Source organism: Strigops habroptila, chromosome 2 (genome assembly GCF_004027225.2).
Source record: "Strigops habroptila isolate Jane chromosome 2, bStrHab1.2.pri, whole genome shotgun sequence".
Lineage (NCBI taxonomy): Eukaryota > Metazoa > Chordata > Aves > Psittaciformes > Psittacidae > Strigops > Strigops habroptila.
The window spans coordinates 60,160,416-60,299,313 of NC_044278.2; the positions used below are offsets into that span (position 1 = coordinate 60,160,416).

Here is a 138,898-nt window from a genome sequence, read left to right on the forward strand (position 1 = left end):
TGAATAGCAGCTTAATGAGAGACTTCTTCCCTCCTCCGGGATTGAGATTTCTTTAGTTTGTAGTTCTTAGTTTTGACCATCACATTTCTGTGGCCATTCAGTATTACAGAATGAGCAACTGCTGACAGAAATACTCCTGGCATGCTGACTGGAGTATCTAGGGGGGATGTACTGAGCAGCTGCTATTCAGAACACGAGCTTTTGGGAAGGTTTTGAAGGAGGAACACTAAACCTGCTTGACAAATCAGTGTGTCACAACAGGCCACAGAGATGCTTTGAAATAAGATATGACAAGTTAAAACCTAAAGATGGACGAAACAAGCACAGAAATGAAAACCTTCTTTCTGCTTTGCAAATATAAATCCCCAGTGCATAACGCAAATTAAAAAAGCAGATTCAAATCCACTCTGTGCTCCTCCCTCCCCATCTTCAACTGCTCATGGTTCAAATAGAAAAACCGATACTTCTGTCAAACTCTGGCAGCTTTCTGGCATGAGACTGCCAACTAACCTTGTACGTTACAGGGACTAAGGGGATTGAATCATATCTGCATGCAGTGTGAGACTTTCAGACAGATATAGAGAACTTGCATTCATTTGAATGTACTTTTCCAAGTCAGAGAAGCACCAAGCACTCTTGAAGCTATCATCAGTAGCTTGTTATTTTGCAGAAATTCCCTGTTTATTCAGTCCTTCTGTAATATAAGATAGATAAAAAACCCCATTTTTTCCAAGACAGATGCACCTTTTCGCCATTTACCCACCAGTCTTGCAGATGCTTAAGCAATACACTCCTCTGTCAAAGAGCTGACCTGAAGATGCTGGGAACCTTCGCAATCTGGTTTCAAGCTTGTCAGCACTGGCCCAAAACAAAACAACTAACCCGACACAGGTTGACCCTGCTTCAAGTTGGGCTTGGACAATGCTGTCTCTGGAGAACCCAGCCAGCCTAAGTTTTTCTAGGATTTTAACACACATGGGGATGGTCAAGTCCTACTCAATGCAAGTACCACATTGACAAAGGCAGTGTCTTCAGGGGGTTATTGGCAATTACAAGCAATGGTAATGTTGTTCGTGACAGCTATTGGATTTTTAGGCACTATTAGTATCAGCCTCGTTACCTACTGAAAATCTGCTGTGTTCAGCCATCAGCTTTTCTGTGGGCAACCCTGGCCTCTTTGACCCTATGCTGTCCTGCAGCTATGGTTGTTGAAGTGACCTGGACCTTTGGGGCTCATTTGTGCCAAAACTCAGCTATGCCTTATTGATTATTTGTCTTGGAAGGAGGTTCCATGTGGATGATTAGCATGGACCGTTTTCTACATACTGTCTGAAGGCAAAACTAACTGAAATCCCACTGTCCCAAAGCCACAACTGTTGTGTTGTGGGGTTTTTTTTTCTTTTCTTTTTTCTTCTTTTTTTAATACTTTGTGTTGCCTTTCCTCCACTGACTGCATGGATGGTTGGGGAAATGCAAACCAGAGCCCTCCAGGGTGTATGCCCCGCTGGCTGAGCTAAGGAAGTGATGGCTGTTGCAGTAATGTTTTTCATTTTTCTCAGCATCATGCTGCACTCCAAGCTCTGCATCCTAAACACCCTTTGAAAGAGTGCCCTGAGCACCCCCGAATGTGCCCACAGCCTTTTTTCAGCCAAAGAAACAAACTTGACCTGGTAGGGCTGTAGAAACCTTGCCAAGTGAACATAGACCTGAACTTCAAAACAAGAGCTCTTCATCATAGCTCCCACTCTGTTGGATTTTTATCCTGTCAGCTCCCCAGCTACGCACTACACAACCTGCCTTTGTAATGCAGGAGATGCCCACAGCACTGCTAACGCTTATGATGCTTTTACTGCTCTCAGTTACCAGCCCAGGCTCCCAGACCAACACCAGCCCTGGTCTGAGGTCTTCCCCTCAAAACGTTTTAGTACTTCTGTTCGCATTGCTCCAGGACGTCCATGCACCCATCACTAACCAGACCACTCTTGTAACTGTCTGCTTTAATCACAGTAGGGATTGCTTCAGCTTCACAGAGGCAGATCAAGACCTTCCAAATCTTTAATGTAGCCACTGTAAATCTGTAAAAACCCAGATTCAGCCAATGAAGAGGTAAAACAAAGTAAGACTTCTTCCCCAAAGTAAAATTCGCTAGTTCTTAAGCACAAGGGGTTATCTGCATTAACATCCTGCACTTGTTTAATTCAGCCTTTTCATCTGACCACCTCTGTCAGTCATCCAAGGGGATCCTCTAATTACCACTAAAGAATCTTTCTCCTTCACTTGGCCATGCACATCCCAGGGTTTATATACCTAGGAATGAATGACAGAAACATAATTAAAAGATTTTTTTATTAAAAATCAACATATTTATACATTTGTACATTCCACATACTGCTGTATATGTTCGCCAACATAACCATTAAGTCAGAAAGCATTAACAGTACAAAATTCCATCTGAACAAATTTACTGCAGGGGAACTTCAGTTTCATAATCAATCAGACATTACAGAATGTCATTAACTTCTTTTCCCTTTAAAAGTAGCAGCACATTTAATTATCAGTGTTCACAAGGCATAAGCCCCAAAGTGTTTTACAGCAAGAGAAAAATTAATTAGTAAATACAGGCAAGAGGAGGAGAGCTCACAATGAAAATGTGTTAGCTGCTGCCTATTAAAAACAGCAGGATGTTAATAAAACACTTAGAGCTGAATAGAGACTGCAGCAAATGGGGAAGAGCAATAGAATAAAAGGTTACTTCTTGATACAATACTATAAAATAAAGCATTTTTTAATGTCATTCAGGATAGGAGTCCTGCAAAGCACAGGCATTGTTATAAAAATTCAGCAGTCAGGATAATGCTTGTGTGTTCAAACATGTAATGAAGGTCTGGAAGAACACATGTATACTCAATCCTTACCACCACCTTTCCACAGCTGACATCCGTAGGGTTTTGTGTAGTTGATGTAAATACAGTGACATTTTATTGAAGACAGATGTGCTCAGGAGTCCATCCAGAAGATTTAAACCCATGTCACTTAAGTGCTCAAAGAAAGACTGACATTTATCAGGTAACAAAGGTTGGGAAGTTTTTGGAGATTGGAAGCAGGGAGAGCCAAGAGTGAAGTTCTCATTGTAACCCAGACTCCAGTGCAGACCTGAGCCACCACAGTATGGGCTGCCTGAAGAAGTCAGTTCAGAGGCTGCTGTGGTGCTCTCTGTGTAACAAACCCCAATTGCTTATTTTCTGCAGACTTTGAGTATTCTGGGCAATTTTTTCTCACTAGTATTTTTTTCTTTTTTTGACTTGGAGAGTGGGAAAACTGCAAATGATGACATATACAGAGCACAGGTAATTTTTATGTAAGGAAGCGTGGAGATATGAGAAAGGGTTTAACAAGTGCTTTTTGTATGGATCAGCAACTCTAACGGAAGATGCTAAAAAAGTCAGAGCTGCAGTATTTCTGTAATTAGAGGTTACATGTTAAGCAAACATGCCTTAATATCTGCAAAAGCATCTGTGTGAGACTCATCTCATTTATCATGTCCCGAATCACAGGCACACTGCCACATTACAACAAAACAAACAAAAAAAACCCCTGCACTACTGTTTTGGTTTTCACACTTTTGAAGTTGGAGGAGCCTCATTTGGAAAAAAAACCAAAACAAACTGTGAGAGATGAATTACAAACACAAATAATTTAGCAAGAGCTAAATTAAGAAGAAATATTCTGACAATCTCCTCTCTCTAAGGGCAGGTTTAAGACACCGCATTTCCTAAATGGAGAGAAAAAGATTGCATCAAGCTGGAACTCCCAGAATGCACTTAATTTCCAAACTAGAAGGACGGTGAAAGGAATATTCCTCTTTCCTGCGTCTCCTCCTCTATGTATAGAGGAGTCAGCAATCAATAACCAGATTACCACTCATTCTCTCCTTGCTGCTGCAGCCATACCAGAAGAACTTACACAGTATCAATGCTGTCCCAGAACTTTAGGTATGTAAACCAAAACCAAGCAAACTGACAGTGCCTAAATGAAAGGAGGAATGAACTCAGGTTCTCCAATGTGAAGTTCTTCTACCCAAGGTGTGTTGTAGTTCCTACCTAAGGAAATTTGAAGGCAGAGCTTTCATAAATTTCCTGGTGATAAAGTACAGCATATCATGTGCCACTCTGATGAAGACTGATATCTCCTCTGGTCGAGTATCATCTCAAGTGCTCAAGTACTGTATGCACACTGGAAGAGCATCCTCCACCTGCCCCCATCCTGCTGAGCTCTTGCTCTACCTCAGGCTCACATGTGGGCTTTATCTTTTTGTTACCATAGGACTTCCATATTAGCTTATCTAAATGAGTTCTAGTATGAAATGTAACAAAGAAATGGGTAACGATGTATGCATCAAATGTCAAAATTTTTCCAGTCCACATTTCTGGAGTGCTAAAAGAATTAAATCCCCCAACTTTAATATTAATCACCTTTTTGGTCACCTATTATTGCGAATATGCTACCTTGCATTACTGTGATTTCTGTATTTGTTTTGTATGTACAATTATTGTTACTGCAGGATTTTAGCCAAAGTACAAATCTGAAAAACGTTGAATATTAATAAAGAATTTACTAATCTTTTACAGACATACCTTTTCATGCAATAACAATTAAGAACTTCCTTGTGGCCTGGAATGGTATGATCTCTATTCCATTGCAACACTAGTTGACAAGACTAAGTTCATCACTACCTAGTGGCTAGAATTAGTCTTAATCATGGAGAGTGGTCTTTGGCTTAGTACCTCCTTATTAGATAGGAGCAGAGCAGACTGAGGATGTGTGCAGCAAAAGAAAGTATTTCTTACGAATTGCATGCTGTACACAAAAGGCTTATCAGATCTTTGTAAAATCACTTCCTCTCTATCAGGATTTTGAGGACAGGGGACTACAAATTTGTCTGTCATCATTGCCCACTGTATACACAATGTTTGAAAACTATGAATACAAGATACAAAGAATTTGCTCATACCAGTGCCACAGAAGAATTTGTCTATTTTGAAGGGGCCTTTCACTAAACATTTCTTACATGTCTTAATAGAAAGCACTATGCTATTCCTTACTTGGATTTTATTTAATTTTTAAAACCCAACACAACTATACTGTTCTAATTCCAAACTCCGCAAAGAGAAAGATCCGAAGGTCTTTTGCCTTAAGAAAGAAATGGGTATTTTTTTTCCCCAGAATGTAATCTGTTTGCCCCTTCCTGGAGGCAGCACTATGCTTAAAAGGCTGTTTCATAAGGTAACCCTTCTGAAACAGGAGACCTCTTTCAAGACTGCATCTAGAAGATATCCCATTTTGCTGAAAGTCTCCACTCTGAGTTGCAATGCTGAAACAGTGAGCAGCTGTACTAACTCAACTGCATGCTAGTCAGTAAGCTTGGTATTTCTTAGAGCTTCACAGAATTAAAATAAATGCTTTGACTTTGAAATACTTTTATTTAAAGTCGCCATTTTTTAACTTCTCTTGTGGGAAGCTGCTTCTTTTAAACTGATTGCTTTAAAATGGTTAAATAGCAATGTGAATACTTATCAGGGAAGTTAGGGTAGTTTTGCTGGTTTTTTTGTTTTGTAGAATATAACAAATCCATTACCCCTGTAGTGCACCTTTATAGTTTTCTTCCCAATTATACCTTCTTTCCACGATTTTGACTGCACAAAGTCATACACAAGTTATAAAAACCTGTTCTTGTAGAATTCCCATCTGCCTAAGTTATGTTATAGCAAACATTTAGCACATAACCTGTACACTTTTGTATCAGGCACATCTTTAGCCTCCAAAAAAACTCTAGAATGATATAAGATCAATTTATTCAACTGTATGTACAGTATATTTGCATATTAATAAATAAATCAATATTAAAGTTAAGGTCTCTTCCCCCATATAAAAGTGACTACAATCTGACCAGATAATCTGACCTCCTTTTTCTTCCAAGCAGAGCCGTGTGACTGAGGCTATTAGTTTCCACTTAGTTTTTTTTACAGTAACTGTAGGAGTAGAAACCTAATGGACCAGTGCTTACACTTAAATCCTATATAGCAGAGGAGAGAGGGGAAGTACTGAAAAGTGCATCAAAAGCCAACGATTTGTAGAGCAAAAATCAAGTTCATAATGTGATCCTGGGGAAGAGAATCCAGCCCAAAAGAGGACATGCTGCAGCAAATGTTATAACCAACACACATTTTTATCTTGATAGTAAGCTGCATGATGCCAGTCTTGTCACATAATGTTCCAAGAATTCCAACTCCAATAGATGCCATCTCCACCTCTACAAACTTATCAACACCACGTTCAGTGCAAAGTGACATTTCTTAAAAAAACCTGTTTGCCTTGTTTCCGTAACATTCATCCTTACTGTGAAGAGAAGGCTCATTTTCATTAACTGTTTATTATTATATACAGTAGAGCCTATATTTGCACCTCTCCATTTCTGGTAGTGAATTTTCTTCTATCTACATTCATTAGAAATTAAAAAGATAAGTGGTGATATTTCATATTTACTGGAAGTCTTCCCATTAACCCAAAGACTAGCTGTTCATCTTGATTTATACCTAAAGTAGCTGCACTTTGTTCTTTTTTCCAACCCACTTTCAATGGGGTGTAAGTCCTGGGAACCAGTGGGACCAGAACATATTTCAAGTCTGATTGCTGGAGCTGGAAGAGTGATGAGTCATGTTTGAATTCAGATGTCTATTTGCAGCACAGTGTGTGTGCACCATACCCCCATTTGGGTATCTTACAAATACAGGCTCGCAGAAAGGATTTTGGCACACCTGACAGACCTTTTTGTCCGAAAGAAGAATTGGAGTTCCTCTTTGTTTAACCTAAAAAGAGGGAAAAAACCATCCAAATATGAGACTAACAAGAAAAGAAGCGAAATTACAAAGGCACGTAACTTCAACTGTACCAAATGGTCAAACCCGGTCAATGATAAAGGTAGTAGGAAAAGACAGGTTGAACTATTTAACTTGAATTCAGTTTCACATTCACTCATTTTCATGCTTCCTCTTAAGTACTGCTTTTTTTTTTTATTTTTCCCTTCTTATTTTTCTTCTTTGTTTGTTTAATAAAGAAAAGCACTCACACATTTAATGCAACTGAAAGCTTGAGGCAGCTTCCTAACAAGGTCACAGGACAGCTCCACACAAACTAAGCACTGATGCATTTTTATTCCAGACAGATTCTGCTGGATATACCATTGTTAGAACTAAATGGATTCAAGAATCTGCTGGGAGCTTTAAGCAACACAGTTCTAGCTAGGAATAGAAGAAAGTTTCACAAGTGAATTTATCACTAACAAAGCTACCAACAAGCTTCAATTAATACTAAGTGCTGAGTAAACTTTGTTGTAAGTTCTTGCAGGTCTCAATCCTAGTGAAAAAATGCTAACTCACATTTGTTAACAATTCTGCAAGAACTTTGTTAACCTGTAAATCCCAGATTCACTTTCATTCAGACAAAAAGTTCACCAAAGTTCCTCCTATTTCAAGGCTCCACCTTCCCTTTTGTTTTACAGAGAAAGCATAAAATCAAGTCTGAATCTAGTAGTCATGGCAAAAAAAAGCTAATAAATGCAGCAAGTATATATGTCAGGGACACAAAGACAGCTTTGGCCTAATTCACAGAATCATAGCATCGACTAGGCTGGAAAAGACCTTTAAGATCATCAAGTCCAACCTTTACGCCAGGACTGCCAAGTCCACCACTAAACCATGTCACCGAGGGCCTCATCTACACGTTTTTTGAACACTTTCAGGGACAACGATTCCACCACTGCCTTAGGCAGCCTGTTCCAATGCCTGATCACCCTCTCAGTGAAGACATTTTTCCTAATATTCAATCTAAACCTTCCCTGGCTCAGCTTGAGGCCGTTACCTCTTGTCCTATCACTTGTTACTTGGGAGAAGAGACCGATCCCCAACCTCAGAGTCTTCAAAATTCTTTTCTCATTATCACATATCAAAGGACTTAACTATAAAGCTTCTAAGCAACCTACCTTCTCGTGTTTGTAGATTAAGTTTTCAGCTTGTGCTAATCCAAGTGCAGCCTGAGTCATTCTTTTTGTATGAATGCTTTGCCTCACTGCTCCAGCCAGGAACGGAGAGAGGAGCTGCACTGACCAGCTGTCAGGCACCACCTGCAAAACTAGACCCGCATCAAACTCAGCAGCGTGGTTATTCAAGAGGTCCACAGCAGCCATGACTAGTGCACAATCTGAAGTGCCTGGATTTAGATACACTGACAGCAACATATGGAACAGCCTCTGTCTGTACTGCATGTCTCTGTTCTCAGAGTTCCATATACAGTATTCTTCAGCAGCATGGTAGTCCTTTAACTCGTGGACAAGGATATGCAAAGCCTTCTCGTGTTCTTCTAGTTTTCCATATAAAATTGCACTTTCCATATGAAGGTCTGTGCCCTGGATTTTGTCTGTTAAACAAGAAACAAGGCAATATTTACTCAGTGGAGTAGACGACTACTCCCTCTCACAGTCAATGCAAACAAGCCCACAGTCAAAACTCCTGCTATTTTTGCAGAGGTGCTGGCAGCTATAAAGAGGATAGATTTTTATAAATACAAGAATGCGTAGATGTATGGAAACATCCCACACAAAAGAGCACCACAAAATATGGGAAAAAGAAATTACTAAGTAACAGTTGTGAAACCAGTGCCACTCGCATCTTTTACATTCTAGCATGTCAGTCTTGCACATTTCTGCACACACTGCTACTATGTATGATAAACTAAGATGAAGCCCCAAACTTTTTAACCTCTGCTTCTCACATTATAGAAAATAACAAATAGTTTGAAGTCGACAGAGGACAAAGGTCAAATAGTACCTCGCTTTAAGAAAAGGACACAACAAACCCTTAATCCAGTCTGACAGTTCAAAGGTGAAGTGTCAGCAACAGGCGGCAACACGTGAGTTCATCTGGCATTTCAAGATAAACTAGAAAATCCTCTACTTATAGTAAAGGTGATAAAGATTTGGCATAGGCCTCTGTAAAAAATATGGAAATACAATGTTTTTCTCCCCAAAATATTTTGGTTATCAAGGAGGAACACAGTAGTGTGCACTGATCTCACCTTCACGTAAGATAAGAATTGTCATGTAAGAAATCCTGTGTTTTGAAGTACATGGATTTCAGAAGTATAATCCATGTTATAACTCTTGCCTTTAAAAAATTTGGTTAAAAATTAAAAGATGAAAAAGAGCAAGAGTTTCAATGATGCTGTTATACTGATACATTATCCGTCACAATGTTTTGTTGCCTGGAAAAGCAAGGGGACATGAAACATTGGTAAATTATTTCAGTTGTTACTCAGCTATTTTTATTTCCACATCCACTGGATTTTTCCACGGAATTTCAGAAAAACATTTCAGATCTTTCAGTACAATAACAGGTCACTTCTCCTTCATCCACTGTTGCAGTGGACGAAACATTAAAAATTAGGCATTGTAAGCATTAGCTAAGGAAAAAAATTAGCTCAATTGTTTCTTGCCTTATACCAACAGTAAAGCACACATTGCAATTTTGACTTAAAAAGATGCTTGTGCTTTTGACTGGCATGAACCCCAGCTTCCGCAGTGAGAGTGGGTGATAGACAACAAACAAGTCCTTGGTGATCAGATTCCTCAAAGCTTTGTTTCAGTTCACTGAGACAGGCCGCTTAGACAAATTTGTAAGTCCTCCATTTGCAAAAGACTGTCACAAGTTACATGCTCATCATGGAGAAGAAACTGACTATAAATTAAGAAGAAAATTGCATGAAGATATTGTTTCTAGCTAGTTACAGTATTCTGTCGTTGGTGCAGTGACAAATTTACCATTGTACCTCATGAACTATGGGAGACCAAAGACAACACTAACAGATATCTAACAGCTTTCTAAATTAGCTTGTGTCTGTTAGAAATACAGCTGGTAAACCTATCAACCCAGCACACCCAGAAACCTCAGATCTTTTAGCTTTCTATCCTTACAAGGACTTAATTTTGTTTCCTGCTGGAACTGACACAGAGCATTTATAATAGACGACATGTATCTTACCCAAAATAAAGTGAATTCTATAAAGATCAGATTTCTGAAGAAGACTGCGTAGTTTAAGCAGCAGTTCAGTTGTTTCTGTACAATTATCTGTGGTCACAGATTTTAGCTGAAGTATTGCCTCCAAGTACAAGATAGCTAGATGAGTATGGTACTTTTCCTTCTATAGATGAAAAGAAATAAGTTATCTTACTTTAAAAACACAATCCCTTCTCCCCACCAGTAACAGTGATGAATATTTAAACATAGAAAAAGATATTTTATTTAATTTTATTTATTTATTGAATTACTCAAAGTCTTTTGCTCATGCAGATAGACAACTTATTCAGACCAGCTTCACAAAATACACTATACCTATAGTATAGGATTCTCTATTTCACTAATACAGCTATTTCCTAAATGTAGATATGAAATATCTTATTCCTGACCCCCTCTTCACCTTTGAAAAACAAGCTCTATAAATAGCTTTTCTTGTGCAAAAATTATTTCCTTTCAAAAGTTCACCTAATGAAAGTCAATGCTCTTTCTCCTCTGAATACAAGTGCGATCTCCACTGTGTCTTCTCCTTTTGTTTCCCATGTAAAATGAGTAACTTTGATCTAATTAATTCTTCCTCATATTCAGGTATGTTCTTTGACCTTTTCTATTTCTGCAATAATATTTGAGAAAGCCACCAGAGGTAGACAAGCACTCTGAAGGTACAGTGCTTTTTGTGTTATTCACTTCCCAAGATTCATCAAAACAAGTTATGATTTGACTGTTTGAAACATTCTCACTAAAGCATTCATAATAAAGCTAGGACTTTCTAAAAGACCAAATGAATTTATAACCCAGCCTTTACTAGCAGGTAAATTTAATTATAAATTATTTTTATTACAAATAGTCTACAAGGCCCTATGCTTGACTCAAAAAGTTAATTTAAAAACATTCATTACATAGGAAACTAGTACATTAATCCATCATGATGTCACACACCTTGAGATATCTGCAATCGCAACAGAGGGAGACCATTGATCTAGAATGTGTATTTGAAGAAAGTAAATTAGTGAACTGGTCATCAGTTCTGCTGAGTTCTTTCAATGTTCATTTCCTTGCTTTATTTGCAGGTTTAAGTAACTTCCCCTCTGCTTAAAATGTCTCATATTCAAGTACCAAAATGTTTGGCTGCTTCTATATGGTGCTTAAAAACCCAAAGGCAGAATACACTGTCACTTATGACTTCTGAACACATCTTTTGACATTCAACATCTAGAGTGGTCCAAAATTCTACAATGAGAGGTGCATGATTTAATTTTATCATTAATTGCTCAAAATTCTCCAGAAGGATAGAATAAAACATACCTACTAGTAAAAGACTGAATCAGCAAGTTTAGTATATTGCTGCCACAGTGCAATAGGATTAGCAGTTACTCAATCATTTTTCTATGATCTTACCAGATGGAAGTTTGAACCTCATTGGTGAAACACAAAAGCATGCAATAATCAGATATTAAAAAAACCACAAAAAACCAAAAAACAAACCCAAAACACCACCAAACCCAAACCTCTGAGGGGAGGTAAGCAACTGTCTTGCCATCACGAGAGATTAAAAGTTAAAAATAATGCAGTTATCTGTTTCTCATCTTCTACTTTAATCTTAAAACCACTCCTACCCTACCCTGCGCACATCCGAAAACCTTCAGATTATGCTTACTGCTTCTAGACTATGGCTTTTTTCAGAGTTGTTCATCATAGTCTAGATTCCGAATCTTATGCCTACTTTAAAGTATTCTTGTGGGACTCACCTCTATCTTCCTTTCCAGTACAAGATGTTCTAGATATTTAATACGTGCTTTAGGATATTTGTTAAGGCAACTGATGATATCATCTGGATTAATGTTGTTTTTCTCCTGTTCTTCCAAAGGCCTTTTAGTGAAAATCTGTACACCAACCTAGAAAGAATTGCATTTAGCGGCAACCATTTTATTACCTTTTTATTTAAATACTTATTTAATAGCACTAACAGATTAGTTAGCACAACATTCAGGAAGATAACACAAAGCCCTGCTCAACAGCACCACGATTACACTAATCAGGAGTGACTGAGATCATGATAAACTCCATCTCCAATACCTGAATTCATAGTCTATACATTATCCAGCCTATAAACCTTGTGTTGGGCACAAAAAGTACTGAACAGATCTGCATAACAGCAGAATGAGAGACTTTGGCCTTTGCAGCAAGAAAGTGCAAGTTAGAGACCAGAATGCTCACAGCCTTATCAAATGTGATTATATATACAGAGCACAAGACTTCTATTATGACTAAAACAGAAGTTCGGAAACTTGTCATTGCATGTAATAACTGAGCTTTAAACTAAAACAAATCAGGTTGTGACAAGTTCCAGCAGCACAGGTTGTCTGATACAGCAACAGGCATCCCATTTAACAGCATACCACACTAATGGACGCTACAAAGTTACTTTTTTAATTCTGGTGGATTAAGTTAATTCTTGTAGCAATAAGGTTTCATGTTGAATGAAAGCTATTTATTCCACATCCCAGTGTACACAGATATGACCTACCCCTGGAATCCTTTCAAAAAAAAAACCCCAAACCAGCAGCAACAGTTAACCTATTAAATAGTTTTCTCTCTCCCCCCCAAATTTGCAAATTTTAAGATTTGAAAATTATTTTGCCTAATATGAAGACAAAATGAAGACGTGCTGTATCTTTCATTGTAGAGAATCAGCTAAACTTTGATTTCAAGAGAAAAAAAAGGCAATTATCACTAGCAGTTGTTAACAGAGGGACTTAAAAGAATTAAAAAACCTGGAAGTTTTCTTCTGTTGATCACTATTTAAAAGGCATTAAATATTCTACCAAAACGGTCCAAATAGCTATCAAGATGGAACAATGTTACTGAACACTCAAACAGCACTGCAGAGAAATAGTGATGTTCTGTGAGAAGTACACCAATTACAAACCTCTTCATTTTTCTGTAAAACCCACTCAAAGTATTTCCACACTAGATCTTGGTCTGAGCAGAATGTAAGGAAGTCTACTATATATTCATAGAGATCTGAACGTGTAGCGTCTTCAATGTCTCCATCAACTATTTTCACCCATAACTGCAACAAAAACACACACAGATTAAAGTGCTTAAAACATGTACGAGCTCTTCCAACTCAAAATTTATGTAAGGTACTACAAGACTTAGTATTAGGTACCGGTACTTGTGGAATTAGAAAGAGCTCCTAGGAACACCAACTGCAAGGGACCTCATTGGTCACTAAATTTATGCCATCACAGGCTTCTCTTGCAACTGGCATATTGAACTAATTCAGACCCCATATCACATAGGTTCTCATTCTAAATGACTGACCAAATACTTTGGGAGGAGGTACGCCAATCACAAAGAAAGCTTTTGATAAAAGTTCTTTTCTCCAATGAATGGTATACTTTCCATGTGCTCTGTGAGTGCAAGATTAAAAGCAAATGACACAATTTAGAAGAAAACCTGATATTTTTCTTTCCTTTTGACTCAAGAACTTTAACTACCCTCTAAGACTGATTTTATATACATTGTAATTGGAATGAAAAGGTGCCACATCTAGCAGAGCAGTTCAGCTATAAACCTTGTTCCTTGAAACAAATAAAAATATCTTGCACATGCTGAAGATCCTTAATGGTTTTCTGCTCAGGAAGTTACTATTTACATAACTGACTTGAATGCATTCGACAGTGTTACTGTGATTAACATACTCAAAAAGCCACACAGTAAGGCAAACTGCTTAAGGTATTGGATAATGTCCGAGAAATTCATGCTATTTATTGATCAAGAATATATACATTTTTCTAAATGAAGTTTTGCATACAGGAATAACAAAATTGTTTAGTCTGAAGCTTACAGACCACTGCTAGTCTTAGTGACACCGGAAGGGGGTGTCCTGAAAGGGATTACTAACCCTGCTGAAACCCACAGATCTTGCAGAATGTGTTCACTGTCCACCATCAAATAAGGAAATAAACTCTCGGTTGCTGCCAGTATTTGCCATGAGATTACAATACTGCTTTGCTGGGTGCATACAGACTAATCAGCACAGGATATGTTCCTCAAGTCCCTCAAACACCTTTTTAAGTGATCTTTTGATTATTTTAGCGCTTCTGTCAGTCTTTTAAGAGTACGGACATATGTTATGGTATGCACAGTTTTTCTTTAAAAAAAGCATACAAGCATCTAAACAGCTGTCATCTTCAGTAAGATCTTCAGGTTTTTCACATCTAGCATATTAAATTATTCAAGGAAGTCTTAGTATAAGTTTCTCATATATACACATCACTACATTTCAAACAGGTAAATTAGCACCTCAGATTTTTATCATCTCAGAGGTAAACTGGCATTTTGGAATGTTTTACAGATGACACTAAAAGATTTATTCTAACCTGAAGTGCTGCAGCATCCTGACCATTGTAGTGATATAGGAGACCAAGTGCAAAATACCTGCATATAAAGAGAAAATATATATTAAAAGTGCTAGATCTTTCCTACCAATTTCATCATGGCTTGAGTAGCACAGAATACAACACTTGCTTACAGTGACATATACATGGCCATGTCTACACTCCAACAAGTGTCTGTAAACTCTTTTTCAGAATCAAAGGAAAGAAGTTCTGTTCTACAAATGTGATTGTCTCCTCCTGTCTCTAAGGCACTTTCTAGTTAATAGTTCCAACTTAAAACAAAATATGTGTCAAATTAGAGATGGTTCCCATGCCAGTCTTTGAATTTTATATACAGATTTAACACACAACTGAAAATAATAAATATCCCTCCAATAATTAAAATTAATAAGGTGTCATTAAATCAAATTTTTATGATGCTTTTACTTAAAACAGTTTTACTATCAGAAACATTGTTTCTTTACTGCAGGAGGAAATTGAGTCAGGCAGGGAAGAGCTTTGTACAGTGCCATTACAAAAGTGGTTTTTTTGTACTGTAATAAAAATACAGCCAAAGATCTGTAACAGTTGTTCTTATGGAACAATGTTCTACCCTTTACATTTCCAAAAGTTTGCCATGCAAGCCATAGGTACCAAGAGAATTTAACAAAACATCCGAAATAAATGAAACTACTCTAAATCTATCCATAATTAAAGACTCTGCCTCACCACTGTAGTTGCTACTACTGCACCACAGTTTAAAGGAATTAAATCCAAGACAGAGACTCTACCTACGACTGGAGTTTGTATTTTACACATTTACTATCTAGTCTTTCCTGCTTAAAGACAGTCAATTCTCCACCTGCTGGCATTTCCAATTTGAAGTCATGCGCAGTCATCTTAAGCAATTCCTTTTGGTGAAGCAGTGGTAGCACAGAAAGTATGCAAATCAAAAGATCTCCTTCTCTGAACAAGGAACTACAATTTTAAAGCCACTAGCTGGTTAACAGCTTCTACCTAAGGCAATGCATGCTTTAAGCATCATTTCATTCTGTCTGAGCACCACTACCACATCAATTCAACTTTTACATCATCACAAGAGCAAACAAATATATGTTTTTCTTTTCCCCCAAAAAAAATTTGTAACAGTCCTTTGTGTTGGACACAGAAATTTTCAGGACAAACTTTGAATATACCAGCATAAGACAGAATGCATTTCCTTTACCTCACACTGTCAATTAATAGCTTTTCACCAACATTTTAAATGTTGATAAGTCAGACCAAGTTGATCTTTTGGACCTGAAAGCACAGAAATTACAAGGATTTGAACATATTGCTCTAGAAGCCAAATGTGTTTTAGACAATTTTCCCTCTGGTGTCAAAGGTGCAATACTCAAAAAAAATCCACTTACTTTTTGTGTTTTTCCAGCCAGGCAGCACTATCTGTTAAGAGACAAAAGTTCTCCGAAACTAGCAGATCCAGCAGGCTTTCATGATTTGCCTCTGCATATAGCTTGAGTAAAGCTGTGTCAATATCTTCCTTGTAGCCATTTGCCACCTCAGTGCTGCGGACTTCATTCAAGTAACTCATGAGGAACCGTTTGCATTTTGTCATCTTCTCCTGGTCCCCTTGGGTCAGCTGGTTTAGGTCCGCGTACTCATGCAGAGGGGGATGAGACCGTATAAATGAAGAGGAAGTAGGCAACAGGAAGGGGTAGAGAGAGATCAGCTCCCGGACATCAAGCTGGCCGCTTCTGCAATTACAGTGTCAAACTAGATGAAGCAAAAAGAAAGAAAAAGTATACATAGGCACAAAAAAATAACATACTGGGAATATGTGCTCACATATGCTTAGAGTCAGGACACTAACAGGTTGTCAGCTTCTAAAGTTAGTGCCTTCTATGCTGGAGAAAATATATTCAGAACAAATTTGGAATTTTTTTTTTTTTTCCTATTTAAACACAAACTTGTTCATTATTGTTTCTCCTCCCCTAGATGTTGAAAGCTTTGAGAATTCAGAGACTGAACAGCATTTTGCTTTTGGTATCCTACAGCTGTTCTGTGGCATATACAAAAAATCAGCTGAATAGCCTTAGTGCAGTTCCTAGGACTGTCCTAGACTTCATCCATACACTACAGGAGCTAGTCTTCTGATGGATGCAAAAAAAATGGAGAATAAACCCTTTCAAGCAAGCCACGAAGACTGTGCAAGTGTAATTCTGTAGAAAACAGCAGCTTCCTGTAGAAAACCAAAGCTTTCAGAACACCTTTTTGCATGATGAAAACCTCTTCCCCAACCCTGAAGCATATCAAATTCTTCCTTTGCCTCACTTCTTAAGAGGTTCTGAAAATGAACCACGGATACTTATTCTGCATCCATCTAACCAGTAAGTAGTAGCCCATTGTACAGGCATAGGTCTTGGGTGTCCATCTATGTCATATACTATGGAGTGGCTTTTCTACTTCAGATGTGAAGGAGATCTATTCTTTACCCAGGAGAAAACTGTAACAGATATGCTACATGAAACATTTTCCTTTCAACCTAGATAAAAGAAATTTCTCAAACATTTGAAGAATGCATGCTGTGAAAGAAGAGTAAAATAAGAAGATTTTTCCACACGTGGAAAAATTTCCCAATTTTCACAGCTAGAATGACCCCTCTTGCCAGGCCTTGTTTTAGATGAACAGCACGAAATCAGGATTTGCATTTTATTTCACTGTCACAGTCATTATTCTGAATTCATCTTCAAAGATGAGCATTCCTGAAATGCAGGTGATATTGTTGCTGAAAAAAAATCAAAAGGAATTGACAGTTCTCTAAAAGAAACCCTGTTTGGTTATTATCTTGTTGCAAATATAACTTTTAAAAAATAGTTCTTACCTATCCAGTGATTAACAACCTCAGAAAGATTTTTCCTTCACAACCTTAATTGGGAAGAATTCAAAAAAACCCCCAAGTTATAACCATGGAAGCAGCTGAAGCAGCAGATTTCTGCAGGCAATAAAGTGTGAATGATCTTCACATGCAGGCTCATCCCTTCCCTGCTGTTGTAAACTAACTAAAGCAGTGGGACATGCCCCGCGTTGTTCACTTCTTGTCAGAGACACAGTTCCAAAACCACCCAGGAAATATGAACTAGTAGGAAGCACTGCAATGACAACACTTACTTACAACTTTTTTTTTTTTTTAAGAAGTAAATACTGTCCTTTGGCTACAAAAATCTGTACCAACAGAATTAAATTTTGGGAGACAGCAATAGCAGATTTTAAAGCAGCAAGTATCCTGTTCCAGCACCTACTGTTCCAGCACCTACTGATTGCAAAGCTTGGGGACAGCAACACAAGCAATAGAGGACCACAATAGAGAAAAGTTCTGAACGTGGGAAGCATTCCCGGGAGAAGAGGTTTGAGTAGTAAGCTTTTCTGATTCCTACACAGGACTCCTACTGCGAAAGGCCACCCCCTAACCAAGAGTAAACTGTTCATGTCTACTTTGAAGATTTGGGCACTTGAAATTTCTTTTTATTCGCTCTTTTCAGACTCGATATTCGATTTTGAAATTCCTACATTGACATTATGATGGAAGGACTATTAGGAGGAAGAATAACCAAGAAGTAGCAGGTTCTGTTAGTGGCGTGACCCGATGGTTCAAAGAGCATTTGGGCTTTCAATATGAACTCGTTACAGTAATCTAACTATAGCTTTGGCTAGTTGAACTACCTGTGAAAATTTAAGACTTGAGGACCACCAGATAAAATATATTAATGAGAGATATTACATTTGAAAATTAACCCTAAAGAAAGATTATTTTTTCCCCTCCCTCAAAGGTTCTTCACTGAACATCAACAGGCTACTCAAAATCAATGCAGAAGCAAGGAATCTTGATAAATCCACAGAAACTCAAGTATAAACATTAATTCCCTTACTGGCTATGATGTCTAGTCTTTGGAGATGGCCTAAGCTTGAGATAGAGAATTTGACCATGGAGACAGATGAAGAAATGCTATAAACATGCCAGCAGATGAGCAGAAGTGTTTGCATAGTCTGCCATTATCGTTCTCATTTTTCCTCTGAGCATCAGTAAGTCTAGAACAAACAAGATTGTTTGAGCGTGTATCAGGGCATAACCAGATATTACTCGAACTGGGTGCGTTCCCCAGGACTGAATATCAGGGAACTTGGATTCCATAAGGAGTTTTCAAGAGTCACCAGAATAGCTTATGTACGGCTGGCCAGAAGAAAAGCACAGAAATGTTTGCTTTCTCCCCCCAAAAAGACTTCAGCGATTTCTGAACAGTTGCTCCGTTTTGGAGTTGCAGCTATTAGAGGAAAAGAACACCCTCGAATACTGACTCCGCTTCAAAATTCATGCCTGGACAGCATGTTTTCTTGTGAAGCATGTCTGTTTCTATAGAGGAGCTCTCACAATCCTGTTCATTGAAGGTCATTTGTCAGATGGACTGCTAGTTGGACGGAGGCTGCATAACTGATCTTGGCTCCTTCTACAATGTACTGGAGCTCCATGCAGGATACGTTTCCCCTTTTCACTGCTTTTAAAAGACCCTTAGCCACTACCAGCAAGACAGGGCCCCCAGATGAGACCCCACAGGGAATTATTGCCGATCAGGGTGGAATAAAGTGATAGGAAAAAAAGTTTGTTGGTCATAGTCAAGACAGCTGCAGAGCTAAACGAGTCTGGCCACCTAACTACACCTAGACAATGAAGACACTTTATAGCCAGTATAACCTCAACAAACTATTTTATCAAAGCTGGCCACACTGAAAAATGAACAAAAGTGCATTGGACAGCCATATGGAAAGGCTTTGCGGGAATGTTATAAAGAATTCCTAACTACATTCAGCTTGTAGTTCAAATACACAACACAGCAGCGATTCAGTCTAGTGTTTGGAAGATTACAGGGAGGAGGAAGATTGCAAGTTGCTCGCTAATGCCAAAGATTACAAAGTGATACAGAAAATGGTTGTGGCCAAAACAGATTGCCAATAAATGCTGTTCATGCCCTTCCTGTCATTCCCTAATCTTTACTCAGTGTACACTGCCCATTCAGGCCCAGTGTGTCCCATTATCAGGGTGAGCAGGAGGCAAAATGGCAAAGTGCCTCATCGATAGTAACATTTCTCAAACCTTTAATTTCCCTGATACATTTCCATAAACTCAAGGACAACTTTTTTCCTACACTGTACACACTTAGAACATACAGCAAATAGTCTAGCCTTAATCCTATTCCATAGACCCTACATTGATTTAAAATTAATTTCAGCAGATAACAAGAAGAGTTATTTTATGTGGTCAGCATGGATTACACTAACTCTGGACAACACTCCATCACAGAATGGGGCATGGCTAGTAAAAACAAAATTATCAGGTAAAATAAAGATAATGAGCAGTATTTTTTGAATGAAAGTGGAGAACCAAGGTCAATTTGTAAACAAGTGACTGCTGAAGCAACTAAATCAGTAAGGTTAGTACAGACTTCAAGAACAAATGCTCTTCTGGAAAAGGTCTAGCAGCACAAGTGTTAAATTCAGCACTGGCATCCTCAAAAAAAATAAAAGAGTGTAACTGTGTCAATAATATTTAAATTGTAACTAATATTTAAATCATAAATTTTGTTAGACTTCTTTTCTTAAGGCAGAAAGAAAAATTAGAACCAGGCAATGTTCATGCTGCAAATCACAGCAGAGGTTCAATAATAAAGCCTTGAACTTCATGGGCATAAAGTAAAAGACTTTGCTATTGGATGTTAGCATACCAAAAAAAAAGGAATAAAAAAATCAGTTGCATTAACTCTTGTTATAAAACCAACTCAATGTTACTCTGTTCTTACCCCCAACAAAGCCATTTTATCACAGTGAGCTCATATCTGCGTCAAAAAACATTCAAGCAACTAAATTTTTAAACCCAAGAACATTAACTCCTTATTTAAAGAAGATAAACAAATAAATTTTTTGTCACATAATTACCTGAAGAGTTCTTTTGCTTCAAGGAACTGAAGCTGTGCAAACTGTATAAAACCTGCCTGCTGCAGGATTCGTTTGTACATTACCTATGAAAGAGAAGGGAGAGGGAAAAGGTTTATAATGAGTTATGCAGTGCTAGTCACTAGTGCAAAAATTACCTGCCAAAACCACTGAACACATGATCTTCAACCAGACCTGTCAAGTTACATGCAAAATAAAACCTTGATCCTCTACATTTTAAGTTGTATGTACCTGAATATACTGAATCTGCTGCCCAGACTCAGTTTTATACACAAGTGTGAACCCAACACTGATAACAAGCACTTACTAAAAGCAAAGTCAACAAATTGCAAGTTCAAGTTTTCTTATTTAAATAATCACTTATCTGGCATCAGTCTGACTTGCCTCAAGTTTTGACTTGTGGTATTTACAAACATTAAAGCCAATGGCCATCTTTGAAGTTCCCCATGATTCAGCAGGCACAAAAGAGATTTAACTGAAGGATGATCCTACTTGCCCACACAGAGCCAACTTTCTCCCCATCTCATTTCACTTCAGCAGCAACCTTGCTGGTGATTCTTATAGTCTCATCCCCAGCTGATGACCATATTTCTGACTTTCTGTCAGGTTCCCCTCCCCCCCTTTTTTTTTTTTTCATAAAAATATTTCCAAAGCAGTTCAACTTATTCAATGTGCAGTACATTATGCAATGTACATAAAAATATGGTTAAGAAGAGGAGCACGAGTAAAACACACAAAAAACTGTCTTACAAAGTTTCATTGTTAAGGTCACGCCTAGACAGAAAAAGGTTTACAAGAAGTTCACAAAACTACTTTAAATGCTAGGTATTTATTTAATCTGAATGGTTAGTTAAATGAAACCCTAAAGCCCAGAATATTTCAAATGGCGAAAGAGAATTACTAAAAACAAGGAACCCAAAATATGCTCTGCTAAGCATCCACTGTTTGTGACAACACTGGTACTTTGCAAATACACGTAGCTACATTCACATGACCTCAGTTTTCCCCTTCAACTTTCTCATGAATATACAGCTTTCTGATGTTTAACAGTGTACATTAATTCTGTTATTAAAAACAGACTCCCATTTCAAATACCCAGAGAACTGCAATACATTAGCAACATATTCCAGGCAGGCATTACTAAAGGGTGTCAGGCCTCAAGTAGGGTAGACTGATATTCTAATTTTTCACCTTGATTAAAGATTGTGGATTTACCAGAAGAAAAAGCTTGCCGTAAGCCCACTTAAGTCTGTGCATGCTTTACTAACAGTTTATCTTCAGGAAATACTTAATCTTGACCGTTAGCAAGCCATTAAAACCTACTGATTTGTAAGGCTGTGAGACTTTGCTTGCCCCCCAGTGTGGGAGAGTGAAGGGGAAACAGAGAAATGCTACCTGGCACACCTTTTCAGACAAGCATAGCATAAAAATAAATGAACAGTGACATCTTTATAGTAGTGTTACTATGCTTTACATCCAAGTGTACTAAAGCTGAAAGGGAATTTAATTCCAGTAATAAAGTAAAACTACCTCAGGTGATTAATTCACAAAGTATCCAAAATATTTTGGCTATACGACTGAGTTATTACATCAGTAAATAGTAATCTGTGAATGGATGAACACCTGTCTGGTCACATTCCTAAGGATGCTAGTAAACGATTTCAATCTGCCACTATCTGCATCTTATGGCACCAGAAGAACTTCAAAACCTGGTCTCAGATTTTCCCTTTCAAGCCCGGAAGGGTTGAAGTACAAGTATTTCTCACCTTGCTAACTAATACCAAAGTAGAATTTTTATTTTATTTTATTTTTTAACTCTGCAATTAGGACCACTAATGTTTATATACTTAGTGAATTAGGATATTGGAATGAAGTTTGAATTGATCTAACACACTATAAATACTGCTTTAATGGTAGAGCTTAGTTTGTACAGGAAGATAAAAAGAAGATAAAAAGAGTTTGTTGATAGTCTAAGTATAGGCCCAAGGAATCTGTTTAAAATTTGAACTGATTAAGTGGCATTCACTTTCATTTAAATGTTGCTGTATCTTCACGTGTCCCTTAAAGCCACACATACAGAAAAAAAAAGCTGTAGAACGTTGACAGACAGACAGTTCCCCAATTTTTAAGAGATGCAGTGATGGGATAGGGAATAAATAGGTTCATTTTTAGCCATCAAGATAAACACATTAAGTTGTCCCGTGGTAAAGACTGGAAGTAACAGACCAGACTGTCTGTGAAAAAGTCAATATCCTCTTTCTCACAGGTTTTTAAAAATCGGCTAGACCTATATGCCAATCACATATAGTTAACTTTTGTTTATGGTAGAAAAAACATCCTGAGTTTTTCCAGACTTGTTTGCCAGAATAGCTCAATAGGCTTACTTTTTAAAACTACTAAGTTACACCCAGTCAAAATTCAACACATTGCTTATTCTCCTATTGTTTTTGAAGAACCACCATAGGACTTGAAGTGCTTTAGGAAAAATCTATATTGTTGACTGAATTCACATTAAAAAACTAGCTACGAAAACATGAAATAATATTTATATTAATTTGTATCTGAAAAAGCACTAGAGAACAGGAAGATGACTACTGAAGCTGTGATAGCTATAGTGAAGCCCTTCTAGCCTTTCAACTGCTAGAAAAAAATTCCTAAAATGGTCAGAATTACCAACTAGACTGCAAAAAAATTTTTCTAGAAAGTCACTTTGTCTTTTGGTCACATTTGGGTGCTGTTAATGTTTTTTGAAACTAAAAAGAAATGAGGATGGGGAAAAAAAAAAAGAGATACCTATGCAAGGTGTGTGTCAATCTAACCAAGGTCTTCACTACCATCAACTATGATTTCTGCAAACTTCAGCTGTCCTGAAAAATTAATAAGCAGTATTCAGTCAGTTCATGGTAGCATGGTAGAAAGGCCTTTGTATTCTTCTATCAAAAATGATATCCAGCAAAGCCATCTTCTTGCAACGCTTTTGCTCAGCGTTTTTTACCTAGCAGTAATTCCTGATGCTCAAAAAAAAAACGTAATTTTCATTTAATATTGCAGAGACAAATTTGCAGTCTGCAGGTACCACTGGTTAAATAACAGATTAGAGCTACTATGCATGACCTGCTTCTTTCCAGTAACTAAATATTGCCTGTACAAATAATTCTGAGAGTACAATACTGTTTCAATCGCACTATCATTCTGCATTACCACCAAATGCATCTATGCATTTATGCTGATGTAAAGGGAAGGAGCAAGCACCTGTGTATGCGTGCAATGACAATGCAGTATTGAACTGCAAGAAAAGAAAACCCATGTTGTCCCAGGGTGAAGAACTGTCCTACAATGCCACGACTGAGTTCAAGTCACAAGATGGCAACAGCCTTTGCAAACTTCAGAAATTAAAGCAGCATGTGGAAAAGGGGGCACTATACTACATGTACCAGACAATTACTATCACTTTTCTGTATGGATAAATTATAGTGGCTGGATCAAGTGCCTTACTACCAATCCTATGCATTCCTTCCCACTGCTCATATAAAATAGCAAAATAAGGCCTTGAAAGTGTCAGCTACTGAGGAATCAGTAAAGCTTACAAGACAAGTATCTGAAGATGTCAATTTGAAGATAGCTATTTTCTATCTAGCTATAATCTATTACCTGAAGATCTTTCTCAGGAGTTAGAAAGGAGCAACTATGTGATCAGGGGAAGTGTGCCAAAGAAACATTGCAAAAGACATATGTATGGCATGTAACTGGGTTGAACTCCATCAGATTTATATCATGCGAGACTATAGTAAAAAAAAAAAAAAAAAAAAGTCTGATGTGCTTGTAACTAACCTGTAATGACAGCATTAAGTATCAGAGGCATGCTAGAAAGCCAGCTCAACATGTCACGCTTTCAACTACAGACAAGCTCTGAAAAATTGGACTAATAGCTCAACAACTAAGCCAAGTTGAGTCATTTTAATATGAGTCAGTGGGAGACTCCATCAATTTAAGCTGGCTAATCTCAGTTTACGAATACAGGCCAGAACCAGAACAGGCTATTTTGCTTGCAAATACTATGTTTTCTGTTTTTCAGCTGTAGCACTGACTCAAAGCAACCGAACACTTTTAAAAGGATAATAAGTTAGCAAGAACATTTAATATTCTTGGAAACAGTAATTTAAGGTAGACAGACATTGTGCACATAAGATACGTGTGAACAGAAAGTAAATTAGCAGACAGAAAAATCCTAAATGCAAGCAAACTTAGGAGGAATGAGATTCTAACGTCACACATTTTAGATGATGAATTGCAGTTCAACCTGTGGTAAAACACAAGAAGATATCTCCCACACTAAATCTACATAAACTGGAAAGAAATTATAGGAGAATTAGAGGTCATCATACATAGAAGACATTGATTAGATCATGCATTCTGTCCTCACAGCAAGATTTAAGTTTAGCTCTTTAAACAGATTGTAAATGAAAAGTTGGAAGCAAAGATGCAAAGCAAAACGTGCTGGAAACTGAATTCTGTATTTGCTTAAATACTTTTCAGCTTCCAGTACTTCCAGGTAATTGTATCTAAGCAAAAGGATGGGAACACCTTTCTCACCAAATTTCTCACCAAGCCTCCCCAGCTGTTCATTCACCAAACGAGCTAAGGATAAAAATGAAAGCTGATAAAAATTTAATTGAATGACTGCTTTTCAAGGGCTTTGACTGAAATTTAAATGACATGGAATTAGAAACCTCTTGACATTAAAAATAAAAAAAATCCTTACAGACTGAATCATTTTGAACCACTGCAGTTCTGTAATCACCGCAGTTATGTTCCTAACTTTACACCTTCCTAAACAAACTGGAAGCGATGCTACAGATAACTATTTTAATGGTAACAAAATGCTTCAACAACTGAACCTAGTATGAGGGAAGCATCGCATGGGATTTTCCATTACTAGTTTTTCAGTTTTGTTTTAAATTTTTTTCAAGTTACATGTGTGAAAAAAAACCAACACCAGCAGAACAGCATTCAACCCTGTCAACATTACAGCCTTTACAAGCTGTAAAGACAACTCAGCGGCATCTCTATTTCCTCAGGCTGAAGCCATAAAAAGTATTAGATTTCTCTTCTATGTAAATTCCTCCTCCACCTTCTCTGGTTCCTTGACCATTACATACATGGTCCCACTATGAGATTTATGTTTTCATGAAAATTGAAGGAAGGACAGACCTGAAATTTCTCTTTTGGAATATTTCTTCGAGCTCCTTTTGCTAGAACAAGGGCTTCTTCCACTCTGTGGCTAGCTAGAAGATCCTGAATCTGTTTTTCCAAAGGTAGTGGCACCAAGATATACACTCCCTTATTAGTAGCAACAATCACCTTTCCTGGACAGAGAAAATGGACATATTCAGTTTACATTCTCAATAGAACCTTCCCCTCCCCCCCTCCCCCATTTCAGAAATAAGCTTTAAGATTTACTAAGATACAAAAACCTGAACAGTGTTAAAAGTTCCCAAAACGCATCTCTGTGTTACCATATTTACTAGATAGTATAGTTTACCTGTAAATCGCACCTCAGAAATATAGAGATAATGGTAAATTTATTTATTTACAGATGATGTTCCACTCTGAGTAAATGAAAGTGGCTATAATCTCTCATGATGAACTAAACTGTAAAAACCACTGCTGAACCTATTGCCCAGATTCCAGAGCACAGAGACTTAACTGCCAGACATTTCCACAGGCTTACATTATAAAATTGTAAGCTGTACGTCAAAGGTAGCAAGTAACATAGAGTTCATAGTGCTAGAGCTTGTAGCTCTCCTAGAAAAAAACAGCAACGCAATGTATTAAGAGTTCTTAATTGAAGAACAGATCAAAATAAATGTTTGTGGTTTTTCTTTAACAATTCTTTATGAAATATCCCATTTTAAGCCTCTTACACAGGTATTTTAGAAAGGAATACAAAAGAACAATTTTTAAGTTAGAATTTTGTCAGGATAGCCAATGGACAAATACCTGTAGCTCACAACTGTTGACTCAAAAATTAACATTGCTCCTTGGAAAGAGATAATCAAGTTACAAGCAAAAGCTCTAACCCCACAGACTCCTACCCAACAATTAAGTTGACAATCAGAGCACGTTTAATGAGAATATGTTTTGTTAGAAGCATGAAATTTGGGATGACTAAAGTTTTCCTATCATAATGTGCAGGAATCTAATCAGGAAAGCATTTGCAATAGAAGTTTTAACAGTTCATGTGCTTACTAGATATTGTGTTTAAAACACAAACTGAAGTGACTGTGCCCACAGCAGTGGTTGTTCCAGAATTATTGACTCAAAGACCAGTCATTTTTAATACCTTCAAAGTCCTGTAGAATGTGACCTTCTTTAAAAGGCAGGGTTTGCTTTTGCTGCTGGTCCAGCATGCTATGCACTGTAATGAACTCATCATCAAGAGCAACCACATAAGGAAAGCACAAAGCTGCTCCAATCACGTTCTCCGACCAGTGCACAGGGGCACGCTGTGAAATGCCATCTACAGTTGCAAACATGCCTAGAAAAAGGGAAAAACAAAGCCTGAGGATCGTGCTAGTTGAAGTCTGTTGCTTTCCCAATATTGAAACATCGGTACTGAGGTACAGGAATAAAGTCTCAGAATAACAAATGCAGTGTCAGGTGGCATGATGACAGCATGTCACACCTTCTTGGACTGTACAGACCTGTTGGTTAGTTTAGTTCAATTTCCACCCCCTTCTCCTTCACCACAGAAAAAGACAACACCAAGACCTGAAGAGAGGATTACTGAAAGAAACTAGCAAGAATTACTCAAGTTTAGTAAGTTTCAGGATTTTTTAATAAGAATTATGCCATGTAGCTAGAATTCATTTCAAAACACTAATATTTAGTGAGACCCAGCATTCAAACAATACTGCCTTAGTGAGAGCTACAGACCTGCGCTGCCTGACCTATCTGGCAATACAGGCATATTTGTTCTCTGTAGAGTCGAATACCTAAAGAGCATTTTAGTGGACAGCCAACCATTCACTTGTCACTTCTGAGTCACTTCCTGTGAGGCATCTGTGTTTTCAATCATTTGAAAAGCATACAGAGACTTTGTATAAAGGTTATTTTCCCAAAAGACAAGCACAAAGTAAAGGCTTTATGAATATGCCAACGATACCTCCTATGCGGCCTTCAAAATAACCATATTAAATCTTCAGTTAATTTGTGTTTTTTCTTTGCCACTATCTTTCCTCCCGTCTATTCTGTCCTCCTTCCTTTCTCCTAGTTTAACAGGAGTTTGACTTGCTTTTGGACAATGTGCCACCGGTTCTATTCCCCAGTACTTCCCGAGACATCAACTGAAGAAAAACGCCAGTCAAAGTTTTTGGGCCTAGTTCAGCAACCCTTTGCCAGCTGAGCCATACTGAAGCATGATGTAAACTTCTGTTTTAAACATGAACACATACCCCTTAAAATCAGTATTCTTATGCCATTAAAAAGACATGCCATGAAAATTTTTCTTTGGCAGGAATGAGCCACTTGACAGCTGGTAGAGTAAGTCTGAGCTCTAAAGGACAGAGGAGATTAAAAGATTATGTTATTGAATTTGCAAAATCTCTTCCAAACAGAGGATAATGAGGCATGGGTAGCTGGCTAGGAGGACCATCTTGGAATTAAAAACAAAAAAAAAAAAAAGAAAACAGAAGGTTGTAGATTTTTACAGAACTACGGTATAGAGACTAAGCTTCTGGATCCTTTATAGCAGCGTTGAAATCACCAGCCCTTTGCCTTGACTAAGGGTGCAACACAAAAATAGAATTTCACATCTGACTATTAGCAAGTAATGCTATTTGCTTTCTTACTATAATGATTAGCTTTTCACTCAGAGCACCTTACAGAAAATACTTTTTTTTGGCCATTAATATATAATTCCCAATTTACTCTATAGATCTTGATATTCTTATGGATCAGAAATGGAATTTATGCCAGGCAGACTGCACTATCTGTTTTTAATGCTCTCCAGTTGTCACTCTGTGCTATAATCCCATTTCAAAAAGTTGAAGATTTTAGTTAAACACATACTAACCACACAGTAGTAAACTCAAGGCTAATTATATTTGAAATATTAATTCTTAGAATTTTCTATTTCTCTTACATTTTCAAAAAAATTATAAAACCCTGATTTTAACACCCCCACTCCTCTCCTTTTTTTTTTTTTTTTTTTTTTTTTAAATGACGGTGGTTTTTTTTTTAGGTAATATGAAAAAAATCTTTTATAGAAGTGAGAGGGTATGCAGAGCTATGCACAGTACTTTTCCAAGTCAATGTTCCTCTACATTCCTCTGCCCTCAGTAGCTAGTGCTTCTGTGGCAGAATGATGCATATTTTTTCTCTTCATCCAGCTCTCACTTAAGGATAACAATACACTTGACAAATACTATCAGAAACAATGGCCTTTTTACAGTACAGGAATGCATTTGATGAAACTGATCAAGCCAGTAACCATTTCTGTATGAAAAATGCATATGCTATCCAAAGGTTACAAGAGTTATCCAAAACACAGCTACACTATTTTCAGCATCAAGATATCTAGAAATTTATAATCATAGAATAATTTAAGTCAGAAGGGGTTTTTGAAGGACATTCAGTCCAGTCCCATCCCTTCCCTTAAGGCAGGGCCAACTTAGGTCAGGTTACTCTGGATTTCGTGCAATAGACTGTAGATTTTATGTATTTGTTCGTTTTAAACCAGAAAGATTCTTGTTGAAAATATCTGTAAAAAATGAAACAACACATCTTTATTATTACTTGTTTAAAAAGGAATATGAAAGCTTTCAATTATCATAAGAGTTGACAGGATAAGGAACACTACGAGTGGCTGAAAACAAGAAGGGAACATGCTGCTTATTGTTGACAACCCTACTGTTGCTTTATGCAGTGTCATCAGCTACGAGAAAGGCGCTGCATAACCTTCTATGGATCACTCTGCTTAGTATCTGTGTGCTTGTTCTAAGCTATAAGGCTCAGTTCTCCAACTCCATTTGTAGTCTACTCGATCACTATACAACTGCTCAAACCACGCACCACTGAGTTTATTCTGGAAAAGCAAAAGGAATAAACTAAAATTAGGTATTTAAAAATTCATTTTTTACTTACTAAAGTCAAGGAATAGTTGAAGCAGGAAGGGACCTGTGCAGATTGTCTAGTTCAACTTCCCTAAAAGCAGGGTTAACTAGGACTGGTTGCTGAAGAACTTGCCCAGTCAGCTTTTGAGTATCTCTAAGAACAGAGACTGCACATCCTCTCCGAGACCTGTTTCCTGGTTTGACCATCACCACAATGAGAAATTTGTTTTCTTGTGTTTATGTAGAATTTCCTGTATTTCAATTTGTACAGACTGCCTCGCATCCTTTCACTGGATGCGATACCACAATACCACTGAGCAGAGTCTAGCTCTGTAATCTTTACACACACACACACCCCCCCATGGATCCTTTCGTTTGCTCATTTAAGACAGGAGTGAATACATTTGTTTTCTTCAAATCCTAAGGAATGTTCCCTCATCATCATGAGAGTGGCCTCATGGTGACACTGATCACAAACCATGAGCATTCATGGGTGCATGCCATCAGGTCCCATGGCTTTGTCTGCCCAGTTTATTTAAATGTTCCATAACCCAAACCTTCTCTACTGAGGGCAGGGTTTTGTTGCTTCAGGTTTTCCCACTGGTCCCAGGGGCTGAGGATTCCCGAAGGAAGGCCATACCAGTAACCACTGAGGTAAAGGTGGCACTAAGCACCTCAGCCTTTTCCATGTCCTTTGGCACCAGGTCTCCCACCCCATTCAGCAGTGGGCATCATCAGTCTTCCCTTGCTGCTGATATGCTTGTGGAAGCTTTATGTTGCACTTCAAGGTGCTGAAAAACAATGCCAGATGGACTTTGGTCTCCCTAATGCCATTCTCACATGCCTGGACAGTGTCTGTATTGCTCCCAGACCACCTGGCCCTACTTTCACTTGCTGCTTCTGTTATACTTGAATTTGGCCAAGAGCTGCTTGCTCATTAATGCAGACTTCCTGCCACTTTTGCTTGGTTTCCTGCTTATTGGGGCAGACCATTCTTGAACTTGGAGGAGGAAGTCCTTCTCTCCAGGACCATATCCCATGGAATTCTTTAAAGCAGGTCCCCGAACAAACCAAAGCCTGCTTTCCTGAAGTCCAGGCTTGTGGTCTTTTTCCCTTCTCTCAGGATCCTGAATTTCACCATCTCATGGACACTGTAGCAAGGCTGCTCCCCCGACCTTCACATTCCTAGCTAGGTTCAACAGAGCACATCCCCTCATCAGCTCCTCAGTCACCATCAGTGTACTTCAGAAATCTCCTGGACTGCTTGTGGCCTGCTGTGCTGTCCCTTTATCAGGTACTGGAACAGCTCAAGTGCCCCCTAAGAACTAGGGCCTACAAATGTGAGTTTCTTCCTAAAGATCTACATCTTCTTCCTGATAAGGTGGTCTGTAGCAGACACTCACCACATCACCCATGTTAGTCTGCCCTCTAGCCCTAATGCATAAATTCTCAGCTGCCTCCTCCTTTGACCCAAGGCACATCACCACACCTTTGTACTGCTGTCATGTAAACAGTAACCCCTCACCTCAGCTGTTAACATACAGATGTGATGATTTCCCAGAAAATATGGGAGACCTTTCACCATCATGATGTTTTGTACAGACTTTGTGTGCATATGCCTGAAGTAGGGCCTCTTCAGCCCTTTTTCTTGATTACAAAGTCTCTCATCCACGTCACCCTGCTCTCTGCCAACTCAGCCTACCACCACTGTTTCCTAGTTTACATCCTTCTCACCAGGTTGATCAGCCTGTTGGCGAAAATGCTTTTGCCTCACTTGGTCTGGTAGATCCCATTTCTTCCTTAAATCTACAGCCATAAAAGCCAAATCCCTCATCACCACAAACTGTGCAATCATTCAATGACCTGCACAGTCCACCCACTCCTCCTCAAGCTGTTCTTCCTCTCCAGCAGGCCTGATGAGAAAACCTCATCTCCATTGTCAGGGAGTCTCCCACTACTATTACTTGCTAATTCCTCCTGGTGCTACTGCATTGTACAGGCTCAAAGGATTTGTTGGACAGAGCTTCCTGCTTCCCATCTGCTTCTGTGAGCACTGAACATATTTTATAGATGCAGATCTGCAGGCAGAGAAGGGGAGTTCTTCCCTTTATGGGAATTCACAAGTTTCTAAGCTTTGCCACCATGGAATATGCAGAAACTCAAGCCTGCCCTTCCCTCAGCACAAGTCGGGGGTTCAGGCTCATGCCTGGTTCCTGGAGAAGATTACACTTCCTTTTTGTCATCTCTGATGCAGGAGGAGGTCAGCAGAGTACATGGCATCTCTTTCACTTGGCAACAGAAATCCTTAACCAAGCACTCATTTCTTGCAGGCAAGGACAAAATTTCCTGTGTCAGAGTCTCAGCAAGAGGCACCAAGTGCTCCCTTCAGCTCAAGATCTGAAAAGCTGCACCCTCCTGTGGTAGCTCGGTCTGAATTGAGGCCTCTGACATTTTGGGGCAGTTGCTCCAGCTGATGGTAAGAAGTGTGCCCTCTGCCAACATGCAAGAACTGTTTGAAATCTTAGAACTGCTCACCTGCTGAAATTTTAAAAACTTAAACCTCCATATAGCAAGAAATCTGATCATAAACATGCAACAAAACCTTCATGAAATGAAAAACTGAATTTTGGTAAGCAAGGTATCATACATCATCAGAAAGAACTGATTTTCAATTCTGAATGAACTAATTACTGGACTGAATGAAGATACATCAAAAATTAAGTTCCTCATCCCTTTGAAAGAGTGAACTATATACTAACTGCAAGTCAAGCCAACCAAGTAACAAATGGCCAAGTCTATGGATCAGCTATGAACAATTCTAAACATCAGTTTTAAATGCAGTCCAGGTAAGGAAAAAGGTTACATACCCAAGAAACTCAAAGATGTTTTACTTTATGATTACCATCTTAAGCAGTTGCTTTCTGCATTCTAAATTCCAGTCTTAACTGCAAAGCAAATTAATGTAAATAAATGCTACTTCAAACACTATAAAGCCAAATACACTAATGCAGAATACATCCACCTCAGTAAAAGAAGTTGAATTTAGCATAGGTGCTCTACCAACTGCCAAACAAACACGCCTTAAGCAACAAGATGTACAAAAGCAAACCAAAATTAGAATCCAAGATTTACATCAAGCCTTTTAAAGCAAATTCACTTTACAGCAGAGGCCTACCTCAATTGCCAAGATACACAATGCTTATATACTGTAAAGACGCTCAACCATCCTCACAACTTCAAAGAGGGAAGTGTTAAAGACACTAAGAATTCTACTGAGGAAAAACAGAAAGATGAGGAGGGAATAAAGAACAGCTGATTAAAAAAACCCCACAAACCCACAAGCTGAATTAGGCAAGGAAAAAAAGTATACAATCCATAACGAGCAGTCTTCATAAGGTTTCTGAGCTGGTACAAGGTAGATTTTGTGTGTATTATTAGGAAAGGAGAAATTTATAGCATGTTTAGAGCTGCAGAAGTGCATTTGTTTAAGATATCACACAGCTGATATTCTAACCCCAGGACAATCTACTTAACACGGATGTTGGATTTTGAGACTAGAGGTCTTACTGTATAGCTCTCTTCCAGGACATCAGATAAAAGCAAAAGTCAAAATAAAATTCTGCTTTCTGACTAAACACATTTATGCTTTTGCACGTATACTTATTCTTCTCAAATCAAGAAACAAATTAACCACTTGACCAGAATCTGGCATGATATTCCTAAAAAGATAAAGAAAGATGGAAGTAGGAATGGGATTTTCTTAGAAACATGTCAAAAGAGAGTACTTTCAGACAGTCATTTCACAGATTTTAACTTTCATAGCACTACCAATATGGTTAATGTCCACAAATACATGTCCACATTTAAAGCAATTAACAGTTTTAGTAAGAGGGCAGCCAAGATGACTTAGAAAAGCGCCACATCTCAAAAAGAAACCCCTCAAGTTAATCTTGGAATATCTTTAATTTGCATAAACTGATGTTCTAATAAGTCTCTGCTTCTTTCGAGAAAAAAAAACACTGGTGAGTTGATGCACATCTCACATTCCGGTCACAAGTCAAAATTTCAATATAAACAAGTGATTGCACTCTCACTTTTCTTTGGAATTTATATCAAAAAGCCTAAACCCATGCAGATCCCTGAATTAAGGGCCTAAATAGTTGTGCTCTGTGTGTCACATACTATTCCGAATGTATCAGGGAAGATACATACACTGTATCTCCTACATGGAGAGTCATATGGCAAACAGCATGAAAGCATTCTGCCTGTGGTCTGTCAGCTCTGGGGTATGACAGCTTTTCCCAAAAAAAGCTCAAGATTACTGACCTCACAGCATATTGTTTATTTAGACAGATCACAGCAGCAGTAGTCCTTACAATCATCTCTCTATTAGAGAAGTGCATTGTTCTGCAGTTTGCAATATTAAACTATCACTTTCTGTAATACACAGCTGACAAGTACTATAAAAAAAATTAAGCAGATGGGAGCATAAAAACTGGGTAGTATCTGCCAAGATCTACAGTTAGGACAGAGTTAGTTCTACAAGAGTTAGGATACAGTTTACTTCCACTGACATTTCTACTAGCACTGTAGCATGACACCTATTTGTGAATCTGTTACAATCTATTAAATGGACTTCGTATGAACTCCTCTGAATAGCAACTGAGGAAAAAATTAATTCATCTAAACTAATTTAACAATTTTATAGCAACATGGGGCTCCTCAAACCCAGTGTAGCTAGTCATCCCAGAAAGGCTATCAGGATCTGAAGTGTGACTTGGTACCAATCAATTTTTCTACATCGGGCTGCAAGATGCTACCACTGTTAGTCGTCTACGTAGAAATGAAGCTTTCTACAGACACGATTAAAATACAAATAACCAGATTTGTGTGCCTTAAAAAAGCAGGAGAGTTATAATAATACTTAGTACCCAAGATTTACCATCTGCCTACTGATTTTAATGTTCCAGTACAGACCTGTGGAAAAAAATTTATCATTATCGTGCACAACACAATTAGTTATGCTTTGCTTTGCAAATTGAGAGAAACTAAGAGAGAAAAGTTAAAAAAATTTAAAAAAAGTGACAATCCTTAGTCTCACCTAGGCCTCCAGGGCCAGCCAACAGAAACTCTTGTCTGCCTATCCTTTTCACAATTGGCCGTTTCTCATCACTGCAATAAGGAAATAGATCCTGGGAGACTCCAGTATTATAATTCAAAATTATATACTGTGTAGTAAGCGCAAGACACAAGTAATAACCATCTACAGCCACAGCACAGGGTTGCTCTGGAGTAAACACTTCCTTCACTATCTGGACTCTGTCTTCAAACACCATGAACATTTGGATGGTCCGTCGCTTGACCGAGATAATGCAGACTTCAACACAGAAAGGATCCCCACTCACAGGGTTTTCATTTAATGTGAATGTCACAGCTCCTTTGATTCGAGCACCAGTGGGGACAGGTTCCAGGTTCATCATGTTAACTAGTGTTATTGTGTTGTCGCAAAGCACAAGCAGCCTGGTGAGGGCAGAGGCTGCTTTCAACTCACTCACAGGCTTCTTCAAGCCCAGGTATTTATGCAGTTGCTTGGTGGCAGCAAAAGTAATTTTTCCAGCTGTTGATATCTTTTCGTCCAATAGAAAGTGATAGATAAAGCAGTCATTGGTTCCAATGTAGAGGTTCCTTCCACAACACTCAATGCATTCGATGTTGATGTAATTTTTGTCTCCCATTAACATCTCCCGCTCAACAGCAGAAACGAGCTTGAAAGCTTTAACACTCATCGTGTCTTCTGGGTTATCTGATTAAAGAGAAAAAAACCACTATGTATCTCCACACACATCAAATATCAGAGGCAGCAACTTGAACACTCACCAATACAAAAACTTCGTTGTTGCAGTTTTTAATAGTCTATGCTCTATTTCCAACCTGATTACACAAGCCAGAATGAGCACGTTAATAACCACAGAAATTAACTGAATTGCAATGTTCCACTTCAAGTCTATCCTGAAACAGATTCACAACAGCACCCAGCTATTCTGAAGTGGTGCTTTCTCCACATGTAACCAGTATATTATTGGCTCTCCTTGACTCTTTAGCACTACAAGTGGTTTCTCGCAGTACTTGAATGATTTATAAACCTGTCATGCACAGGTTTCTATCACTTGTACATGAAAACATACAAGCTTCAGCTCTCAGATTTCTAGAGAAGCCACAAGATATTCAGTGCTACCAGTTAACATCTCATGTTAGGCCTCAATTTAGGTCTATTAGTACCTAGTCTCTTATCAAATATATCATAGGCATACTCCATTTTAGCACATAAAGTTTACACTCCTTACTCTCCAGCAATCAGAAATACGTAACTTCCAAGCCACTTAAATACTACTAGAACTTGTTGGTTTGTGGGTTTTTTTTAAATAATAGCTGCAAAGTGTCTGCCACATATATTCTCTGTATCAGACTTTATAAATGTGAATGTGCTTTATAATCAGCAATTATAAAGCACATTCACACAGCAAATTTGGAAGCATGGTCCATAAAGCGTTCCTTAAGCTTGAGATTCAATATCACACAAATTAAAAGAGCTGTTCTGTTCTCTACTATCACAACCATTCCAGAAGTCTGTCTTTAAGTGCTAACAGCACTTCTAATATTCATTCTACACGCTATACCCACTCTTTTGCAATCAAGCCCTGTCAAGAGACAAATGCAATTTATGAAGCAATTAATAGTGTTTTAAAAACAGCCAGTGTAATTTTACTGAACTCCAGACTTGTGTTATTTTTATAAGAAATCAGCAGACGGCTGTGCTCAACACTCCAAAGAAGAGCAGATGAGAAATTGCTGGCCTTGTTTAATCACCTTCTAATTTGTCATGACTGGTCTGTAACAACCACTTATCCAACCCTGGGGAAAACACAATACTAAACATCTTGAATGGATTTCAGAAATAACATATACAATTACTTATAGTCCACAAGAAAGACTGAGATATAAAACATCCAGCAAAATTTCTGTGGACCAACAGAGACATCACAAAATGCTCTTGTGAACAATTCTGAAACTAAATATAGTTAAAATTAATTTAGTTTCAAATTATTACCTTTAAAAACTCCCTCTGCCTTTGCAAAAGAACTCTGGAAACCAAAGCAAAAATTTCCAGGACTGAGCGAGAAAAGGTAAGGTACACAACTCACAAGAAACTACCAAATAAGATTAAATCAAACTAAGAATACTGCCAGAAGCAAACCATGTTATCAAGAGGTAGTAGCAGTCTTTTATGCCAAGAACTTCCCATTTAATTTTTCAGAAGTTAAAAAGATTTTATTTCAGGTTTCCATGACAGTTTCATACTGCATCCTCACCTGCGGTGTAAATTAGTGTTCTCACCTTCAACAGAAAAAACCCCAAACCCAGGAAGTACTAGAGAAATAGCCTAAGGTAAAACGATAATGTAAGTCCCTGGGAACACAGTCGTGTTATCCTCCAACATTATCAAAAGGAACAGCGTATTAAGTTAAAGAGGGCTGCCCAAAGGTTGACTGCCAAAAAACCCCCAACCATTTCTAAGAGCTTGTGTGTAGCCTGAAGTGATAAACTATCGTCTAGAGAGGTTAAGCAGCTTTCATACCTGAAGCTGTCAACAACTTAACGTTCCTGTAGCCCAAGGTAAAAATGTTAATGTATGCCATCGGGAGAACTACAGAATTCTGCTCTTGACCAAAATGCGTTAAAAACTTCTCAAAAACGTATTAAAGAAACATGAAAAGTAAGAGCATAAAAGAGATCAAAATAGACATGCAATCCCTGAGCAGAAAGAACAAAAAATAACACAGTACTACATAAGTCTAGGAGCAAAGAAATTAAAACATTCATGCTAGAAAAAAAGCCGTGAAAAAAAGCTTTTAAGAATCACCAATGTCAATACGCATAATCTCTACGTGATTTCTTTTTAAATTGATTTTGTTGCCATTTAGAAGGGCTCAGGCCCGCACACATGCAAAGAAACAGGTTCTGCAGAACTTGCTGTTCCTTGAACGCGCAGGCCACCCCAGAGTTACAAATGGAAGTCAGTATGCCACTTCTGAGCTCCAGAAAACAAGATAATGGGGATGCTTGCTATCAAAAACTAATCAATAGCATCAGTAACCCCGCATGCACTCGTTTCTGACAAACAGCAGAAAGCAGCCCTCGCCCACTTTCATTAGGAAAGATCTTGCTTTGCCATCACGTTGTTTGCTGCTGCCCTGCAAACCAGCACCCTCCCTCCCTTACCTCTGCATCGCTCCCTTACGTACACGTACTCCTACACCCCGTGCAGTTAGCAAGCGCTAATTAACCCCCGCACACGGCTCCGCAGACCCGAGATGCTGGGCCAGCCCAGCGGCAGGGTGGGCCACGCCATCCCCGGGACGACGGGGCTGCGCTTCACCCCCGTCCCCTCGCACACCCGCAGCCCGACCCGGGGCGCCCACCAGGCCCGGCGTCCCGCGGCCCCCAGCGCGCCCGCCTCCGCCCCAGCAGACCGCGGAGTCTCTCCTCCCGCCCTCCCTGGCGCAGCACCTGCCAGCGCCAGGCGCCGCCGCCACACCGGGAGCCGGGCCCGCCGCTTCGAGGCCTCGCGGCGCGGAGCGGAGCGGAGCCGGCGGCCGGGCGGCGCCTCAGGCCGCGCTGAGATCCGCCGGCGGGCGCGCCGCTTCCGCTACCGCACAAGCCCCGCCCTGCGCCAGCACCGCCGCTTCCCGGAGGGAGAGAGGCCGGGCCCCGGGCCGGGCCCTTCCGGTCACGTGTGTGTGTGTGTACGGGAGAGGCACCGGGCGTCCCGCCGCCAACGGCTGGGGGTGGAGCCTCAGCGAAGCCCCGCCCATCGGGCCGGCGCAAGGCGATGGCGTCAGGCAGCCGGCGGGAAGGGGGGTGCTGGTCTGCGCCTTCCGGGCATCGGCTCCGCGGCGGGGCGAGGGAGGGGAGCCGCGGCCTTGCGCTGCCTCCAGCGGCGAGCCCCTTCCCTCAGCCGCCGGGTTGCAGCCGGCTCGCTCCGTCCCCAGAGAGAGGTGCGCGGACCGCCGGGGCTCGCAGCCGAGGAAGGGCGGCTGGAGGGAGCCCCTCTGGTGCGCACGACAGGGGCCGGTCCGGGGGAGCTGTCTGTTGTTTGCCAGTGCTGTAGGAGCGCTACGGGTTGTGGTCACAGGGCGGGCCCCGATACAGGTGGAAAAGCAGCTCCTCCAGGAGAAATCAGTGTAACAGTGGTTGTGGGTGGTTTGGGAAGGGGAAGTGCAAGGAGGCGGGCGGCACGCATTGCCGGAGGGCAGCCTGGAGGCACCAAGCGGGGTAACGTCAGTGAGTGTTATTACACTGCTTGCTTGTATGCTTATGTGATTTTCAGATATTCAGAACTTGGATTCATGTTCAAGTGCTGCGTATAGCAATAATGTTACACACAGGGTCATATACACGCGATGTATTCCACGTGTGTGTGTTTTTGTTAGGTTACTCATACCCATGAGTTGCCCATGCCTCTTAATTCTGTGAAGTGCATCAAGTACTTTGAGTTATGTTGCAATTTCATGTTGTAACGACAATGTGGTTAATTTACTAATGTAATCGTTTGTTAATTCCCTGTTCCGCTTTGAGTCCATAGGCAGGTTACCAACTCAATCGTGCCAGCAGCTACTTTACTTTGGAACTGCGAAGCAACTTTAGTCATTGCAGCTCAGGAAGTGTTAATTGGCGGTTGCTGCCATCCAAAAAGTGGATTTGAAAGCAGATTCATGCCTGGCATGCAGTAAACCAGTTCCACATGCTCAGGAGAGATACTGTGTTTATTCACGCCTGGGTGCTGGGTGGACTGTTCCACAAATCAAGCACACCAATGCCAGCTTTTTTGTTACATTTATACACCACAGTTACAAAGTAGTACACTCCTGGTTACAATGGTTGGTTGTAACCTACATATAATATTTGCTGTGTCATTCGTTGTAGTTACTCCGCATGCTCAGAGGAGAGGCCTCCACCTGGGCTGGGGTCTTTCTGACCTGTGGGTGTGATTTTTAGCATTATAAGGAAGGCAGTTCACTTCGGGACACCTTAAAAGTTAGTTTCATTGCCACGTTAGGTGATGGAATGGTCACTTTGCCAAGCTGCCAAATAACTCATCCTTTAGTACGACCAGTCCCGACTGTTCTCCTTTGATCTTTCAAGCACGACCAGGACCTTGTTGTGCCCATGGGTTCGTTATTGTTTCAGGAGGGTCACTTCACCGCAGGCCCAGGATGCACTGGCTGTGTAACCATGGCTACCAACGGCAGGCACGCAACACGGCACCGCTGCCGCGGGCGCCTTTAACACAGCGGCGCGCCCCGGCGTCACCCGCCGCGCCACTTCCTGCGCCAGCCCCCGCCCCGCGCGGCATGGTGGGAAGCCGGAAGGGGGTCGCCGGGGGAAGAAGATGGCGGCGCGGGGCAGGGGCCGGGTCGGTGCCGGTGGTGGAGGTGGCGGCGGAAAGGGGGAGCGGGGGTCGGGGCGCCCCGAGTCGGAGCTGCTGCTGCACCCGGAGCTGCTCTCGGAGGAGTTCCTGCTGCTCACCCTGGAGCAGGTGCGCCTGGGGAGGGAGCCGGGCCCTTAGCAGCGGGTCCTGAGGCGGGGAGGGGGGTGAGAGGGGAGGCCTCCCGCGCCTGCGGCCTTGTTTGTTGTCGTGACCCCGCTTCCTCCGCTCCATTCCTGCGCTGTGTGTTTCTGCGCTTTCCTTCACAGATGGGTGTGCAAGAAGCGTTCAGGCAAAAACCAAGCAAACCCCAAGCTGGTACTCTGTAGTCTAGGTGCTTGGTTAAGGGAGGCCCGTGGCGTAAGAGTTGTCTCCGTGTTTGCAAAGGGGCTGCGTTTGAACATGGCAGCTGCTAGAGAACAACTGTCTCAAATCCCTCGGTGTGAGACAGTGTTTGCATACAGTAAAACTGTCTGCGGAAGAGTGATCCTTAGTATAGTTGGCACGTTCATACCCAGTGAATTAAGGAAATGAATCCTACCAAATCAGTCAAGCTATAGCTTAAGTATGCATAACTGAAAAAAAAAGAGTTCTAAAGTGAGTTATGAACAGTTTTGAACCATAAGAAGCTTCAGTTGGTGTGATTTGGAGTACTTGTTACTTCCTAGCCTGAAAATTTTAGGTGCGCGAAACAGTAGTAATCAAAGTTCTAATTTTTTGTATGAACTCACTGAATTTTTGTGTGCTCTTGTCCACATAATTTGTGTGGGCAAAAATGTACAGGTTTTAGGTTGACATTAGAAGTCACGAAGTATTGTCAAAACCAGTAGTGGCAGAGACTTCACCTGCTTTCAGTGACCTCTAGTTTGTAGAAAGTTAGTGGGATTTTTCCTCTTTTAATAAATTTGAAAGGAGATAGCAAGAAATCTTGTTTTCTCAACCCTATACATGGTTAGAAAGAAAATTGGTGCTCTGTTGTGACTGACGGTTGCTAGAAATCCCCCTTTTTTCGGAACTAGGGAAGAAAGCATCTCTCTACACTTGCAAGTTTGGAATGCGTTATGTTTTACTTTTCTGGTTTTTAGAAGAGTGAAGAGCAGTATTGTAGTTGGATTTAGGGAATTGTGCTAAAGAGTGCATGAAAACATCAGTCATCAACAGGATGTCCATCATAACTTTTTTGTTTATTTGTTTGTTATTGGTTTTTTGCTACTACTTTTATAGGGAAATACTGCAGAGTTTTGGATAGGGAGGGGCTGCAGAGTTCACCTGTGTGGGCAAGAGTGGTGTTCTGCCCAGTACTGGTTGTAGCCATCTCTGACACTGACGGAAACAGCCCATCCCCACATGAAAATTTCAAGCCAAGGAGCTCATGGCACCTGTGCTCAAATGCACTTAAAAAAGAGCTGCAGCCACAGGGGCAGGAGACACAAAAGGACTTGCAGGAAGAGGCACATGAGCAGATATGTGAAGAGATGTGCTTGCAGGTGGGGGGAAAAAGAAACCTCTATGCACTGACCCAAATATCTTTCATTTCCCTTTGCCTCACTGAAGGGAAGGACTGAGTGTAACCCACGCAGAAAACAAGGGAAATTGTCAGTAGGAAGGGGGGCAGCAGACCAGGCTGTTGTTGGCACGGGGCTGTTCGTGGCCTCTCCACACTGGTCACCGCTGCAGCCTTGTCACTTCTGAAACCCTGGCATTTATGCCTGATACACTGAAGTGGCTTTTCAAAACAGAAATGATGCCACTAAGATGTTTGTGCTTTGAAATTGTCGTAATAACAACTTTTTTTTTTTCTGTTACCCACAGAAAAATATACTAGTTGAAAATGATGTAAAGATGGACAAAGATGGTCTCACTGATCTCTATATTCAACATGCCATTCCCCTGCCCCAGCGCGACTTGCCAAAAAGTAGATGGGGGAAAATGATGGAGAAGAAAAGACAGCAAAATGAGTTTAAAAGGGAGACTAAAAGGTAATTTAGCTTTTATTGGGCTACACTTGCAGAATTTAGGATGATGTAATTAGTCTAATCTTTGTTTGCCTGATTAATGAAACTTGTACAGCTTTTGGATGTTGTTACAGTTTTTAGAGGTTGCTGTCGCGGGTCTTCTGGGTCAAAAGTGATTCTACGACTGCACTAATAGGAAAAAGGGGAAGACAATCTTTTTTGTCACCTAAATGTTACTAATGGTAGCTAGCTTATAGTGCTTTTCATATAATGGTTTGGGTTGGAAGGGACCTTTAAAGCTCGTCTAGTCCAACCCCTTTGCCATGAGCAGGGACACCTTCAACTAGATCAGGTTGCTCAGAGACCTGTGAGCCTGACCTTGAACACTGCCAGGTATGGGGCATCTGTCACCTCTCTGGGCAACCCGTTCCGGTGTTTCACCACCCTCATTGTAAAACATTTCTTCCTTTTATCTAGTCTGAATCTACCTTTTTGTTTAAAACTGTTACCCTTTGTCCTATTGCAACAGGTCCCACTAAAAAGTCTGTCCCTATGTCTCTTATAAGCTCCCTTTAAGTACTGAAAAAGCTGCTGTAAGGTCTCCCCTGAGTGTTCTCTTCTCCAGGCTGAACAAGCCCAACTCTCAGCCTGTCTTCATAGCGGAGGTGCTCCAACCCCCTGGCCATCTTTGTGGCCCTCCTCTGGACTCGCTCCAATAGGTCCGCGTTCCTCTTGTGTTGGGGCCCCCAGAGCTGGAGGCAGCACTCCAGGTGGAATCTCACTAGTGCGGAGTAGAGGGGCAGAATCTCCTCTCTCAACCTGCTGGTCATGCTCCTTTTGATGCAGCCCAGCATATGGTTGGTTTCTGGGCTGGGAGCACACATTGCAGGGTCATATTGAACTTTTCATCAGCCATCACCCCCACGTCCTTCTCCACAGCGCTGCTCTTGAATCCCTTCATCACCCAGCTTGTATTGATATAGGGTTATTGGTACATTTCAAGGCACTTTATAATGAAGAAAAAAAATAATTTTTTGTTTCACTATATAATTGTTAAATAATAATCATATTTTTACAGTGTTTAAGAAAAGTGCCAGAAGCATGTTTAATTATGCTTGTTTCTTGGACAGGGGTGGTCTACTCTAAAGTCAGGGCTGTATGCTGCAGCAGTTTTGTATCCAATTCAAAACTAACATCTCCTTTCTGAAAGAGCATTTTGCCTTATTTTTGAAATCTTTGTGTTTGTATTTGATCAGAAAGCAAAATCTTCCTTAAAAGTTTATTTCACTAAAACTTCTCCCAGTCTTCCTTAGTCCAGGACTTTGATGGGTATGCACGGGTGGAGTTCTGATTTAGCTTCAGTAGTACATGTGAAAGAAAGGTGGATAGAAATTCTCATTATAGTTTTGCAGTATGACAGCTTGTTGATTTCATGGGTGTGTTTTTGCTTTACTGAGGTTTCTAACTGTGAAGAGCTAAGCAAATTCTGTCAATTGATTGGTTCTTTTTTTGGTTTTGACTTTTTAATGTTAGAAGTGGCTGGCACACTGAGTTGTCTTGTTGTGCCAGTTTAGTGTTTTTTTTCCATGTGCATAAAAGTTTATAGTACCTCAGTTTGTTTACAACTTGCAACTTGAGGATAAAAGAATGAGGTTAGTGTTTGAATAATAAAAAGACCTGTTGGTGTGCTGAAATCAGTGCAAAAGAATTTTTTATCAAAGAAGAAAGATAGCAGGCTGGATGTTTTTGAGAGAATGAAGCAATGTTAATGTTCAGATGGGAGAATGGCTTCATCCAGAGTTTATATGTAGAGTAAGTTTAGGGGCTTTTGTTATAGTACACTAAAATTCAGTAATGGTTACCTATGTAGTATTTTCTGGGAAAATAGTAAGTAAAAGGAGATATGTTTAATCTATCAGTCTGCTTTTCTTTACTACTTGCTCTTAGCACTTAACATCTAGCATACTAAGCTTAGTCTTTTGCTCTGTTGTTAGATAGAGATTTTCCAGCAGTCACTGTTCTTGCTTTTATTGTATCTTTTCTACTTAACGTGCTGGCAAAATACTGTCTAGAAAAGTTAAGCTTTTATTGCTAGTATTATCACAGAAAAATGGGAGAAATAGACTTTCAGCACTTTCAGTAAGTAAAAGTTGCACTGGGAAAACTTCAGTTTTAGTGTATTGACAGAAAGAATTAAGGAAGTTCAATCATCTTTTTGGATATTAAAATATTACAGTTTTCCTCGCAGTCTTGTGCACCATTGAAGCAGAACTGCCGTTGTGCAGAGGAGGAAGTAGACCTTGGCATTCTTGTTTTTAAAAACAAAATTCTTAGGTATTCTGAGGCTTTAAGTTATGTGCAATTCAGAGATGGGAACTAAGCGTGCTGTTAATTCAATTTAGAAGTAAGGTAAACTGATTGATCGCATGAACAATGGGAGCTTTCTGATGAGTTCCTCTGTGGAAACCACAGCTTTACAATGTGTGCTGGAATTAATATGAGGCTTGGTGACTTGATCAGCACAGTTCAGTGTGTGTTTGCATGCTTCTAGTAGTCACAGATAAGAGGTAAAAACATTGAAATTTCAAAGTCAGTGTGTTGTATATTGTTTAGTTTTACTGCTGGTGATTGATGGCACATCCTAAAAGACTTGCTGTATGTCAGCTGAGCTGCAGTTATACCTCAGTAATACAATCAAATATCTGAGATCACAGATGGTGGTTTATATGTCTTATTACTGAGTATTTGAGCTTGCAGACAGTCATACCAAATAAAACCAAATGCAGTCTATCCAGCTTCAAATATTTCACAAAGTATTTGTGATCAGGGACAGTTAATTTGGAAGATCTATAATATCATCTTGCCTGCTGGAAGAAAGAGGATGGTATGAATCTCAAAGTGTGTAGATATTTCTGAAGTGCCATTGAGTTTGAAGACTCTCACCTGCAAACTCTCAGTCTCCAGAAGCACTGTGGCTGTGGTCTTGGTAGAGCTCATCATTTCTCCTTAGTCACCTGAGAGGCCACTTCAGCACCCTCCGAGAACTGCTAATGCACTGATAATATTGAGTTCAGTATAAAACAGGGTACTTCTGGCCAGTTTCAAACATTCACAGAAGTTTTTGTAACCCACAAATACTTAGGATAATCAAGGGGTGGGAGCTAAATCCTACACTTCTCTCTGGTTTTAGGGTGCTACCTTAAGTACCAGGCGAAGCTAGACAAGAATAGAAATATTTTCATTAAGTTGTCCTCGTAATTCGGAATTGTTCAGAGGCCATCCTGACTAGATGAGAAACCATGTGAAGCAGGGGAGACCCAGGTTGCTCATGTAGAGAAGCTTTTGCTTCCTCTGGTATATCTTTAAATCTTTACCATGTGCTACAAAGTAGACAGCATGCCCCCTGTCCAGGCCAGCTCAAAGTGTGTCTACAACATTTCTCGTGGTTGTAGGAGATGTGTGTTGAAATCTAGGTTTCACAGGGAGTGTCCTGCCGGAGGGAATAGCATCCCAGAATGTTCTTTTCAGCTGTTAGCTAGCATCAGCGTCCTCCCTCAGACGACTGCTGGCTAACACGAGTCCTACTCTGAAGCTTTTAAGCTGCATGTACTTTATATAGAGAAAGGGAATGTCACAACCAGGGTTCTGTGTTCTGTGAGCCATGTATGTAAAAATGATATGTGACAGTTCTTGATGGTACAGCATCCAAATTTCTTTTGGAACTTTCCCAAAGTATTTCTCTGGGAATGTTATCTGTATTGTGGCATGTGGTCATTTATACAAGTGCTACAATTCTAAAATTCAGTTCAGAATAGATAATGATCCTCCCAGAATTGCAGTTAGTTCCTGGCTTGCCAGTCTTCACAAAGCTGAATTAAAAACCAAACAAAAAAATGTGCCATCACCAACAAACAGAAACAAAACCACAAAAAACCTCCATAGGAAAAGCAGACTTATGTTAAGGAAGGTAACTGAAAAAAGGTATAAAATCTCTTCTTTCACATGAAAAGCTAGTTCCAAAAGGCTGCTGGGGAAATGTGTCCTTGTCAGGAGTGTTGAATAAATTCTTGTACAAACCCAAAGTGAGCCAAAAGTATCATGTTTTACTTCTGAACTGTGTGTCAGCTTTATAGGCTTTTCAAGTGAAAATACACACCTTAATTTAATGTATGTGTTAAATAGTGCTGTTGTTTCAGTAGTATTTAATTAAAACAACTTGCCTGGCTGAGCACTCCTGGTCCTGACAAGGGCACATTTCCCCAGTAGCCTTTTGGAACTGCATCTACTGTAGATATAAGTCAAAAAGTTGTGTCTGATCTCTCGACAAATTCCAAATGAATTCAAGGTCTGTCTTTGTCTCTATCAGTTCCCAGAAATGGATGAATAGAAAAAGAGGAGGATTATGTGACATGTGTTGTTGTGAACAGATAGTAATGTAGAAGCAAATTTGAATAAGAGCTGAACTTTCTCTTGCTCTGTGAGCCGTTCTTGTAGGTAAGGTGGCATACACTTTCTCAAATATTCACCTTTTGAAATACTTAACAGCTGTTAGTTATTCTGAAATAGCTACAGTGGGATAAGCGTAGTCTTTGGTCATACAACTATAATTGTCTGCCTAGAAAGATCCACACAGAACCCTCTTTGCTAAGGAGCACTGTTCCTCACACAACCTCCTGCTTCCTTCCCTCCCCACTTTGTATTTTGGAAGCAATTTCTGTTGCCTAAGTCTGGAGTAGCTAAGGGTTTAAGGTTGGTACTTTGGGATATATTTTTACTTTAGGCAAGATTAAATTCGTGTTTCACTACCTGTGTCTTGGATATACTATTTTTGGATCATGTTGCTTGTGTTTCTGAGAATTTTACAATTTGTATTTTCAGTGTTACAACGGTGGAAGGTTTAAGGAAACGGCCATTAATTGTATTTGATGGCAGTTCAACAAGTACAAGCATAAAGGTGAAGAAGACAGAAAATGGAGCTGTTGATCGCCTAAAACCTCCTCCAGCTGGAAGCACCACCAACACTGTTAGAAGATTATCTGTTCCTCCAAATGCCTCAACGTACATTTCAGCCTCCAGTTTATCAGAGGACGCTAAACTGGGAATGAGGAATGATGAGGCTAAGCAGAACAATATTTCAAAGGCTAACAGCAGTATGTTGGCTAGTCTGAAGGTGTATCCCTTGTCTCCAGTAGCAGGAACTACTGTTGTGAAGTTAAAGAGAGCTGTTCCAAAAGAAGAATCTGATTTGCCGGTATGTACGTTCGGTATCTTGTTTTGCAGCTTTTTTTTGCAATAGCAACTTGCAGGAGCCAAATGTAGACCCTTGTAAGAGTTTTCAGCATTATTTTATTTTGGTGTAATAGCAGACTTTTATTTAGAAACATGCAAAAGAGTAGCTGGTTTGGTAAAGATTAGAAGGAAAGAAATATTTTGTACTTGTACATAGGAAACTTCTGTGTGAGAGGTGCAGTTTTGTAGAAAACATGTATGTATGTAACTTTAAAATGAGTTAGTAAGTAATTCTTAAGGTGGTGCTGGTAGCAGTCAAATAAAACGCAAACAAAATAATCCTACTGGCAGGTCCGAGAGAACAGGTATTACAGAACAACATGAAGAGCCTTAGAGGGAGTACAAGTGGTCTGTTTTCTGTAATAGGGAAGAAAAAAACAGAATGATAACATTTGTAACAATCACGCTTGAACGGTTGAGTAAGACAAGCTTTCATTTGTCAAAGTGAAGGAAGAGATGTTACAGGATCTGAAGTGGGATGCTGAGAGCTGTAGAATATATCCTTAGAGGAAGAATGCCATCTGTTTTAAATCTCACATAGGAATTGGCAAGCTAGAGGAAGGAACTGGATGTGAAAATCTGGAGAGCTGCCTAGTCTATGGATCTCACTGAGAAGCTGTAACAACAAACCATACTAGCCAAAGTGAGAGGCTAAAGGTCGCGTGCTCATTTTGAGCCATGGTGGTTTAAACCAAGTACCTGGGCTTCTGTAAGACGATGAGAAAGACGTGCTAAGATCTTGAATAGACCATTGCTGTTCTCAAGCGGAAGGCTGATGGCTGAGCTGTTAACCATAAAGGTAAATAGTTACCTTCCTTTCTGCAAGTTAGATTCAGCTGCAAACAAAGTTTCTGTGGAGAACTACACTACAGCTGGGCGCAGAAGGAGGCTGATGAGTTGAAGTGATGAGAGAAGAGCTAAGGCCAGATACATGAATTCAGCAGGGTGTATCTTAGAAAGTGTAGGTAATGGTGCCGAATGTAGCTGTCAGCTGGGGAGAAAGATAGAACAGTGGTTGTTTTTGACAAAGGTGTGATTAGTCCTTAAGAGCTTGTGAGTGAGCAAGGAGCAATGGGCCATCTCCTCTTTAAAACATGCCACGAAGTAGCGATAAGTCTTGCATTTGTCTTACATTCCTTCATGATGCAAATGAAGGCATTTTCACATTTCCACTGGAGTATGGGAATATCTGGAGTAAGTCTGGGCTTCAAAGGAAGAACTATTTCTATCTGTTCTCAGTTGAACTGCAGGGGGAGCTTTAGATACACAGTGTGGAATTACATTGATTAAAATTTTCTTAGGATACCAGACTTCTGTTTTCTCAGTATTGTCTCATGAAATGCTTTCTATTAATCTCTCTCTCAAAAACCAAAAAAATCCTTTCATGAAAGAATGCAGGTAATATCCTTGCTGTGTGGATTGGTTGGTTCCTTCAGACTTCTATTAAACATGAGTACATGGCTGTTCTGAAAAACTTTTACAAGGATCATGGCTGAGGCCCTGAATCAAATTTGTGCTGGAGAGGTGTGTTTCCTACTTACCAGTATTACTAAGTTATTTTAATATTTGTAACTCTTCCAAGTATTGGTCAGATCTGAGCCCACAGAGCTTTTGAAACTTGTTTAGTATACACCTCCCAGTTTCTTTATATTTCATTTAAATGTTTTGTAGACACAGTGGTGAGCACTTTTAAGTGACTCTGTATATCTGGCACTCAAAAGCTATGACCTCCGACACTTTACTGTCCACCTTAGCCACAGTTTTTGTTGTTCAGGTTAATACCGATAAGTTCCTTGGCTAATGTTGGTTAGATATGTTTGAAGTTAGGCAAGTGCGTTGTATGGATATTACTTTACTGTCTGAAATTAAAAAACGTAATACTGAATAATAAGTCATGCAGCCAGGAAGAGTCAATGTACTTGCCTGCAGAGTATAAAGCCTGATATATTTTTTACTATGACAGTAATGACAATTGCCTTGTCAAGCAAGTGACTGTTCTTTGGCTGTCAAGATAAACTGAAGTTCTTGTGCTGACTAGCACAGAACTGGCTCTCTGTTCCTTAGGTCTAATTCCCTTAAACCTTTCAGTGGTTGCAATCTACAGCATTGCTGTAAATAAACAAACACTGAAACTCTTAAGGAGAAGAGAGATCTCTCGATTGTGCTCCCCAAAACACTCTGTTGCAGAATCATAGAATGGTTTGGGTTGGAAAGGACCTTAAGATCATCTAGTTCCAACCCCCCTGCCATGTCTAGACCATGTCACGCAAGGCTCTGACCTATCTGGCCTTGAACACTGCCAGGGATGGGGCATTCACCACTTTCTTAGGCAACCTGTTCCAGTGCCTCACCGCCCTCACAGTAAAGAACTTCTTCCTTATATGTAACCTGAACTTGCCCTGTTTTAGTTTAAACCCATTACCCATTGTCCTATCACTACAGTCTCTAATGAAGAGTCACTCTCCAGTATCCTTGTAGGCCCCCTTCAGATACTGGAAGGCTGCTATGAGGTCTCCACGCAGCCTTCTCTTCTCCAGGCTGAACAGCCCCAACTCTCTCAGCCTGTCTTCATACAGGAGGTGCTCCAGCTCCCTGATCATCCTTGTGGCCCTCCTCTGGACTTGCTTCAACAACTCCATGTCCTTTTTATGTTGAGGGCACTGGAAATGCACACAGTGCTCCAAGTGAGGTCTCACGAGAGCAGAGAGAGAGACCAGAGTAGAATGTTCTTGAAAACTCATATAGCTGTCTTTACTCTGCTTATGTGAACTGTTAAAGCTGTAATTTCTCAGGGTTTTTTTCTTATTTTATATGGTGAAAGGTAATTTTTTCACCACTTCAATCTCCCATTGTTTTCCTTTGGGCTTTCTTGATTTATTTTTTTCTGGTTTCTTGAGGTGGGGCTTGAGAGATGAGTTCATCTGAGGCTTTGGCAATTATTTTGCTTTTTATACTGATTATTACAAAGGAAAAGCAACTTTCCCTTCTGTTTTTTCTAACGTTTTTACTGTTTGACAAAAGTAAATCAGGTTTCCAAACTGTATGTTTGGGTTTTTTCTTAGACTATCCCATTTCAACAAGTATTTTAAGGCAATCTGATGTAAATATGGAAGTATGTTTAGAAACTCCAATATGTACCTGTCTCTAAGCTGCATAATTGAAATATATTTTTGGATAACTAATTATGGGATTAAGAAAAAACAAATGACATGTGATTTGCAGATAGTTGAATTGATTTGCTTTATCTTAAGAAGTTCTGTGATACTTGGCATTCTCCACAAGATGGCAGTAGAAAGCTGTTGTAGTAGCATAGAGCTGAATACAGTAATAGTAAGAGACTTGAATACAGCGGGTTAATTTCGAACTTCTACTTGCACAGTATATCTAAGAATACTTATATATTTTCTTATATTCCAGAATGACCTAAAGCCTACTGAAGCAAAGAAGAAAATCCAGCATGTTACATGGCCGTGAAGTAGCTAATGGTGCTTGAAACATAAATGTTACTTCCATATTTTCAAACAGATAAGTCATATTTAAACAGTTTAAATACAATTCTTTTTAAACCTTACAGGAATTCAGATTGCTGTGAAGTTTGAACAACTTTAAAAGTTCCCTGTTGTAACGCTGGAGTCATTATCACCAGTCACCTTAAAAGTGTCTACTTATGTATGCCAAGTAGTTCAGTATTTCTTTAAAAGGTGGTGATATTACAATGTTCTACCACCAGGCCCACCCTCCTTTTTTTTTTTAGTTTTGAAGATTATTATAGTTCATCTTCAGCATGTCATTCCGATTCACACCTAGAAATACATTATTTTTGTTTCAGTAAGATTCAGTTTTGTTCCACTTATGGTCAAATAGTTAAAATAACTATGAGATTCAGAATGATCCCAAGAGCCGCCTTGGCATTAAAAAGATAATTCATTTAGATGAGAAAACTGACCATTCTGCTGATAAGATAGTCTGAGACAAAATGTTTTCCTTTATGTTGCACAGGAGTGTAGAATTTACAGTGCAAGTTAGATTGGTAATAAGAGATGAACTATTTTAACAGCATTACTTCAAATTGAAGTTTCTCTTATTGACATATGAAATAAATACACGGATGGAAGTATGTTATTAGGCTGTTTGATATGGATCTTTGAGAGGAAGTAGTGAATGGATTAGTGCCATGTTCTTTTAAATACACAGGCATATTTTATACATGCGTAAGTGTAAAAATGTGCCGAAGTAGCAAATTTGCTGTTCTCCTGATTACAGTCATGTTTATAAAATATGGGGAAGACATGTGGAATGCAGGCCAGTGCTTTCTCAACTTACTAACAGTTGGAGAGGGACAGGGATAGGAAGACAAAGTAATACCTTGAAAGCATTAGCGTATGTACTTGCATTCTTTAAAAAAAAACAAAAAGGTAACCTGTTTTCTCTTCTTTTGATCATTTAAGATGGGTGTTGGTTTTCTGTGAAGCTTTGTGTTTCATCTGCATTGCTAGTAGTGCCTTATGAGGCAGAAATCCAGTTAAGTTGATAGAAACATTTTTATTAAAACTCAGTGGCTCAGGGTGAAGCCAATTTAGATCCATTTTAGATACGAATGGTAAATAATAATATCAACACTCCTGGACTTAGTAAAACAAAAAAAGAATCAACTTCTGAATCCGCTTAGTTAACCCGCTAAGAGAAGCTCTCAGTAGTGATCTGAAAGATGTTTACATTTGTAACATTGGTTAATGTTGAAACCGAAACCTGTAGCTTAATTCATTACTGACAGAAGTTCTCCATTCACTGTTACGACATAAAAAGGCACTTCTCGAATGCTGTAAAATGGTAAGAATGTGTGTTTTGAAATAGTGTGCTGTTTTCCTTTTACTAAACACTTGTCCAGTTTTTGTACTTGAGTACAGCAAACTTTAACGTAATGCACATTTTGTATGTAAAGAGTTGTCTTTTAAGTAGCCTTATCCTATTTAAATAAATTCAATTAAAAGCAAACAAAGTAGTGCTGACTTGTTTTTGTGGTGTAATTAAGCATGTTCATTTTACACGCTTACATTTCAGTGGGCTTGAAGTGATTAGAACTTGAGAAAGAGCTTACGGGGTAAAAGGCTCTGTAGCTAGTCTGGAGTTTAGCAGCAGTTAGTATTGTGTGAACTGCTGGTCCTTGCACTAGTGTAGTAGTCTGATAGGAGTTCTGTTTTGTGGGTGGCTTCTTGGCAGTGGTTTAGAGTTTAGGCTATATTTTGTTGTAGTTGTAGTTGCTAGGAGCACATGTGTGTTGGTATGTGTTAAGGAGTAATATGCAGAACTGTACTGGAATAATAGCATGATGTCTTGTTTTCAGGCCAGTTTGCTTTTCAGCCTTGTCATGTTTCACCTCACTTTCCTCAAAGCTGGGACCATTTTGCCATCTGTTGTAGTGCTTGGGAGACAAGCTACAAGCCATGCTGCTTTTGCTCCCTTCCGCTCCCCCCTTAGTAAGCCTTCTTTTCTCAGGAAAGTATTAGAGCTGCAGTGTGCTGGGGGACTGCCAGCCCCCAGAGGAGAAATTGAGCTGCTTGCCCTCCTCTGGGAGGTGTGAATGTAAGAAGGATTTTCCTGGCCATTCTTTACTACAGCCTTCATCATAGAATGAAGTCATCAAAGGATAGAACATAGTAATTCAGTGAGATCTGATTTGCACAGTGTGTGCACTTCAAAAATGCACACTGCCAGCAAAGTTCTTCAAATGGTTTACTAACCAAATCTTACCTGATGCATCTACTTACCTTGTTGAATTAATAAGGGAGGAATGACCTGTGAGCACGTTATGCTTGGTACAAAAAGAGGCAAATTCAAGAGTGGTGGCAGGAACTAGGAGCAAACTTTTCCTACCCAGTTATACACAAAGTATATGCCCAATTCTTCTTTCCACATCTGAAGATTCCAGTTGGAAGTGCAACATATTACTTTCCTCCTTTTGCTGGATGCAAATGAATTCCATCTGGAAGGTGTACCAGGATCATATGTTGTGTAACATGGCCAGATTTCTTGAGGTTCATTTTGGGAAAAGAGTTAATCTCCCTTTGGATTGTTTTCTCTTGATTTTATTGACCTTGCAGCATGCTGTGACTGAACATTACCTTTGCAGCAGACATGTCGCAGAAACGATGCTAGAGCAAAGGGTATTTGCATATTGCAATACATAACAAAATGAAAGCATGCCCTAGTATAGAAGTCAAACTTCTGACTTTTACAAAGATAAATGTCTTTTGAGCTGTCTTGACCTCCTTGCTTGCTGAGAACAACAATATTTTGGTTTTCAGTGTAGAGCCTAGGAGCACATTTTTATCAGCTGCAGTCTATTCAGTATTTTCACACAGTCGTTTAGTTTTGCTGATAATTTTCTCACGAATTTCAGTTAGTAGAAGACTATATTTTATCAGCAGGGTCCATCTGAGGATTGCCTAAACCCCACAGGTTCCTAATGACTGGGTGCAAAAAGGGTCGTGTTTGTGTGGCTCTTGCATTGTGATCCTTCAGACTGTGAAAGCATTTTATCTGTAAATATCTAATATGTAAATGCAATTAAACCACAATCACTCTTTTGTTTTAAATGATTTTATTTTGAAAAATACAATGTGCAGTGTAATGTCGACTAACTGTAATACTGACACCGTCAATCAGAACTTGTACTTCACACAATGATCAGCTAGTCATGCAATAAAATATGTACCTGTTACGAAGCACTCCCACTTCAACTGTTTTATCATTATATCTCTTCATGGCATGGCACAAATCCTTGTACATTGAACACCCTCTACATTCGCAGTCTTTCTACACACTTGACAGCACACACTAGTCACATAGCTCGAGAACACTGAGGCGAGACCACAGCCTTATTGAAATTGAATGGGGTTTGCCATTGATTTCAGTGGGCTGAGGGTTTCACCTTGAATATCCATCTATGAATGTATTGTCTGTGGCCATTGTAATCCTTGAACTGCATCATTTGCTTGTAACCAGAATATTGAGTGGAAAAACAAAAAACAAAACCAAAAAGCATATGTTGTGTCAGTAACCCCCAAATGATGTTACATCTTGGGTTTTGCATTAGTTTTGGTTAGCTGTAGCAATCTTGAACACCACCACTGCTACTAGAGATTTTGTTTTCCCTCCAGATTTGGAGAGTTTGAAGAAAAAGGTTAAGTAATGTTAATAGTACAGCGAAAGTCAGAGTGGCAAAGCTAGTTCTGAACATCTGTGTATTTCAGACTATGTATCGCAAGCACAGCTTTCCTCCCCTTTCCCCACCTCTTGTTTTGAGCTTTAAATATCCTTCCCACACTCAGGGCAAAGGATGTCATCCCTTTCTGTGAGGAAGCCGCGACCCACTAATGAGAGGGAGCACTTCTTACAGTTAAAGCAGTCGTTATGCCACTGCCGTTCTTCAAAGGAGATGTACTTGGTCCCTCCGAGTCCTGTTTGAAAACCAAAAGCATTCTGTTACAAGACAAGAATAGCATATCAGCCATCAAGTGATGCCGTTTCAGACAACAGTCATGGATCAAAGGGGACACGTACAGCAGTGAAAAAATGCCATTGTGACAAATCTATTTGTTGCCGTGCCTGTTTTGCCGCCCTTATTCTGTAGCAAGTATAACTTTCAACGTATGGCGCTATGATGTACAGCAGAAAAGGAAAGCAACTGCCCAGAACAGAAGTCTGGTAGTTTTTACTGAATGTTTTATGGTGTCTTCGGTTAATTTTGTTTTGTAAAAAAGCATTTAGATCATTAAGAAGAGTCCTCACAGGTTGTGTCAAGACTTGAGCCATAGCTTTGAAAGAAGAGTGCCTCAAGGAAAGAAGCAGGTTAGCAAACTGCAAAAAGCACTGAAGAGTTTGAGGCTATGATGGTTATCATAAGGGGTATTGAAGCTGTACAGGAAAAGGGACAAATGTCTCTTAGTAGTAATTATCTCTTGCTTAACCTCAGAAATGGCAAGCGATTTGAATATGATGCATTAGAAAGACTAGCTGGAAGTCAGTGAAAAGACTTAGTTGCGCATATCTCTTACCTGATGAGAGGGGGTTTGGTTGTGTTTTGTCTTTAGTAGCAACTTTTTGAAAGAAACAGCATGTGATAGAAAGGACTGCAATACTCAAGAGAGAAATTTCACACGAACAGAAAACAGTACCTGTGGTGTTATACACAGACTTTTCTAGGAGCTATGTGGTCAAGCATATGTTAGTGAGGGACAGGCACAAGGGCAGAGCAATAATGAGAGAAAATGGTCCACATATAACTCAGATTTGCAGTGTTGGCCTGTATGGATCATACTGTTAAATGCTGATTACTTCTTACATGAGGTTATATTTTTATGCCAGGTGTTTTGCAGTAAAGCTCTAAGCAGTTGCTCCTTTAACTACTTTTGTACTGGAAAGCGGTATCTAACAGTGTTGTGATTTCTTGGTTGCTGTCCTGAAAAGTCAGGGTAGAAATCCGCTGTGCTGCACACAGCATGAGGTATAGGCCAGTTGGACACTTTCTGCTGGCAAAGAGACTGTTGTTGCTGAGGTCAGTGTTCCCTTCCATGAATGCAAGTGGAATGACGTACAGAGCATGCATATCCCCCTACGTGCACAGCTCTGTTGCTGTGGGTCCACCATGTTCCATGAAAATTAGGTGATAAGTGGGAAACTTCAATTTAAGGACCTCTTCTATTTCTTTTTGTTAGGCACTTGAAAGACGTTATAAGTATTTAATTTCACACATTGTATTGTACTTGAATTGTACAGTTTCCCAAGTTACTCACAATGAACTACTGAACTGTTTTTAACATTTGAAGCAGTTCATTGGAAGAAAAAGACCCCAAGCAAAATGTAAAGGCACTGGCTGTGAGAGACCTACCACTGATGGGGTTTGTGCATCCAGCACACTTTTTGGCGTAGAGGTTGCAGAAGCAGCTCAGGCAATATGCAAACTCATCCCTGGAGGTAAAGCGTTGTCCAGACAGCTGCTTCTTGCACCCAGTACAAACGAAGCACTCTTTGTGCCACGGCTGCTCCCGGTAAGTGACGCCTCCTGTAGTGATAGCCTGTTTCATGGAAAGTAAGACAGGAAGAGTTTTCTTGAGGGTGGCAGGTTTGTACCTTGGATTTGGTAGAGAGGAAAGGTTTTTGTGGGTGGGAGGCAGGAAAGAAGGCTTAAAAGCAGCAAAATCATCATTTCTGACCTTGAGAAAATCATGCAAGTGTTTTATGATAATATCCTAATTTATACAAAGAAGTCCCGTACTCAAAGTACTTCTCCATATATTCGATAATCTCAATTACTCTCTTTATTTTTAAAGCTAGTCTTTTATATGTTGCTTTTTATATGCATATGCTAGGATTCGTCTCACCTCTGTTCTTCCGCCTGTCACATGCTTCATGGTGAAGGAACTACCTTATGTGTTTCAACTTCCCTGTTACTTTCCTTGGCGAAGACTTCTATTTCAAATTTTAGCTGAAGTCTTTGCTTCTCTGAACTGTGGGGTTTTTCCTCTTAGAACAAGTTATTTGTGAACCAGCTCCCCTGATGTTAGCCAAACGGAACTTTTTTGATCCTTTGAGTATTCCTAAGCAAGCTGTAAAATTGGACAGTTTAAGTTTTCTGCCTTTCTTCCCTAAAGGGAGATTCCCTGGGAATCGGGCTTGTGTGTGATCACACTACCTAGTATCTGTATTCATCTGTGTCGTTGCCTCTTCCACAAGTATTTCTGAGCCTGTTCTCAAATATGGTTAAAATCAGACACTAGACAGGTTTTAAGATATGGAACTCCAATTCAGAAAATTGATGGATGGATAGGAGGTAATTAGGTCTACTTTAGGTCAAAGGCTGAAAGAAAAATTGCCTTTACTTGTCTGATTTTGCCTGTGCAGCAGCAAAGATGCAGTTGTTTCTGACCAGCTGGTATGTGACCAGACTCCAGCTTTGCTTGACTGGAAGGGCAAATGAGCAGGTAGCAAACATGGAAGAAAGTCTGTGTAGGTTGGGCACAGGTGGTGGCTGGAAGCACACAGAAGGTAAGGGGAGACAAAGGAAACACTGGCAGTGGGAAAAGGAATTCACTGTGGCTATAGCCATAATTTTGATTGCCTATGCGTATATCCATATGAAACTGGGATTTGTTAGTTCCATAAGTGATGATTCCTTTTAGGAAAGGATTTTAAAATTTCTATCAGTGCCTGTGTGTAGAATTTAGGAAACTCAGAAATAAAAGGTCCTTAGCCTAGAAAGTAATTCTTGAGCATATTGAGCTTACTAGTGTTTATTTCAGGAGCAGCATTTGCTCTGTGTAAAGCTTGTCTCTCTGTCTTGAACTTCATTAGAATATTAAGAAATTACCAGTGCTAGCTCATCTTCCTTCCAGTTGAAATGTTTAGGTATAGGATGGGTTATACTGGAATGAGGTTATTCCACTGCAGAATGATTGTTTTTTAAATGTGTTCTCTGTATGCTTTCAACACAAAACAAAGGGGTCTTTAACTCTGAGTAAGAGAATTCGCGTTGTAGTAAATGCTGTGCCTGGTGCAGGATGGGACCTGAAATTATCTCTTAAAATCAGTTGATTCTGAGTCTTTTAACACACATAGAAATGAGGCATTCTACCTACTTGGAGGTAAAGTGGGATGGACTTCAGTCCCTTAGGTTTTAGGTAAGTAAAATAAGAGCCCTACCTTCTTGCACTGGACGCACTGCATGGCAAACTGCTTCTCATAGCAGGGTACACAAAAGTTTTGATTGTCCTTAGGGATGAAACTCTTTGTCCCAATGGGCTGTTGGCAGCGGTAGCAGATAAAGCAGGTCTCGTGCCAGCTGTTGCCCTTGTATTCCATCTTCCGAGTACCTGTAATGAGACCAGAGTATCAACTGAACTATTTTTGGTTGAGACAGATGCAATTTGTACCTCCTGTTTGCCTGGCAGCTGGCTGTCAGTTAAGAAGCAGTGCAGCTGTGACCTACAGGCTGTTTCACGTTCCCAGCAGCTTTGCATGGTATTGGGTACCATTTTGGTTTTTGGGGAATGAGAGGTTCTTCTCCTATGAAGAAGAGAAACATTTACTGCTAATAATGAAGGCTTAGGATGCCTTTTTGTGGTGTTATTATAGTTAACAGTGAATTCTAATGCACAGGAAGGTTCTGGGAAATTGGTAAGACAACAATAAAAGCTGCTGTTAGTGCTGAGTGAAGGTAAGGCTATTCCTCATTAGAGTTTGACTTTGTTCTTTCCAAGTCTCTCTTTGTTTTTTCAGACAGCTGCAAGATAACTGGTTAACTCCTTGCAAGCTTCTTGCCTCCCTTTCCCAATAAAGTATAGTCACTGCCTGAGACAAAGGATTATTTCTTATCTGCTGTGGGGCCTTGTTCCTGCCCTCATTGAGGTCCACTATAAATTTGCAATGGCTTCCAGCTCTGCAACGCCTATCATAAATTTTTTTTGTCTCTTGAAACTTTCAGGTGAGGCGCTGGCACAGGTTGCCCAGGGAAGCTGTGGCTGTCCCATCCCTGGCAGTGTTCAAGGCCAGGTTGGACGGGGCTTGGAGCAACCTGGTCTAGTGGAAGGTGTCCCTGCCCATGGCAGAGGGTTTAGAACTAGATGATCTTTAAGGTCCCTTCCAACCCAAACCATTCTGTGATTCTGTGAAAAGCAGAAAAGTGGTATGGTAGCTAGGGATTGAATGTACTTGTCTAGAATGAGATTTTAGGGTACGGATACTGCACTTTGCAGATTCAGCCCACTGTACGACAGGTGGACTCAGCCCTTCCAGGGAATTGGAGATGCCCTGTAATATGGACAGGTTTCTTTGCACACTACGTAATTTCTTATTTGATTGAATTTGAGCCAGAATATTTGATACAGGCCAGAAGGGAAAGCAAACAAATGATGCTGCTACAGTTCTGCATTACTATTGAAGCCTGTAGCAGCAAACATGATGTCGAGTGCTTAGAAGACTGGCAAGCTGGTCATGTTGGCTAATGATGAAGAACCACACTAACTCCTTTGGTGCCAACTCTCCCCAGCCCCATTACTGCAGGGTGAAGTTTTCCCATTTTCCCCTTCTAAAGCATTCATTCTTCTTTGTTTACTAGTTGCATATTTTCATCTTTTAATTTACTTTTGTTCTATGAAATTCTGCCCAGAGGCATACTTCAGGAATTTAAATTTATTTTATTTTTTTAAAGAACTGACTTGCAGTAAGGGAACTGTTACTTATCTTTCTGCATGGTGCTTACATGCATGAATATTTCTGTGTCATTTTATTCATGGACACCTTTTAAGAATTATGCCCTCTCTGTGCTGCTAACTTTCTATATCATACAAAGGTGAAATAAATAAGTCCTTGAAGGAATAATGTTCTGGAAAAAGGAGATGTAGGTTTGGGTTTGGTTTTTTTTTAATAGTCTAGAATTTTATTTTCATGTTTTTATCTGTTTTCTCTTTGGGATTGTGTTGTCGCTGAAACTCAAGGCAGGGGGAGCCCTGTTTGTTAGCTGCTGAAGTCAGTGGGAGTTTAGTTTGAAGAAGGACAGAAAGATCAGGCTGGTAATTACTTTAGTATTTAATAGGCATGTCATGATAATGCTTTATTAAATCTAAACTGTACATTTAGTGGAGCAAAGCAAAGGGCAAGTGTAGCATTAACCATCTCCATAAAGGGTATCCAACCACTTGCTGGTTCTTTCAAAATGAATTATGGTTCAGTTGGCGGACACAGCGCTCTGGTGCAGGTCCTGTACTAACATGGTGTGCTGTGTAAGCAGAAAATACAGGCTGGGTGTACGGCTTTTTGAATGTGGTGACATCATGGCTATCTTCAGTAAGCAGCTAAAGATCATAAAAATGGATTTTTTCTGTTTCAGATTACAAGAGAAGAAGGGATTCTCTGAGTATATCAGTCCAGCCTCCATTACTACCTATCAATCTATAGCTTGCATAATAGGCAAAAGAGGTCCATTTGGTAGATAAGCTCACTGATCATGGGGGTGAATTTGATGAACAATCTTAAAAATATACACAAATACATAGTTCCAGCTTTAAAAACAGCACTGGCTATTCCCAAACATGTCAGCTGTTAGTGCTGTATCAGTAAAACCAGGTGCCTATGGAATAGGAGGATGAGATGCCTAAACTTGAGCATAAATGGGTAGGGCCATCTGCTTTTAAATATCATTGTTGTTTCATTTATAGGTCCTATTTCATCATCAAGCCCTTAGATGCACAATGTTGTGGTTTTTAGCTTTTTTCTAAGATGACCAACGTCAGAACCAGCCAAGGAAAAATTTTACTGGGAAAAGGTAACTAGTAATCCTTCTGGAGCATGTATGTGGATTCTTCAAATTGCCTTTTAATATTTTATTTCTGGACCAATATTCCTTCCACTTTAAGCCCTCAAATCATCACAGAATGCTATAGCATTGACATGAGCAGATGAGGTTTTAGCAATCTATTACTATAATCTCATGTTTCATGTTGAAAAAGAAAATAGCTCTTTCCTGTTTCTTCATATCTTTGCGCTCGAGAAAGACTTTAGAGGCCCTTTGACCAATTTTTCGTTTTTTATGGGAGAAGCTAAACTTAGAGTAATTGCATCGAAAGCTAAATTGTGAATTAAGCAAGCTGCTAAATTTGCAAACTGCTTCTGATCTTCAAGCAGTGGAAGCCAGTCAAGAGAGAGCTCAAAGTTAGAATTGGACAGAGAGACCAGTTCTAATTGTCTGGCCATCAAAAGCCTCGTAATGAATACTGCTATAGAAAATTATAAATCCTATTAATAAAAATGCTAAATGAAATAAATACTAATTATCAAGAATAATCTGCTTCATGTGAATAACAATTCTATCATGTTCCATTATGAAAATTATGTGTTCTGGTCAAGGAAATTACTTGGAATGCACCATCGACTGTATTTTACCAAGTTCACTGTGACTTAGCACATAAGTCAAGGAAAAACATTTGTCATAAATGTTGCCAAGTTTGGGCTTGATATTTAGTCTAATCTTTTCTTAGGTCAAAAAGTGAGCATCCTAACCTGGCATAATAGTCTTCTTGCACTCGTTACATTTGGAAGAATATTCGTTGGAGTAGCAATCAGTACAAAGTAGACGTTCCTCTTTTGCAGCAAAAGGCTTGTCCACCAGTGAATTCTTGCACTGGAAGCAGTGGAAGCAGGTTTCGTGCCAGTGGCGATCCTTGTAAGATAGATCCTGTAGAAATCCAAAACCACGGAGCAAGTTAAATGAACAGTTTGCACAACTGCAAGCTCAGAGAATACAAACACATCCAAATCTGAACCACAGCCAGGAGCTGAGGCTAATTCACACAGCTCAAGAAAACAAAATGTTCCCATGAAGGTGAACTTATTTTGCTCTGATAACCAAGAACAGCTCATGACAATTATTAACCCTTTTTCAGTTCAAGGTAACCTTCATTTTTTTGTATGTGGCAGAGGAACAACTAGTTTCATTTAGGTATTTCCTTTGAGAATAAAGCTCCATTTTTGTGTCAGATTAAAAGTTGTTAACCTTATATGTATAATAGACTTCCCCTGATTGTCTTAGCTATTGCTGATTTCTAGGTCATTTCCTCCTAGCTCTTCAGTACTGGACAGAAATCCTTTTCCCAATTGCTTTCTGATATTTATTCAGTTCAACAGATTCCACAAATGGTGGAATTGGTTTGATCTCTGCTACTTTTTTTTTACCACTACAACTAATTTTTACAGGGTCTTGTGTTTTGGTTTACCTCTATGTTTCAAGTGTGGATCAGACTGAAAGATGAGAGACTACGTTGTACCTGCAGCCAGTGATCCAGAACACTGGCCAAATGATCAGCATGGGCATCTGAGTACTTAAAAAACTCTCTGCAGTGGTACTTTTATTATTTAAAAAGTGCCAAGTCCTTCTAAAAATTGTGACTTAAAGGGATGGATTGTGCCTTTTAAAATTTAAATGAATTTAAATTAAAATTTAAATTAAATGTAACACTTCAACACTGTCTTTGGACTTCAAAGAAAATGAAGCTTGGATCATTACAAGAAAAGGTGTCTGCCCCGAAGTGGCTTTGGTTTGAGGTGGGAATCAAAGGGAGCTAATATTGTCCTGAATAGGAAGTATAACAACATAGCAGAAATAGCTTCTCAGGTTGTAGCTCAAGATCACTATGTATTAATTTCAAACACTGAATCTAGTTAACTGAAGGAAAAGAATGAGTTGTGGATCATCAGATTTTTTTATTGTGAAAATGGAAGCATCACACAGTGTTCAAACACAATTAGGCCTAAGCCTCTCTAAGTCAGTACAGTCACAGGTAACTCCAAATGTTCAATCTTGGCTGAGAGCAAACAGAAGATACTGTGTATTAGGCTAACCTAAAATAGCAGCACGTTATGCCTGCAGGAGCCCTGTTCTCATAAATAGCCAACAGGAAACACTGAAATAGTTTTGCCTAGCTCAGCTGTTATATGGTAACTTGTTAAACTAGAGTAACTTCAGTCAGAACTTGACCATGCAATTAAGAATTTTTGTTTGGACATTTATGCTACTCACCTAATCTCTTCAATCACTGTGAGTAACAATTGGTATCCAATGTGTCTTTCATCTCTGAGTTTGCACTCAGCAACCCAGTATCTAAGACTCCTACTTTACAGCTTTCAGACAGTTGTTTATTCAGCTCATCTATTCCTTTCGGCTAACTCATTTTGAAACAACACAAATTTCTACTGCCAAATTTTGATCTTTTCTAAGAGAAAAATGAAAAATATCTTTGTTGGAATTTATTTACTTTTTTTTTCTCTCTTTAAATAAAGCTGAATAGCCTCAATCTGATCTCAGGGGGGAATAATATTCTCAACAGAAAAATACAACATACAGCCAACAGTTTTCCAAAATGTGAAATTTGCCAGCTAGAAAGTAGAATGACAACAGATCTGGTTTTCTTTCTCTTGTAATAGGGTGTATTCAATTTATTTTTTTTCCCCACTTGCTGCCTTTCTCCTCTTTCTGCAATATTCTGCAGGCTGTTTTTATATCCAAAATTCATGTGCCGGTATCTACTTTAGTTCTTTCTTGGTTTATCAATAAAATTATACCCTGTGGAAAGTGCATGTCTTTAAGAAGAGGATTAATGAAGGTATCGATTAGGTGTCAGTGATGAAAGGCTTAATCCTTGAGTAAGTTATGATGGCAACTATTGCCTACTGTATAGGCAGTAGCTGGGTAGGTGAAAGTAGCAGATACCTCATCATGGCAAAGTGATGAAGGACAACTACAACCCAAAGTACTCAAGATACAGGCTGACTTTGAATCATCTCTAGCTGCCCTGGATTATTAGAACAGATATTGTCATCGAATGTAGAGGGAGTCTAAGATGTCTGACTTTGACATGCCTGCAGTAGAATATTAGACCAATGAGGTGGATACCAAACTGAGTGGGGAAGGGGACACCTTGGAAGGGAGAGCCGCCCTACAGGATGACCTCGATAGGCTGGAAGAGTGGACTAACCTCATGAACCTTATGAAGTTCAACAACAACAAGTGTAAGGTCTTGCACCTGGGAAAACACAGTCCAAGAGTATAGCACAGGCTGGGATCTACCCAGCTGGGGAGCAGCTCTGCAGAAAGGAACCCGGGGGTCCTGGTGGACAACAAATTCAATATGAGTGAACAGTGTGCTGCTTCAGCAAAAAAAGCCAACAACATGCTGGGTGCTGGAGCAGGTCCAGAAAAGGGCAGCAAACCTGGTGAAGGGTTTGGAGCACAAGTCTGATGAGGAACGGCTGAGGGACCTGGGGGTGTTTAATCTGGAAAAGAGAAGGCTCAGCAGGGACCTTATCGCTCTCTGCCTGAAAGAGGTTCTTGTGAGGTGTGGGTCGATCTCTTCTCCCAAGTAACAAGTGATAGGACAAGAGGTCACGGCCTCAAGCTGTGCCAGGGGAGGTTTAGATTGGATATTAGGAAAAATGTCTTCACTGAAAGGGTGATCAGGCATTGGAACAGGCTGCCCAGAGAAATGGTGGAATTGCCATCCCTGTAAGTGTTAAGAAAATGTGTAGATGAGGATCTTAGTGACATGGTTTAGTGGTGGACTTGGCAGTCCTGGGTTAACAGTTGGACTTGATGATCTTAAGGGTCTTTTCCAATCTAATCTAATTGATTCTAGGATTCTATGACATCAGGAAGGGCATCACCAGCAGAGATAAAGATGTCATTATCCTACTCTATTCAGCACTTGTCAGGTCACACCTGGAATACTGCATTCAGTTTTGGTCCCCGCTATACAAAAATAGGTGTGGACAAGCTGGAGAATCCAGAGAAGGACCAAAAAGATGATCAAAGGACTGGGAAGCCTGCCATGAGGAAAGGCTGAGAGAAGTGTGTCTGTTCAGCTTTGAGAAAAGAAAGCTCAAGGGAGACCTTATCACCATGTTCCAGTATTTAAAGAGTGGCTACAAAGAAGATGGAGACTCTCTTTTTACAAGGAGTCATATGGAAAAGATGAGGGGTGATGGACACAAGTTACTCCTGGGGAGATTCCAACTGGACACTAGAAAATTTTTCACAATGAGAACAATCAGTCATTGGAATAATATCGCCAGGGAAGTGATGGCTTCCCCAGTCTCGGACACTTTTAAGATTCATCTGGACAGGGTGCTGGGACATCTAGTCTAGGTCATTCTTTGCCTAGAAAGGTTGGAACAGATGATCCTTGAGGTCCATTCCAACCTGGTATTCTATGACTCCATGATATTGCTTTCTCTCTCTGAATCTGTCACATCTGAAGCAAGGAAGTCCAATTCTGCATAATGATTGTTCTTAGGTCAGTGTAACAAGGTGACAAGATCTGCTTCAGTGTGTTGCATATCTAACTGGAGCCTTTGGCTTGTACACAAGCTGTGGATATATTGATCTGGAACAGATTCTGCACTGGAGAAGTTGCATGCGCAAAACTGACTTCCAGCTTGTTTGACTGTAAGGCAAGTCCCCGGTTAAGCTGAAAGGGCATTAGGTTTGCTCTAGGCAGGTGAGCTATGTTACTCTAGCTGATTGTAGCCAGATAAATCTGTTCCAGCAGAAGGTACAATTGATATACAACTAATTCTTGTTTATTGCATGGGTTTCCGAAGGAGAATTAAAAAAAATGAAGTACTATTGTGGACTCAGAACTGGAGTGTATCCTTAAAATATTGATCAGCATGACTTCTCAGCTACTTTGTGCAGCTCCAGGGAAATGAGTCCCTGCTGCTTCATATAGGTGTCTAACTATATGGAGATGCATGCACACAGATGCTCATGAACATAGTCTGTCCACTACAAGTGTTTTGCAGCTGAAGTGCAGAGAGCACCAGACCAGTTCCAGATGTGCTACTAGTGAAAAGAGAAGGGGAGGAGGACAATGCCTGTCTCTCCAGAGCTGAAATAAATCCTGCGGCAGAATTTGCAGGTAGAACAGGTACATTTCTTCTGAACATGGAAAATAATGCTTCCCTTGTCTGGTTTCATTTGAAGATGAAAAGTAACCAAATTAGCAATCTCTGAAACTACTAAAATTTGAACAGATGCTTTTCTCAGCCTGATCTGAGACTTAGTCTCAGCTGAGAATTTCAGCTTAGTGTTCCTTGGGACAACCAAATTAATGATGGAAGTTTCTGAAACAGACGTCATAGAGTGGGCCAAGTGGAGGTCCTTTGCACACATTGTGCTGAACCCATCCCCTTAGGCATATAAGAACAGGTGAATGTATCTGCCTTTTTTACTATTCCACTTCATAACAACTAGTCTGATATTCAGTAATACACTGCAAGAGTGTTGTAACTCAAGACAGGTTTTAAACATTAAGAATTAGAATGACAAGTATTTTCTCCCTTTCCTGATCCACATTACTAAAGGCCTTTTTTTTGATTTAGTTTATGCATATTGATTCAATTTTGGCCTGCATGCTGACACAGTAGCTTTATCCCAAAATCCACTCTTAATTTCATTCTCACGTTTTGCAGAGAGTTTACACACCCTCCTGCCTGCCAAGGCCGACTTATGGACTGCATTAAACACTGGATTACTGTAGGTATTGCCTGTATTTGTGATGGTTTCTGTGCCATAGGGCCTGCAAGGAACTATTAAAAGAGCCAAAATCAACAAAAAGTCACACTTCAGCAGTTAAGCAAATGAGAACATAATGGATGGATTTCCAGAAGGAAGTATGAAGCTGTAGGTGTGGTGAGCGTTCACCAGGGACATAGGCAGCGAAAGGCCAATTCTTTTTAGAAAGAGTAAATTTCTACTAGAACCTGTTGGCATATGGATAATGCGTAATAGCTGCGAGAGAAATGGCACCGTGTCTTCATACTGCCTGGCAGTGCCTCCTACCACTCAGTATATGAAGTTTTTAATCTGCCTGTGAAAGTTTCATAAACATCAGCTAGAATTGTTTACAGCTAATGAAATGGCTGAAGTCCAAAGGTGTCTGCCATTCAGACACATATTGCCATTTGGGAGGTTTTTGTGGTGGAAAAAAAAAAAGATTTAAAATAAGGAACAAAGTAGTTATTACTCAGTTACATTCACAATTACCCGTACATTACCATAGAAAGATAGTGGAGCAAATTCTCCCCTGATTTGTATGCAAAGAAAGCTTCTCCTCAGATAGTTGTCTTGTATGCTCTGTGCCATAGCTAAAACAGAAGGTGAAAACCTGGCATCTGTTTGATCCTCTCAGAGCCTAGTGCTGTCAAAGCTGGAGCACTACCAGTGTCTGGGCAAGCTTAAGTTCAGCTCAGGTGAACTGATGCTACGCACCAGTGCTGATACACTACAGTAGTGTCAGAGGTGGAGAGGTGTATGTCCTCTTGTCAACACCACTTTTACTTTGGTGTAACCCTTTCAGCTATAGGGTAGTTGGTTTTAATTGGAAGGGCTGGTAGGAGGGAAATTAAGAGTGTCTCAACTGCAGCTCGGTTGTCCATTCACCTCTTCTCAGTATAGAGCAACAGTGGTGGCCAAGAAGAGACTGAGGATCTGAGGTAAGAGCTACATATTACTTTTCAGGTTGCCATGTGGATGTGAAGATGGGTGCCCCTGCCAGATGCGTAGGCCTGGATGTGACCCTTTCTGACAATGTTGTCACTCCATTAGGCTTTGTTCCAGATTTTACAGCTTTTCATTCCAGATTTTACAGCTGTATAAAGGCTATGTCAGAACATACAAATAAATATGGAGTCTATTTTGTACCTGCAGTAAACATACAGGTTTTATTCCCCGACACAGTACGTTTTATCTTCTTTGCTCAGGGGAAAATGCAATGTGTAAAAAGATATATAATAAAATACATAAATATATGTCTGTGAATGTTTCTCATGTATTTATATACCTATGTATACATACAGTTTCATGAGGAGCAGAAGCATGATTATTTTCGTGACTTTGTGTTCATGGCTGAATTATGCTCTGCCATATAGTGCACAAGCTTCAACTGAAACTTATCTTGTGGCTGAGGCACTTGTAAGGGCTCTCTTAAATATATTCACTAGAATCTATCACTTTCATTGGAAAACTTCTCTAGTTTTCCTCTCAGTGGGAACCTTAATATAATCTCTTTTTCTACCAAACCACATGTTTTTTTTTTTTTTTCCAGAAAACTTGCAGGAATTTAAGTTTGCATCTTTTATCCCTCTGTCAGGATTTGGTTGAAATTGGTCAACAGGTTCAAAAGCTGCAGCATAAAGCTTGGGCAGGTACAAATATCAGCAATCGCAGAAACAAAAAAGGATGCATTTGTTTCTGGTACACTTTATAGCTCTCTAAAGAAATCTTTATCTTAGTTGACATAGATGTCTTAGAATCTTTTTTAGCTGTGTTTTCCACATATAGTTCTGATTCTTTACCTATATAAGATATTCTTACATTGCAGACAATTAGGGACTTTTTTTCCTATCTGCTACTAGAGTGTGTCTTGCTAAAAAATACAGAAGAGCAGTATATCAGATAACACCTTCACTCCCTAAATCCATAAATCTGGGTTGAAAAGTTCAGCCTGATTAATTCCTGAATACTTTGTCCAAGATTTGTTGAAGCTGGTCCAAGTTTTTAAATTCTTGCATATCAACACATGGAAATATCTTCTCAGGGGATTAGAAAGAGACTTTAAAACAAAAGCGCATTCTGGAATGGGGCAGGAATATTTTGCTTTTTCAGGTCAGGCCAGCTGTATCTCTCCTCTAATCTGAATATTTATGAGCTGTAGGAAAGCTGGCAGTTTTATACCCTCTTACATTTTATTGCCGGTTCCCTGTCATGATGGTGAACCTTTATAAGGTTTCTGAAAGGGGCTTTCCTACTGATTTGCCAGTAGGGTGGGATAGATCAATTTGGAAGATAAAAGACATTTATTTTTCCTAATCTGAGTAAGCACGTATTTTATACCTCTGAACTAGTGATAGAGCGGTAGTTTGAGTAAGAAGGACTAATTGGTGCTTCTAGAGATACAGATCAGCAGTGTAGGAAATAAAACGTCAGACCTCCTCATACCAGTCAAAAATCCCATGGCCATGCAATGCAAATTTCGGTTCTAATGCAAACTCACCCTTGTCAGTGAAACTCTCAGCCAATTTCGAACAGGTCAATTTTGTGCAAGGAGGATGTATATTGGATGAAGTCTGTCTGTAGCAGCCCAACAGACACTTCACTGGATGGCTCAAATATCACATGTCTTCATTCAGCCAGAGTAAAACTGTCATGAACTCTGGTTGTTTTGGTTAATTTAAAAGAAATGCAGGTGGTCGCACCTTATATGTACCAGGTAGGTGCTTCCATGTGGTGCAGGAGTGCATAGCTCGATCAAGCGAGGCCTTTTCTCTGTCCTTTCCAATCTTTAGTTATACTCCACTGTATTTAGATGAATAATTATTCTGTGTTCTGACTTATTGCTTGGGTCAACATTAGCCAGATTTTGGTCATCCATGAGTTGGCAAATTTTCTTAAATGTGTCTTGTCTTTTGACGACAACTGAACTGTGGTCACTGCAAAGCCAGCAGTGAGCTGGCTCTGACCCAAAGGTCGGCAAAACCAGTTTCTGCCACCTTTCCAGATCCCAGCTGGCCCCAGGGACAGTTGGAGTCTGCTAATGAGTTAGAGATATATTCTAAGATCACATCATCCTGTATCTTACTGGAAGAAAGGGGTGTTCTTCCTTAACATGCCTGCTAAAGAAAGGTTTGCCATGTGAAGTGGTGAAAAGCAGATACAGGGGTTCAGAAAGCTTGCTTTCCAACCAAAAGAAATCCCAAGGTAGCTGTTAAGCTGGATCTTTCCAGCATCATGACTCAGAGCTACATATCAAGGCTACTCTGTCAGGATTTCTGTAATAAGACACAAGTCTGGCATACCTTGCAGTCAGCACCAATAGGTTTTTTGCATTCCTCGCAGGTATTGGAATAAAGGTTTTCATAGCATTTCACGCAGTAGGGACTGTCCTCCTTCAGGATGTACTTCTTACCAAACAGGGACTCTTTGCAGTAGTGACAGTCAAAGCGTTCAGTCATGTTGGTGTCTGGAGTCCAGCTATCCTACCACAAAGACAGAAATAGGCACAGGTAAGACTGAGATACCCTTGACCCAATCCCCCAGTAAAGGTGTATTGATTCTAGTTTATCACAATGTACCCCAATTTTAAGTAATCTTTCAGTCATATAAATGAGCACAATAGGAAGAAACTGGACTATAAATTTTGCAGTGCTGGGTAATGACAATAGTCCATCTACTTTAGCCATCCAGTGAACTTGTCTTTGACCAGAGCTAGCGTTAGAGGTGAGAGAGGAGTAAAGCCTGAGTTTGAAGCATTCATGTGGGATTTGTGAACGGGATTTGACCAATAGGTCCAAAACAAGAAGTCGTTTCTGTAGGGGATGGAGGGAACCAAGTACATTAAGAGGATGAGCCAGCTAATCTTCAGAAGGAGCAACATCTCCTCCATAAGGCAAGAAAAAGGTTTGCATTGCTGATAGACTTTAGTCATGCACAGGCTGTTAGGCACCACTGTTAGGTGCTCCTGCCCCTTCCTTCTCTACATTCTCAGTGAGCCAATGTCTGGCAATCATTGCCCTGCAGTGAGACACCAACCCTCTAGCTCTGCTCATGCATGGGACTATGGGGTAGTGATTGTATATCTGATTCTTCCTTGATGCAGTTGAATGAGTTATCCAACAGATGTGGCATACTGGGACACAAATGGGAGCTAGCTGCCCTTGTTCAGACAAATACCAAACAATGATTGTTGACAAGCAGCAGAACCTGCAAATGATTTATCAGCTTGTCTGAATTAGGGACAATTGCTGTTTGCTCCTCAGGTCTTGTTATATCTCCAGCATTTTCTGGATGCGCACGCAAGCAATGATGACACAAATGCCTTTGATTACTTGCCTGAATGCTCATTATTGCCTGGGACAAGTTATTTTGGGTTTCATTGGAGTCATCAGCTTCTTTCTTAACCTGAGTCTTGCAGCATGTGTTGCACCTGAAATCTGCTTGGAGGTTACAGCTGGAGCAGGGCATAGCTGCCTACTTAGGCAGGGAAATTTCCCAGGCGGAAAGCACATTCCACCTGGACTGCATGATCTTCACTGCATGCCAGGACTCATCTCCTCTTTAAGCCCCATTTGGTCTATAAAGCCTAAAATGTTTTGAGTACTAATGGCTTAAGAGTCTACCTCTTTCATGCGCAAGTGACATTTACAGCAGCTGCGGTCCTTTTGCCAATTTCAGCTCTTGGTTTTAAACAGAAAGCTGTTACTTGCTTAGTGTTCTTGGCACAGGTTGCTCAATTCTGGAGTTTGTCCTCTCCTTCTGGCAGTGGAAATCACCCTTAGGGCATTCTGAAATCCTGAGTTCTCCTCCAGGATTTCAGTTTTTATTATTATCTTTTATTCCTCATTGCTGGGGTTTGATTAAGGTTTTAGGGCAGTTTGAATGGGCAAAGTTTGTTTTAATGGCTAGAAAGCTTTTTTTCTTTTTAATGCGCAACTGCTGAATTGTATAGTGACTAGCACAGACTAAGGGGTGAGTGCTTTTAGCACGTAGAAGTAGCTAAGTGATGGCTCAGCTGCTGGGAAGTCTTTTGAACTCCAAGTAACTACTAATGAAGAAAGAGAGAGAAATTACTAAGCTCCAAAATGTGCTTGGAAGAAAAATCCTGGCAGCTGGTTATCAGTGCTACTGGCAACCCAGGAGTAACAGTCCAGCTGCTTTGACCCTAGAAATGCTCTGGGAACTAATTAACTTTCTTATCCCAAAGGGGAGCTAGGAGGCTGTTAGGTGCTCTTGGTCCTTAAGGAGTAGGGAGGATCACAGGGGGTGGCAACTAAAAGACAGAAAGTAAGAAGACTTATGCTGGAAAGAGAAGTGCAATGACTACCCAAAGTTCCATTCTAGCCTTTCTCCAACAGCAGCAGCTAGCAATGAAAGTATAAGGGAGGAGAACAAGGCCGGTATAGAGTGATCTTTCCTTAATAACTGCTTCCAGCAAGTTAGTCTCCTCTTGAAGCAGAGGTGTCACCTGTGCCACAACATTTAAAAAGGTGATGGTGAATTTATTTTCCCCTCAGATTTGGGTCTGTTTACATGCCCAACCTACATAACACATTTACACTTTCCTATGAAAGAACTAGAGAGGACCTAATTTCCTTCAAGGAGTAATTTAAGCAAAATTAATGGAATTAGACCAGTATAAACTGGAGCTGAGAGGAGTGATAGCTTTGCCTGAATAGTCCGTATTTAAGGCAAATCTATACTTTTTGCCAGACTTTATTAGATACTTTTTCCAAATGATAGGATTTGGTTATATAGTTAATGTACATTATTACTAAGCTAAAGTGTGAGCAGGAACCATTTATGAACTTGCATTTTTCACCTTTTTCAGAATTAGTTCTTTCTATCCCTGAATTAAAAGTAGATGTGTGATCCCAAAGGGAGAAAAATTTCTCTGCAGTCACGATGTGCAAAAGCAAAATCACAGACTGCGATTCCTTTACAGGTTTATACCATCTCTGTCCTTCATCCAAAGCTGCTAAACCTAAAATATAGAAGTGCTTTGTGACTGGAAGAGGGACTATTTCCTTGGAGGTGGATGTTCCTGTCTCTTGGTCACAGGAGGTTTCTTAGTGAGTGCTGTATGATTTTCTGAGTGCTTTTCAGGGGAGCAGAGACAAGCATTATTTAATAAATCCATTTAGGAATTTATTTAATATTAAAAATTTTATGCAATAATCATTTAATAGTCTCTGCCTTTATTCTAGAAAATACCTGGGACTTGCCTCCTTATGCTGAAAGGGATCTCATTTTGTTAAATGTGCTCTAAGATTATCACAGGGGATTGTCCCCCTCACCCCAAGCAGGGAGATGCAGGCCTGATTCCTATGTCCCAAACAGATTTAGGGGTGAACTTTGCTATATGAGGACACTGCAGGGGCATCACTGAATGGGGTTTGAAGCACAGCTCCAGAGATCTGGGAAATCAAAAGACAAGAAAGGAAAATTTCAAAGACCTGCATGTTGGTTTTAGCTGAACAAATCATTTATTGGATCTGGCACCACTCTCAGATCCAATATCTCTTCAAGTTAGGAATTCAAGTTCATGTGGTTTCATTCAGAAAGCTGTAATTCAGGGTGAAGCATCCCAGATTCCAGGCTGTTTAGATCTGGACCTTGGATTGGATTTTATGATCTACTATGTGGTATTTTGAGGCTATTTGACAATTTTTTTCTTCTCTGGAAAGAATTCAATGTAAAGTAATTATGGGGCCTATCTACTGAAAAATCATCAGGAATGTCAAACAAGTTGGTTCACTTGTCTTACAAACAAGAAATGTGAAGTCATCCTAAGCAATGTTTTTGCCTGTCACTTTGTACATGTCTGTTGGTTCCTGTCATATAAAAAAACTGTGCTTAGCTTAGTGCAGGCTTTATGCACTGCTTTGGGCTTTAAGGAAAAACCACAAAAGACGTGCACAGTTGTGGAGGGACACAAATTGCAATTCATCCTCCTCCCATTGATCTATTTCTTCCTCATGTGTTTGATACCTGTTGACTGTAAAGCTTTGTGGGCCAGAGGCTCATCTTTATAACGCTTCTTTGCAGTACAACAAGATCTTTAGATTTTATTATAATAAAAGTAGTCATTCTATACTTGTGCTTTTTTTTCAGACCTCACGAAGGAGAAACTGATTTTTCTGCATGCAGTCTCCCTCCTACAATATTAGACATAACAAGTACATCTCCAAAATGAAAAGAGCTTTTCATTGCATGCCTAGGAGAGAAGTTATAGCTTATGCCAAATGTTAGCACTACCCACATTGTGTCTCCCAGGAAGTAAGAATTGGCATGAAAATTGCCAAGAAGTTAGTAGGCTGACTTAAAAATCATGCTGCTTTCATCTTCTCCCTCTTTTTGCTCAGTTTCATTTTACTAGCAGTAATTGCTACAGTTAACATATCACCTCATAAACATTAGGGATCATAATGTCATTAAGAAATCACCCAGTGTTCTCCCATCGCATGAAACTACTGACTATTGGAAAAGGGGACTAGCTGGACCAGACCTTCCCTGCTTTTTCAACCATGTCTGCAAGCCTAGTAAAAGGTGTTCTGTCCATCTCTTATTTGAACCACTCATAGTGGGTGTTGAACACTGAGAAGTACAGACACACATGCACAAGAGAGAGAAAGAAGCCAAGGGAAACTGTCTAAATAATGTCAGAGTTGTTTGATTTATATCTGATCTCTTTTTGTAACAGTATCTGGAGCCCTGGAATTAAGCCCCTGTAGACGTCAAAGGAGGACTTGCTATTGACCTCAGTTAGATCAACAGGGATGGGGATCTACTTGTGCCCCTGGAGCAGGATGTTCTGTTAGCCACGTGTGCAGGAAATAGAAGTTCTTCGGAGACACCCTTCTTCTTCCAAGATGTACACACATTTCTCCCACCTGACTTGCTTCCCAGAAGAACTGTGAACATGGAGAATTTTCTATCTGTTTATTTTCCTTCCCCTGAGAAAGGAAGATTTGTGTCTGGCATCTCCAGTGACATAAGCCATGTGGGTCTAGAGCATTTGGAAACAATTTATGTTAATGTTCCAAAGGCTAAAATGCAAAGATTTATTTGCAACTCTGAACTAGAAGTTCAAACTATGCTGGTCTTTCTGGCAAGAGGTGATTGTTTTCCTGTAACTCTTGCAGCTACTGCCACATTCACTATCTATCATTTCGTTGCAGCAACTGCAAGCCACTGTTTTAAGAGATAATGATTTTTCAAACCAGGCTATAATGCCATGCAAGGGGATGGGGAAGAAAGCTAATTTTACTTCATTTTAATTTACTTTAGGAAAATAAGAAATTACTAGTTGTCATAGCACTGACAAAAGGGGGGTGGAAAAAAGCTGCATACAGTCAGAATCCACCCGAACTTCAGTGTGTGGAAGTTAGCTGGTGTAGGTGCACACCACGGACAGCCAAGCAGTCCTGTGTGTTTAGATTTACTAAAACACATTAAGGGGTGGTGTCCCCTTTCTTCAGCTGTCCAGGTGTCGCTTATGCTCTTCTTCATGGATTGAGCACTTGTGGACGCTGTTGTGACAGAGCAGAGGGAGAGCAAAGGGAACCTGAGTCCTTGGAGGTCTTGCTGGCTGTAGGGCAGGTGTTGTCTCTTTGACTTCCTTGGATCCCTGACCCTTCAGCAGCAGGCTCCTGGTCATAGGGAGCCAAGCCAGCTGATGCAGAACAGCCCAGTCTCCTTCCCTGGCCAGAGAAGGACATTCACTTCCTTACATTAAAGATGGCCAGTACAAAAGCTAGTCAGGTGCTGAGCGGCAAGTGATGCACAGATCATCCTGCAGGAAGCCCAGCCAGCCATTCTTCCCTTCCATAGCCCCTATGTCCCTGCTAGTGGCTACTGGGGTACTGCTGCATGAAGGTGCATTCCTTGAGTAAAAAGAGGACAAGGAGAATACATCTGCAAGGAGAATACATCTGCAAGGTTATTGAGACACCAAAGCTTATTACTATCAGTGTTGTTCATACCAGCATCTTTGTGCAGGTCCTTAAAAAGGGGGAGACATGATTACTGCAGGGAGCAAGTTGTGTAACCCTGTATCCCTTGGTCTAGGGTTTATGTTAATCTTGTAAATGAGACAGGGATGCTTAGACAAATATGGCTGCACTCCTCATTTAAATTTTTAAGCTGAGAAGAAAGTAGAAGCCTTTCTCTTTTGCTGCTGCTATGGAAGAACACCCCTGTAGTAAGCCCATCAACAGAATTTGGCACCCTGTTTTCAAGAAATCAAGGCCCTTAGAATAGGTCATTGCTCTCCCAGGACAGCCCTGTTTACAAGCCCAGACTGCTTTACCAGTGTCAACATCAAGGTTAAGGTATTAGAAGTACCTAATTACAGAGGTATTCACTGCTGCTTCTGAAGGTTTTAAGCTCAGAGCCCCAGCAAAAGCCAGGAAAACTTGGTTTGATATTTGAACTTAACAGTAGTAATAAAACCCAATAAATATCAAACTGAAGTAAAGAAACCTCTTCCTAAATATTCCTCTCAGGCCTCTCTATATGCATGTTAAATATTAAAAACTATTTTAAAATATTTAGGTTTTAATGGACTTTTTACCTTAAAACATTCTTCAGAATCATGGTTAGGTTTTTCTAGCCACTCAGCCTCCTTGTGTATGGCTGGCTTATTTTGCCTATGGTGCAACGTTCCAGTGTCTCTTTTTAAGGACTTTAGAGCAACTTTCTGAGCAAGCGGACTGCATTAGCATGTGCAGGTAACCAAAGCATTCCTGGTTCCTGTCTGGATTGCAGTCAGCTTATCATAAATCGGAAAGTGGATAGTCTGCTATTTAAGATTGTTTTCCTTAACATACTATTAATAAAAAAAGACAAACAGAAAATGTTTCTTGTGTGGTGAGGTTCCTCATGTGCCTGGCTAAAGTAATCTCAGTGATAGTAGTGAAGAAGGAGTACTCTAGTTGTAGTTTCTGTGTGGTTTGTTGTGTTTGGCAGTGAATAAAGATCTGCTCCAGTTTAGAGGCACTCCAGCAGTGGTGGTGCAATCACCAGTGGTAGTAACTACAGATGCCACAGAAGAACTGAGCACTGACACTTTGGAAGTGTACCCCACGCAACTTACACTATGATGATCTGAGATTGATATCGAAATGAATGGAGGATGTATGGTCTTACCAACATTCCTGCATACATTTCAATTACAAAAGGACCCTATTGAAATAACATGGAGCATGAATCATAAATCTACCATAGCAAGAAAAAGCACAGTCCAAGTGGAAAGGCTTGCTCTTGTTTTCTATTTTAAAGCCTTTTGAATGTGCTGCCTTCCTTTTTTCCCTTGCAGAATAAGCAAAGGCTTATTCAAAGAGAAAGATCAAATACTTGATAGTACTTAAGAATAGAAATTTGTATTTCCAATAAAAGCATCTAAGCAGATAACAGAAAATGATACAGGAGAAAGATAGTATAGCATTAATAAAACATTATCTCTGGCACTGCCCTACAGAAATAATGTATAAGCTAAATGACTAGACTCTAAACCCCACCGGAGGTTTGTTTTTCCAAGAAAGGGATTGCTTTCTCTTATTGACAGGGAATTTCTCTGGTAATTAGGGTCTAATTTCTCTGTTAATCTCAGAGGCCACGTGTTGCCATGCAGTGACATTTCTGTCTTCTCCTATATTTTTGAAATCCTGTGTACTACTATCCAGGGCACAAAACCAGAACAGTATCCCAAATACTCTCTTTCCTTCTTTCTAGAAAGGATAGAAGCAAAACTGGGAGGACCTTATGGAGGAAGAATACTTTGTTATTTGTCCTGGCCTCTAACAGAGCAACTCTGGGTCTTTCTGTCTGGTTCTGTTTACAGAGGCAAGACCACAAAGCCAGCTTCTGTCTAAGATAATTGGCATGTGTGGTGACTTGGTGGACCAGTTAACGTATGTCTTTCAGCTGCCGTATAAAACTGCTGTAGCAGTGAATGCTTCAGGGCTGTGAGGCATCCACACTTCTTTGCTCAGCTACTGTGCTGTTGGCTTTCCAAAGCATGACAAAGGTGGTTAGGTAAACCTTAGAGGTACCTGTTCAACTGGGCACATCTTAACAAAATGGATCATGGGTGAAAACTGTTTGATCCAGTTTGTTTGCTGGGGTTTGGGGCTGGCAGGTGGACACAAAGAGATCAGCTGCTAACGTTGGCTTGAATACCTCTGGTACGTGAGAGATGCAGGAACAAGCACAGAGAGCCTGGGGACATGGACATACACAGCCAATCCACTTGTGGGTGAGATCCTTTCCAACTGAAGAAGGAAGATGTTGGGTCCACCATGGAGAGATGTATGGCATAGTATGGGCAGAGGAGCAAATTCATCAGCAGTAGGATCCTGATCTCTTAAGATACTTTTGGACTAAATGTCGAGAATGCTTCAGAGCAATGACAAAATAGAGCTAGGTAAAGTCTTACAGGTATTTTATTGTTTTATTCAACTTGCTACTTTTATTATGAAAGATGAAGTAAAGAGTGTGGGGTTTTGCGCCTTTGTGCCTGTGCTTGCCAAGGGTCTAAAACTACCTCCTACCACCAAAAGCGCAACCTTAGGCCTTGCTCTGCTTTGGTTGATATATATGCAACTTTAAAGATGAAAGTTTGCTGTGAAAGGGAGAGGTGAATACTCTTACGTCATTGTCATGGTCACTTACATTCCTCTTACAGCATATTGCTGTATGTACAATAGCCATTTAGCATCCTAGTTAGTATTATCCAATATAATATAGAAGGCTGTGTGAAAAGTATCCAAATTAGGACTGTAACTTTTAACCTGGCATGAGCATTTTGATGTTCAGGCTTAAAAAAATGCCTCTAGTGTTTTTTAATCAAAGTCTCTTTCTATATATATAGCTAATTAGTATTGTTGGAATGTTAATGCTTCATTGGCTGTCAATGTAACCAAGATTTATTTCCATGAAACCTGCCATTACCCTGTCATTCCACAGCCTCACTTGGGGTGAATCTGCATCACAAATAACTGTGCATATGTAAATGAAAAATTAAAATTACACAATTAGAATTAATCAGTCTAAAAATGCAAATTATGAGATCCCCAATCTCTGAAGCAGAGATTCCCAAGTGGGGGAAGGAGACTGCCTACGATGCTACACCATCCAGAGTTTCTCTGAAGATGCTCAGGATCAATTTATTCATCAGAGAAACATGAATGAGCCTCAGACCTGCATGTAGCTAGCCTGTGGGGACCACATAAGAGTGGCAGCATGCTGGTCATCCACAACAGGCGTTACTTCGGTTTTCAGCCTGATTTTCATGGAGAAGCAGCCATTTCTTCTGGATGATATTGTTAACATTTATGTGATCCTTCCTTAATTCTGAATGACCTCTGCGAGGCAAGGCAAGGAGATGAGGATGACAGCAGGTAAGGCATTGCTTGGCTCTCGGGCTCAGGGCTCAGTGCTCTGGGGAGCTGAGCCAGGAGACACTCATGTGAATATAGGTCTTTTCAGCTCTCCTTATCCCTTTCTTTTGGAACAAAACCTTGAATTTGCAGTGCAAGGCAGAAAAGACTGTCACCAGCCCTCACAATTGCAGGAGTTGTACCTTGTGACCAACTTTTTTTGTTTCTTTGGCTCCTGAAGTTTAAAGCAAGATGCGATCCTGGAGGACTGTGCTCTGTGTGATTGAAGGAGCCGTCTGATTTTTTTCTAATACAAAGTGTGGCAGCTGGGGGTGCTGATGCCTTGATGGACAGGAAAGATGTGACTTCAGGGAAAGGGCTTCTCTAGACTTCCTTAAGAAACTGTATAATTGTAGGTAGGAAATAAGGCCCTACCTGTTCCCAAGTACTTCATTTGGGAGTCACCATTACATGCTCTTCATGGCAGGAGCTTCGCATACACAAACAATATCAGACACAGTATAGCCACTGCTATGTGGTAACAGTGATCTCACAAAGATTAGTAATATTTTGCTATAAGTCTCAACCACCTGAAAGTGACTACTTAGTGCTTGCATGTGTAGTGCTGCTGATTCCCATGGGAGCACTACACAACAGAAAGGTGTTAACCAAAAATTAGTATATTCTACCTCAGAAGTTTAGTCTTGGGATCTCACAAGCTTTCTCAAAACACCTCAAGAACTGGTCCATCTCCCAGCCTCAGACCTACTACTCAGATGAAGATGTCAGGTGGCAACCCCAGGTAACTACCACAAATATGATTTTTCAGCAATAGCGGTTTGTGTCCTTATGGCTGCATCGCTCACCTCAACCATGTGTTGGCTCGGAAGCCAAAGATCATCGTCTATGTTACAGCTAGGGTAAAAGATAGTTTTACTGGTACTCTGCTCAGATTCTGGATACAGTAGAGACCCTATGGTAGTGTTAGGAACTGAGCTTTTGACAATTATAGTACCTCATATCCTTTTTTGTTTTTATTATCTCCGAATGTGGTCAAGAATATACACATGCTATATTGATGGAGCAGACTTTAGAGTGCACCGTTTCCCAGCTACATGTACAGGAGCAGAAACCAGACTGAAATTTTTATAAAGTTTAAAAAATAGACTTTTTTTTTTCTGCCTTCCAAATCCAGATGCCTGAAGCAATCATTTTCAGTTTACCATCTGGCTGATAAAAAGCACAGAAGATTTTAGCCAAAAAGCAGGGAATCTCATAGGGTTCATAGCAGAAACTGAATGGCAATCTCAGTTACAGCATTCCTTCACACTCAAATGCATGTGAGTAACACACAACCTTCTGGTGGTCCCTTCTAGGACAATTCCTATGTAGGACATCATACAAATATGTATAGGCAACAGTAAATGTTATAGCTATTGACTATGGCAATCTCAATGTCAATCAGCAATCTTAGTTAACATATCTAAATAGGAGTCAGGGGAGTAACAATAACAGACTGACTGCTGCTGGTATATAGATTTTATAAGGTTTGCTTTCTTGTTACTATGCGTGTGTCCCTGTACACAGCAAAGATGACACATGCAGGTGAACTAAATAGAAGCTGTATGCCTTTAGGGAAGTAGAAAGTTTAGAACAGCCATTAATGCAGACAATGAAAGTTAGAATTTACTTTATTATGTACACAGAGAAATCCATGTTAGACAGCATACATTAAGGACCTGGGTTATTGTGGCTGCACACACATGCATGCAGAGAGAAGCCTGAAAAGAAGGAATTCGGAGCTATTAATCGGGAATTGCATTCTAATTTATTCTCTCCACGTAAAAAGAAGAAATGGGATGCTGATGCCTCCCCATTTTTCCCTTACACAATCTGTTCACAGTGTTTGCCTGCAAAGAGGAAAAGCTACCTTTGTTTCATGTGCATCTGCTCTTGCTACAGCGTAAAAACGCTCCTTTGTTGAGCTTGGCAGCAGGAGTGTGCACAGAGGTAGGTGTAAGGGATCTAAGACCCTGGCTCCTACTTTTCATCACCTCCCCAGTGGAGTACACATGCAGCACAATACAGTCATTAGAAACAGTTGCACATGAAATGACCCAGCACCTAATCAGCTCACTGATGTGTCACTTTATGGCTGGACATGCAGCAGTAATTGTGCTGATAGGAAATTTGTCGTTTTCTCCTCTTCACACTCCTCACTCAGGGTGTGCTCAGGAGAAAGGGGGACCGGTAATCTCTGTCCACACATCCTTACCCGACAACCCACTGGGGCATTCATTTAACAACCCTCTCCTCCTCTCCGCACCCTTTGTTTAAAGCGACACCTTCACGGGTATATTCCATGGGGAGGGAGGGAGGAAAGGGAAAGAAAAGGGTTATTTACTTACAGAGCAGTAGCGGGCAGCTAATGTCACCTCCTGGCCTGGGGACAGGGGGTCACGTCCATGAACAGATGTGTGAAGAGCGCACTGGCCTGCTTGCGGAGGAGAGCCGTGCAGCTCGCCGGGGCTCTGCACTGCCTGCCAAGAGCGGTGCTCTTCCGATCCCAGCGCTCCGCAGCCGGCGTTGTGTGGAAGGAGGCTGCTGCCTTCCCCTGCCCGGCAAAACCCCTCTCTATCATTTTACCATATAAGGAGACAAAAGCCTCGGAGACACTCATTCTTTGGGGCTCTCTGCAGCTGGCGTTCGACACTTTCTCTATTCCAAAGGGTGTCGATGCTTCCCCCTCCTAAACATCTTGTCTGTCTTGGCCCCCATCCTAAAATAAAGCTCCCCCTCCCTCCTTTCCTTCAGCCTTTGTTTCTCTAAACCCCTGATGCTTATTAATCACATAGCTTGGCTGAATCCGAGGGACTGCGCTTTACAGAAGGATTTACAGCAGCTCACACCCAAACGTTTGTAAGGCTCTTCACCTGGCTGAGAGGATAAAGTATTTGGTTAAAACTGGTATGAGACTTTATTTGCTTTGGCTGCTTTGCCTGCTGCAACTTAGCACCTTGCCCAGAGAAGAGTGAAACAAGCTGTCTCTCTTCTCCTTCGTGGAGAGGTGCACATTTTGACGAGGCGCAAGTGTGCAGGTGTTTCTTTACAAGGTTCAGAGACCACTCTTGTTTCTCCCCACCCTTCTTTCTTTCCAAGTTCCTCCATAGTGAGGAGGAAAAAGGAGCAGGGGAAATTAATGAAACTAAAAAAACCCTTGTGTAAGAGAAAGCCAAAGGAACAGATTGTCTCAGCACATGCTCAGGACCCAGCGGAGAGCCCTGTCAGTGGGCACATGGAAAGGAAAGGGGCAACCATTAATCCTCCTATAACCAGGAACTGATTTTTCTGCTACAAAATCCAATTTCATCTATCATCCACTCTAGCAGAAACACATTCTGTTAATCAAAACCGTGAGAGTCCTGGGAAACCTCCCAGAATGAAGAATTTGGATCAGAATCACATGAGAGATGGCTGTTGTCTGCCATTTGAGGGATATGGTGGGGAAGCATTTCAGGGTAATACTTTAGTATTTACTTGTTCTTGCCAAAGGAAGGTGCTTTAATACGAATGCTTTCAACCTTAGCAGGAACATGTAGGATAAATATGTAAAGCCCATTGGCCCAAGATGGTGTTGCTGTTGTTTCGCATCCAGATGATGCAAGGCAGTCCAATGTCCTTTTGTGTTGGACACTGGGTTCTGGCACGTGTCTGGGTGGTGGTGCAGGTGTGCATATGGATTAGCTAAGGCTTTCTCCTGCAAAGTGAACTTATCCCAGAAACCTGATCTGTAATTAACTGTCCTCTTGTGTATCCAAATGGTAGTCAGATTTGGAATGGGGATGAGATGTGCTAGTCACAGTGCTACTCCAAATCTACAAAAGCACAGACAGAATGAAATGGCAGGGAAGGGCCATTCCTAGTTCTTCCATCATAAGTAAAACCTCTCATCTTTAGATGAGAGTTATTTCAGTAACCAGCAATACCCATGGGTTGGTCTGTCTGTTGCTGCAGCCTTTGCAGTTGTGTTTTCAAAACACAGGCATTGTTCCCTGGAGGACCAACCATGGATGTGTGGGATTACGGAGTATGATTCTATGGCAATTAAAGCTTATTTAAATCAAAGCTGCTGCACTCCCTAGCCACGCATCCCTGGCTCTTCCCTTGCATTTTTAGTGGCACTGGAAAATGAGTTAAACCACACAGTGAGCAATTTTCAGTGAGCCCTTGAGGTACATGGAACTGCACCTATGTCTTGGGATAGCTGGTGCTTGAGTTTCCAGCCCTATCACTGGCTTGCTGGATGCCCTTGGGCAAGATATTGCATCTTTCTGTTCTTTAGTTTCACTGCCTGTAAATATAAGGCTCAGGACAGCCAAACTTTTGTATGAGTTGTTAGCAAATTTACAAAGGACTAGTTAGAGTGTAAAAATAATAATGTTTCTTTCTTTTAAACTATTGCCCAATGACAACAATAATCATTAATTTCCATCTTAGTTACAGTTCTTAGCTCAGACCCGATTTAGAAGTGCATGTAAAGAAGAAAAATAAGCCCTGAAGGTGATTAGATTTGGGCTATTTGAGCCAGTTTATTTCCAAACCTTTCTAAAATGAATTAAATATTCCAAATGTGTTATTTGATTTTTTCAATTTCCATGATATTTTTATTTCCCTATCTGTCCCTTGACAGCCACTGCAGCAACTCTCCCAGAGATTTGTTGATGTGACCTGCTGGAATACAAGTGTTTTCCACAATTACAAGTTAAAATATGTATTGGATCTAGCTGAAATGGTTTAGTTTAACGGTGGCAGGTCACGGGTTGACTTTGGGAAGATAAGATCATTTTTCTGGTTTAATCCAACATCTCTGACTCCTTGAAGGCAGAACAGCCTCTGACAATTTAAAACTCAATGATCTGTGGGGTCACTGTGGGACTTGATGCTTAGCAGCCACATCAAGACTGCATGGAGCTGTGAAAGGGATGAGGGAGTTACCAGGCAGCTCCTTCCCTCATCCCATGATGTGGTATATGCATGCCATCAAACACTACTAAGGAAGGCAGAGGAAACCTCTGAACTCTTATCCTCCTTTAGTAGGTCCACTCCTGCTTACTTCACCTTTTTATCTGACAAGTAAGTATTCATCAGTGACTGGCAAAACCCCACATACTCCCTTTCCCACCAGCATCAAATCTACTGGAGGTGGGTGGGAGAAAACTGTATTTCCTTAAACGTCAGGGAGATGGAGAGAAAGGGCAGGGGCTTTTTTTCACTGCTGGCAAATTTAATGTTTAAGTGACTCACATTTCTCCCCACACCCTCCTACTTCATTGGTTCTCATCTTCAAGGCTTCAGAGGAGACAAAACAAAGAAAACGGGACAATGTTTCCAACAGGGTGCCTAAATTTAAGGTTGAAAGTACAAGTACCATTCAGTGCCATTCTGTGACTTAGAAACGTATCCTATGGCTTATGCATCCCTCATATACGTAGCATTTACGTAGCATGTATTGTTTGCTCTTCAATGGCCTGTGTGCTTTAACAGGTTTAATTCTATGTGGAGAAGGCCGTACCTCACATATGGGAAACAAGACGGAAAACGTATCATTTTCATAGCAGGGCTTCTCAATGATTTTACTAATCCTTCAGAAATCTCACTTCAGCTACTGGGTTGATGCTGAAATAACTAACATTTCAGCACTTATCTCCTTTTCTGGCTGAAAAGAATGAACAAAGAAAATAGTGGAAAGAACTGTAAGTGGAATATTTTGATTTCCCCCAGTTTCAGTTACAGAGAAATTTAATGTCTCTGAGATGGTGCAAGGGAGGTGGAAAACTACACTTTTAGGGTTGAAAATGGCTAAGATACTGACTGATTCCTTCCACCACTATTTTATCCTGGAAACTGTTGAGTTACTTTATCAGAATTCATCAAATCCCTTTCTGATGCTGGAACCTGTGTAACACAAGCTTCCATTGAATATGAGAAAGTGCATTTAGGAGAACTACTATTTTTGGCACTACTGCTTAGGAAGTAGTACAGACTCATGCAGATGTTACATTTTAGTTCATTACACCTAAAATAACAGACAGGTAACATTAAATGTTCTTGAAATTTCATTCTTACAAGATGCTCTCAGGTAGTTTTCTTCAAGCAAAAGAGGAATATGCAAAGGGTAAAAAGATTTTTCTTAGTGTGTATTTTCTCTCCCCATTCAGTCTCCCAGTCACAAAGCTTTTTGCAATACTCTAATCTTCCTTTCTTCCCCTAGGTGACTAGATCCTCAAGCAGAAATACTCAACAAGCAGAAATAACAGAGCTTCTTAGATTCTGATAAAGGAATTACAGATACCTTTGGACAATCCATTAAAATCTCCACAGCCAAGGCAGATAGGGAACTTAACATGCAGTAAAAGTCTGTCAGCCTTGGGCTGATGTGAGACTTGTTTTTGGGAGGGTGTTTAGCCAAAATCAGTGTGAATGTTTGCTTTCTTAATGTGCTTGAATAGTTTCACATACAGTCTTAAACATTTCTTCAGTGAATTTAGAAAAAGGTGCCATGGCTCAGTAGCACTGGAGAACTTCTGGTTTGTATAGGAAAAGTTATCTTCAGAAGGATAATCAACTGCTAGGTAATAAGATTTATGATACTGACTCAAATTCAAGGGTGTTTCTGTGAGACTTGTTTGTTCTTATGTAACTAGGGATAGAGAGCTTGGTGGCACATCTTTGGAAGTGCTTTGGGATCCAGAGGTGATCTCTGACAAGAGGTGAGTGGTCTTTAGAAATGATGACTCTAAATGCTGATAGTGCGGAGGTCAATGCGGAGGAGCTGTTGCTTCTTTCCTTTCCTCTGGATTCAGCTTGACTGCAGTGGGGGCCCCGAGTGTGACAGATGGGAACAGGTTTTTGGGTTTCCTACCCCCGCATGTGGAAACTGGGATGTCAAATTACTACAGAGTTTGCAGTAATTGCTGGTCTTCTGAATTGGCAAATACTGCCCCTCAATTTAGGATTTACTCATTGTAGTATAATCATGATTTATTGTTCCCTGTTTCAGACACATGAAACAAGCACACTGCGATTGTTCCAAAAAGCTAATCACTCTGTGCTTCTGATAGTACAAGAGACATTCAATTCCATACAAAATAGCTCACATTCCCCACAGTGTTCCCAGCACGCTTCAGTGTTTTTAGTCAGTCTCCTTTCCAGAATCCTCTCCCTCCCACTGCTCATGGCTTCTCCTCCAAAAATTTGTGTCTGTGAATAATTTCTTTCTGCTTCCCTTAACTCTTTTTCTGCCTGCACCCCTGACATCTTTTATGACCCTCTAGAAATAGCCAACAGCAACATTTGTAACTGCCATTTCCCCTTATCAGGCAGCCAGAGGGCTTGGGAGCTTCTGAGCAAAGAGAGGTTTGTAAAACTGAGCAGTTGGCAGACACCTCAAGAACTTATCTAACTCATTCCCAAGCCAGGAGTGACAACATGTAACTCATTCCTGGCAGGTCTTTGTCTAGTTTGTCCTTAAAGGGTAACATCAGGACTCCACAACCTCCAAAGTCAAATGAACATAAGTTTTGTCAGTCCAACACAGATGTAAAAAGACAGAAAGGAAGAAAGTAGACATTCAGACTGGACTTTTCAGTCTAACATTCATGCATTGAAGGATGACTAATGTCAGGCAGAACCTGTAATTTGTAGGTATTTGGACCATGCCATAGCAATAGGAGAATCACTAAACAGAAGGGTTCTGACAACTCGTTATCCTATTCTTGGGGACTAAGAAGTGTCCTTGGGAAGAAAGTGAGGACAGTCTGTCGTAATACTTTCCCAGTCTCCAACAACTTTTGGCTCAGGGCCTTCTCAACCTCGAGGCAATATCATACTGAATATCACTTCTATGAACTCTCACAGTTCCCTCCTAAAGTTACATTTTTCCCTGTGTGCACCATTTTATGCTTATCTACATTCAGTTTAAGATGTTGTTCCAATGCCCACTCACCCTGTTGCCTAAGATCCTTCTGCTTCTCAGTCTTAGTAGAATTTCTGATGATAATCTCCTATTAATCTTCCTTTAATGTAATAGCTGCCTAATCATCTTTCAAATGATTTTATGCAATACATGCAAAGATCTTCCCTCTTACTCTGTGGCTGCATATGTGTTTTTAAGGATGTTTGGTGAAGGCCTTTGATGAATACATGAAAATGTACAAATAAGCAGATGCTATCAATCAAAGACCTCCTGTATCTGCATGCTTCCTATCATCTTACAGGAACCTGATGGATTAGTGAAGCATGATTTCTCTTTACAAAGCTGTATTGAATTTCTCCCAATGTATCGAATTTATCCACCTTCGCTACCCTGCATAGTAATTTCTACTAAATTTGTCAAACTTACCAGGGTCTAATTTCCCCAGTTTCTTTTGGAACCATATAAGAAGTCTGGCACCTTATCAGCTACTTTCAGGTGAACAGTTCTCAGCCTGTTTTAAATAAGAGGCCATGCACTATTATTATTTCGGCTAATTCATCTTTGAGTCCCTTTAGATCTGTTGGGTGAACATCATCTGGTTCTAACATTTTCTTCCTATTAATTTCGTTTATTTGTTCCATACCTCTTCTGCACACACTTCAGCTTGAAATAATAGATTCTCTGACGATCCCCTTAACGAAGTGTTCTGCTGTGGGAAGCTCTCCAAGTTCCTCACAGTGAACACAAGAGCAAAGAAAAAATCATTTAGCTTTTCCTGTTACAGCCATCTCTTCCCTGAGGACTCTTCCTGTACCCTGGTTATTTGTTGGCCCTATAATTCCCCAAACCATTCAACTCGCCCAGTATTCAAAAGAAGTACATATCTGTAAATCACTTCCCAGTTTCCTTCAGACTCCTAATATTTTGATATAAGTAGAAACAGTTGCCCTCTCCAATCTGAATATGATTAGGGACATCCCGTTTTGCAGAAACATCCTTCTGTATGGCAACAGTTGTTTTTCTGCTCAATCACTGTTTGTATATACTACAGATAAACTGAGAAGGTCTGAGACATAGGTTCAGACATATATTATGATTGAAAATATGAGCTTAGGTTGTGCACTTTGAAGTAGGGTCCTATTGATCCTTTTAGGCCTGTGCTTAGTTTGAACACTATAAGTGCTCAGGCCTTTTAAATAATAGGATTAAAGTAATCATTTAGTTGCTGAGGTGAATTTCATGTATAGCACTTCACATACAGCTGAAAAAATATACCATCCATTGTCATCCTGATAGACATATGGATTGTGTTTGTCCCTGCCAAGTTTATACTCACAAGACTGTCTAGTGGAGATGCTCTCTTAATGCGAACAAAATTCAAATGAAAATGAAATAAAGGTTTGTAACAATGGCTTGTCTTGAAGGTAATGTGTCTCATGCTGGAAAATAAGTAATTTTTTTGAATCATTAGAGAGGAACCAGCAATCACATTGTGAAGCAACACTAGTCCTTTCTTTTATTCCTAATGGCTAACTGTAAAGTCTAGCAAGTCCTTGCTGGATTGCTACAATACAAATGTTTTACATGACTGAGCACTGCCTGCCTGGCTGGCTGCTCCCTGTCCATAGTGATGCTGTCTCTTCTTTATATCCAGAAGGATTTCCAAGAATCCAGACTCTTTATTTGCAAGGAAGAGTTCCTAATATGTGGATGTCCAGAAAAAAGTGTGGGGAAGGGACTGGCTTGTCTGGCATTAGACACAGCACTGGCAGGCAGCAGAAACTTCCCTTGCAGGAGAGGGCAGAGGAAGACCTGGGAGGAAGGCAGGCTTCTCTGCTTGGGTGCCCACAACATTTCTACAGCCATGCTCAACGCTGCTTCTCCTGATGGCTTTCTACGTGAGCATGCCTTGGACCCAGAGCTCTTTGCTATTTCCTTTAGTAAGCTGCATATCGACCCTATGCTTGCATTTGTAAGCACAGGGAGAAAAGAGAGAAAGGAGACATGGCTGTAGGTGTCTAGGCTGAGAGTCTAGCCACAAATCCTCTCCCAGCAGCCAGCACAACTGCCTGAGTAACCAAACCATAATCCATTCCAGGCATGATAAACTGCACATGCCCTTGCCCTTCACATGCTAGGTCTCAGCTAACTCTGCTGCTCTCATTCAACAAAAGAGGAAACCATTAACAAAAGCAGTTAACTGGGAGAAGCGGCAGACTCCAGTAGGAAGCAATGATAACAGGGGGAGGAATGGCTAGGACAAAGGGAAGACCATGGGTGGACCCAAATGATCCCCAGTGTGCAAGCTGGTTGCTCCTGCTCGTGACGGTGGGAGAGTGTGGCCAGCCCTGCCACACTGTCTGTGCAGTTTGCCACTGGAAGCAAAGTGAGGGCTGCTGAGGAGAAAAGGACAGGTGAACAAACTGCTCTTGCATACTGCAACCTCCTTGCAACCTCCTTGTTCCAACAACAGGGAGATATCAGGGTGACCACATTGCCCATTCCTCTGGCCCCTCTGCCTTCCCTGCCTGTGTATATACCAGTAGCTTGTGTTGGCCCAAACACAGCAGAGGATGGTCCACACTCTTCAATTGTAAGTGCAGCCTGAGGTCTGGTTGAGTCCAAAGCCCCCATTGCTCTCCCAAAGAGTCTTTAGCAAGGCCCAAAAGCTGGCCGGCTCAAAGGAGGGTGGATGTGCCTATTTTATTTTGCCTGGTAAGACAGTACGGACCTCAGCTGTGCCAATGCCAGTTGGCTTCAGGGCCAATAGTTTCTCTATAAACCAAAATGTTCCTAACTCAGACTAAAGTATTTTACAGAGAAACATGACAGTAAATCAGATCTAACTGTTTTCCCCAGGGGTGTCCCTAGAAAACCTGTTCCTGAGATTTCAGTTGTTTGCTTGATGTACTCTCTTCCTCTGTCTCATACACCGCTTATTCCTCAGGGTCAGGATAAAGCCTTGTTGGCCCATTCTGGTCCCTCTTTTTTGAATACTTTGCTGCTTATAATTCTGTGGTCCCTTGGTCTTCAGACCTGGTAGAGTGTGAATGTAAGATCCTTGAAACAGTTTTGCTGGTTGTTTTTCAAATGCGTGCTAGGGTGCAAACATCTGCAACCACTGTCTTCCTCACCTCCATCTGCCTAAAGATCTTCTTAAGCAGAACAATATGTCTTTTTGCTATGCACATCAGATACTATGTTCATGTAATCAAGTCCATATAATTATGTCCTCTGCTTAGCCACCAGTATTCCACAGCAACAAATAATTGTATCTTATGACACTAATTACACTAATAAATCTAAATCCTCCTTAGGTTATGAATCTGCAAGTTATTGAACTGCGGGACTTAAGTAAGATGACACTACAAATAACACCACAGCTTTTTTTATGGTTGTGGTTTACAAAGAAATGTGAATATTTTTACCAGGAAGCTCAGAAATGTTTCTGCAGCCGATCTTGGAGGCCTCAAAGTAAAACTCTTGCTGAATTTGATGAGATGGAGGGTTAAACAGCTTACAAATGCATGTCAGTCTTGGTAAGAAGTTCTAATTGTCTTATACAATAGGTGGTTTATAGTGATTGAATATTTTCCCATTGATTGTCTAACTAACAAACTTACATAAGCACCTTCCATTAGTAGTGAAAGTTCTGTTCTTTTTCTTATTTTAAATAGTCAGTCTAAAATGAGAGACACCAGTATCCTAGCAGTCACTGGTACCACAGTCACGCTGATGTTTTTCGAAAGCAGTGAAAATAATTCGGACTACAAGTCGAACTCAGAGCATCAGCTTAGGGAAGTACCAATCCCATGCAAAACCTCCTCTTTCCATTCAAGATTTCTACAAAAGACTCTTAATGTTTCCATTGCAATCTCCAGTTTTTCAGAGACCTTCAGCTTTACACAAAAAGCTGCACTGGATGGAAATGTTTTCAGGTCATGTTGGCTGAAAAGTTTATTGCCATTACAAATTTCCAAATAGTTATGTGTTCTTTTCTCCCTGCAGATGAGAATGGATGGTCTAGAAAACCATCACAGTTCAGTCTCTCATCCTAAGTTTCTATGCTCTTTCATAACCCTTCATTCCTGAGCAAACTCTTTCACAGCCTTTTGTTTTGAGAGGCAAAGTAATTTCTTTAGACTATTGCTCTCTGTTACAGCCCTACCAAGTGAGGAAAAAATCCTAACAAAATATTTCCACTTCCTACGTGGGTCTTGTTTCCACCAGAAGCACTTCCCATTCATTTACTCTTTCTGTGCTCTTGATCCCACTTTGCTCCTGGAAGCAGACTTTCAAGAGTTCCTACAGCACCCAGATGGTTCACCTCATGAATGTCCAGAGAATGCCCCAGAACACAGCAATTTACAGGAAAACAAATACAAGAAATAAAGATGACCAAGGAGAAAGATGAGAAGTAACCACAACCTAGTTCTTATTGCAGAGAGTCTGCGTTACTAAAGCACCCTGGTTCGTAAAATTAGAAAGGAGGGGAGAGTTTTCAGGTAGTAGTCAGGGACTTGTGATAACAAAGCCTGTTCCTTGACCAACAAAATGCTTTGTGTAATCTTTGCAAAGAGCGTATACTGACATCCATCTCACCTCATTTTAATTGACCAAATGTGAGCTGGCCCAAACAAGCCATCCATGATCCCACTGTAGTGGATAAAGAAAGAGAGGTGGTTGTGAGCAGTGATTTGTTAGACACCTATTGAGGATGAAATGAATTGCCCTATAGATGTGCTTTTCTTTCCACATTGAATCTAGAGGGAATCCAGCTGTTTAGTTCACACAGATACCTAACCTTGGATAGCTAAAGCACAGCAGATTGTGTCCAGGCAGAATTCACACCAGAATTCAGCCCCTGTATTCCCCAGTGCTTAATTGAGCAGAACTGGACACAGCATCACTCATGCTGGCTAAAGGATTTTTAAGGCAGATGAAAGGAAGAAGGGAAGAGGTCTATCTCCAAGATGTATTCCTTGGAGCCCTGGGCCACTGCAGCCTTGAGCTGGGTCTCACAGCCTGCCAGTCCTTGCCACACTTCAGCACTTGAGTCTGCCCTCAGATCTGGCCCTTACTTCTCCTTTCTAAATTAGGCAAAAGTGCTACTTTTCTCCCCTAAAAGGATATTGAGAGAAGAAATACTCGACGCTATGAAACGAGGGCCATAAGAGTATGTAACACACAGAGCGTTTAACCTGTGCTCATGAGAATTCCTGAGCTGAGGCTTACACCCAGAAGTTGAAAACTACAACAAATAGAGTTTATTCTGATAGTTTCTTCTCTTTTATTGTTCTGTACCAGGAGTGCCATGCTATACAGCACTGGCATATCTCTCTCTATTATATTCGGTGTCCTAACCCTTTGAGTGTCCTGCCGCCTTCTGCATCCAGTGCCAGAGGCTGTGGTGCATGTTGCAGTCAATGGACTTCATGCATAGGAAATTAAGATACTCAGCAAAAATGGGATAAATAACAGAATAATGGGCTTTGTTTTATAAAGTGCGTGAAACAATTTCAGTCCTGACATCTGTGCCCATTCTACTTCCCTGACAATGTGGTTTGATGGTGTACTTATTTTCCTTTTTTGAAGGAGAGTTTTCCTATCATTTGTTGCAATATGGAAGTTTCACAGAGACAGCAGGAAATAATACAATAAAAGAGAAGCTATACAACTGGCTTCACACAAAATGTTACTGACAATATAAAGTGAAATTGGGGGGAAATATTTTTTCTTGTAGCTCTTTCAGTTTCATTACTTCTTGGTGTCATGTGTTAATGGTAGCCACTAAATCAACCTGCAGCAGAAACATTTTGAGTTTTATGAAGTTGATGGATCCCTTTAAAATGTGTATGGTAGTGCTCCTTCCATGTTTGTGTCAGAATGAGCTGAGCAAAACCAGGCAGGATTGCTCCAACTGCTTTCAGAAAATCTAGGACTCTCTGTAATACGACCTATGCTTCTCAGCTAATCAGCATTAGATGATGAACATTGTTGAAACAGCCTGAGATTTATCAGCATGAAGCTGTGCTCACTGTGATATAAAGCCTAAGACAAAATATTGCAGCCAGTAATAATTCATCTCGCTGAAAACCAACTGTGTCGGAGAGCCTGTGCTCTGGTTAGACAATACACAGCTACAAAAAAGGAAAACTGGAAAGAAGAAATGTGAAAATGAGCTTTGGTGGTACAAATCTACACAAGTTTGGCACTATTAAAATTATAAGGAAAAGGAGGAGATCTGAGCTTTGCTAAAATCAGTGGATGTTTCTGAGAAAACTCCCATTGATTTCAGTGGGGACAGGATTTCACCCCTAAGACAGTATTCACATTCCCTTCCTCCTCTGGATTTCTTCCTTGTAAAACAGCCTTTTACATTTTCTGCATTAAAGAAGCATTTGAATGAGTCTGCCCCCTCCCAGCCTCTTGCCAGCTGCAATCAAAGGTCTGCCTTGTTCTGATGGCTTGCTGTTTGGAAGGGAAAAAGTAAAGTTATTCATCCATTAATCGTATTTTCAAATGCTAGGTAAGAACAAAGTATTATTGTTGGAAAGACTGCCTTTAAAATGGGTTCACTTTGGGAATGAGGTTTTGGGTCTTTTTGTTATAGTTCACTTTTAAATTCAAATCCAGTGAAAAAACTACTGCATTAGCATGGATGTTCCTGAATTTTTTCAAGCTAAAGATGTTTGGCCAACATAATTTTTTTAAAATACCCTAATGTTTTGCTGCACAGGATTGGAACACTGCTTCTGCTTCTTGTTATTCAGCGGGAATACTGTTAATACACCAGTGGCAATACTTTAAGTGCCCAACCAGAATGATTTTGTTATTTTTATTGTTTTAGCCTGAGGTTTGGATGATAGTCAAAGAATTTGAGGACACGAGAAAAGTTCTAGTATGGGAGAAGTAAGACTACTCTATTAAAAGATAGTCTTTTTGCACATGATTTCTTTATGCACAGTTTACTGGGGAGGCACATCAGTTCAGCTTAATAGCAAGATCTTGGAAGAAACAGACCAAGCAGAGCAGGAGGTCCAGCTAAGGCAGCTGCCAGCTCCCACTGGTGGCTCACTAAAAGTCAACGCTGTGCTCTCGGATGGAACACACTACCTTTGGGCTCCAGCCAACGTACAAAACTCATCTCACCGGTGCTGGGGAGCGGGAGATTGGAGTTCCGTGTAGATCTGAACAGGGCAGACCACAGTCTAGTGGTGAGACCATTACTGCTGGAGAACAGAGAGACATGTGGAGGCGCTGGCTGCTGCATCTGAAGATGTTAAGCCTTCCAAGACATCAAGCCTTCCAAGACATCCATGCAGGGACAGTAAGCCCCAAGATAAGATAGACATTTGTGCAGATGATTGGGTATTTTACATTCCTTTTTCTTCCAGTTAAGTTTTGTGCAGTTCTTCACATGAAAGGTGGAATGAGCTTGTTCCTAAGTGTTCTGTTTCCGCATTATCTACACTGACTGCTGCAGCCCCCACCAGCAAAAGCCTGGAGTGCTCAGCCAGAAAGACATGTTAACTGAGGACATCCACCATGGCAGTGAATCCCAATCGCAGGTGAAGTTGGACATGGGCACCATCAGAGGCCATGTCTGTGCTTATAAATCATAGATGCTCCCAGGCACTGAGACTCAGTCAACCACGCTGGTCAGTTGTCCAGACCTGGCTACAGCCCTCCCACCAAAGCATGGCTTGGGAGAAAATCCTGCCCCTACAACATGTTTTGGATGTGGCCACTTGATTTCAGAGACCAGGAGTGTTTAGTGGCCTAGGCACAGCCCCAGGACTGCATCTGCCACAGGAGCATTGCTGAGTGTATTGCATGCACTGCCATGACACAGCCTGAGAGACAGCCCTGGGATCAGACCCAACTGCTCCATGTCCACCGAGCTGATCAAGAGCTGATGCACACACCTACCTCTCAGCAGAAGTTGGTGGATCTCCATCAGCTTCAGATCAACTAAGGACCTACCCTTTTGCCTTTGAAATCTTCACTTATGGACTGAGCCCAATTTCAAACTCTTTTAACTGGGCTGACATTTCCCACAAGGTTTGGCTTTGGGCCAGGTCTCACGAATCCTGCTCCTCAGGGGCGCCAGGGGCTCACAATCCTGTCAAAGCCCATGGAGCAATGGTTGCTCAGCATTTTGGAAAAAAAGCCTTCTTTCATTTAATTTCCTAAATAATGGAATAGTAAACAAACTCTGGTGCAAAATGCGACAGCTTCAGTTCTCAGGCTAAAAGTAAATTAGTATTGCTTACCTTTGTGTCATACTTTGCGATCTTTGGATTAAAAAGCTCTTTGCTATAAGAATGTTTGTATTAAAAGTGCATGTGTAAATGCATCCAAACAAATGTACACACATGCACAAAAAATCTTATTTTTCCAAAGAGGTCTTCTTTCATTGGTTTCATTTGAAAATTAATGCTCTCATAAGATGAGTTTAAAAATCGTTTAATGTAACAATAGCCTGGTAATTGGCGTTCGGCAGTTATTCCTAAAGCTATTTTACAGGCTACTTCTGATGAATTCCTGCTTTGACACACAGTTACGTTTCAGTAACTTCTCTTTCTTTTCCATTTTCCCACAGCTGCTGTAATCCATAACAAGTAATTGTTTAAAACATGAAATCAGCAAGCATCTCCTGTAATTTGCCTTTCTTTCCTTCATGGCCATTAGGAAATAGACTGAAGGAGGGGAAAATAGTAAAATGTTCCTTCTGTCCTCTTTTTTTTTCCCCTATCTATTCATTTTCCAAATAGTCATCATAAAGAAGAAAATGCTTATAGAGGGAAGAAAAGCCACAAACGAACCTAATCAAAAGCTTTTTGCTTGAAGTCATTCAATTTGCTATTCAAACCAGGAAAGTGTCTATAGTTAGACATGGCTGTGTTCCTTGAGAACATGAAAACCTGGCAGAGTATTATTAGCACAGAAACTAAAGAGCAGCTGTTAGTTAGCACCTGGTTCCTAACAGCAGACTGGAAATACAAAGAGAGATGCCCTGTGTGCCCTGGCAGCAACAAGGGAACAAACAGCTTAAAATCCACTCTTCCCCTAAGAAAGCAGTGCTCCCCTCATGGTGTCTACACAGAGCCCTGAGAAATCGTTGCAAAGGGAAAGGATAAAGGGACGAAAGGGCCCAAAGGACAGTGAAAACCAAAGCAAGGCACTGCCTTACCTTGCCGCAGCTCGGTGCTGCCTCTGCTTGTCAGTGGGCAAACGAGAGAGGACAGGGTCAGACTCGCTGCTTTATTGGATTGCCCAAGCTATGCGTTCAGCAATTAGACAGTTAGGCATTTGTGCCCCGGGTGAGCTATAAATATAATATCTCCACAGTACCAGCCATCAGCAGGAGATAAGGACCGCAGCATCTCTGTGCTACCAGCCTTTTAAGGCATCACAGCAACAGCAACACGGGGCACCCGATGAACGGGACTGCCAGGCTCCTGAGCTGTGCCAGCCCTTCATGGAGCCTGACATTAAAATACACTCACCTGCTGCAGAGAGGTCCTGTGAGAGACCCCAAGGAGGTGGTGATATTTCAGGGCTTGATATTTTGGCTGAGCTATGAGCAACTCGCATTTCTCAATCAGATTATCTGCCAGGGCTCTGGGATTGACAGAAAACACCCTAGGAAATGCCAACTGCTCTGCAGATGTAACAAACTCTAACTCCCCTTTGTCCATCTGTCTGCCTGCCCATCCCAGGTGCGCAGCCTTGTTGCAGGAGTGTCTGTGCCTCATGTCCTGCCTTGTTTTACCCTGTCACCACTTCATGTGGGGAACAGTAGTGCCAGTACCATTTCCCAGCAGAAAAGATAGTGCCTTTAGAGACTAGCCTGAGATCACAAAATAAATCCGCATGGGCAGTGGGATTATAGCTCAGGAGCGAGCTCCTTGCTCGGTACTCCCTTCCTGCTGCAATGCAGGTGTGATTCTGGGTGAAGGGGACACTCATACATGGAAGGAGAAAGAGATTAGAGGTGGAAAAAAGCTCTTCCAGCTTCACCTGTGTTCAGCGTTTTGCTGGCTCTGGGGGAAAATCTGTTCAGGCAAGGCTCAGTGCAGAGGTTGGATTACAACCTGCCTATACAACTTGCCAATATTGGGTCCATCTCTGCATTTCTATGTACTTCTGCAGAGAAAGTTGCAGCAGAGACACTCTAGATATGATTTGAATGCCCTAGATATGATTTAAAATATTTTAAGGTATTTTATTAAGGAGAGGAAAAAGAAAACCTCTCTTTAAGACAGGAAGGTGAAGAAATAACTTCGGGCAGCCTCCATGTGCAACCAAATGACTCCCCTTTACACAGCAGCATACTCCTCTGAAGAAGTACTGCATGTGCTGTTGCACTGAGATTGCCTGTAGTTCCTCCTCCTGGCTGAAGCAGGAGTACCTACTCAGGGCTTTGATTTCTTTGCTGGATTTATTTATTAATTCCACAGTCTTGAAGAACCTCCCATTCCGTTCATCTCCCTCTTCTCTCTCTTCTCTTCAGAGTGTTGGTCAAGCAATAGTCTCTAGGAGATAGAGTCACCTCCCAGCTTGTCTCTGAGCAGTTTGCTTGGATAGCAAGCACAGGTCAAGCTGTACAGATTGGAAACTAGCACAAACCGTGTGCCAGGCTTTCTGACATGACAAACTGATTTATGGTTTGATATGGGGCCCAGTCAGGTTTTATGGTTTTAACTTCAAACCAATGATAAGCTGGCATCTGAAGGGTTCATCCTGACAAAAAAGCTCACAACAGCATGTCCTCAGCCTCTGCCAAGCAACATGATTTGACAGCCTGAGTCAAGTCTCTTGGAACAAACGACTTTCACACATCTCCTTTTGTCCATGCAGAAGTGCCCAGCCTCCAAGCACTGTGGATGAGAAGCATGGCCTAGAGAGGTTAGGGAGATGAGAGAACTGTCACACAGATTCTACGATTCCTGATGAAAATAGCATTCATCCTAAAGCTAGCGGCCTTTTGCCACATGTTCCTTTAGCTACTGTGTAAACAGCCCTTTTGCATTTCCCAGAACAATAAACAGTTATGAGAAGCTGTGTAAGCAGCAAAAATGTGGTAGTTAGGACATATGTTTGGAGCTCTGGAAAGCCTCAACCTTTTCATGTTAGCCAATTTTTTTGTTTGCATGATTCCAAGGTCTGGGTGATGTTGTAGAAATGACCTGGATAAAAGATGGTTGTCCCCTTCCCCAGTCCAGGATGTACTGAGCACTAACAACATGTTTAATCCCGAGGTGTCAGCCCAATTACAGAGCACATTTGGATCTGGTGTAAACACCGGGGTAAATGTGGCCTCCCAGCAAACTTCATCTAACTGCTAGAGAACGTGGCTTATAAATCTGTTATCATGAACATTACTGCTTTTCTCTCTGAGAAAAAAGAGAAAGTCCTGTAAAGCTAGTTGCCCCCACTGTTTAATTAGAGTTAAACTGTCCCAGTTTCATAGAATCACAGGATCACAGAATGGTTTGAGTTGGAAGGGACCTTAAAGACCATCTAGTTCCAACCCCCCTGCCATGGGCAGGGACACCTTCCGCTACACCAGGTTGCTCAAAGCCCCATCCAACACTTCCAGAGATGGGGAAGTCACAATTTCTCTGGGCAACCTGTTCCAATATCTCACCACCCTCACAGTAAAGAGATTCTTCCTAATATCTAATATAAATCCACTCTCTTTCAGTTTGAAGCTGTTTCCACTTGTCCTATCACTACATGTCCTTGTTTTATGTGCAAATGTCTTATTTGAAAGGTACTGGTATGAACTGTGACTGCAAAGGGCTAGAAGAAGCAGTCAAGCTGATGGCTTGCTAGCACAGCCAAATACCCAGTTCATAACAGCAAATGCTAATCCCATCTTCCTCACTGCAAGGGCCTGAGCTTAAAGTGTTTGCAAAATGTTGACTACCAGCAAAATCTCCACAGGCTCCCTCTTCCCCTCTGGGTCTGCTGCTAAGTCTCTGGCAGTCAATATTGTGTGTACAGAACCCGCCTCTAAATCCCCCAAATTAGATTAAAGGCTCAACAACATCATGGTTTTAATCACTGTGCTACCTACCATAAGCATAAATGTCAGGACAACAAGGTCAGATTCCCATGAATATCTGTTAGTAGAGCTCTTCCTTTAGAAAAGGCAGTATTGGTGTGAGCTGGTGAGATTTTTGTTTGTTAATGCTATCCCGAAGATATACATCCTTCTTGGGTGCTCTGACATCTTCTCTGACTTGCAGAGAATGGCAAGGCAAATCGCCACTGTGAGAGATCAGTGGTAAAACCCCATGGCAGAAGGTGAGAACTAGATAATCTTTATGGTCCCTTCCAATCCAACCCATTCTACGATTCTGTGATGATTCTATGAAAGCCTCAAACCCAGCCATGCTGCACTTGGAGGAAGAGCATGCACAGATGCTGACCCCTGTGCAAACCTGCAGCACAGAGCTTTTTGCCAGGAGGCATGTGGGGCGTCAGGAGCATTGCACAACTTCAGTCCTTCCCATGCCTGTGAAAAATGCTTGTGGCAGACAGCATTTGGGCTACAACAGTAGCAGCCCCAGGGATGCCAGTGACCTCCAGGATCCTTGGGGTGGAGCTGCACCTGGAGGATCCCAACACCAGCTCCCTCCTGATGCGCGGCTGTCCTCACTGCCACCACCATGCCCAGGCTCTGGAGCACAGGCAATTTGGAGGTGCCTTCATATGAAGCAGCAAAGTGTGTGTGTGGTTTCCAAGGGCCCCGTCTCTGCCTGGATTCCCCTCCTGCCCTGTGTTTTGAGCTGAAGTGCCAAGAAGATGTCATCACTGCAGATACATGCAGGCTTGAGAACAGGCTGAAACACTCAGAGCCCTATGACCTTTGTGTTTTCCATGGGTGCTGTCATCAGTAGTTCACCTCACCTACTTTTTGCCATCAAGAGCTGGCATCTAGTGTACGCTAGTTATCTGCAGGCTTTCTTTGGTGCATGGAGGTGCCTGTCTCCCGCTGCTGACTACAGGGGGAGAGAAGATGACTCACACCAGGCAGCTAACTTCTGGTGACTGAAGTTGTGTAAAATGCGCCCCACTCAGAGTGAGATGCCCTTGCTGTGTGTCATGTGCCACAAAAATGCAGTGTGGACCAGATGTAGGTTAGCCTAGCCCATTTTCTTGCCTCCAGCAGTGGCCAGTAGTTCATGCTTGGGAATGTATATTCCCCAGAACATTTTCCTGAATTCAGACAGGTTTTGGTTTGGGGACACTCTGAGACAGAAGCAAACTAGATTTAGTGACCTTGATAGATTTTTTTTTCTTTTTTTATCCTTTTCTTTCTGTGAATTTCTCATCTGTTTTTGAACCCAAATGCTCAGGGTGTTTGGTCTGCCCCATGCGCAGCCGTGCATCACCCAGGCATGGAGACTGGCAGATACTCAGAGCACAGGCAGGAGCTTTTCCCCCAGCAGAAACAATACCACGTTCAGGTAAATGCTGCAGATGAGCCTTAGTTTGAAAATTCAGACATCCAACTCTCTCAAACCTGTAAAACCAAAGTTTGCATGGAAAACCTGGGGAAACTTTCCCATTTCTCCCCTTCTCCATGCCCTCTTCCACTCACACCGAGGGAGACGAATCCGGTCCCCACTCTGCACCGCTGCCTTTCTGTCCCTACTTAATGGCCCCGTATCTCAGGGTTTGCTTTGCAAATCTAGTGACACAGCACTGACAAATGCCCTGAGGAAAGAGAGGACTGAATGGTGCCTCTTTAGCTCTGGATATATTTTCAGAGCACAAACAAGTTTGGAAAAGTACAAATAATTTCTTCTTCGCTCCTCCATTTATCTGCCCAGCAAATGTTCCAGCTCACAAAAGGCCACTGCTCTTTGCAGCTGTTTCATGGCCCCACCTCTGCCCTTTCCCATTTTGGCTGAAATACTCGTTCACTCTGCTGTAGCTGCTGGTTTTGGATCATGCTAAGACTTCTTCAATCCAAAACTAAATCTACCCTCATCATACTAAGTCCTGATAAAGCTAAGCAGGCTTCACTTAACAACAGGCTGAAATACAACTATTTATGGGTTGCAGTGACAAAGGGATCTAAGTGATTGCCTGAATTCGAAGCAGATGAGAGAAGCAACCCCAGTAGCACTGAATTTCGGTGTCCCATTTGCACACTTACCTGCCTGTTTGAATTCATGTCTTTACCTCACTGTACCTAACTAATTCCACCAGTGAGTATGAGTACATGAGCAAAAGAAACTTTCAGGACTCCTTTTAGAAGAGAGGTATTTTTCTCATGAGATAACTGTTATCTGAGAGAAATACCCTGCTGCAAATCCAGCAGCAAGAGTTGGGAATTGCCACTAGCAAAATTAAGCAAGCAAAAGCCCAGCCTGCTTCACCTGCCCCCAAATACAATGGTGGTTATATGGATAAGGAATTTCAGCCTAAGCAGTTTTATTTTGGCATGCATAAGAGACTAAAGGAGACTTTTGTAATAGAAGCTGTAGATTGCCTTAAGCGTAGGTGTAATTGCCAGCCCACCCATAATAAACAACAATAATTCCAACTCTGGCATTAATCCATTGTGTGACCTTGGACATGACACTCACATCCACTTTATCAAACCTGGCAAGTGCGTGCAAGTCCCACTGAAGGACAGAGAAGCCATAAGTGCCAGGCACTTCAAAAAAATCAAATTAAGCTCCTGGGGGCTCAGGTTTCCCACTTACGGGGGAAACTATGAGAGAGATCACTGCAGAGAACAAGATCTGGAAAACACACCAAGATCATAAAAACCACCAACAGTTAGCAGACTAAGTATTTCCCAGACCTCCACAGCCATTAGAAGGATCCTTCTGGCTGCAGCACATTGCCCAGCAAAAAGCCCCAAGACTGGCTCTGATAACCCTGTCCCTACATCTTCTGCATCAAGGTTCATGCTGGGTGGGGAGCACATGGTCTCAAGCAGAGGTGCTCCAGCACCCCAAAATTGTCCTGTCTGCACACACTATGTCACAATCAATAGGCTGTTCTTAGGGCATAGTAAGTAGGACTTCAGTTGTAAGACCACTATGACATTACACTACCTTCAAAGGCACTTTCTAAAACGGCTCAGAAATAGAAACTAGGATAATGCAGCTGGCAGTGGTGATAAATCTAAAATGGTGCACAAAATGTTTAAGCCTTGTATCGTCTCTGTGCAATGTGGAATAGGGCAGTGTGCCCCCTTTTTGGCATTGCCCTGGTGTAAGCATTGTGGCTCAGGTTAGCCTGCTGAAGGCCATCGTGTGCAATTTGAAACAAGCCCAGCAATATTAAAAAGTTATGTTTATAAAGAGCAGCTGTTGGCGTTACAGTGTATATCCTCCCCCTGGAGACATCATCAGCTGCATAACTGGTAACTCAATCTTTGCTAGTGGTTTGTTGCATTGCTGATAGAAGTGCAGCACAGGGCTACCACATTCCTTTTAGGCCATTTAGCACAATGGGAAAAATTTCACTGTAGATCCTAGATTAGCCTGGATGAAAGTGCCAAAATTAATGTCAAACCTGACATTTACTGTTTCCCTTTACCCAGATCCCGTATGTGGCTGTGATGAGCCTCAAATGCTTGTTTTCTCTCTTTGTTGAGTCACTGATTTGCCTCTTTTCTCATCCATAACATAAAAATTCTTCAGCTGATTGTATGAATACTTTATCTGTTTCGGTGATGCCTTTTGTGAGAGCACACAGGGATTTTGCTGGCGCCTGAAAAAGCTGCAATAACTGGCATCTTAATTTTATGGCCAAGTTTGGCAGAGAACAGGACAACACTTACCAGGAGGACAGCTTTTTATGGTACCTTAGCTAAACATCAGAGCTACTTGTATCATCATCAGAGCTGCTCAGATTTTTCAGAAACAATTCAAAGACAAATAATGAGTTCTATGGCCATGCATTAAAAGCCTTCACAGACATGTTTAGCCATTAAATTATTGGAGGGCAGAAACCAAAATGAAAACATGCTGAACAAGGAAGCGATATGTCTTTGCTATGTGTGTCTCATCAGCTGAGACTAGCTAAATTGTTAGTTATACACTGACCGAAACGCACAAAGAGCTCTCTGATTTTCAGATTGCTGGGAAGAAAACCTCAAAACCACTTTTTTCATGCTTTAAAAAGATACACTAAGCTAACTGATACTGTTCCTGTTTGACTTTTGCACCAAATTATAAAATAGAAGAAGTATGATTCTGTGTAGCAAGAATGGCCATGGTAAAAAGACCCCAGTTTATCTACGAAGCTACGTACCTGTTTCTCACTTGAGGAAAGAAAACAAAACCAAAACCAAACCCTATTCAGCATAGGATACAACTGAAGGATGGTGAGATCAGAGCCTTTATCATGCAAAATCTGCATTCTGTTTTTGCGCATCTCCTGACCATGAATTTGCTGATCTTGTTCTAATTGCTGTCTGTATGCCATGTAAAACCATCATCCAGTGTAATACTAGACCACCTTAGCATTTGCATAATTTTCTTTGCATTTCTTTCCATGTTCCACCACCTCTTTTCCTCTTGGCTGTTACAGCTGGCACGCCACATCTCTCCTCTGCTTCTTTCCTGCCCAGGGCACCTGTGGTGTCAGCAGTGTGCTCTGCCAACCGCCCCTCCCCATTCAAGCCATGAAACCCACAAGCTAATCCTCTCCATCTCTGCCTCCTTAGCATCCTTGCAACCACTACTTTTCCCTCCAGGATAAACAGGTGTTTCCACAAAACATCTGCAGTTTCCCCCATTCACTTCGTTCCCCACTTTATCTCCCCATTTATCTCCACATTATTCCTCTCTGTTTGCAGTCAACAAATGTTCTCTTGTTATCCCTCATCCATCAAGCCGTGCACAAGTGCGCATGACTGGCTCCGTTTTGGCAGGGCACACCAAACCAAGACGAGAGCTGAAGCCATCTGTTGCAGCTGTTGTTTTACGGCTCCTCCACCATGCTGGAGCACACCCCTGCCTCGCAAGCAGGAGTCTTGTAGAAAGCAGTTCAAATGGATAAATCACCCAGACATGCAAGGTATGCCCAGCACCAGCTATAGGGGCAGCTGCCGAGCGTAACCCAAGCCTCTCTTGGAAAACACTTCTGTAAATAAATCTGCCATTTAATTTTTGGGCACAAACATTAAATATTCCGGAAAGGACCCTGCCAAGATGGAGACGAGAGGTTCACACCTCTCTTTGATCTGTGATTGCACTACACTTGGCTCCAGCTCAGCAGACAGCAGTGCTTCTTTCTATCTTGTAAGAAGAATGTGCTCCTTTGCAAAAGCATATTGAGAAGAAGGCGTTTTTCTGAGTCCCTGCATGAGCTGTGGGCATTGCCCATAGTTTGCAATTGAGCTTGGACCTGAAGATGTTCAATAGTTGCCAAACCTAGAAGTGTATAGAAATAAAGGCCTCATGGCATTGAAGAGAGCAGAACAAAGGGAAGTGTGAATAGAAAGAAAGAGAAGTTGTTATTGCTGCCTTGCATGCTGAAATGTTTTTAGCAGATTCAACTCCGTGCATCACCACAACAAATCTTAAAATGACACCAGATCCTGGGCATGTGAGCTCTCTGGCTCTGATCCTGCTGTGGTCCTTATGTATCCTTCTGTACAGGAAGGGATCTAGAGACAACTTTGCCTCCTACAATCAAATTTTTAGGAAAACAAATGCTGATGTATAGAAATGCAATAATTTCATTAACAGAATCTAATAGGTTGGGGGAAGTTATATCCTAAAAAAAAAAAAAGGAAAAATCTGAATGCTGCAGAAGAGGTGTGAATCTCCATTTACTCTACAGCTGGGTACCAAAACAACACAAAGGGTGCCTGCTCCTCCAGGCTGGCGTGTGCAGAGCCATGAGGAACATTGGTAAGAGCTCACCTGGGCACTTAACCAGCTCAGCTGTTCTTTTCATTCCTCTGGTTTATGGCATCCAGGCCCATAAACAATCTATAAAATGATGAAGGACCCAAAGCTGAGCTCTGTGATGGACCCTTCCCATGAAGCCTCTCACTGTCCCAGCAGGAGGAACCCCTCACTCCTCAACTTCTGCTGCAGCTTCACCCCAGGCTACCCAGCCCAGGAGGAGCTACTCTGCAGTCATAGTCATCTGCCACCAAATGTGATGTAAAGCCACTTCGCTGTTTACAGAAAAGTGTTACACAACTGGTGTTACACATGATGCAGGGCACTGTGGCTTGGGGAGAAGGAGGAGGAAGGCGTGGTAGGGGAGGCTCAAGGGATCCCAGAAACACAGCTCCCAAAGTCACCTTTCTGGCACAGTTGTGTTAAAGGACTGAATAGAGAAGCCTTCAAATGTGTGACCTGTTGCTGCTATGATGAAAAATTATTTGCGTCATCTCTCAATGTGACCATAACAGAGCATTTCTGCTCCTTTCAAACATGGTATCATGCCAGCAGCTCAAATTACTCAGCCTTTTCCTGCTAGCTTGGTATATTTGAATGCCAGGATCTGATCGAGGACAACCCTCCTGCCAGCACAGGCCAGCAAGCAGTGCTTGTGCAAAGCAAAATAACCCATAGGTCAAGATCATTCTTCACAGGGATGAATTAGGTTAATGTCAAACAATACAAGCTCATTACTCCTGATGTTAATATGACAATGCCATATGTGTCTACAGTCCTAACAAAAGAAGCAAAAACTTTTGGTATCGGTGGCCAGTTTGGAAACTTTGCAAATGAGGATGGACACTAGTGTCTCATACGGGATCTAAACACAGAGATTGCTTGATGCAAAGCATTGGCTAATATGGATCATGGATCTGGGAAAACAGATGGAAAATAAAACTGTGCTAATAGAATATGAAGTATGATAAATGACTTTTTGTTTTAGTGTTTTCCAAAAATCTCTCACCAGTACATCCATACCTTCCATGGAAGAAAATGCCCTCACAGGATATTACAGAGGTATTGTTAGTGACAAATATGTTCATGTCATTGTTAGCCTGAAATAGTTTTGCTAACATTAATTCTTGTCTTGATGCAGCCAAGATCTAACTAACTACATGCATTATCACTGTTTATATGTTTGTATCTACTATAATTGTTAGCTTATGCATGTATATGAGCTGGTGTTTTGAGCGTACAAAGAATTAATGCAAGGAGGCTTAAATCCTGCTCAGTCTTCAAGGAGAAGCTTTCCTTCACAGTCAGCATGCATTAAAGTAAGCACCAGGACAGTGATACATTTTTCCCTGTCTGGGGAAAAAATGGATAGGTGCCCACCGATCCAGAAGGCACTGACACTCAGGTCAGGTGATGGTATGAATGGGACGGGTGTGAGTGGCACCCAGAGGAGAAAATAGGTGTGCAAAGATACACATATGCCTGAAAAAACATCCTTTCATTGAAATCCATGCTCTGGATAAAGTCTTGCTTAAAGATAAGCTTCCAGTACGTAAGCATGCTGAGAACGTTTCAGCTGAATAAAACAGAGAACAGAGTTAGAATAATCTGTCTGCAGCTGTAAGTTTTCTTTTATTTCTGCACAGCTGCCTCTAAATAAGGATATTTTACTGCTGATCTTTGGATTCCTGAATAAATTCATTCCTTACTTTATCTCCAAGTCTGTCTGGTGTTAGGAGTGATTTAAGGATAACTGGCAAACCATCGTCATTCCATTCCAAAAGAAATGACAATTCAGTAAAGGGAGGTGTTGGACTGTTCTGGAAAAGAAACAAAGCCAGAGGTAGCCAGATGTTTCTTTCCAAGTTCCATGGATTGTGAAGGTGCTAAGACACTGTCCATCATATTTGAAAAATCATGGCAGTCAGGTGAAGCTCCCGATGACTGGAAGAAGGGAAATATAACCCCCATTTTCAAGAAGCAGAAGGTGGAAGACCCAGGGAACTACAGACCAGTCAGCCTCACCTCTGTGCCTGGCAAAATCTTGGATCAGATTCTCCTGGAAAGCATGCTAACGCACATGAAAAACAACAAGGTGGCTGGTGACAGCCAACATGGCTTCACTAAGGGGAAATCCTGCCTGACCAATTTGGTGGCCTTCAATGATGGGGCTATGGAACTGATGGATGGGGCAAAGCACTTGATGTCATCTACCTGGACTTGTGCTAAGCATTTGACACTGTCCCACACAACATCCTTGTCTATTAACTGGAGAGATATCAATTTGATGGATGGACCACTCGGAGGATAAAGAATTGGCTGGATGGCCACACGTAAAGAGTTGTGGTCAATGGCTCAATGTCCAATTGGAGACACATAACAAGTGGTGTCCCTCAGGGGTTGGTGTTGGGACCAATCTTTTTCAACATCTTTGTTGGTGACACGGACAGTGGGATTAAGTGCGCCCTCAGCAAGTTTGCTGACAACACCAAGCTGTGTGGTTCGGTTGATACCCTGGAGGGAAGGGATGCCATCCAGAGGAGCCTTGACACGCTTGAGAGGTGGACCGATGCCAACCTCATGAAGTTCAACCAAGCCAAGTGCAAGGTCCTACACCTGGGTCAGGGCAATCCCAGGCACAGCTACAGGTTGGGTGGAGAAGAGATTCAGAGCAGCCCTGCAGAGAAGGACTTGGGGGTGTTGGTTGACGAGAAGCTTAACATGAGCTGGCTTTAGTGTGCGCTCGCAGCCCAGAAAGCCAACCATATCCTGGGCTGCATCAAGAGTAGCGTGACCAGCAGGTCGAAGGAGGTGATCCTGCCCCTCTACTCTGCTCTCGTGAGACCTCACGTGGAGTATTGTGTACAGTTCTGGTGTCCTCAACATAAGAAGGACATGGAGGTGTTGGAGCAAGTCCAGAGGAGGGCCACGAGGATGATCAGGGGGCTGGAGCACCTCCCGTATGAAGACAGGCTGAGAAAGTTGGGGCTGTTCGGCCTGAAGAAGAGAAACTGCGTGGAGACCTCATAGCAGCCTTCCAGTATCTGAAGGGGGCCTACAAGTATGCTGGGGAGGGACTCCTCGTCAGGGACTTTAGCAATAGGGCAAGGGGTAATGGCTTCACACTTAAACAGGGCAAGTTCAGGTTATATATAAGGAAGAAGTTCTTTACTGTGAGGGTGGTGAGGCACTGGCACAGGTTGCCCAAGGAAGTTGTGAATGCTCCATCCCTGGCAGTGTTCAAGGCCAGGTTGGAGGGAGTCTTGGGTGACACGGTCTAGTGTGTAGAGTCCTTGCAGTTGGCAGGGGGGTCGGCACTAGATGATCTTAAGGTCCTTTCCAACCCAAACTATTCTATGATTCACAACTTCCTTTGGAAACCCATTCCAGATGGTGGTGATAAAGCACAGGACTCAGTCAAGAAAGTGTACGCTCAACTGGGCCATTTTATCTCTTTTTCCCCTCTATTTCCTCATGTTTATTATCCCTCCAAATCGCCCTGATGCCTTCATTAATGAATGCCTTCTCCTTCTCATAAGCATCCCTTAATGAGTCCCACACAATCTCACAGTCCCTGAAAACCTTCTATAAGAAATTTTATACAATCCTCAAATACTCCTTCCTGCTAAATCCTGCCTCCATGTTAAGCAGTATCTGCCTTTCTCGTGCATGGCTGTCTGACCCACTTGTCTGTCCCATCATGGACTGTTTTACACCAGTAATTGTCTAATCCTTCTCCTTTGATGGACTCAGAAAGTTGCTGATTCAGTGGGCCCTATTTTCATTGCTCAGGTCACCAGGCTGCATCTGTTATTGGTCCTTGCTGGTCTTACTGCTTGCTATGGTTGCCATTTAGTCATATAACTTGAAACACAGAAATCTAATGCTGGTCTTTGAGTGGCTAGTAAAAGTAAGGGCCAATCAGAGCTTCCCATAGGGAACCATGCTATCATGGCATGCCTGGCTGCATGAAGGATGTCTAAACCGCATAAAAATACATCTTCAGCACAGAGGAAGAAGCTGGATCTCCAGCTCTCCTTGCATATGTAAAACAAGGTTTCCGCAAGTGATCTAGATGGTTTCCATCTTGAATCATCCAACTTGAAATGTGTGAAAGGAGCATGATTTCTAGAGGATTCAGATGCTAATGAAATCCAGTCTGCTGAAAGCCTCATCTTCACACAGAACAGAGTCTATCCCCTTCTCTGAAAGCACAAGTGCCACGTTTATCTCTCCCTCAGATACTCCTGCAGCTGAAATAACTCCACTTGCCACAATTTAATTAAACTATCAGTTTGAAATATCTGAGTGTTGTATTGAGATGGCATGGAAAATATGAGCACAGATAATTGTGTTAGCTAGGAATAACGAGACAGCCTGCATAGAAAGGTCTATGTTCAGTGCAATCCAAGCTGACAAATCCTGGCATTATGGCATTAGGCTGGCCCTATTGTGGACTGCTGAAGAACTGAGACTGGAAATGTTTATTCCAAAATGGGCACGCAAGGGTGTATTCTGGATCATTTATTACTCCTTAGCATGATTGTGTGTATTCCCTTAATACCCACTATTGATATTAGCCCAGCCAGTGCTTGATACTACTTGAGCACAGCTATTTGTAAGAGAGAGAGCGCAAGAGCTCGATTTACTGTTGGCAACATCCAGATCACAGAGATGCTTAGAGACTAACCACAGCTAAGGAGGCTTTGGCCCCTTTTATTTGTACTCAGATGGCTTTTTTTCTTTACTGACATTATGTTTATTGGAAGATGTCTCAGACTGAAGAGGTCTCCTATGAGAAAGGGGGGAGCTGTAAGGCAGCGTCACAGCAGCTGCACAGCCTCTGAAAAAACCACAGGGTTTATTAATCCACTGTATCCTGGGTGCTGTATGGTTTCCTCTGGGCTTTGCACTTTGCTTTAGCTGCACAGAAACCTGTGACAGGGCTATAGCAATAACCTTCTGCTCCATCCTCCTGGCCGCTTCAGCCCTACCAAGGGGTCTCCCCATCTTCAGCCCCTCCTGCCAACTCCCACCCAGGCAGGTGGGTGATGCAGCAGGGCTGATATTTGGAGGTGGCCATATGTGGGGAGAAATTACTGCCATTATGTTCGCTTATCCCTTATCAACACTCTTTGAATAAAAGACCATAATGCTTGGTGGGTTTATTGACATACATTAAAAAGAACCTCTGCCAAGAGATTGGGAAGTTATTGCAGCTAATTAGGAGAAAAGCCATTAAAAGGCACTCTATCTTAAAACTAGCAAGGTGTGAAAACTGTTTTTGTTTATAAGGCTGACTGGTTGTGTGATGTCAGTTCCAAGGCCAGATCATAAAGCAGGGCTGCTTAAGGTAATAATTAAAAAGTAAAAATCTTGATTTTCCAGCTGTTCTGAAGATGCTATTTTTAGGGGGTCTGTTCCTGTTAAACTGCATCTATGTGCTTCTAACTGAAAAGGATGTGAAAGGAAACAAATGCGAGGTTTTTGTTTCACATCAGCAGCCTGGCTGATAGGGCTTTCACACCAGGAGCCTGCTCTCTGGGCTTTCTCAGAAATGGAAAAGCAAAGCTTAGTTCAGAACACAAAGCAGAGCATTAAGACTGACTTTGGACAAGGCCCAGGCTAAACAGAGGCATGGCTCACATTAAAATCAAATGTTCATCTTTACTGGGGCTTGCTCACCAACCCTTGGGATAGTCACAAGGACTGCAATGGGTTTGTAAACCCTGCTGTTGAATCTCTGGGCTCGGGATGATACCTGGTGCTCCTGCACTGGCTGTCGGTCCCCTTCTGCCCCCCATGGCAGCCTCTGCCCAGCATGGCGCTGGTGAGAGGACATCTGAGCACAGCTCTGCAACCCCGTCCTGCTCTCCCTGGCCCTGTGGGAGTCCTGGCTCGATCATGGAATGCATTTTTCTGCAGGAGATCCTACTGCTAAGTTTCAGCTGTCTGCTGGGTCCTGTGGCCAAAAGTCCTGCGGGCTGTTCTCCCTAGCATTCTCAACAAGAAAAATGCAGCATTAAAAATAAGCCAGGCATTAGATTATGAGCTGCTGTTGGGAAGAAAAACCAAACCAAGCAACAAAAAATAAAACCCCAACAAAACCCAAACCACCACAGTATCCCACTTTTCTCTGCTGGAACTATTTTCCTGGATCTTTCCAGGTGAAAAATGCAGTTTATCTTGCCCCCCTTCCAGGCTGTTGGATAGCTTTAGACATGATCCAAACTCCAGTGAAGTCAATAGAAAGTTTTCAAGCTTGTTGAGTCAAGTCCTGAATGCAGGGTGGTAGAAAGTGTGAGTATCCTGCCTTACACTCAAGGTGAAAACACACATGTCCTATAAATGTCACACTTTAGCGCTCTGTAAGTAGTCCTCTCCCTTTCCCTGTTTCTCCAGCACACAAACAGGTCTCTGTCACGATATGGTAGCTGAACCTCTTCTCAGAAAGAAGGATGGGTCTGACTCCCTCCTAGTAATAGTTGCCTTGAAGTTGCCTTTAGCAATGGAATTGCACATCACAGGAATGGTCCTTATCCTGGTCCTTGACTGCATATTTCACACAGAGCCCTATCGAGGTGACTCTGTAACCACATAACGCTTTACCTGGTAGCACCATAGGTTTCTGGCAATGCACCATCTACTTTGGGTTGGGCTGAAGAACTCCAAATGATCTCTGCAAATAGTCACCATGCTGTTCATATGGCTAAGGCCATTTGTGCTTTAAACAGCTAGCTTTTAAATTACATTCTCTGAAATGCAAACAACCTTAGATAGCAAATTTTCAGTTGCAGCCTAATGGATGAGACACTGGCTTATGCCACAGAGAGATAAACTTCTGCAGACTTGAGTGCCTGCTGATGTGAGCCCTTACACCAAGGCTATTACAGAGGCCAGACAAGGATGTGGCCATAAAAGTAGTCCTACATGCAGACATACAGAGTGGTAGAGGCTGAGGTGATGAGAACTGTTTTAAACCCTACAGTTCATTCAAATTGCTGTGAGTTAGACCAGCTCTGCTTTCCAGACGTTATGTTGCAAATAGATGAGGTGAAGGCTAAAGACTCACCAGTGATTTTATAAGCTCTGTTTAGTACAATTTGTGCCAGTCACAGCTCAGGACAAGGTTTGCCACAGCCTCTCACTAGGCTCTTCCACAAAGGCACTAAATCTTGTAGCAAACCCCACGCACTTAGCGCCATTTTCTAGGGAAAATGAACATTACATAGCTGTAAGGAGAGCCCTACATCAAGCCACTACTGTTTATAGTAGCTTGATTATTCCAGAAGTGGTGCCTCAGGCAAGCTACAAAATTTAAATTTCTGATACTCTTCACATTTGCCCAAAGCTGTTTATTCATTAACTTTTTTTCTAAGCTGTTACAGCTTCCTGAAAATTAGGTGTCTCTATGGCTTCTTCCAGCTTTCTTCATCCTGACTATGGGACTCACTGAATACCAGAGAGTCACAGAAAAGCAGGGCTGAATCCTCTGTCCCTGGGCAAGATCAGCTGCAGACATACCATTTCTGACAGACGCTACCTTGTTTTTACGCACCCATAGCATCTGTGCAATATTCATGGAATTATAAAGTCATTTAGGTTGAAAGAAGATTTTCCCCAATATCCAATCTAAACCTTCCTTGCACAACTTGAGGCCATTTCCTCTTGTCCCATGATTGTTACTTGGGAGAAGAGACCAGTACATGCCTTGCTACAACCTCCTTGTAGAGAGCAAGAAGGTTCCCCCTGATCCTTCTCTTCTCCAGGCTAAACAACCCCAGTTCCCTCAGCCGTTCCTCATACGGATCTCCCCATCCCCATGGTATGGTAAAGACCAAAGGGATGAAGCACATCTGCCATAGGGGGTCAGAGAGGGTGACCAGTGGTGGCACCACAGGTGGAGGCATGCCAAGATAAGATTAGGTTTTTTCCATGAAAGTTTGTCAAAATTCCTCTTCTTGGTACCAGTTATTTTGAAAGCTGCCAATACAAGCACACCACAGCACACAAGAAAATGAGTCTGATCTAGAGCTAGTCTTCAGACATCTTACATCTTCCCTTCCCCGCTAGCAGAGTCTGGGCTGTCATGACCTCTGCATTGTATGACAGAAGAATCATTGTGCTTTTCTCACTACAGCATTAATGCTGGCCATTTCAGACAAAGTAATCATGGTTTCTTTGTCGGTGGTTTAACTACACCTGCATTATTGTGGCAGAGGTGAAAAAAACCCCCTATTCCTTAAGAATACTCACTGGGGTACTATAATTTCCCAACCAGCTGGCAGCGTTGTAGAGGACCACATTGAATTAAGTATTTCATAATATTAAGCAATTTCAGGTGCCTAAACAATTTTTAGAATAAAAACATTTTGTCAGCCTGTAGGTGTACCCAGACAAGTGAGATACCTGTGGAAATGGCGTCAATCCCTTGGGAAATGGCCTGGTTTTCCATAGTGCTATGGCACAAAAAGCCTCTGCCCTAAGCAGTCTCCCTGGCTTTGTTTAGGATCAAGTCTGTGTACACAAGGAAATACTCTTGGTTTGAATTGCCTGAGGGGGTTAATTTTTTTCAGTTATTATTTCAGTACTTTGACTGTACATGTTTTCATAGCCTACATAGACTTTGCAGTGGGTCTCAAAAATATGTAAAGCTGGTTTTTGTTTGGTTTTGTTGTTATTTTTCCTTTAATATGTAGTCACTTTTAGGGATACTGTACAGCACAGTAAACAAGCAGGAAAGGCTGTGGAGCAGTGAGCCTGCTGTGGGCAGCCCAACCTCCATTGATTTATTATTATTATTGTTGTTATTGATATCATTATTATTGCTATTAATATCAAGACTCCTAACGATGACAATAAATATAGCAGCTGTTTTAGGTTAGCTTCTATCAGCATCTCCCTTTCTAATGAAGCAAGGTCCTTGCTGAAACTGTTTCCTGCTGCAAAAGACTATTCTGAACCACTTCTTCGATCAGGCTCACAACAGACATTTTCCAGATACTCTAGCTCACCAGACACTCCTTAGAAATGTCAGATATGTCTTTTGTGAAAAGCTTCTGGTTTTAACAATATATTAATATTTTAAGCAAATACTTGGCAAGTCTTCAGATTCTGCCAGTGGGTCGTAGCATCTTTGGATAAAAAGGAGATTTATGGGCAGTGCTGGTGGGTGGAGAATGGACATCAGCCGTGCAAAAGCATACCTTGTGGTTTTAGTGACGCATGAATTATAATCACAGATGGTAGCAGGGTGCATTCCAGTCACTGTGACAAAGATAAAAGGCAAGGGGAAGATTTGCCTTACTAATTATTTATGGGAGCCTGATGTTTAACTATATAACGCTGCCATGGACAGATTGCCTTTCAGAAAAGTACCATAACATGCATAGATGAATAGTGGCATGGCAGAAGTACCACTTGTTGTGCAAGTGTGGCTGGAGTGCAGTGACCTGGCGGTTGCTCCCTGTGCTCCCTGGTAAGTTATGTTTTACTGCAGAGCCTCTATGGAGCAGGGACATGTGTGGCTGCCCAAGAAAGAGGGTCTGAGCCATCCTGCTCCATCCGGGGCAAAGCTCCAATGGGTGTAAGTCCTCTCCTTCCTGCCCTTTTTTTTGGCCTTTCTCCCTTCACTCCAGATTACAGACTGGGCAGTTTTAATGCGCCATCTGCCAGGCACCTTTTAGTTTACTATTCTCGGATGGCTTAGACAACTATTGCCTTGCCCTGGTTTTGGCTGCTCACTCTTACCCACAAACTACCTCCCCACTAGGCTGAAATAAAGTAACTTTTTTTCAAAATTTTGTTTGTTTTTTGCCTTTTTTATCATCCATGTTGGTTGCTGGATCTGGCATGTCAGCAGCAGGAGTGCTGTGGGAACAGGGATAGAGGGTGACTTTATAAGCTGAGTCCCGTAGCAGGGCTGCCACTTGCAAAAGCATTGCCCTTGGCAGCAACTTGACAAGCTGAGAGGAGCCCTTGGTCCACCCCTCTCTGTTGAGTGAGTGTAAAAGCAGGGTTGTCCCTAAGTATTTTAAAAACAGAGGGAGTCTCTGGCTTCAGCTTGAGGTTATTCCTGAGCTGCCAGACACCTAAGTGGATTTTTCATGGAGCAAGTTTGCTTGTGCAATGCAGTCATTTTATTTCCTGGGATGTAAAATCAGATGTACACATGCACAGAAGGGAGGGTACCAGCTGAGGGCTTGTAGGTGCTGCAGTTTAAATATCTACATCTGAGTGAGTTATCTCGGGCACCATGTACAGCCTGTGAAGCCCGGAGCATCATTCAGCTTACTGGAAAGTATAAGGACATCCTCACTTTTTTAATCAATGAGCACTACTAAAACAAAAGAAGACAAAAAAAAAAAGCCATTAGCTGGAAAGACTAGTTCAGAAAAGTGTCCCAAGTCAGCCTTTAGCTGAAAATCAACCCCTGGGGTTCTTCTGAGTTAGCAGAGATTGTCTTCAGACCTGAATGGAGAGAGGGAGAAGGGCAGGAGAGCCACCCTGTGACCCACAGATACCTTTTCCACTTTTTCCCTTTTGCCACTCCGTGCTTTTCACACAGCTGTAGCAGCACAGCATCAAAGAAACTACAGACTGCCTCCTAAAACGGAGCTAATCTGTGCACATGCTGGGCTGGGCTGACACGGCTTGCAGAAGGAGGTTTTAAAGCAGAGCTGCTTAAAACTGCTAGCGGATGGCAGGTTATTTGCATGTCAGAAAACATTACAGATGGAAACAAGCAACCATAAACACTGACCCTTTAAAAGCCCGCTTTCATGCTCAAAGAAAACTGATGCTCAGCCATGTGGAGGAATCATTTCTTTCCTCTCTGTAACAGAAAGTTCACTGAAATGGAAAGCAGCAGCTCTTACAGCTGAGTGCTCCAACTGGAATTATTAAGTATTTTTTAATAGCTGGCAAAATGATGTATTCACTTTATCTGTTATCATGTAAATACTTTGTACTAAATGCAGTAAACCATCTTTTGCAAGATTAGATTGGATTAGACACATACTACAAAAATGACTCCTAATGAAAATATTTAAGTCTGAAAGAGGATTTAAATATTATTTTCTATCACTTTAGGGCCTTTGTATAAATGAGAATCTGGTCCTTTATGTTTAAATGGTTTAAAGCATCCAGCTTAAACTGTATTACTCAGGAATTTCTGTGTTGCCATTAATAGCCTGCTCTTAATTTGAAGTACAGAGAAAGAATAGTAATCAAAACCTGAATTTCCAGGCATTTTCTAGTTCAAACCTATCTCTCTTTCCTATATTAAAAGATGTGATTTATACACTAAGTTAACAGGCTTTTAAAAAGAAGACACTAAAAGCAGAGTTTATAAAGCATATAATTTACCTGAGCTGCCTTGAGGAGTCCTTCTATATCACACGCTTGCCTGGGCTGAGCCTTTAAGCCTGAATTAATTGGGATTTAACAGGAAGACAGTGCCACAAGCTTGCCAAATTGGCAGGCACAGCTCCTTGCAAGGACGCCCTCCTTCTGCATCCGTGTCACTGCTGTCCCTGCAGACAGCGGTGACGTCTTTCCCCAGAAAAGCTCACCCAGCCCCAGCCAGGTGCCCCATGGATCCCCTGCAGTTTCTCCTTCTGCAAGGGTGGCTGAGCCCCATCTCTGGGGCAGGAAAAGGCCCTGCCTTGGGGAGGGCAGCTGCTGAAGCCAGGTCTGGGTGGAAGTCAGGTGCATCACCCATGGGAGTCACAGTGAGGCTGCCTGGATGTCATCCTCTTCTTCAACTCATCTGCCTCGAGCTGGAGCTGGGTTTTGTGTTATGCAGCCACATGCAGTGGGCGTTTTGCAGGTAGCAGTGTAGCTATCAGATGGACAGACTGCACTAAGGACAGACATTTCCCCATGGAGATTATTGCTGTCACGGATCTTCCTTCTCCACCCTCTCTCTCTGATATTAAAAGTGCACTTTTCCCCTACTGCAGTGGGGAAGAGGTGCTAGCAGTTGGGGTGAAGGAGTGAGGGAAATGGGAGAAAAAGTCTTTGGTGTTCAGGACAAAGGGCCCGCTATATTCTTGGTACCTGGATCTGTGCCCACCCTCTGGGATCAGCTCCCAAACTCTGGCTTTCAAACCCATGGCCCCACAGCCCTAGGAAGAGAACTAAACCTGTGCTCACCTCCAAGAACTATACATAGAATCACAGAAGGGTTTGGGTTGGAAGAAACCTTAAAGACCATCTAGTTCCAACCCTCCTGCCATGGACAGGGACACCTTCCACTAGACCAGGTTGCTCCAAGCCCCGTCCAACCTGGCCTTGAACACTGCCAGTGATGGGACAGCCACAGCTTCTCTGGGCAACCTGTGCCAGAGCCTCACCACCCTCACAGTGAAGAATCTTTTTCTAATATCTAATCTAAATCTACCCTCTTTGAGCTCAAAGCCATTCCCTCTCGTGTCTCAGACAGGATGGACATTCACATATGTTTGAATCTTTCCCTGACCCAGGTGTCCTAAGCACATGCTCAGAATTTAGGGATCAGTTCCAGGAAAATCAGTTTCATAATCTGGAAGCCGCTTCCCAGCACAACTTGGGCATTTGCTCTCCTTGAGTTACTGATACTCAGCCTAAGGACTCAGGTGCAAGTTTGGGGTGGTCTGAGAAATGCAATTGAGGGGAACCACTGAGATGTTCATGTTTGGCCACAGCCCTTCTCCTTTCACAGCAAAGGGAGGTGGCTCTCCACAGCCAGGTGATGCTCCCAGCACAGCTTTTCAGCCCAGCCTGGCACAGGGGGCATGACCCTGCCTCCTCCTCTGTCACAGCAGCACTGCCATGTCTACCCCTCATCTGTAGGCACGCATCATGGTTAAAGGTTAACAACTCTTGGGCCTCTACCAGGGGTTTTAGCCTTTTATTGGGGAACTGTGGCATGCTTCAGTACATTATGTTTTGAAAGAAATTAAACCACTTCCACCTACATGCTTAGGTGATTTTAAAATGTGTTTTTACCTTATCTGAACCGTCAGTTCATACGGTACAAGATGTCATACTCTGGATATAAAGTCTGCATTTTTCACCAGCCATTAGTCCAGCAATGACTAGCTCCCTGGAGCTGTGAGACCATTTTATAAGCACACAGAAAGGTGCCTAGCCTGACGCTTTGCAGAGGGAGCTGCCTGCTCCCCTCTCCTCTATAACCCTGCTAAGGCATGGCAGCATGCAGTCAGGGAACAAGCGTGATGACTGGGGTTGTCCCTGCCAGATGTGGGTGAAGTGACTCCATAGGGATGATCACGCTGTCCAGTCTGCCAGGCAGAGAGAGAAGAGGCAGAAGGATTTTTACCCAGACACTTACAAAAGGTTGATCTTTACCACTTGTTTGTTTGCTAGTGAAATGGGTTGGCTTGGGGAATTGCAGCTGTGAGGCAGCCTCTATCTGGAGAATTACATGGGCTGCTTCAGTGCTCTGTATTTTATTTTTCCTTTTTCCGTCATTTCACTGAAGTTCATTGAAAATAATGGAATACCTGAGGGAGGTTTGGAGCTGGTTTGGGATTGTTTTCTAGTCCATTTTGATCCAGAGGCATGGTCTTTGTACCATCAGTCTAAAACAATGATCTAAAAAAATCCCAAAGCCTCTGCTCAGGGCCTGTCTTACACAACTCTCCTTTATCCGCTTATTTGCTGTGTTCTGTACAGCTCTGCTCCTGCCTGCAAGGTCCCTCCTTTCCCAGGGCTGAATGTTATGGTCAGCCACCTACTGCTGAGTCCCTGCCCTAACAAATCTCTCTCCTGTACAAGAGCTAACCCTCTGCTCTCAGTTCTTCCCTGCTGGAGAAGCATATTTTTGTTCCAGCGCTTTAGGTCTTCTGTTAAGGGGTGGCACAAGAGAACAGAAAACCTAAGCTGCGTGAGCTGAGCATGGGTCACATTGGTCACAAATGTGATGGGGAAGTGCCTGTTTCCGAAATAGGAGCTAAGTATGTCTAGTAGCCTATAAATAACCAACTTTGGGGCCCAGGCTTTCAGACACATGCATGTGTCACAGAAATGGCTGTTACAGCTCCCCAGCACTTTAGAACTGAAGTTATAACTACAGGCACATGACAGGGAGCCAGAGTGTGAGGAGACCTGAGATGTATAGCAGGTCAAATACTGCATTTGAAAATCATGATAGAACAACTTCACCACCACAGACAAATGAAAGAGCTTGCAGGAGGCTACCTGTGACCCTGGTCTAACCTGTCAGGCTACATCTGTCTTATTTTGGGCCAACAGGCACCACTTAAACTGGCAGCTGTAACCTAGTCTGGCTATAGTAATCTGTCATACTCTCTCACTGTCTCAGTTGCCCCACCTTCTGCATCCAGATATGCAGCTTTCAGCACTCCCAGGACAATGTGCCTGAGGGATCAATCACTTTCCATGACTATCAAATGAAGAAAAAGGGATTGGTTAAATTGTCATTAAAAAAAGAAAGCAGTGGAGGTGTGATTGTGCCATTTGCTAGCTCAGTCTGTCTCACGTGGAGATAAGCAGTGTAGGTATAAGGTAGCCTGAAGGTTAGATGGACTGCCAATGCTTAATTTCTCCAGGTATGTGCTCTAGATGAAGCTGTACCCTACATCACAGTCTCCCCTGTGTTTCTATAAGAAGCTGGCTGGATTAAGCAAGTACAGGTATGCAGGCTCACATAAGCATCACACCTTCTCCTTGAGCGAAGACATACTGCTAGGGCTTGCTACCTGAAAGGTTTGTATATCTTATCTGTGCAAGCCTAGACACCCCTATTTAGTATATCTCCACTTCCTCAAAGAGAAAGCTTTGAGGAGGTTTTCCAGAGGTAACTAATTTGCCTTTTTCCAGTCTTCTAAATCTATTCTTCTGCTCAGTCAGAGGTTCCCTTCACAAAGCAACATCCACAGGCAGTGAATCTAGCCAATCTTTTCAGCGTGGTGTGTGTTCCCACAGGTAACTCTCCCCATGGCCATGCCACTGTCAGCAATGACCACTCTGTCTTTCCTCCCGCAAAGCACTCACCCCTGCTACTTCAACACAGAGCACAGCTGGCTCAGCTGGGCTGATAGAACTCCACCTGAGTTTGTGCTGAGGGAACTGAGCCACCTAAAAATACTCTTAAAATAATAAGAAAACAACACAACCAGTTCCCCCACTTGATTCAGAGTGTGCTCCACACCAGCAAATGTAGCAGAGCAAGTTACATGGGAGCATGGCATTGGAAACCACTGGTGAAGCTGGGGAGGTTGGCAGAGGATCTTCTAGCTGGAGTGGCCACAGAAAGAAAATCTGTGGTATCACAGTAAGCTGCCTGTACCATGGGAAGCTGCCATGGCCAGCAGGTTTCAGGCTAAGCCTCTGTGTTTGCAACCATCCACTCCCAAGAGACCAGAAATAAAACAGTATGGCAGGTTAATGGAGGTGTCCAGAGAATTTTGAGCATGACTCATGTCTGTGGGTTTTTCCCCCAAAAGAGTTTCTTGTCTGGCACACTTCTAACACCACATAGACCCCACATACCACAACTTACACCTCAGATGGCATTATCTGGTGTGCGAAGGTGGCCAACTGACTAAAATAAACAGGAGAGCTCAACAAAAGACTCCTGCTACATGTGGGTTGTAACACGATCCTTATTTCACCTGAAATCTATATATATTTAGTGCTGACTAATAGTTATGGGACTTACTAATGAACATGAATCGTTGCTTATAAGTTCCCTGTTAGCCAGTTAAAGGATGCTAATGCTTGTTGTTTATACCTTCAGTATCTCATGTTTTCATACATCAGCAATATAGAGGGCCACCACTAAACTGTGAAATGGCTTTTTGCAGAGCAGGATCTACCATTCAGGACCTCTGGCATCAGGGGATTGCTATCCCCTTCCACATCCTGACCAGTTCAGCCCAGGGAAGTGTACAGCTTTGGGCCTAGCCTATTCTTCTGGTTACTATCATAGTCTCTGAACGGTTTACTTATTCTCGTGGTTGAGTCTTTTGAAGCCCTCCAGAGGGTCAAGAAGTCAAGACCTGTAGTTGATAAATGTGAAACAAATAAAAGGCAAGTCCAGAATGGTGAACCTTCTCCTGAAGTGCCTGCAATCCCATGCAAAAGAGAGTAAAGGAGAGTAAACCAGTTCCTTTTCACTGAGTTCATCCTGGAGACAGACTCTGATGTGCTATTCCCCCTGTATCTTACAGTGACTCCCTCAATATGACAGCAGGGGACTTTGGCCCCTGAAATACCTTCCTGACTACTGCTGCTGCTGACCTCAGGGTTGCTCATGCAGAACCAATCTTTGGTGTCCCTCCCCAGGAGGCGAGTTTCTGAGAATGCTCTCTGTTGCCTATCAGCCCCTCTTCAGAGGTGATGAATTGCTGCTGATAGTCCTCTTCAAGTGAGCCAAACAAACTAGGAGGAGCTGTGTAAGGCTTTGACACTGATTAAGGTGCACGGTAGTTATCCACCATCATGTGTCTGTCATTAGCTATTAATTAAGCTAAGTAAAAGATAAAATTGGCTTTAGGAGCTATTCCCAGAAATTAAGAGTTTGTTCTCACTGATATCCATAGGGTCGCATTGGCAGAAAGCAAGTTAAGTAGCTCTTAATTTCTCTGGCTGTATGTGTGAGCCAGTATTTGCTCTTAAGTTTAGAGAATGTCATCTTGGTTCTGGCATGGCTGAAATTTTATGCTATGTTCAATTTTTAGCAACCTGCCTATTGTCAGCCTACACCAGTGGTGGCAACTAAAGCTGTCTGGGAGTCATCTGGGATTCTGAAAAGGATTTCCAGGAAAACCCTTGGTAGGATGATACACTGCATTATTTGAGTCAGTGCTGGCTGATCATCTTGGCTCTTAAGCCAAATGTGTTTTGGCTGGTATGGGGCTTCCCCCATAACCACTGCTCCTCACTGCTCCTGTAGATGACGGCTGTGATGGCTCCCAGCAGTCTCAAGGCTGCAGGAACCCATTGGAAATGTCCCCAGGCTGGACACATGCATGCACCCACGTGAGTGCCTTCCAGTCCAGCTGCCTGTTGCTCTGATTCTCACCTGCTGTCTCCAGTCCCCGAGTGCAGAGGTGCCCATGGAAGCAGAGACTGATCCAGGACATGTGGATGGTAGCGCTAGCGCTGTGTGGACTTGCTTGCTGTGTCTTGATCAGACCTCTACTGATGTGCCAATGCCTCTGCCCATCTGTCCCAGGAGTTCGTGTGGCCAAACCATTGTTGCAGGTGAGCCATCACCATGTGGTCCATCTGCTTGTGTCCAGCCATGGAGATGTGTCCCTAGTCACTTCCTAGCAGAGGGCCTGGCTTGCTCTGCATTTCTGCTGCTGTGTTGGTGGGCTCCCTGCTGATACCACTGACCATTACTCTAATGTCTAAAAGCCAAGCATCTCTTTAGCAGCCATGCTGTTCCTATTCACTGAGACATCAGCATCAAAGCCAGGCAGGTAGGAGAGGGTTCTTGGCCTCAGAAGCAGGAACATCTCTTGTCTGCAGTTCAGACATCAGTCCTGGCAAGCATTGGTTGAGTTTAGTGAGTATTTTTGATATAGGTATTCTTGGAAAATTCCAAATCTGCAAAATTTGCAGAAAGCATTCTATGGAAAAGTACTAGCTGTTGATTCAAAATGACATTGTGAATTCAAATAAGAGCTGCATTTCTCAGGTGCCACCAGAGAATAATGTCATTGCCTTAAACTTGAGTAAAACCAAAAAAGGATGCAAAAAGATCTTCCTTTAACTGCATATCATCACAAAACACATCCTAGTGATGGCTCAAAGGAAAATTTCACCTGTGCCTTCCTTATTCTCTACTCTCATGTCCTTTTTGTCCTAATTACTAAATGTTCCTGGAAGTCCGAAAAGAGAAAAATTAAAGAACAATTTTATTATTTAGACACACCACTCTACTCTGTTCCTTTGCAATCCCCATGCCTTATCTAAGCATGTACAAACAGCCTGTTTTTTAATATGTTTAGCTAAAATAATATTTAAGGAAAGAAAATGTTTTTAACATTGAACCTATCAGACATCTTCATTTCTATGGTAGTTGAAAGATACCAGATTTTGTAAGAGACTAGATTTTGAAACCTTTGTGCTCTGAAGATCTTTGGATCCAGGGTATAAAACAAGTGAAGCTATAGCTTTCATCCAAAGGGATTTAGCATAAATAGTGTTCAGAACTGAGTTTTCTCAGACTGTGCCTTCGCACCTCAAAGACAGAGAGGTTTTTTCTATCATCATCTTTATCCACCATGAAAGAAATCCAAGCTGTAACCTAAACTAACATTATGTCTTTGTGGATCTCCCATCTAAGACTCACCAGATGAAACAATGCTAGTTCAAGTTTAGCAAAGGCTCAGCAGTAGCCACGAACCATTTCACAGTGCAGGTTCTGCACTAGAATTAAGTGAACTTTCAGCTTTGGAGGTACATCACTGCTAAGGCTCATACGTCTCCTCTGCCACTTTGCTAATAGTGCTTTGGAAAGCAGTACAGCTGGAAGGATTTTGAAAATCAAAAGTAGCTTCTGCTGTTTTGTTTGATAAATACACAAGGCTTTGATTTGATGCATCTGTGCCTGTCTCAACGTATGGTATCTAACCACCACTCATCTTCCTAGCTTTGCCTAGACACTCCCTCTTAAACAATTCCTTTTTAGAGTCTCTTGCTTTGTGCCAGGCACTTTGTTTGCCACCTGCCTGAGCAGATGGAAATATGCATGTCTCTAACAAACTTGACCTTGTTAGGCTGCTCATCCTTCATGTCTGAGTGAGACAGAGAATTAAAACGTTACACCCACTACCTTCTAGAGGGCAAAGAGACTCAGACGACGTGTGTCTGCCATGCTGTGAGGTGTCTCCTGTAATGCTGCCTTGATATGCTCAGCATTGCAGCTACTGCTTTTCAGCATCTCAGTGTTGTTGTAAAGCGTATGTTCGCCTGCTCACCCACACGCCAGCTTTTTCTCTCTCTTCACCTCCTGGAAATCACACCTGGGGGCTAAACATGGTGCACTGGGAAGCAGCTGAGGAAAGGCGCATGGTATCAGTAGCTGTCCTTTTGGCAGTCCTTAGAAGGGGAACTTGAGAGATAAGCACAAAAATAGAAAGGTAATGTGTGAATGGAAAAAGAGGATAATTGGAAGTTTGTAAATAGTTTTGATCTGTGACTTGATCCTAAAAGAAAGTTCTAAAAGATGACTGCAGTCTACTCTGCCTGCACCATGTTTTGCTGCAGCCTAAATGGGATTTGTCTCACTTTATACAAGTACAAGAAAGTTGTAAGTCTAAAGTCTGTGGGCATGACCAGAGAAGTGAAACATGAACCTCTAGAGGGCAATTCAGCTGACATCCTTTAGAGACTTGATTGTCCTCTGGAGCAGCCTGTTCATTCCTAGAAAAGGAGACTATATTAGTCTCAGCCCCCAAGGGCTCCAGGCAGTTGCCCATGGGGACCTGTCTAGTGCCATTGGATATACCCTGGGGTTTTGTGACACCTATATGGAGCAGGAGGGAGGACACAGGAGCTGGAGGTGACCCGTGCTGTTATGGGTGCCTGGAGTACCCCAGGCCATTGCCTAGCACACAAGCCACCTCTGTGTGGGCAGCTGAAGGAACTCCCTAACTTGCAGGTCCTTTTATCAGGGCTGGTTAATCTTCCCACAAATAGCCTAAACAACCACACTCAGCTTATTGCCTTAATTAGAATAAAAGTGTTCCTGTTATAACTCCATGAACTTCATGCGGCCAAGCCCCACCCCTGCTCCTCTGCCAAAATGTGCTATAGAATGCGAGGGCCAAGGACTGTTCGCAGCACGACTCACAGCTGAGGGCAACATTTCAGTGTCTTACAAGTTCCCTTCCCACCTTCAGCATCTCTTTAGTGGAGAGCGTTGCAAAGTGTTGGGGGGATCCAAGAGAAGGGCTGCAGAGACATGAGTGTCGGCAGTGAGGAACAAAGGGGGTGCGATTCCCTTTGGTCCATCCTAAGCCTTCTCTCCCCTCCACCACACCTCTGAATAACTTCCAAATGCTCTTCATCTACTTCTGGCATCTCTTTCTGAGTTTTGTAGCTTCTGTATATGAGGGAAGGAAGAATATGCAATTAGAATATAGTAAGATACCCTTAGGGTTATACAGTAATTTTTGTCTCTATATTCACATAAGATGGAGCTGGCACTACAAAAATTTGAAATGAAAGAAATCTAGGCCCTTTCAGCATGCTTAAGACTGCTGAAGCCTGACAATGGACAGTAGAGTGACTTGGCTTTATTCCTCTGTCCATCATCATTGGTGGCAGGATCCCACCAATGCAGTGGGATAAGGATTGAGCTACCAAAATTTCATGTCTGTTTTCCAGGCTGGGCAGTGTGGGTAACTGGTAACAGCTCTTAAGAAGCATTAGCTCACTGCACAGTTGTTAGCAATAGACAAGCAAGACTTAAAAGACAGACTAAAAATCAGAAACAAGTTAGCACTCCAGACAACTTAAAAGCAGCTACTGATACCCTGTATCTCTCCTTTGCTTGGGGTGGAGAGGAGGCTGCCAGCTAAAAGCATGTTCTCTCCTTTTAGGGTGTAAGTCCTTGCTGTTGGCAAATTGTTCTCATGTTTGGTAAACCAGCCAGCTTGTGACCTCTGGGTTGCTGACAAGTGAAGAGGGCACTCTTCTATCCTTGGGACAACAGTCAAAAAATAATAGGCCAGATTCTCAAATCTGATCTGGCACTTCTGTGGTGTTCAGGAGGTGACAAGGAGCTGGCAAACGTCCTGCTGCAAATGGCCAGCCAGAAATGCCTCTCCTGGTCACCCCACCTCACAGGGAGAGCAAAAGCTGAGAAGAAGCAGGCGGAGATCTGCCCCACATAGAGATAAGCTTGACCCAGGTCACTGCATCAGTGTGAGGTGTCATAACCCACAGTCTGGGTACAGACTGCTGAGATAACCCAACTGGCCTCATCCTGGTAGCCCTCATTGTCTGGATCAACCTAGAGTAGGCTGTAGGTCAACCAGATTACTCTGATTGCAGCTTTCTGCCAAGCAGCATTTCTTGGGGCAATCCATGCAGCTATGGCCCTATGCCTGAGGCGGGGAGAAGAGGGGTGATCAGCACCTTCTGAGTTACAGTTTAGCAGGAGTGGAAAAGAAAGGGAAAAGTGGAAAAGCTCTTTGGAGCTCCTTGACTCTTCCCATTGCTCTTGGCCCACAAGAAAATTGTAAACTGCTGCTTTTCGTTCTTTCCTGCTTGGAAATGCATCTCCTGAAAGAAGCGCAAGATATCCATCATTCCCCTTAGCTGCTCTCCGCACAGGTGAGGGGGGAAATGCAGCCACAGTGTAGCAGGTGTCTCCAGGCTTCACAGTTGCCTCAGAGAGGAAAGAAACATCTTTCCTGGCAAGGAAAACTTTGGCAGCATTAATTATTGCCAATGCCACATGTTAAGAAAAAGACAAACAGTAAAACAGATTTCAACAAACCAGAGATTAATAAAACAGTGCCTCTGGCTTGTGTTAGTGGCCTCCTGATACTTGAGCTTGTGGTGCAAGAAAAGGCTGGATATGTGTGGGAAGGGAAGGATTAGATGTTACCTTTACAGGTGTTCTTTAGCTATTTCAAGGCTTGAAGGTGTTGTTTTAAGAAGTGAAATCTGAGATTCTTACTCAGTCCTGTGTCTTCAGGATCTGGAATCTTGAAGTAAAGGATCAAATATGACTTAACCATTGAACAAAATGACAAATGCCCATCAAAGTGCAGCACGTTCTGGCCTTCTCCCCTTAACGACATCAGAGTTTCTGATGAAAACATCCTACAATAATCCTCCAGCACAACTAAGACCTGGGAGAAGCATGTAGTCTTACAGGAGTAAATGTCTCAGTTTTAGTCTTTGTGGCTGTCTGGATTCTTGCTTCCTTTGGCCAGATACTGGGAACCACAAACCATCCCTACAGGACTGATATGTTCTACTTATTGATTAGTTTAGTCCAAAATTTTCCTTCAAAATTATTTTTGGTGAAAACCAGTGTAACTTTCCCCCCTCCCAATTATTTGCTTTCCAAAATGTTTGATTTATTGAGAAAACTATTTAAATTAATTGAAACATTGACCTTAGGACCTTATGAAATCTGAGGTTCAGTGGTTCTCCTCCCTCAGGTTGATTCCTGCCCTGCCTCAGTGCTTCCCTGGGGAATGGGACTCCTCAGCAGGAGTTGCAAGGTTTGCTACAGGCAGTGCTTGCTCAGTGAGTCTGCTGTGTGTGGAAAGGATTGAGATGTGGGAGCGCTAATAAACAGCTCTTGCCAGCCAGCCACTGCAGAGGCACTTCTAAAACACATTTGTTCTCGGTGGTGTTTGTTTGTTTGTTTGTTTTTAATAAAAAATGCTAACCTAGAGGTTTCTGTTCTTTTTTTAGCAAATCAAGGGAGGTGGGAAGCATCCATTTTCTACTCAGCTGGTACTGACTATTTTTGCACCTGTGCCATTTGGCACTAGATTTAGTTATTACTTATCTGTATTGCCATAGTGCCTAGGAGCCCTGACGGAGACCAGAAACTCATACAAACCAGAACAACACTTCTTTTACGAAGCTGAGGTAACAGATTTTTAGCTGACAAATAGAAAAAACTTACATTTGTTTGACAAAACCTTTAGTACCTTTCAGACCATGATGAGAATTTAAAACGCAGACAAATCAAAACAGGAATGTGTGGAGGTTTCTTATCTGTAAGGTAATAAATCCGAACAAACATCAGTACATATGCAACATGTACACCAGATACAGCTAGAAGCAGAGGCTTCTCAGCAACTAACAGCAAGAGCAAGGTCCTGCTGTCTATACAAAAACAAAATGGAAAAGTAGTTCTTTATGACTTTGTGTTAGATTCAGCATTATTGAATAATGCATAAGCTCAAACCAAAATCTCTCCTTTGTTTGGGACATTTGGTGTGGATTTTCTGATGTCTAATGAGGAGACCACCTCAACCTTACATGCTTCTAGTGTTTTGTTTCTCTAATAGCTGCTAGAGCTATTTTTATTACTCTTGTAGAGATATATTTGAGAGCACTACCCTTCTAGCAATGTATATGGAATTTATCAAGAGGCTTCAGTGGTTGCTGGGTGATACACACGCACACAGCACGACTGGACAGAAAGATGTCTGTGCCAACATACCTAACAAGGTGCTCTCCCTTAAAAGCCTTTCAGAGTTTTGCAGAGTCCAGCAGCCTAAAAAACCTTACCTGTCAGGCTTGTCTCTATCACATTAAATAGGAAAAGCATTTGGAAGGCAAGTTCCTGTTTTTGCCTTCGTGTTGGCATTTCAAAACTTCCCCCAGAACCAGCTCCAGTGTTTTAAAGAAAGTGCCATGTGGGAGGGGAGAAATAGTGCTGAGCAAGAGCAGGAACAGCACAGGAAGGCTCTCTGCCAGGTTTTCCCTCGTCATTCTGAAATTTGGTTCTGAGGGAGCTGTGAGCCGCTTTAATGTGTACAAGTAGAAAATTGGAAAGTAGAAACGTAGAAAGTTTGTACAAACCCAAGGAGAGCTACGGGCTTTTATTTCCAGTTCTCTGCTGGCTGCTCAGCTTTAGCTTTTCTTGTCTACTTCTCCATCTCATCCTTGGATTTTCTCAACCCTCATCTGATCAGTATTTTTCTGTTTTATGTCCACAGCCTTGCTAGTTTTGTCACTCAGATGCTGCAGGCAAAACAAGCATGCTGAAGAAAAGAGAGAGAGGGTAGATCATACCATGCCTCTTCCAAGTTCATACCTGTGCCATCATTGACCTGCTAAATTGACTGAGGGTGTTTTCTTGCTGGCTGCCCCAGATAGTCCCAGCCACTCCAGAATCTGTTATCTCTCTGTCAGTGCTCAGGAGAGAGGTAACGAGAAAAAAGGGAAATCTTCAGGCAGAAGAGAAAATGAGATGGAAGATTTCCCTGACTCCGGGATTAATGGCCTTCACTGGCAAATATTAAGGCAAGTCCAAACAGGAATTCTATCTCTCATTCAAGTGTTGAGAGAGAGATGAAATAGAGAGATAATTAATTTGATATGGTTGTTTCTGGTCCTTGAATACAGAAGAATCAATAGTTCCCAAAGCAGATGCAGATGGGTTAGGCAGCAGTGTGGGCAGTGTTGATCAAAACTTCACCAGTCATCAACAGACTGCAAATCGCTTTCCTGATCAGACTGCAGCCAGTGTGAAAGACACACCTACCCCAAAATTCAGTTCTCTTCTACCAGTGCAGAAGATGCCAGTTCCCAGCCTGCTTGACTTCAGAAAAACAAGGGCTTGGCCCTTACTTGTTGCCCTTTCAGATAATAGTGTAAAGGCCTCCTTCGGTTTTGATGGCTATTAAAAAGAAATAAATTAAAAGGTCACATGGATTGTGATTTATGGTAAAACTTTGATCACTGTGCAGAGCTTTGCTGTGTCATGGGAGAGAATGAGGAAACTGCTGTCGGCCTTTTCTCTTTAAATTCAGAAGGGAGGATATGTAGGTTTTTTCTCCATCTATAGAAGTAACTAAAATTAGTACATTGTGAAAAAAGCATTCTGTATAAAGATGGGTTTACTGAACTACTGGATCATATGATTTGTTTTCTACTGCTTTTACTGGGTTTTCTTTCAGATTACAAAGCATAGTAACTGAGCCTTTTTATTTCTTACAGTTCTACTGATCTATCTTTTACTTCTTGCTTCCTCCACGTAGTTTGCATAACAGTCAGTCATCTGCATCACCTCAGGTAATTATATGACAGTGCCTTAAGACTTTTGATGAGGGATAAAAAGCATGATTAGGGCTTTCTGCTTAGCTATTTCTGATGTTTATTTTTATAGCTTCATTAACAAATTAGAGGGAAGACACACAAAAGTCAACATATAGTCTGAAAGTAAAAAGGCCAGTGAACAATGCATTTAAGGTTTTCTAATGGACCACAGGACTCAATTTCAGTCAGTAAATTCACTTAAGGAACTGTAGCTGATTACAGATTAAGCTAAGTGGAGGTCATAAAAATTTCTGTCATTCCATGGCTGCTCATTAACCATTGTGAAATAAAAGAGTTTGGTCCACCCACAACACTACCTCAGGTTATCTGCCTGGGAAACGTACCCAGGGAATAAAGCTTCTGTACTACTGAAGAAAATTGCCAAAACAACAGCTGCTTTGGAGAAAAGCGTTACAAAACTCCTCGTAATCAGGGTCTGTCCATGTTTGCTGTTATTTAGAAAACAGCTTTCTTTTGGGGGGAGGAAATGGTCATGACATGTGACCAAAAGTCCAATCATCTCAGCTATCTGCCTCTAAAAGTGGCTGAAAAGGCATATGTAGAGATGAGTACAAGAATAGGAATCCTCCCCCATGGTATACTCCCAATACCCAAAAATTACTAGCAATCAGATTGATCTTAAGAAAGAAAGGTATGGTATGTGAAACCAATAAATTTAAAAAAGAAGTAAGAGGCTACAGTGAGCCAAGTTTAAACGTGTTGTGCTGTAGGAGTAGCAGCAAGAATGACTATTTAGCAGGAAATACCACCCTGATCTGTAACTCTCTGTACTTCTGGCTACAAATCATGAGAATCAAAAAAAGGAGAAGAGGAGGTTGCTTGGGATTAGGCATTTATAACATTTCCATAGGCACATGTCCACTACCTCCACCTCATCCTATAGCTTATTTCAACAATCAGAAGGCCATACCCATGCGCCTGCTGGCTGCTGAACAGCGAGCATCATCCCCATGTGCCTGCAGAGAGGCCATTTCAAGTCAACAAGTACATGTCCAGGAAAAACATCTTTATTTTTATTAGTGTAACCACTGTCCTGTGGCCTTTTTTCTGAAGTTTGTTGCTGAATCTTTCAACAGCTGTAAACATCCAGCTGTCTTTTGTTTCAACTGAGGAAGCTTTCTGAACAGTTTTCCTAGCCTGCACTTCTGCGGTTCATAACTCTGACATGAGCCATCTTTGCATGGGATAGTAAGACACTTCATGCAATCAGCAGGCCAATGTTTTGCACATCATTAGGCAGCCCAGCACAGGAGGATTGTTCGAAGGAACACAGGGCAAATTGAGGGTATAGTGATGGACGTTTTCACTCTGGCATATGCTATATCCTGAATGCTTGAAAAATATATGCTTATGCACAGATTCCTTGGTAAGAGGACAAAACAGAATCTGATAATGTTTCTTTTAAGTAAATCCCAACAAAATCATAGCTCTTGCTTGCCAAATAATGAGGCTGCTGTTTTTCCTTCTTTTTTTGAAGGCATTGTATGAATTTTTGTAGTCTTGGGTTATTGCCCTGGGGAATGGCCTATAATTTGAGTGACTGAACATACTGTCTTTGTTTTGACTTTGAACGGGGTTGGTTCTAAATAAATTATGAATAACAAGAAAAATGCAGCAAACAAATACGGAAGCAACCATGTGACCAGCCCAGGCAAGACTAGCCTTTTGTATCCAAGCAAATCATGTGGTGGGAAGTGGGTCTGCTGACATTGCAAATGACAATTAAAAATCCCGGTGACGACTGCAAACTTCATGTGATTATCACGCCGATGGTTTGTGTGCTGCCTTACCCTTTTCATGGTGGGCTTGCTCAGGTAGCAGAGAAAGGTCATACAAGTCCAGGCAAAGAAGACACATGAGGCCTTCAGCATGGGTAAGCCATTGGAGTCACCTACACAGAAGGGCAGGGAGCCCATGAAGGGTAATAGGGTATTCAGGCCACCACAGGCATATTCCCCTATGGTAGGGGTGAGATAAGGGTGGAGGCCCAGGGCTGAGAACAAACTTCTTCTGGAAGAGAATCAGCAATAGTGTCTCTGACTGTTGTGTGGGCACAGGGTTGCTCAAGCAGTGAGACAGATTCGCTTTCCCCAGTTGGCGCATCCGGCTAACCCGTGGCTTGCCAGCACTTCAGGGCTGTCAGTCAGATTGTCTTGGTCTGACTCCCCCCTCATCAATCAGCTAGAGAGGTGCTCCTGTTGGACACCACAGAGCATGCTTCTTGCCACTACTGCATGTGTACCCACAATATATGGTATGCAGGCTGTGCATGTGCTCCAGGAAGGGACAAAGAGATGTGTCCATATATATTGTGGCCACCTCAAGGGAGAGTTTCCCAGCTTCTCCCCTCTGGTTTTGTACCAAGCCTGGCAGCTGCAGACCGAGCAGTTCCAGCAGTCCTCAGGCTGCAGATCCTGCTGGAACCAATAGCTGGCATGAACAAATATTTAGGGGATTAAAAGAAATGAGTCTGTATAAGAAGAAATATTTCTTTATTAACTTTGGTCAAGGCCTACAAACTTCAAGTTAATAAGAACTTTATCCCTGTTTTTTGGTTTAGAACTGATCTAATTAGGGTTCAGTCCTTTTGTGGTTTAAACTGAAACTTATGCTGTAAATCCTAACATTTAGGCAATGTGCTGATGTGTGGGAATGAAGGGATGGGCTAGAAATATAAATACACTGAGGGGAATACAAAAAAAAGGGAAATACAAAATAAAATGATAATTTAAATGACAAAAAAATGTAAGCAATAGTTTGGTTCACATAAAGTAGGTAAGGAAAATACTTCAAAAGTAATTTTTATCTTTGTTACGTCTCTTTGAAAACTATGAAAATGCTTGTAGCTGGCTGAAGATCCTGTGGGAAAACATTTACATTTTAGCAGCGTTATCTTCCTAGTCTGTTCCTATGACTTCTGTGTACTGCTGTTGTGACAACAGATCAGTTACAGCTATTACAGTTTCAAGTTGAATTTGGATTAATGGGTCATTTTAAGGTCTTCTCTAAATCAACTGAATGTTCCACATAAATTATATGTGAGTCAGGGTATTTTGGAAGTAAAGAAAATGTTTTCTAAAGCCCATAAGTTGCTATAAATTTTTTTTAACTTCATTGTGCCTTTGTCCTTTTTCCAGTGGAAAATGGAGAAAAATGTAGTCCAGGATACTGTACAAACTTTCTTTGTTTAACTATATAGTGTTAATATTTCATTCTACTTCTTCACAGTGTATAAACTTGAAGTTCAGCGAAGTAAATGGGGTAGCTGGAATTCACAAACATAGCTGCAAATCCTATCAGCAGTTAAAGACAGCAGGTCCGAAATGCACCCTAGTGTGTATGAAATCTTCTATGCAAACACAAAGTAGTCACTTTGGGATGAATGACACTTGCAACTTAGAGGTAAAAATACCTGGCAAAATTATTCTATTAAGCAAGTCAAGTCTACCTTTTCCCGAAAGAGCCTACTAAGTCACACAAAATTTAACATTTGATAGAGAAGAGAGGAAAACAGCCAAGAGTGGTTCAAAACAGCCAAGATATCTTGGTCAAGTGCAGGAGCTGCGTTGTGACAACAGACGAGGCTGTTACATGGCAACTGAAGAAAAGCAGGAGTGTGTTTAGTTTCCAGCAGCGCTAAAGTAAACAGGTAAGAGCGTGAGGCTGGATGGGGATGTATATCAGTTGCACACTGGAAAGTGCTATCCGGGATATCTAAACACATTCCCGGTGCATACTCTTCCAGCCAACACTTCCCACATCCGTGCCAAGGTCTAATTCGGTTGTATAAGCAACCTTTTTCTAGTGGCTATAACACAGCCACCATGCAGGAAGAAATCCAGTCAATTTTTAAAATCGAAGTCCCAGAGACTCAGCAGTAGACACTGCACTGACATGTAACAAGCTTGATTACATGGCTGTGACCTGCACTGTCTTCATAGAACCATATCCTATATTCCATCCTAATATATGTAGAGATAACTTCTTAGTAATGTATAGACTTTAAAATCAGACCACCTCTCTCATCTGCTTCTCACCAAAGTCCATGGTGCTGTATCTTTCTGGGGAAAAAAAAAAAAAGAAATAAAAGTAATTTCCCCAGAAAGATCTGCCTTTAGTCAGAGACACCTAATGATAGCAAGTGCAGCATTTTCCTTTATAACTTCTTCCAGCAACTAATAGCCTCACAGCTGAAAATGCCTGTCACTGTTTCTGATTTGAATGCACTTGGATTTAGCTTTCAGTATTAAGAGTCTTCTTTTTCCCCCCTCACACAGGAAATTGCACACAGAAATTCAATCTCCCTTCAGTCTGTTTTGAAGAATTAACAGATTCTTCCTGTCTCCAAGTACACGACAGTTTTTCCAGCCTTCAATTCATTTTGGCAGCTCTTTGCTGCAGTCTCTGTAGCCCTTCAGTCCCTTTGAAAATGGGGACACCAGAATTACGTGCTAGTGTCTATGTTGACTGACAACAGAGCTAAATTTACCTCACTGCTCCTCTGATTATATACCCAGGGTCTCGGCTGCTGGCACTGCCCTGGGTGGCTGTGCTGTCCCTGTAAGCCATCACCTCTGCAGCTGCTGTAGGGAGCTGATGTTTCTGAGGATATGGCTCCCCACCCTGCAGGGATGACTTGGCTCTTTTCCAGATGTGGTCCTTTGGGGCATGATCCCCAGTTGGCGGCAGTATCAAAGCACGTATACATGAAGGACTCATGGATGCTCTAGGCTGGAGGTAGATGTTGAAGCCCAGCTTCCCTGGGTGATCAAGGTAATTTTGGATCACCATCCTTTCCTCATCACTGTGCCTTTCTTCACCATCTATATCTGTTACTAGAAATAATCTTATGTATGCTTCTCTGTTTGAACTGTTGAGCAGAGTTCAACTCTAATACAGATCCATGTGGAACATGACTAGAAATGACCATTTATGAGCACCCATGGACAAACAGACGGTTTAGGGCATGTAGTTTGTTATATTGATAGCACTAGCCCATGTGCCATGTAGGATTTCTTTAAGGAGAATCTAAGTATACTTATTCTGCCAAACTCCTTTATCATACAAACTTGTAATCTCATCAAAAGAGGAAATCAGACCTCTTTAAGAACAGATTGGTTTTCCATAAGGCCATGTAAATCAGCATTAATTAAATTCTCTGCCTTTGCTCCTTCTTTCATTTTCAAGGCCTTTTATTATTTTCTATTTGCTAATGTCTTGTATCAGGCTCAATAGCTAGAGCTAGTCTGCTGCTGACACAGAATCAGCATGTTCACACACTTCCGGGATTTGCATGATGCTCCAAGACCTCTACAAAATTAGTATCAGAATAGGCCATCTTGCTTTTTTGCTACCACTAATATAAATTCTTACTGAATTATCATCTTAAATAGTTTGCCATCTCCCTCTAGCAACCAGCTGATATCACAGCAAGCATTTTGCTCCTGGTAGAATTAAAACTCCTCTAACAGTCTGTGACCCTGGTAGAAGATAAGCTGCACTGCAAAGAGGCAGCTAGCACAGCACCAGCAGTGCACAAAAGCAAATGCTGAGGAGAGCTGATAAGGACAGGTAAATAGCCATAGGTGCCTTTCTAGCAACCAGCCAGTGTACTCGTATTATATCTTGTTTTTCTACAAAGTGTATGTTCTAATTTGTGTTTATTGTCTTTACATTCCCTACATTCACTTTTATACATACACACTCTCACAAACATATGCTTCCACTTTCACTATTAAAAGGTTATACTTTGGCCAACGCTCTCTCCATTGCAAAAGGGGCACTTTTTAACAAGGTGTAAGAAAACCTTTGGACAGGCAACTTTTGTACCTGTTGATGCATCTTCCTCGTACTGACCTAGCCAAGGTAATGCAAACCCCAGTTTAACACAACTGATTAACTGTCTTCCATTGCTGGCTTGTTCAGGGGGCACATTCACACAGTCCTCCTTTTCCAACCCCATTGAATGGGTTTGAGTCCTTAGAACAATTTTTTAGCAGCACTCTGGTAAAGGAGATCCCTTAATGGCTTGACTGTGCAAAGGTCTCTGTAAAAGGAAAAAGAAAAAAAGACTAGTAGATGATAGGAATGCTACTTACTTTATATATTGCAATAATTTAATTAAAAACATAAATTATTATATACATGTAGGATAAACAGGCATCCTGTAGAGAGCAAGTGAGAGCATCTAAGATGGGCTTGCCATTTGGTAAGCGTACCATAAAAGAGCATGTGTCGCTCATTTAATTTAATGTATGATTAACAACTCCTGAACATGATTAGCACTTATCTAATTGTGATTGATGTGAGAAATAGCTCAGCAGCCTTTCCACAAGTGCAATGATTTTAGCAATCATTGATTGCTAAAATGGCAAAGCAAATACATTTGATCGTCAGCGACCCAGGGTTTTGGAAAGTTCCAGAAGCTCTTCCAGCAGTGTCCCAGTAAATCTCTAATTACATCTGACATGAGTGGCTTTCACCATATCCCTGTGTTTTTCAAAGCTGGCATTCAGCTCTCAGATGTTCTCCAACAGGTGGCCTTTAGCTGGATGGTTACCAAGTGACACTGGCAACAACAATATTCTGCCCATGTACATAAAATACAAGGGATGTGACAGAGTCGGGAGACACCATAAAGTACAAGGGAAAAGCATCCAGATAAACTGTGACCATTTCTCTTCTTTTCCAGGTTTCCCCTTTTAAAGATGAGTTTTTCTGACCTTTGCCCTTCTCTTAAAACTCCTGGGTTTGCTCATCCATTTGGTCGCTTCAGCCTTTTTCCAAGGGCATTTGGAAGGCAAACACCACATTCTTTTCTGCCCTCCCCAAAAGAAATTGGGTGCTACGAGAAAAATGTTTGATACAGAGTGTCTTTTCTCTTTAAAAACTAAGCCTTTTGGTGCTCTTTAGAATTTATAATATCTTTTTTGGTTTTGAACTGCTTGGAGGACACGGTGTGATCCTGTGACTTCATGTCATTGTATAAAACCGTGATTTTTTTGTTTTGTTGAGTTAAAATCAAGACTTTATGGGAGAAGGAGTGTACTCCCTTCACCTCTGCTGGGTTGCTGACACCCCTTGGGAGAGTTTGGCTCCTCTGCCAATGCTGTGACCAGAAAAGCTGGCAGTGTTTTATGAGCCAAAGGAAAGGGGCACAGTCCTTCCCCAGGGAAGTAAGAGGCAGCAGCCAGCTCTCCTGGGAAGCATAGCACTGTCCATGAATTAACTCTGGGAATTTGGGGAAGTCCCTCTTCCTCCATGGGGTGGAAAGCTTCTCTGTGAATGAGACCCACACTTTGGGTCTCCTGTAGTGGCTGCACTGTTTTGGTAGCCAGAGAAAGCCTGGGAAGGGGCAAGCAAATGCTCCGGATTCAGACACACTGTGCTTTCCTCTCAGGAAGGTTAAACCATAGCCAGGCTTGCCAGTGCTGAGCGATCATGCCCCAGGGAAGCAGGGCTGAGGCGACAGCAAGTCACCCATGCCAGAGCGTACTTCCATGTCATGCAACATGTTGGAGCTGCAGAGCCCCCAGCCTGCCTTCAGGTGGGGGATATTTCCCCTCCATCAAAAGGTTTTGAAATTAAATCTTCATACTCAGCCAGCAAAGAGGGTTGAAAATTGGTACCTGGTGTCTGAGCTTCCAACATTGTACTGGGGGGAAATGGAAGAAAGAGTGTGGGGCACAGGATGAAAAAGCCAGATGTGAATCCTGCCTCTTTAGGTTTGAAAGTCTATTTATTTTGGGCTTGCAAAGAAAAAAGTTAGGTTCAGTAACCACAGTGATAATAATATAAAGGAGCATTTATAACTGTGTGCTTATACTCCCATGGATATTGCTTCAGCAGCATAAAAGGCCTTTAGACCATCCTTAGATGGTATTGTCTATTCAGACTAAAACCCTGACTTACAGCCATGCTTTTCCTGTGACATCCAGTCCCAGATGGCTGGCTGAAAGCAGAAGTTATTGGTGAACAAAGTAGAATAGGCGACTGCTGATGATGAAAGGAGAAGCAGATCTGCCCTCTTGTGTACAACGCATCTACTGCATCTTTTTCTAAATCTGAAATTAACTTATTCCTTGAAATAATAAATGAGGAAAATACACGAATGCCTCAAGCATTTTAAACTTACCATAAAAAGAACAACAAGAAAAGAAAGAATGAAGGATGAGATGACTTCTTCTCAGGAATTAGTTTGTAAACCCAAAGGTAACAGACCAATGTTGAGTAGTTTGGCCAGGAGAAGCTGCTCTGAAAACTTAGGCTATCAAACTAGAGACCATGAAAACATGAGTAGCACAAAAACATCTAATAAAATTAGATAATTTTAATTGCCAACAAAACTCAACCAGCTGCAAAATTATTACCCATTAAAAGTAAGCAATTTTATTTTTTTTTTTAATGAGGGAGCAAAATAGCTGCAGTGTTTTCATTGCACTCATCACAGCAGTAGGACCCAGAGAGAACATTTCAGCTGAGGCAAGCATATTTTGCCAGCCTTAATTAAACCGGAGAGGGTAGAGGGCAGCTGACTTCACAGGTTTGGTAAGGTCAGACTTGAGCTTCCATGTCCTCCTCCTTCCAGCTATTTTCTTCTGAAACTTCACGGCCAGTCCCCTTAATCCCTCATCTTCCCAATTCCCATGTATTAGATGTGACACTTTTAAGGAATTATAACCTGGACAGCTTCTCTGGACACCAAGATCAAAAGATCAGACCCGTGGTGAATAGAAAATTCAGCACAGGGTATTTCCAGGGCAAAGCTCAGTCTTGTTCTGCCATGGCACTGGCAGACCAAGCTGCCAGTTTATAACCTGCTGTTCATTTTCTGTTTGCAAACAATTTCATAACATCTGTTCAGACATGGAGAGAGCCCTGAAGTTGGGCTTGTTCTGCACTGGCCTTCTAGGAACAGATATTTGTCTTGGTTTTTTTTTCCTTTTTTTTTTTCCTAATTTTCTTCCCCCCTTTTTTTTTTTTTTTTTTATAATGGTTAAAAAAAAGGTGAGGAGGGTAGAAATATCCAGGGCAATGCTACAGAGGAAAGTGTCAGTAGACCACGGATTCACAGCTGAATAGACCATTTTAGTGTGAAATCTGGATGCAGCTTTAGAACATGGGCCACAGCAAAAGGTGTATTAACAATTTGTTGCCACTGCTCCAGCAATACACTGGATCTGATATCATCAGTTTTTCTCTCTTTACAATGAAAAAGCAATTATACTTTGGGCCTGAGGATACAGTAATATATAACAAAATGAATAAACTCTGCAGCAGAGAAGAATTCCATTTTCCATAAAAGTGGTGGATGCTGTCCAGGAACATTTTTGCACGCCTGATTCTCTCCAGAGTATTTTTGAAAGCGTCCCAGTGAGATAGGCAATAGAGT

At 41.5% G+C, this 138,898-nt stretch overlaps 3 protein-coding genes across 7 annotated transcripts; 1 reads left to right on the forward strand and 2 right to left on the reverse strand.

The window, feature by feature from the left end:
* Positions 1–4,408: 4,408 nt before the first annotated feature.
* Positions 4,409–38,379, reverse strand: TGFBRAP1 (transforming growth factor beta receptor associated protein 1). Of its 3 annotated transcripts, none has more exons than XM_030476342.1 (12): positions 38,194–38,379; positions 34,727–35,428; positions 26,856–27,050; positions 25,724–25,878; positions 20,495–20,577; positions 15,922–16,263; positions 14,513–14,570; positions 13,054–13,197; positions 11,873–12,019; positions 10,092–10,251; positions 8,039–8,472; positions 4,409–6,866 (listed from the first exon to the last, which is right to left on the reverse strand). In XM_030476342.1, the coding sequence occupies exons 2-12, from the start codon at positions 35,409–35,411 to the stop codon at positions 6,678–6,680; spliced, it is 2,592 nt and encodes an 863-aa protein (XP_030332202.1). In that variant the 5' UTR covers positions 35,412–35,428; positions 38,194–38,379; the 3' UTR covers positions 4,409–6,677. The 3 variants fall into 3 exon arrangements, with proteins under 3 accessions (XP_030332202.1, XP_030332203.1, XP_030332204.1); XM_030476343.1 differs by lacking the exon at positions 38,194–38,379 and adding an exon at positions 38,081–38,158; XM_030476344.1 differs by lacking the exon at positions 38,194–38,379 and adding an exon at positions 36,734–37,766.
* A 1,599-nt stretch (positions 38,380–39,978) lies between these two features.
* C2H2orf49 (chromosome 2 C2orf49 homolog) lies at positions 39,979–54,083 on the forward strand. 2 transcript variants are annotated; one of them, XR_003990010.2, is made up of 5 exons: positions 39,979–40,222; positions 41,924–42,090; positions 46,945–47,317; positions 47,897–48,154; positions 50,773–54,083. XR_003990010.2 is itself a non-coding variant. In XM_030476257.1 (4 exons), exons 1-4 carry the CDS (start codon positions 40,076–40,078, stop codon positions 50,827–50,829), a joined length of 744 nt encoding a protein of 247 aa, XP_030332117.1. In that variant the 5' UTR covers positions 39,983–40,075; the 3' UTR covers positions 50,830–54,083. The 2 variants fall into 2 exon arrangements, 1 of the variants encoding a protein (XP_030332117.1); XM_030476257.1 differs by lacking the exon at positions 47,897–48,154 and having other exon boundaries at positions 39,983–40,222.
* On the reverse strand, positions 53,940–81,618 carry FHL2 (four and a half LIM domains 2). 2 transcript variants are annotated; one of them, XM_030476255.1, is made up of 6 exons: positions 81,243–81,618; positions 69,757–69,931; positions 61,411–61,585; positions 58,057–58,226; positions 56,246–56,432; positions 53,940–54,815 (listed from the first exon to the last, which is right to left on the reverse strand). In XM_030476255.1, the coding sequence occupies exons 2-6, from the start codon at positions 69,910–69,912 to the stop codon at positions 54,664–54,666; spliced, it is 840 nt and encodes a 279-aa protein (XP_030332115.1). In that variant the 5' UTR covers positions 69,913–69,931; positions 81,243–81,618; the 3' UTR covers positions 53,940–54,663. The 2 variants fall into 2 exon arrangements, with proteins under 2 accessions (XP_030332115.1, XP_030332114.1); XM_030476254.2 differs by having other exon boundaries at positions 69,757–69,936; positions 81,243–81,617.
* Between the last annotated feature and the right edge of the window lie 57,280 nt (positions 81,619–138,898).

Excerpts from the sequence above, each read along its gene's own strand:
- TGFBRAP1 (XM_030476342.1), bottom strand. The coding sequence starts at position 35,411 with ATGAGTGTTAAAGCTTTCAAGCTCGTTTCTGCTGTTGAGCGGGAGATG. Across the intron at positions 20,578-25,723 it reads TTCCAAAAGAGAAATTTCAG|GTAATGTACAAACGAATCCT; the intron begins GTCTGTCCTTCC and ends TCTCTTTCATAG. Across the intron at positions 10,252-11,872 it reads TACTGGAAAGGAAGATAGAG|AAGGAAAAGTACCATACTCA; the intron begins GTGAGTCCCACA and ends TTTCATCTATAG.
- C2H2orf49 (XM_030476257.1), top strand. The coding sequence starts at position 40,076 with ATGGCGGCGCGGGGCAGGGGCCGGGTCGGTGCCGGTGGTGGAGGTGGC. Across the intron at positions 42,091-46,944 it reads TTTAAAAGGGAGACTAAAAG|TGTTACAACGGTGGAAGGTT; the intron begins GTAATTTAGCTT and ends TTGTATTTTCAG. Across the intron at positions 47,318-50,772 it reads AAGAAGAATCTGATTTGCCG|AATGACCTAAAGCCTACTGA; the intron begins GTATGTACGTTC and ends CTTATATTCCAG.
- FHL2 (XM_030476255.1), bottom strand. The coding sequence starts at position 69,912 with ATGACTGAACGCTTTGACTGTCACTACTGCAAAGAGTCCCTGTTTGGT. Across the intron at positions 61,586-69,756 it reads CTATTGGTGCTGACTGCAAG|GATCTATCTTACAAGGATCG; the intron begins GTATGCCAGACT and ends GGATTTCTACAG. Across the intron at positions 54,816-56,245 it reads ATGCACAAACCCCATCAGTG|GACTCGGAGGGACCAAGTAC; the intron begins GTAGGTCTCTCA and ends GTTTTCAAACAG.